Raw genomic sequence first — 144,179 nt, 5'->3', positions numbered from 1 at the left:
AATTCTGTCGAAAAAAAAATTGTACCATTGCTTTAACATAGAAACTGCAAATACCATGCTGGAACATCGTTAAGCCTAGTTCATATTAATAAGTTGAAGTTTGGCAAAAATCCGTCTAGGAGCGTTTGACTTAACAAACAAGGTTTAATCAAAAATTTTTTTAGATCATATTTAAGAAGATTGCTGCATTTCTTAGTTGAAGCAGTTCGTAAAAAGAAATCGATGTATTTCGACAGGATACATGGATTTTCTTATACCTAAACTTTTCTAAACGACTCATACGACCCATGCGCATTAAAACTCTGCTATCTCCTCTAGTAAAAAATATTATTAAAATATTGAAAATCAGATTTTTTAATCAGTCTATGTTTTACTATCGTGTAAGTAATTTTTATTTGTACTTTAATCATTCTGGGTCGTTTTATGAAAAAATATATTTTATTGACATCATAAAAATAATTGTAGAATTATATCTTAATAATTTCATATAATCAATAATAATTTAATTACAGATTATTGATATCATTGATATTTGCATAACTAAAAAAATTGTTTTCTTTAAAAATCTTTATTTTGTTAATCCTTTGCGGCAATAAATCTGTTATGGAACTCAGAATACTTAGTTTAAAATTAAGAAAAAGAATAAGAATATTCTGAAAACATTAAATAAATTATTAATCAAATCATTTAAATGACAGAAAATGGCAATGGTAATAAATTGAGAATCTTTCGGGAGAAATATTAGAGTTACTAAAAAATTGTTCAGAAAAGTAGTAACTCAGAATATTTCTTCCAAAAGAGTCTCAATTTATTACCATTTTCTGTCATTAAATGATTGATTAATAATTTCTTTAATATTTTCGGACTTTTCCAAAATTTTTCTAGCTTTTTCAGATATAGTTTTACAAGGAATATTTTTAATGAATCCCAAACTCTAAAATAGACTCAACTAATTGCTTCTAATTTCTTTTTTGAGGCGAAAGCTGAAGCTTACCGGTTAAAGTTGTGAAATAGCTACGGTCAACCTTTTATTGCATCGCAAATGGTTCATCCTATTCTAAGGATGGTTTGTCATCATATGTTGACAGCATATCCCCTTTGACAGCCAAGCTAACAGAAGTGTATGCTCTAAATAAATGTGTAACCGAATCACTATCGAAATTTGTAAAATTTGGGTAAACATAACAAAATCATCATTGGCTAGGTACTCAGAGAAGCCGATTGAAACGATAAGGCTGACAATTTGGTCACTGTACAAAAGATTTTCTCCTATCTCAAATCTAATCTAAACTAGTATATCAAAAGTTTCAAGCTATTCTATATCGAATGCAAAAAATTGCATCCTTCTAGCATTTATTGAAATTTGGAGATTGCGTTAAGAAAATTAAATTAATAAAACTTTCGTAACGTGTTCGTATTTCCGAAAAGTCTTATTAATATTTCCTATTTCTTATTTCAAATAACTTTATATTTGACATTTTATCAGAAATTTCCTATTTCTTATTTCAAATAATGATATTTGACATTTTATCAGAAATATATAATTATTTTTAAAATATTGTTCTTATTAAAAATGATGATATTTTTTGTATACTTAATTTTATGATAAAATCATAAATAAATAATAAAGTACATATGTTTTTATTTTTATAAATAATGTAATCGTATTATCACATTACCAGAAATGATTGTATAGTTTAAAGATCAATATGTTAAACTATAAAGTTTGCAAAACTACTCTTCTTAAATTTTAGTATTCCACATTCTACAAGCACAACCTTTGATAGAATCATTGTTATATTTTTTTGTGATTATCTTGAAAATTTTCTATTACGTGCATATCAGTTACTAAGTACGTAAGTAAGTGTTTTTGTTATTTTTAAATATAAAAAATTTGTTTAAGGAAAATTTTTGTTTATATTATTTTTATTGTTAATGTTGAAAAAACTTCATTTACTGCTTATTTATCTAAATTCAGTTTTTAAATCCTGCATATTTTAAATTTACTCTAAATTTTGCAGAATTGTAATTTGTATAAAAATATTTAAAATACACTACTCAAATAGTGGAGAGCCGTAAGATTTATACCTCGGAATCCAGGTCCAGTCAATGAATCTTTATAAAAACTGCTCGGCTGCATTGTTTAAAGCTTACTTAGAGAAGTTAAAAACAAAAACTGGTGCAATCTTGACCAGTGGGTGGAAAAATTTATGAGGAAATTGACTACGGGAATCGATATAGGAATGAATTTTAAGCAAAAAGTGGCATTCAAACTTTTTTCATTTTCATGATTTTTTATAGTTCTTTAAAAAGTGTATGATATACTTTCTTCAAAAAACTGAAAATTTTTCAGTTATTTGACGTTAAATACTTCGAATTTCAATCGCTAATAACTCGGAAAATATTGACTTTCGAAATATTATTGATTGACCATTTTTTCTTAGAATTCATTCCTATATCGATACCCGTTGTCATATTCAACATTAATTTCTCACCCTCTGGACAAGATCGCACTAATTATTCTTTTAACTTTTTTATGTCAACTTCATACAATGCAGTCGAGCAGTTTTTATAAAGATTCATTAACTGGCCTTGGATTCTGAAATTTTAAGATATTTATGCCTTATGGCTCTCTATAATATTTGTAATTAATTATTATTTTTTCAAACAGTGTTATTCGATTTTGCAAATAATTCTTCTAGGAACCTATTATTTTTGTATGATAATTTCATATTTTAATTATTTGTAAATATATCATAACTTTGTAATGCATCGCGAATATATTTTTTACTGACTGTTTGAAAACCTTGAGATTTAGTAAAAATGAAATTTTTTCAGAAAGTGTATTTTACAGGATTGAAAGTTTGAAATATCTAGCTAGAATACTGATAGTTTGTCTGTCTCGACTCTGACCGCCATTTACTTTACCACATTAGTTTTTTAACAAATTTTCCGAAACGAAAGGTAATCACTTTTTCTTTAGGTTTATAACTCCTAAACTATTGGGGTTTGGACAAAAGAATACAAGGAACTTTCGGCTTAAAATTGCCCAAAGAATATGTTCTTAAGCTAAGTCCATCTTTTTATTTATTAATTTATGAGAAAGATTTTTTTTAAATACATATATAACAATATTCGTTGCGCTCATATCCGAATTTTTCAAGGCCCGCGGAAATATTTAGTTCAATGCCTATTCATTATATCATTAATAATAGTATTATACTATTAATAAACTAGTTATTAAACAAAAGATAACGGAATATTATTTTAAGGTTGTTGTCTTCCTACAATATTGTAAAAAAGTTTTGGATTATATGCACGGTAAGAGTATATAAGCTTGTAGTGAAATAATGTATAATTTTAACTATAATGGGCACCTCAACTGTTGCTATAGATACAATATACAATGTACGATGAGTTCAAAACTCTGTTAATATAGTTATTTCTCTTAAACTACAATACTCTAACTATAATTATTTCTGTTAATAATAAAATTTATTAACTTTTCGTTAAAATATCTTTTCTGATACTAGCGAGACAACAACTTTTTTAAAATATATTAAAAAATCAAAAGTTCGATTCAGCAAGCAATAACTAAGAATAAAATTTTAGTGTAATCATTTCCAGTGTCTTTATTTACATAAACAAAATTTCATTAATCAGTTTAAATTTTGTTTTTCATTGACCATTACAATTTATTTCGATACTTAATGCAATTTTGCTTAGTAATTTCCTGTATTGTATGTAATGACTATTTACATTAATTTTTATCGCCAGTGTAATCTATAATTTATATAAATCATTCTCACATTTCATTCTCAATGGAAAAATTTTTCTGTATTTTGAAATTAATAAATTTTCTTTTGTAAAATTTCATTAATTTCTGTTGGAAATTCATTACAAAAGACATATAAAAATAAATAACACAAAAAAAAAAGTTGATCCAATACTTCTTCTTTAATATGTAAGCAAAAATTCCCTAAACAAAAGTTGCAAGTGAGCGACTTCCTTCTGAACAAAAATTAAAAATTCACTATAATCAAGATATGCTAAACATTGAAATTTATAAATTAGGAAAATGTATCTCGTTAAGGGTCAGCCGGATCGAAAAAAATAGCGAAATAATAAATTTGACTAAACTTATCTTCTATACATATATAATGCTTTGTCCTGGCTGACTGACTGACAGATCAACGCACAGACTAAACCGCTTATCGTAGAGACCTGAAACTTGGAGGATGTATTCTTGATATAACAAAGCATCCGATACGAAAGCAAAATCTTTTTTATGAATTTTGAATTGATTTGGAAAAATTGAGGGTTTTTTGTTTCACAGCGTTTTTAAAATTGTACACTTCCCCACCCCTGTAGGTTCTTTACTTTTATTGATGCAATTTGTGTTTTCTTGTAAACAGTAAACTACATTGATAAAATGATAAGTAATTTGCTCAACACATATTTGTTCGACCTACATAAATAAATAAGGCTTATCATTTTGATTCCCAAACTTCTGTATTTGTTAAAATTTACTATTTAAATTCATCATAAGCCTTATCTTATCAAAGACAATGACTATCAGTAATGTAATAATAGATCATAAATTTATGTAGGCTCTTAGCTTGTCTTCAATGATTTATTCAATTTTTATTATTCAATTTTAATCATTGAAGCTACAAGGTACATTCTCAAGTTCATAAAATTTTATTTTTGATATAGATGAATAAGGTATTCAATTAAAATCCAGTAAAATTTATTTCATAATAAAATTTTATTTTAAAATCAATAATAAATTTTTACTAACGTTAATAATTTAATTTTCTTTTTTTGTTGCAGATTCATTATTAATACATTGGATTTTATTTTATTGACAAATGTAATTGAGATTATTTCATTTATCGGACAAAATTTCTACGGAGTGTGAATAAAATTTAAAAAAATGGTGCGTACAAATTTATAGAATTTATTATAAACTTTTTTATTCTCATTATTGATAAATAAAATTTTTATTTTTATTACAGGAGAAGGAAGACGCTAAGGTAGTGGAGATGGAGACATTCCTCCCCCAAGGGAATGGATACTCAACACAATCACCCTCAAAGTATGTATTATATAACTATTTCAAATGAAATCCTACATAAATACCTACTGTCTACACAGTCATCATTATTTTCATGTATACAGGTGATTCTAAAATAGACTAGGGGATACCGACTCAAAACTCTCGGCCATTTGTTAACAGTATGACACCTAATTGGTTCGATTGTTACATAATTATTGAAAAAATGACCTCCTTTCCCTTAGATGCCAGCTAGGATTTCGATCTGACTTATGTATTCTGTATTAGAGTGTGCTTTTCTCGAAATACTATGTAAATATTGAAGTTTACCCCATAAAGAAAGGCTGAAAAGGAAGAGGGAGATTAGACTCTGAATTTCGGCCTATTTTTATGAAATTACCCGATTACATACAGATTCATCATCGATTTGATTTAACAACAGTTAAATTAGTAACATTTTCTATCAGTAGAGTATCTTATCAATATATCGGAGTCATTCATTTTACAAAGTGATAATTCATTCGCGTGGTTAAAAACTATTTCGACAAATTGGGTCAAATTTCTACACGATTTGGATATGTTTACAAGACTTTTTAAGGGTTAATATAAATCGGGCGCCATATTACGTATGCAATTTGGCATGACAATCTTAACATGGAGAAGCTTGGAATGACTCCGAGTTTACTCCAAAATTTTTTCCTGGTCCGTCGGTTTTCATGTTGGGATTGTGCCTGAAAAATTCCATTACATATCTAAGAAGCTAGAAATATAAGATTCGACCTATATAAAATCACCTTTTATAATAATTAGTAGACACAGTAATACTTTGTAATAAATACAAAAATTAAAGCATTTAATTGGTTTCATTTTTCGTGTTAACAAAATTAAATCTAATATGGTTGTAGAAAAATCGTATTTTACGTTATTTAATCAAGTCGAAACAATATTTAATTTATTCGTATCCTATTATAGACTTGTAATCAAATTTATCTGATTACACAACTTTATCAACGTGTAAATTTATAAAACTAAATGAAATAGAATCGCGGGTTCCCTATATTCGAAAATGACGTTTAGAAAAACTTTCTCCCCTCCCCTCATTGAATCCTCTCGTTATTCGGATAATATTATGATGAAAAATGGTAATGAATATTACTTTCAGGATAGATAAATGACTTCCATCCTAACAATATCCCTAAATCAGATTTTTAGCAAATTATTCAATACATGATGAAAAATGACATACAAACAGGGCCGAAACTACAATACGGCAACCGGGGCAATGCCCCGAGGAAAACTGGGGCATTGCCCCAGTTGCCCTACTTATCGATCTACTAAAATCTTATCAAAATATAGAAAAACTTATCGAACCACTAATAATGTGGTGTTTTAACTTACAAATTAATATGTAATTTATGAATAGAAATAATAATGCCTTATTTCTTTTTTTTTACAAAAATTGGAAAAAATTGAGTTGAGAAACTTAGTGTTGCTCCGGGGCCCCCGTTAACTCTAGCTCCGGCTCTGTATACAAAAATTACAATTGTAGCAAATGATGTTTTTTTATATCAATTTCCGTTGTATTGCTGAATTATCATGGGTAGAACTAGCACAAGTTGGCTTTTTTGGTACTTCGCATTAGAAAAGTTTCAATTCCGTTCATGTACTGCTCTGTTTGAAAATCCTTGAAAATCATCCAAAATATCCTTCATTATTCTTATAAACATTATATTTTTTTAAACATTAATTAAATATTATTATTTTCATATTATAGGTACAAAATCCAGCCTATGGATGCTCGTCTTGAAGATTATGATCCATTTAAAGAACGGGCGACTTTACCAAAGGGAACAACGTAAGTTACACTATTGCATACATACTTAATTTTGCATAATACATCGCAATATTTATAAGAATTAAGTTAAGTACTTCAACAAAGATATTCGCTTAGTTTTTCGAATCAATTTTTGTTTTATTTTACCATTTCTTCGGAAATGATTTCTATTTATTTCTACTTACAAGTTTGTTTCCAAATATCTAAACAATTATTATTTGTTATTGTTGAAATTAAAAACAGACCTTATGAAATATAATAATTTATATAATATTTATATTAAAAACGGTTCATAATTAAAAATAAACAATAAATGTAAATGCCTGAACTTGTTATTAACAATAATTTTAAATCATTCGACGTAAAACAATCCATCAATTCGAACCACAGTGCAGGGTTCAAATATGTTTAATAAAAATCAATCATATACCCATTTCGATGATGTTATTATTCGAAAACATGGTATCAGGTTGTCTTATTTAAAAATTAGCAGACTACAAGTAATTGTCGATTTATTAATAATTTTCAATTTGTTTTTTTCTAGTGATTGTGAAACTTTAACGCATTTATCGAAAGCGGCACTAGGATCAGGCATTTTGGCTATGGGAGTAGCTTTCAGACATTCTGGATTAGCTTTAGGATGTGCATTTATGATTCTAGTTGGTCTTGTTTGTACACATTGTGCATATCTTTTGGTAAGTTTCACTTGATTTCGTGAAAGTGTGTTTATATTTTGTGATTCTCTTAGCCTGAATATGCTTAATCCTTTGTACATTTTCCTACAAATTAATGTTTTTTTAAAATCTTATTTTAGGTAGCCTGCGCTCACGAATTATATAAGAGAAAACGAGTGTCTCACATGACGTTTTCTGAGGTATCAGTAGAAGGTTTTAAAAGTGGACCCCAATGGTGTCGCATGTTTGCAGAACCTTCAAGGTATGTAAAACACAAAATAAACTTGCAAGATCATTAAAAAAAACGAAATACTTAATAATTTGTTTATGTATGAGCTTTTATTGAGTGACAGTTTCAAAATTTGAGTATTTCGTTACAACTTATTTTTTGTTCCAGGATTGCAATTCAAGTGCTTGTATTTATAACATATTTTGGTACATGCAGTGTTTATACAGTCATTGTTGCAAGAAATATAAAATATGTATGTATATTGTATATAATATATAAAATGTTCAGTAATAAAGTTGCCAAATGAGACTTTGCTCCAAATGGGACCTCCGTGACCCGAGCACCCATAAACAATAAAATTTATTCATTGTCTATAAATAATATAAAACACCCGGATGGTGTACGAATTTTTTGAGCTCGATTTGTCTTCGAAAATGCAAGAGTCAGTTGTCAAAATTCCGATTCTATTTCGATATTATCGAAGTAATCAATAAAAATCAATAATTCGGCTATTTACCACTCAGTGCCGTACCTATTGTACACTTTTTTTTACCATTACAAACAAATTTGGATCAGAAATACAATTTTTTCTATTATTATAATGATAAATCAATCCATTTTCTAAGAATCAAATTTATTTTGTCTCCTTTATTGGGACTATCCGGGTATGCGCACTTCGAATCGAAACCCCACCTGATCGCCGTTTTACTTTTTCATCTTAAAAATTTTTTTTCTTAAATCTTTTTTAATTTTTTTACAGGTAGCAGATTTTTATTGGACTGAGGAACTTGATATTCGTTTTTATATATTATTCTTGTTACCATTCCTCATTTTATTAAGTTACATACCAGACTATAAACGTTTAGCACCAGTGTCAATGCTTGCTAATATTTGTGTATTTGTTGGACTTTGTATTACGCTGTATTACATTATTGGAGATCTCAAACCAGTTTCCGAACGGAAGATGGTGGCTGAGTATACTAATTGGCCAAGTTTCTTCAGTATATCTATTTTTGCAATCGAGACTATTGGCGTTGTTATGCCTTTAGAAAATAATATGAAAACTCCGAAACATTTTCTTGGTTTATGCGGTGTTTTGAATAGAGGAATGTCTGGTTTAACATTACTTTATATGATTTTTGGTTTTCTTGGTTATCTGGCTTATGGAGACGAGACGGAAGGCAGCATTACTTTAAATTTAGATAAAGCTTCAATGTAAGTTATTTTTATTTTTTATATCGTATGTGCATAATAACATATTCGATTCCATTTAATGACTTTTATTCATATTTCAGACCTGCTCAAATTGTTCAAGTTCTCATCGGGATTTCACTATTTTGTACATTTGGTTTACAATTCTTCGTAGCTTTAGAAATTGTTTGGGATATAATAAAAAACACCAAAAGATGTTCAAAACGTCCACGTTTATATAATTATACACTGCGTACCGTATTAGTTATATTAGCTGTCGGATTAGCTGCTGCAGTTCCTGCAATTAGTCCCTTTATTGGTCTCATTGGTGCGTTTTGTTTTTCGTTATTAGGTTTGGTTTTACCTAGTATTATTGAAAGTGTTATCTTTTCCGAAAGATTTGGATTTACAGATTGGAGAACGTATAAAAACGGTCTTATCATTGCTTTTGGCCTTTTTGCATTAATTTTTGGTTCAAAAGCATCTCTAGAGGAAATTGTAGCAATATACACAAATTAATAATTTTGAATTTCATTATGAACAAATAGTAAAATTCCATGAACCTTAAATGCATTTAAAACCTATGTTCAGATATTTATTTTTCTTTTAATACGTGAGAAAGGAGGGTATTTATATGTTGTTGTGGATTGTCATTGTAGATGCCGGTTGTCTATTTAGACAATTTGATTTTGTAAACTTCAAATCGGATCCCACAACAGTCGAGAATACGTAGTATACAAACATATTACCTGTATTTTTTCGTTAAATATTTACAGCCAAATGCAATATATTTGAATCAATAAGTTGCAGTTTAAACTTTTAAACTCAAACTGCGTAGCACTTGCTCTTGTTTTGCATTCTGATGTATTACCTAATAAACTGTCTACTAAGTAGATTCAAAAATTTACAATTATTTTTTAATTATCTTGCCAAAAAAAAGTATCACCTTATGTGAAAAGTCAATAATTTGTATAATGTTTTGGTGCTACGTAATAAAAAAAAATACCTCCTTCATTAAAATGTTTTTACTCGACTGTGGCATAGCAAACATATGTTTGGAAAATCTTATGTATGTTTTTATATAAGATTTTTTCTAAAACTATATGAATTTTGAGAAAATGGGCGCAAGAAACGCAGCATGGCAAAGACTTGGCATTAATAAGTGAAGCAAAAACATGTTAAAATACCATCGAGGTGGATCTTAGACACAAGTTTTTGCCATGACAAATAGAAAGTGTAAAAAGTAGATACTTTCAGGGAATCTTTGATGAGCAGCCGTGTTTCTTTTTTTTTAAATTGTTTAAAATAATCATATTTTTGTTATGATTATAAATAAGCTAGTTAGATAAAATAATTATTGTAAATTATTGAATGTTTATATTGTATTGTATACAAAAATATTTATAAAGTGCACTTTTATTGCACAAATTTTATGTTAATTTTTGTGCACAAAATTAATTTTTTTATATAGAAGTAAATATAATTTTGTACACAGTTATGTAGCACTTTTATAAATAAAGATATTATTTTATATAAAGTGCCTTTATGTATTAATAATAAAATTTTAAAAATTTTTAATAACACGGTTTTTTAGTTCCCATATCCCATCCCATGCTGATGGTTATTTGCTATTTTATTTAAAGACATTACAATAATTGTGTTTGATAAAAGAGTGTATCTCTTAAAGAATGATTTTATTCCATTTTAAACTCAATATCACTGCGTGAATTAATACAGTGATACGCCGTTTTATCAAGATACGACAATAATGAACATGTCTAGTGGTAGGTACTGAATTGCCTATTCGCCTTTCAACGCCTAAAGTCATAAATATAACAATAATGTAAATTTTCATACTTAAATTTCATCTTGGATAAAATAACGTAAGTTTTTATAATATATTTTTTTAAAGCCTTATTAAGGCTAATTTTTAGTTACACACTTGGCGTTTACTTGAAATCGGTAAGTATTTTTCCCAAATTTGATGGATTTACCGAATTAACGAATGTTTCATTTACCGGAAAAAGAACACCCGACAGCCGAAAACTTTATTATTATTCCCAATTCTAAAAAGAAACAGTTCGATGAAGAGTACAACTTCATAAATTATTTCCCACAAATGTCCTTTTTTATCTAAATTTGTACAACTACATATGAAGATATGGAAATTAAATGTTTATTTTAAAAACAATAGTTATTATTTTAATCCGGACAATAATCATTTTGTTTTATCTCCGAAGGCGAATAAGAAATGGCTAAAGAACAAGAAAATATAACAGAATTAAGAGTTTAGAGACAAAATTTATCTCCCAATTTTAGCGGGGTTCGTTTGTATTTTATGTACAAGTTCTCTGCTTAACTTATTCCATTTCCATAATTTACTCTATTTACATTTATTTTATTTAGAAGGAGGCGAATTGAAGTTACACCAGTTCTATGTACTTCTCGTGCTTTGAACTTCCCCAACCCCAAATTAAAAATATATCTTTTCACATAAGCTAACAAATAAACAGAAAATATAACCAAATAATGGCTAATCGAATGGATAATGGATTCAAAGGAAAAGGTAGAGAAGCAAAATGCAAACACAATCATTCTTTTCTCGGATAGCATTAAATTTTTAAACAGATGGGCGTGGATTTACAGTAGATGTATTTACTAAATCCGACTTGTGACTTTCAATACTTAATTGTGGTCCGAATGTTAAAGCCGCTTTTTATTTTTTAGAATCCCGTTACGCGTTGACTTAGAAGCTATTCTAGACTCTAGTATTCTACCAAAGAATACAGATACATAGTATTCTTTGATTCTACATACAATTTATGCAATTTCTCCAATAAATAACAAATACAAAAAGTAACAGAAAATAACAATTTTTACAAAAAATATTTTAACCGAGTACGAAAATCATTCAAAATAAACAGAAAAAAAAGAAAAAACAAAAATTATAAATAATATTTAAAAAATTTATAATTTTTAAATGTGTATAATAAAAAGTGCGCACGAGCAATAGGTGATTGAACTAGCTGTCAGTTTGTCAATTGTTACTGTTGATTTTATTATTGAAATCAAATTTTTTACTTGAAAATATATTAAAATAATGTCCAGACAAAAAGAAAACTATTGGTCAACATATGGATTTCGTATAATCATTAGCACTGCATCGCATCCTTTAGAATACGCCAAAGTGTTAATACAGGTTATATACTTCGTTAATAAATTGATAATTTATTATAGATATCAATATCCTTTTTATACAAATTATGTAAAAATATACTTATCATTGTAGATTGGGTATGAACCATTTCCACCAAAACCCGCAACATCGCTTCTAGGAAAACCTGTTTTAAAATTACCAAATATATTTGAATATGGTAAGTAAATAAAATTTTATACACTTATCAGTGAACTTCAGAAAATGGTAAATATATGATTCATTTTTCTTTGATTTTTTATAAAAAAAAAAATACTTTAAAATTATCCTTTCAAACGAATAGTTTCGAACAATTTTCTTGAATTATATTGAATATTTAATCAGTTATAAAAGGACATCGGGGTGCCGGGCAATCCTTTATAAACCGGCTAATGAATCAAGGATCATTGAATATGACAAGTGTACCACACATAAAACTATTGCGATTCTTTCTAACTACAATTATAATTCTAGTTTGGTAAATTCCAGTTACATTTACGAGAAATATCGAATTAAATTTTTTTTCCGGATTTCAAATTGTATCTAGTGGAGTACGAATTTACAACTAAATTTTGGGGTATCTCTTCAATTATCTTCCAAGTAAAAGATCTATTCTTCATAAATTTTACCCCACTCGTCTCAATTTGGTATATTAAGCCTTATTAAACCACACAAAACTTTCTAGCGATTTATCAATAACAGTATAAACCATGTATAAAACAAGCAATTTTTGAAAATATACTCTACGGGACGGCTCGGAATAGGATTGTTAATCTTATATATTATTTCTCTAACTTGTTTTTCCCTGCCCACGCGAGATCTTCCTTATTCCTTTATCAAATTCCATGATTTACTTCTCATTTTAAAGCTTATGGTGCTGGCTGATGACATAAAAGAGACTCACGGTCTAAAAATGTTACGAAAAGGAAAAAACAAGCTAGAGAAATAATATTAACATTTAATTTTTTTTCATTATGTAATTTGTATATCATATCTATAGTAAAATTGCCTACAAATAAAAATAAAGTAAATTACTCACTTATGTATTATATTTCTCTAGCGTGTTTTTAGCCACAGGTATCGCACTGGTCGAGCTAGTATACCGGAAATAGTGAATTCTTTTCTATGCTATAATTTAAAGAAGACTTATAACGTGATTCTTCAAAGCTTGACAAATTATATCACTTGTGAAAACTTTTTTTTTTAATTTTTAGTGAAACATATAAAAACCGTTGATGGATTTTCGGGTTGTTATCGGGGTTTAGTACCAAAAATTCTTGGAAATACAGTTGGTGCATTAGCTAGTCAAAAAGTTTTGGATAGTTTTGACTTTGACAAACCAATTGATAGCCAAGACGATAACAGAACAGAAGCCGAAAAAGAACGAGATCGTTATGTTAAGACATTAACAAAAGAAGTTGTTAGTCGGTTTACAGCTATCGTATTTAGCCAGCCATTTCATGTAATAACAATTAGAATGATGGCACAATTTGTTGGTGGTGAGACAAAATATAAGTAAGTTAATGTATTTTGTAGATATAATTTACTCTAAATAAATTTCGATTTTTGCCCCAATTTCCTAGATCAGTTTTTTGTATTTTTAAAATACGTATTTTCGACTACCAAGTAGTCATCATCAGTAAGAAGTAGCTAGTGATTACTCTTATTATGAATGTTACTCTTTGCTAATTTGGTGGCGGACTGCACAATGATACTACAATTTGTGCAGTTCGCCACCAAATTAGCAAAGAGTAACATTCATAATAAGAGTAATCACTACCTAATTCTTACTGATGATGACTACTTGGTAGTCGAAAATACGTATCTTAATAATACAAAAAACTGATCTAGGAAATTGGGGCAAAAATCGAAATTTATTTCGATTTATCCTAGAGTTCTCATTTATTATATTCGATAATATTTATAATAATTTACTCTCTCTAAAGTAAGGAATCGTTATTTTTATTTTTTAGTGGGGTATTTGGTTCAGTTAGAGAGATATACAGAGAAAATGGTTTATCTGGATTTTTTAGTGGTTTAATACCTCGAGTTTTGGGAGATATTATTTCACTATGTCTAGCTAGTAGTTTAATTTACTGTGTAAATACATACCTTTTGGAAGACAAAGAATTACAGATGTACACCTCCGTATCTATGTCGGTAAGTACTATTCGCATTCATTACGCAAAGTTTACAATTGAATTTCATTTTTGTATCCAATTGTACGAAGCAATCAAGAGTACCAGCTGGATACAAAAGATAACCAAATTATTTTGGTTTTGTATCCAATTATTCCACCTAACAGCCCTGAATAGAGTATAACAAAACTGATATGTATTATATTTTTTTCAGTTCTTAGCCAGCACACTTACATACCCATTCTTGTTAATATCAAATTGCATGGCAGTTACAGGATCAGGGTAAATATTAAATTTAATAAATAATTTTGAGTAAATTTGTAATTAAAACACTATTGTTTCCAAGTATATTACTCATTATGCGAGCATATTACACTTATGCGAGCTAAAAAAAGCAATCAGTTTAAGATTGTACCAACTTAACATGGGCTGGCTGTTTCTTAGAAGCTAGCGCTAGTGAGTTGATATTTGTATAAAATTGTATAATTTAATCCCCTCATAACTTTTGAACAACAGATAAATGATGACTAATTTGAAAGGTTTTATGTTCCACTCTGGGGAAAGGATTTTAAACTACAAATTTACTAAAGTTTGTTATAAAATTAATTTTTCTTATTTTTATAAATAAATCTAATGTAGATTGGCAGCTGGAGCACCACCATATATGCCTGTGTACACATCGTGGGTGGATTGCTGGTCACATTTATCACGTACTGGTCAAATGAAGAGAGGTTCAAGTCTTCTTGTACGTTATTATAATGGTCCTCAAGTAGTTATTAATGGACGTGCTGTTCCAATTAATATTGATGGAAAGAATTATTAAAGAAACAAATTCTACAATTCGTTTGTACTACTATTATATTGGTTTATATTTTTTGTTAATACAATGTATTTTAATGATTATTATTTAATAATTGCAAATATGAGTTTATGTGAAATAAAATGAAATTACTGTAGACTTTTTATTATATGTCTTATTCTATCTACCCACATGTTTTTAGAGAATATTTACCATTTACGTAACTATAGTGTGGTTACGTCACTGCTTCCATAGAAGATTGGTACCCAAAGATGGTGGACAGATGGTAGCTAGGAATCGACTTAGGATGTGAAAAAAACAAATTTGATATTTACTACAGCATTTACATGTAAACAATTGAAAATTAGTCATATTTAAAATAACACGCATGATTTATTGTAAAGATAACAGCGCTGTCGATTTAGCTGACCCCACGACCTACTATGTTCCCTGGCATAAGAGCTGTTTTGGAGATATTTATCTCAAGTTTCGTCCTCCAGTGGTGTTCCTAACACGTTATGCATATTAAATAGTAGATATCAAATTAAGATATAAATGGATCGCATTTAAAATGTAGCATTTTGGGATATGCTTATTTTGGGGTATTCATGTGTATTATACTAGTTTTGTTTGTTTAAAATATTGAAAATTAATCATCAAATTTTTGAGTCGAAAGCGTTATCTTGGACCTCTATATAACTACGTATAGAGACGTAAAAAGTATATTACGACCCTAAACCAGAAAGTTGGATTTTCTGGCGAATGATCGGATTCTAGGCCAGAAAGTTTGATGCCCTGATGTTTGCGATATAAAATTTATATCACATATGCCAGAAAATCTAACACTCGGATCTAGGGTCGAAAAAAATATGTATTAAATGTATATTTAAAAGAGATGTTTAGATTGGATGATCAAATTTTTTGATGATAGATATTTTATTATGTTTTTTCTTTGACCTATGACAAAAACTATTTGATTATAGGTACTTTCAATTTTCCAACTTTCACATTCAGGAAAAATGTTTGAAATACATCTGTGGTATGAAAATAAAATTGAATGAACTGTCGGTAAATCAGAGGTTAATAAGAAAATGTCATCTTTCAAAGATGGCTAAAGCATGATCAGTAAATTAGAAAACATATACATAATATTAGATAATAATTTATTTGACAGGAAGTTTTATACAATAGAAATATAGAAATTATTAGGAATGTTAGATCCTAATAGTCAAACTCAAAATGCTCCATTTCAAAATGAGGGAAATAAACCTCGACCGCCTTCGGTAAGTGTGTAAAATATTCTTACAGTAATTGTTTTAAACTAAAATTATTTCTAGGCAGAATATAAATTTACTCCAGATGAGATGCGAGTATTAAGAGAATGTAATACAGAAAGTTTTTTTCAAAGATCGTTGCCACTAGGAACATTATTGGGTTTAAGTACTTTCTATGGAGTAAAAGCCGGTATCTAATGTTGATTTATGATAAATAACATAACATTTTCTAAGATTTGTAATATACTTCAGGCTATTTGAAACCACATATAAAATGGGGACCTACACCAAAAGTGATGTTAGCTGTTACGGCTGGATATTTCATAGGAAAATTTTCTTACCAAAGTGTGTGTGCAGAAAAATTTATGAAGTTACCTGACAGTCGGTTAGGTGAAATATTACGCCAGAGACGTAGAGGAGTAGTGCGCGAAGAGTAAGTTTAAATAAATTATTCAATTTTTATACCATGTATATTTGAAATATATGTAGTATATTCAGTTTAGTCCCAAGTTTGTAACGCTTAAAAATATTGATGTTACGAAAAAAATTTTGGTTTAGGTGTTCATAGAATTAGTCCATTTCCGTCTGTCTGTCTGTCTGTCTGTCATCACGATTACTCAAAAACGAAAAGAGATATCAAGCTGAAATTTTTAAAGTGTGCTTAAGACGTAAAAAGCGAGGTCGAGTTCGTAAATGAGCAACATAGGTCAATTGGGTCTTGGGTCCGTAAGACCCATCTTATAAACCTTTAGAGATAGAACAAAAGTTAGAAGTAAAAAATGTTCCTTATAAAAAATAAACAACTTTTGTTTGAAACATTTTCTTGTAAACATCACTATTTACCCACGAGGGCGCTAATTAGGTGAAAATTTTGTAGTATGTATTAATATGGGAATATCAGTTATGTGTGATATTTTGCTATACATGGTATTTCAACAATTAATTCAGTCAATTGTTTGTTTTCATTTGTTTTAAATATAAAATTGTTAATATTCGATGTATTTTTTAGTATTGAGCCTGGTCTTGGAACTAGTATGGCGCTTGCACCATTTTCATCAGTATCGTCCAATGAAGTATATTCTGATTTACCCCAACAATCAACAAGTTTGAACATTGATTCAAGTAGACCTAGTTATCCTGGTTTAAATGATTCAAATCGACCGTCATTAGGTAGTAAAAATATCATATTTGTATTATTAATTATAATTTTTTGTATTAATCCAAACTCTATGCTTAATTAAGCCGCTACTGAAATCCGATTTTAAAAAGGAGTGTATTCTAAACATAATAAATAACAGGCATTGGGATTATTGATATTTATTCGTATACAATTTTTTAGATTCACCAGAAACATCACGATTTGATGATCAAGACGTGAATGTACCAGCTGTTGGATTGAAAACTTATGATGAATTACGTAAAGAAAATCGTGCAGAATATCAAAAGAATCGTGGTGTAAATTACAGGTTGGTCTTAATATTTTTGTTGCAGTAGGTTAGGTTAGAGTGGCTGTCCTGGGGTGAGACACACGTAGACCATAGGGTCCGTTGTGATACCGTAAATGGGTTGGCCCAACCCCGGCCACTACTCCATGAACCATTTGGAGCTGTTCAAGAACAGCAGGAGGGCTTTGACGTCGACTGACTCAAGGTCGGCGAGGTCGTCAAAGAGAGGCTGGCTCAAGTAAGTCCATCTCCTCATGACAAGAGCTGACCACTGTGACAGCTTCTGCAGTAGTCGTGATACACTGCCAGGCCTTAAGCTTTGTTGCAGTAACAAGAAACTAATTTTAACATGTTTTTAGGGGTATTGTTGAGCCTACAACACCGCCTCTCGCACAAAGAAGAAGTCCAACTGAATTCGAAACAGATGTCCCACCAAGTAGTCTTACAGGGAAAAGGAATAAATATGGTGACATAATGGATTAGTCAAATAGTGGTTGTCGTTTTAGTTATTCATGCAGCAATTTTTAAATATTAAATAATTTTATTTTAAATATCTGTATTCTAATTTTTACAATAAAATAATATTAATTGTTTATTTAAATTACAGTTATTTCAGTTATTACATTGGTATAAATATTAATTATAAATTACTTTTACTTAATAAGGTGTCTCATTCTTCAAACAACTAATAAATTTCCAAAATTTCTTTGACTCTTCGCGGAATTAGTTTTTTTATATTTTCACATATTGGATTCCAAATAATTTTCCCAAATTTTTTCGACATTTTCTCAAAGATAGTTAATTTTTTTTCTTTATTTAATGCCCATTTATGTTTTTCCCATCGCAAATACAGTAAACAAAATATAAAACTTAATGTTAATAGTAGTAGTAGCGGTAACACCGTTTTCAAGTCAACAGTTCGAAATGGCAATTCTATATTTGATTTAAATTTTAATTGTAGCTCCTTATATAGTATTCGATTAAGAATACCGTTGCTCATAAATTTGATTAGGCTGAAAATACAATTTAAAAAAATCTGTTAGTCAATGCGGAGAGACGCGGGAGCCTCGCCTACTGAATTATTTTCAGGGAGGTTCTAGAGGTATGTAAGAAATTTAGAGGGGTAACAGGCTCTTATTACCAAAATTATTTTTACGAGTTCTAGAGAGATGGTATTATGGAGTCTCCATGGATTTTGATCAACGTGTGTTAGAGAAATTTGGCTTTTCTTTACCTGGTTCGTAATATTCGACGAAATGGAAAATTTTTCTGAAAAATGAATGATAAACTTGAAGAAACTTTAGTTTCAACTGCATTTATAATGCAAGGAGCTTGTAGTTTAAAATACTCGTAAGTTATATAATCGACAAAATACGTATATTTATTTCGTTCACAAACACGTCTTATTCCATCTAAATGGTTTTGTGGTAATTTGGTTTCTTCTTCTAAATGTTTTTCACCAATTCTTTTATAAATTTTTAAATCACTTTCCTGAAATGATATTCCATACATTTCTTTTAAATATTGGGTGATTGATTACATTTGGAGTTATGCTTTACATTGACTATATTTAACTGTGTGGTTTTTTGGATAGAAATTAACTTTAAAGTAAATCAAAATTAAATCATTTGTGAATCTAGAACTCTAGCTGGGGTATTTCTATTCCCCTCTAAAAAGCATGGAAATGAAAAAAAGGGGGAAAGACAAAAAAATAGGGTGTCAATAGTTCAACTACCAGAAACGGCTATAGTCAGATTATGTTGCAGTTTTCGTCGCTGGTTTTCCGCGATATTTAGGTCAAGAATAGTTTTAATAGTCAATTTAAAACAAACACAGTGTCAGAATACAAATACGAACATTAAATAATTGAAATTGAAATGATTGTCTTAAAACTCCAACAGTGTATGTTCCATCTTCTATTAATTGTTCAAATGTCAAAAATGGAGGGCGAAATTTTTGGACGGTAATAGTACTGATTAACGATGCTGAATATGCTGATAGTAAAATTACTGACGAAACGTATACTGTTAAATATACTATCCGAAATGGTATACCCTCTGGTGGTGCATTGGTGCCTGAAAATATTAAGAGTAAAAAAATTAACTAAAAAACGAGCTATTAGCCATTGATATGGCCCACCCTGTATATATATTGTTTTTGTATATTTACCTTGTTGGCAGTAAGCACCAAAAATATCCAATAAAGTTTCTGAAAATATATTTCGTACACAAAGATATCGGAAACGACAATTCAAGGAATGTAAAAAATTTAATATGAATGGAGTGCTAATGATTAGAACTAGCACACTTAGCCAAACTCCAGACGTGAAGGGTACTAAGTATGTATTCCATGCTATCTCATCCGTAGATTGACGGAATATAAAAACATTCCTGTAAATACAAAATAAGTGATTTTTGAAAATTTTATTACTATAAAGAAAATAGTATGATACTTACGGAATAGTAATTAATGGTTCTGAAAAATCAATTTGGGAAAATTGTTCGGGTGTCATTGTTTGAGCTTGTAAGCCAATTTCTGCTGATCCATCTTGTACAGCTACATTTAAATCTTTATAGCCATCAATTTTTTTATTTTCACCATAATAAAATACATATTCTGATCTTTTATTGGAAATAAATTTTAAATTTAGTCCCTATTTTAAAAATATATTTTACCATGGACAAAACCTTAAGTAAGGTTTTGGCATTTTTTTAAAATTAGTTGATGGTAAATTTTTTGTGATACTTACGTAAAATTGCATTGCTTTTCTAACTCACGCCAAACACTTCCAAAATAACCGGCAACATCAGAGTTTTTATTATAAAATAAAAATGGAGCCGAAACAAAAGTTGCAACACGTAGTGTAACAGCATACAAATTTGCTCGCCGTTGATCCAAGTTGCTTGATTTTAATTCAATGAATGCTTCACTCGTAATATTCCAAATAAATGGTACTGAAATGCGTAATGGACCATATCTTGACAACTTGTACACTTCCCAAATGTTTACCGTTCCATTACTGAGATCAATAATTTCAACAATACATGTAATTTTAATAAATACATCTTCAAAATATTGATTGTATGGTTTGTTGAAAGAGTGTGTTAATATTACCCATTTTGTGTTAAGTGCTTCTGGATAGTTATTAAAAATCTAAAAAAAAAAATCTAGACTTATTGTAAATTTTATTTATACTTCGGTACTCGAATATTAATTAAGAAAATTTCATTGGCTAGGCCACAAATATCGGAGTTATTGGGGTCGCTGTTCTCTAATAAAAAAACCCCGAGTAACAAGTTTGGAATAATTTTCATCACTATTAACCGAATTGCAAATTTAGTATATTTACGGTTAATTTAAAATGCAATTATAAAATGCATATTATTTATGCAAATTGCATATTTTTAATTTCTTATAAATCAGTTTAGGTCACAAAATTTCTTGACGCTCAAACGAATCAAATACAGATAACCGCATTAAAATCCGTCTTACTGTTCAAATTTTCGAATTTCAGTGCTTCGTTTCTGCGACTAGCGTTTTTGTAGATGTAAACGTTGGTAGACGCGACTATACCAACAGACTCTCAAATTTCTAAGCCCAAAAATTTGTTTAGATAGATATACAATTTTTTTAATTGACGAGCCAGAATAATTATTTTTGTTTTGTAGTTCATTTATCTACGCACATTCTTTAAATATTCCAGAAAATACTCATCCACATTTAATAACACAAAAAGTTGGTCTGATCTACCGTACTTAAAAATGTCGCTTAATTCTTCTGTTAACGAAGATGGCGTTTGTAAATTTGAATAAACATAATTATTATTTGCTAAATTGTGCAAAAGCTGTAGTACAGGTCTTGGATAAATATCATCTGCAAATTGACGCAATGAATTTTTATTTACTAATAAAGTTACAAATAAATATCAGTAATATACTTACTTGAATTGGTAGTGTTATATATTAAGAATAATTCTTTAATATTGTGAAAATTTTTTAACGCAAGTAGTAAACTGGTATATAACGTTACGTTAAAATTTCCTAAATACATTTTACTATTTTTTTTACTGATACTTGAGGCATTTTCGATTATGTATGAATAAATGATAGGTAATATTATCTTTGAAGCGTAAAGAATAAATCACAAATGAAAACTACTAAATTTTTTTATGTCCAAATTCTTTCAAATATTGACAACATTTGTATAAAATGTTATCCAGAGAAGTATTTGTAATAAATGATGATTTAAATATTAGCTAGATTACAAAGTACCCTTTCTAAATTTCGCTTAAAATTGCCTATTTTTTCTACACTGAATAATGTGGCTGCAACAATGAATAATGTAGCTGCTTCCGACTGTCCAAATATTTTGAAATTGAATCTGTTAAAAATGGTACACCCGAGTGGCAAATGGTATATTACACATAGTAGTACAGTTAAAGATGTTACAAATAAAGGAAAATGTTAATAAACAATCAATTTTTAATTCAATGTAACGGTTAATGTTTAAGTTGAATTACAAAATTAATAAATAAGCAACTTGAAGTACATATACGTTATACATGTATAATAGTTTTCGATTATTTGACAAACACTTAACATATACGTCATAAAAGTTGCCTACTTACTAATTTTTTAAGTGAATTTTGAAGTGCGTATACGTTATACATGTATAATAGTTTTCGATTATTTGACAAACACTTAACATTTACGTCGTAAAAGTTGCCTACTTACTAATTTTTTAAGTGAATTTTGAAGTACGTATACGTAATACATGTATAATAGTTTTCGATTATTTGACAAACACTTAACATTTACGTCATAAAAGTTGCCTACTTACTAATTTTTTAAGTGAACTTTAACATTGATCGTTTCATTGAAGTTCTACGGTTAATGAAAAATGGGGAAATTTAAAGAAACTTTTGTCACAACTTAAAAATACAAGAAAAATAATTTATTTCACCTCTGTATAAAGGAAATGAACACATATGTGATTGTCAATTGTTGATTATGTAAACTAATTATTAAAATATACAATAAGTTATAGGCATATAATAAAAAAGACATTATTGTATTTTTATTATTTATAATAATTCAAAAGAAAATCAATCATAGCACTGCTTTTATTCGGCTATTACATATATTTAATATTTAACGAATTGAAGAGGTAAATATTATAATCTATAAATATTATTATTTTACCTGCGTAAATGTAGTATAATATATGAGATGTATCGTGTTACCTCTTTTTGAAGGTATGCCTGTGTTGCAAAAAAAAAAGGGTATTTAACCATTCAATTGAAATCGAATCAATCCATCGCTAAAAATTGATTCAATATCTAAAAATTGAATCATTAAAAAATTATAAATAAAAGAGAAAAAAAAATCGAATTTTTTTACTTTATGACGTCATTAGAATCCAAAAAATTTAATTTTGCTTTATCACATCCAAATTTTACCCAATTTTGATAAACCAAGTATGTAATCCTACTAATTTTGGGTCATACTTTTCAAATTTGTGATCAAAATTAACCTAGCTCTAATTGGTTTCCAGAATGTGGAATCTCGGTCATGGAATTGAGCACATAAGGGATAACTAGCGAGAAACTAGCATCACAGCTGAAAAGAATGACCCAAAATTAGTGGGTTTCAAAAAAAATTCCAATAAAACCGGATCAAATATGCCTCTGTTATCAAAAAAATTGAATTTTTTAACTTCATGACGTCATCAAAATCCAAAAAATTGGTTTAATTTTACTCTATCTTTCCCAAATTTTACCCAATTTTGATAAACCAAATATGGAATCCTACTAAATTTGGGCCATACTTTTCAAATTTGTGGTCAAAAGTAACCTTGCTATAATAGATTTCAAGAATTTGGAGTCCTGGTCCCGAAATTAAGCCCATAAATGATAGCTAGCAAAAAAATCGCTTTTTCTAAATTTATTTAAATTAATGAGCGCCTTTTACATGATTCTTTACTAAGTTTTTATTTTACGTATAAAACATACGTTTTGTTTTGCACCTCTATTTCTTATGCGCCGGTGGCGGGTGCCGTCTTTGCCACGCCCTAGTTACGGACCTGATCGTTTGTATGGGAGAAGAGCCCTTTTTTGGAACCAAAATTATTACTGTGAAATCAGTTGGAATGACATCCTTCATAACGTAAAGTAACTTCACAATACAAATATTGAGAAATAAATATTGAATAAGCATTTAAAGAGCGATTTTTGTGCAAAAAATAATATATAAATATGTTTAAAGTTTGGGAACTTTTCATTTCTATCCAATTTGTCATAATCCTTTATATATCATTGTATTGAAAATTCGAATATAATTTAATTATTTTGAATAAATTTATTAATATATAAATTGAATTTTATGAGATTCAATAAAATATGTAAATATGGTTTGAAATTTAAATGATTCTAACTAAACCAAAAAACTATTAAATTGTTTATTCAAATTTCATAACATAAACAAAACAAAATTGTTGACCCATATTGAAAGTGTTATAACTAATCATATAATTTATGTAAACCGTAATTGAAAAATATAAACCAACCACTGAACCATTCAGTCCTAAATTAAGTACTTTAAAATGTTTCATCTCACTTTCGGATTCCATTGTGTATATAATCTACTAGCTTGATACCCACTCGCTTCGCTGGACTTAAAAATAAATACTGATAAAGACCACTTGTTCTAGCCTTCACCTCTCTGGCTCTCTTTTTATTTAATCCATACTAATATTATAAATGCGAAAGTAACTCTGTCTGTCTCTCTGTCTGTCTGTCTGTTACTCTTTCACGCCTAAACGGCTGAACGGATTTTGATGAAATTTGGTATGGTGATAGATGATAACTTAGAAATGGTCATAGGCTATAAATAATCACGCCATTGTTCTTAGGGGGTAGGCAGTAGGCAGATAACTAAATTGAGTTAGTGATTTTTAGTCGTTTTTGTTGGGACTTTTGCTCTTTCACGTCTAAACGGCTGAACAGATTTTGATGAAATTTAGTAAGGTAATAGATGGTTACCTAAAAACGGATATAAGATCAAAATGATCACGTCATCGTACTTAGGGGGTAGGAAGTAGGCAGAAAACCGAATTGAGTTAGTGATTTTTTTATGGTTTTTGCTGTGAGTTTTGCTCTATCATGCCTAAACGGCTGAACGGATTTTGATGAAATTTAGTTAGGTGATAGATAGTAACCTAGAAAAGGATATGGAATATGGGGGGAGGGGTGAAAGTGGGAATGTTGCCCAGCAAAGCGGGTAGTTCACAGCTAGTGTTATATAAAAAGACCCCCTTCCTTAAATTTCTTAAATTTACAGAATTGATTTAGACTTAATCCAACTTCTATATAAAAAAAACAAGATTTTATTTATAATTGCCTTAGTGCTCATACCTCCCTAAGTACCAGGTGTATCCGATAAAAAAAAATAGTAAAACAGATGCCATTTACAATTATGAATAGTTAGAGGCGATCATTGGAGCTTTGTTTAATGTTGTCAGTGTAGAAATAATTGCCTATTTTCAAGAAAAACTAGAAAGTGGTACGATTAAAACGACGTTACAATACAGCTACTTCTCTTCTTACATGTAAACACCTACATACTCGATAGAGTAAGAGAACACTGTATGCTGCAATCTGGTTGTTCGTTTCAATGGACAATATACGAAACAGAAAATATATACAGTGTGTTTTTGAAATTATGAAACTTGTTATTTGTACATACGTTCGGTTATGAAAAGAGATGAGTGTAACCAAGAGAGGTGGAGTCTATAAAGCGGTGGTTTTATAGACTTTTAGACACTTTTAGGCCCAGTGAAGCAGGCGGGTATCAAGCTAGTAATTTAATAAATGTTTCATTAATAGTAACTACATTTCTGTCTTTGAAAGTTTAAAACTAAATTATCCTATGACATAGACGCTATTAATACTTACTAAGAAATACAATCTTCCTAAGAGATGTCCAGATGCTCGTTAATTATATTATCTTTTGTAACACATATTGTGTCTACTTCAAATTAGGTAATGTGACCTATTGTATAATACACTGATAGAAAAAAGTTCCTCGACCATTCAAATACTTTTAGACGGATTAAGATAAAAGACTAAAATTTAATTTAGCGAGTCCCAGGTGATTATAATATGAGTCGTTTAACACCACTAATTTACCAACTTTGTGAAGGGTGAGTGTGACGGAATACTCAAATCAACTACTTTTGAATAATTATACGCCCGCGAAGAAAATTTTTCCAGAAATGATTGAGTTCATCATTTTTTTCAAAAAACAATTTTAACATTTAGAAAAAAAGTGAACCGATTAAAAGTAATTTAAGCGTTGTGAAACTTTTTCCTGTCCCTGTATAATATTTAGTAAACTGTACATTGTATAACATGGAACAACATATCAAGAGGTTTTAAACAACTTTGCGATTAAGTTCTGTTCTACCTTTAGTGACAAATGAGAAGTGAAAATAGATTCATGTGCAGCAACGTGAACACATGAATGGATACATTACTTCAGACTACAGAGAATTTTTTCTGCATTAAATTACAGGAGTTATTTTTTTATTTAAATAGGTTCAGTATCACGTACTAAATGTAAATGCACAAAACCCTTATAAAAAATAGGAGGGGGAAGTGCCTCCATTTTACGATTTACTATATCGATCATACAATTTTAGTGACTAATCGTCTATTTAAATCCCTCTGACAAATTTTGGGAACTCGAAATTTTGTTTAGTCTTTTAAAGAAACAAAAAAGTAATTTTAATGTAAAATGGGGATAGAAGTTTGTGTGAAATTATTTGGAGTATTTTTTTAAGGACTTTAATACAAAATGCAAAGCATTAAATTTAAATATCTCTACTTCTGTAATTTATCATTTATACTCTTTAGATTCTTATTTCTTACCCCTTCAATTGAGAATGCTTGAAATGTTACTTGTTATTTAATATCAATAATTATTGATTTTAATTATATTATAGAATGAATGATGCTTATAATTGCATGCTATTATACGTATACATTATAAATTTAGTTTACCTACATCTAATCTTGACATGTAATTACAAGTGATAGGCAGATAGATAATATCTTATATATTATTTCCCTAGTCTGTTTTTTCCTATTCACGCAAGATCTTCCTTATTCCTTTTTCAAATTCCATGAGTTACCCTTCATTTTCAAGTTTATCAAACTTGCTGGCTACTAACGAAACATAGATTCACGGTCTAAAAATGTACCGTGTAGAGAAATAATATTAAGATTTAATATTATTTATATGTAATTTGTATAACAAATCTGTAATAAAATTGCCTATAAACAAAAAAAAAGTAAATTTTGTTACCACGAGTACCACACTGTGGAATTCTGCACGGGTTGAGCTAGTGTATGTTTAAATTGTTACTTGAGGCACTTGAATAATCAATGTTGATGATAATTAGACATTTATTACTAAAATCTCACGGAAGTAGTTTATGAATTAAAATCTGACGATATGCGGCGTGTTTATGGTTGTTTATCGGGGATGCAAACGTATCGTTTGTTTGTAAAGTAAGATGTACTCCGGATACAACAATTTTCAGTGATTCATTTTCTAGTTTCACGATAGATGTTGTAATGTATGAGATAACAACTATACGAAGACAAACCTTATTTACCAGAAGGCATACAACGTTATAGATAATGATTATCTTTAAAGATTTCTTTTCAAGTAAAGTACCATAAAACCTTAATATTGAAAAAAAAAACCCACTGCCCCCCCACTAATTAAAGATGTATGAGCACGGTAGTGGGAACATAAATTAAAAAATATATAATTTCAATTATGATGGTGAATTTAGTTACAACTTGACAATATAAGACGAACAGTAAGAATTCAATTTTTCGATATCTGGAGTACCTAATTTTCAAAAATCCAAAAATTGATAATTATGTTTAATTATTTCCCTTTCGATATTTCGAAAACCAAGGAAGATATCGAAAAATATTATTCTTATTTTTCGTCTACATTCATGAAGTTATAACAAAATTTATGATCAAAGTTGAAAATAAGGTACAAATAATTTCAACACTAAATCTAAAAATGCTTTGGTTTTCGTACTAAGCTTAAGAAGTTCATCCTTTTAAAATCATTTGGTCAAAAAGCATTGCTTTGTTTGTTTAAGTTTAAGTACTTGTCACATTTTATGTATAGAAATAAAAAACTTGGGAAGTCAAAACACATTATTTCATGCATTATTTCAATTTAATTAGGATTTCAGATTATCAAAATTCTCATAGACACAGTATTTAAATTTTCAATCATCCTTAAAGAGTCAACATTAATACATCATTCAAAAAGGAATTTCACACATAGTAATTATATCTTTTACCATCTGTAATATACAAAGGTATTAAACACCTATTAATGTACTGTTTAATAACGCAATCATGGATATAGCAGGTAATGATTTAGTAATTATTGTGTGTTGAATATGCTAAATAATCCATGAAATTAATATACACTAAATTAATAAAATTATCAAAACTAAATAGATCAATATATCGCCAATATCAATATGTATTTACTTATATAACAAAGCCAAGCTTTCGTTTTTTTTTGTGAAAGCGTTGATAATGGCATCGATATTCAGGTTAACATCTTTGTGTATGCATTCAATATTTTACCCAACAAACTCTCTGCGCTAGCTACACTGATCGAGGTGTCAGTATTTGTAAGAGAATATTTGTATATTAGGGTACAAATCGGTCGCATGCTTCCGATACTCTAGTATTCATTTATAACAGTTGATTCACTACCATTAATAAATCGCCGGTTCATCTGAACTATTTTTTTCACTGCCTGGACATCGATAACCAAGTTCTTGGCACCAACATTTGGTTCATGTAGTAAAAGGCCTGAAAACTGAAATAGGTCGAGTACATTTGCCGATTTTGGAATCCTAATGCTTTGAAACGAATTTTTAAATATATCAAGGTATATTAAGTTTAGTCCCAAGTTTGTAACGCTTAAAAATATTGATGCTACCAACAAAATTTTGGTATAGGTGTTCATCAAATCACCGAATCACTCTCTATATGGTCTATACAAGATAATGTATACCTTTCTGGTTCATCAGTATTATGGAGAGAATCCATTTTTAACCGACTTCAAACCAAAAAAAAGGAGGTTCTCAATTCGACCGTTTTTTTTTAGGTTTGTTACTTCAGAACTTTTGACTGGGTGAACCGATTTTGATGATTCTTTATCTATTTGAAAGCTGGTGCTTCCCGTGTGGTCCCATTTTATTTTGATTGAGTTCTGACCTTATCGTTGACACCGACTCCAAAAATAACAATTATTTTAACTGTATTATTATCGTTATTTTTTTACTTTTTAGTGCATATTTTAATTTGTTTTCGAAAAGTTTTTCTTTTGAAGTCGGTTTTCTTTTTGTTATTGATTGTATTAATATTTCTAAAACCAAGTGTGATAGATTTGTTTAATTATTTTTTCTGGGTAACTCTTGTCAACATAAACAATAATTTACAACTTTCAGTTGGAGTATACAAATCATGTAAGCTAGTGTAATTTTTGATATAGTAATACGACATTACGATAGAATTGTTTTATCATTAGTACTGGCTCATGATGGAGGTTGGTTATTCAATAATACAACCACAAAACATAATCAATTAATGAGCGTTCTATTTACCAATATTTAATAGGTTTTATAATTATTATGATTTAAAACTATTAGTGGGCTTTCATTAAACCATATGTTTATGATGCGTACATTCAATTAGTACATCAAAGTTCAATTAGAGCTGCGGGCGAAAGTAAGTATTATAAGCACAATTGAACTAATGTTTTGATGTTCTTTTACTAACGGGGGTCTGCGCCTATAGACCCAGCTTTTTTGGCTTGAGATTTTGTATCGATAAAATTTTTCGAGTTTCATGCATATGTCAACTTAAAAAAGACACCTTATACAGGTATTTATAAATATAATAAAATGGTTTAAAAAACCAAAACTTCATTGCGTTAATTAAAAACTGAAAAAAAAGAACAAAGTTTAATAATTTACACAGCGATATATATTTTTGTCTAGCCCTCATCCGCCCAACACGTAATAAAGAACTTAGTTTCAATAAAATTGTTATTCTTCTATGTTTATAGGTATACTAGTATTTTTGTTAGATATAGCTTTTTTTATATCTAGATTCGATTTTATATCTAGTATACCGAGTGTATATAAAAAAAAGTTATATCCGAAAATGAATTTTGATCGAAATACCGAAGGTTCAAGATTTATATATAAGCGATAATAAAAGTAAAAGCCAACTGATTTTGTACGCTAAAATTATTATGTTGGAGTTCAATTTAAGGTCACATTCCAGCTTTGGTCTACAACGACGTAATTTAGAAATGTCTAAAAACGTGATTAGAAATGTCTAAAAAACTTTAAAACGATCTTAATTCATCATAGCAATATTCCAAATTGTTGAAAAAAACTTTCTTTTTTTTTTCGTTGCGAGGGGTGGTTTTAAAAGAGTTGAAATGTTCTTAGATTTACGTAATTTCAATATTATTTTCATCAATAAAATGGTTAGATGAATTTTTCTGGATTTCTAGTAAAAAGAGTGGTTTTTACCCCCTTAAAATAAAAAGCACACACCAAACGTATATTACTTTTGATTTAGAGGAGAAAAGAAGCTCAATCAAGTTTCATAAAAATCGGTTTTGCCCCACAAAATTGCAAGAGAACACTCTATTTTCAGTCTCAGTATGTAGGTTGTCATTTTTCTCCATCTCCAATTTTAGTTTCTCAACTAAGGGGAGTTTCAAACTTCATAAGGATCCTGTATATTAGGTATACTTAAAAAATACTGCTATATTAACAATTTTATTTCATACTTTCAAGTACATTTACAACTATAATATGATATAATGGCTCGTATGTTATGTATCTGTCACAGATAGATTGGCGACTCAGTTTTTTTTTTATAAAACCGTTAGTTGTATTACAAAACAGTCCGTTGTATGAACAGCTGAAAAAGTACGACCAGATTGCTATTACGCTACGCTTAATAAAGCTAAAATTCAAGCTTAGGCGTAATACAGAATAGCTTATCTTAGTAGTCAGAAGTTCTAATTGGTGAAATATAGAAATACTGATCGTAAAAATCGTTGGATTCGGAACGATGCCTAGAAAAATGCACCACATGCATTTTTCAGAACATAAAAAATTGCAAAAGTTAAAAACAATTAAAGATGAAAAAAAGGTATATCGTTTTTTGCTAATATTCCCTAAAATAATTATTTAATTTGAGAGCGTTACCCCTGAATGTAAAACAGTTGATTCCGTAATCCATCTTCGACATATATACTACCCAGTACCTATATAGAAAGAAGGTGAGTGTGTGGAAAGTCTATCGTTGGTAATAGTCACCGTATCTACTGAAGGTACTGTTGTAAGAAGTACCTTTAGTACCTTTATATCATCATTGAATGAAGTACTTTACTTTTACTTCTATATTCAATTTTTTTCAAACCATATTCTCAATTCAATGAAGTGTTCCACATTTTGTTATCATTTTAACACTGATGTGATGTCAAAGTATGTAACACCAAACTGCATGTCTATAGAAAGACCTCTATGAATTAGATACATGACCCAATCGTTTGGAAAATCGTTTCAAAAATTTAACACAGAGGATCCGTTATTACCACCAATTTAGAACGAGTATTAATTATGTATCCCAACTTTTCTTATGCATCCCACCTTATTAGTTGCACTATAAGTTATAAATTAATCGAATCTTATAATTTGCCATTTTTTTGTGAGTTAATCTGAAAAGAGAAGTATCGGGAAAGAGAGGAACTGTTCCAGAATGAGCAACCACCAACAATTGAAGCTTACTAGAATTATTTTTTTGTTACATTTAGTTAAATTTCTTTATTTAAATAAAATTACAATTTAAGTTCGTGAAAATACAATTTTCTTTATTTAATTAAAAATATAATTTATAATTTTAAGATGGTATAAAATGATTTGTAAAAATTGATGAGCTTTTGTTTTAGAGCGTTTTTTGCGTGAACCTGAATATAGAGGTAAAATGACAAAATTTTGTCATACGATTGCCAAGTCATCTTGCCTATTTATATGCATGTCTATCTATTCAATTTCAAAATGTTACTTTATACTTTTAAATAAATTGATGCACGTGTTTCAACAAAAACTTTATTGTCAACATCTTAAAATTTTCCCACTGTAATATTTTTTCAATCAACATAAACATTTTGTTTGATATGATATTAAATGAATTCAAGATACTAATAGCACATCGTTCATGGTAGAGTAGAGACGCGTTCGATTTTGAAAACGCTAAAAAACAAAACTCCATTAATTTTTCCAAATTAACTTTTCTACCCTATATTAATGTATACTCCATATCATTAAAATCGCAACAGTTAAACCATTATTCAATTAATAAGCATTTTTCTATTGTTCATTCTTATGTTGTTGACTTCTGACTAAAAATCAAGTAAAGAATTGTTATTTAGGTCAAGTTAAAACTAAAAAAATAATTGAATTAAGATAATATTTTCTTGCTATACTTTAATTTTTAAGAAGTCAAATACTTATTTGATTGAATTAAGGAGATACTTTTGTCGGCAATGTAAATTTAAAATAAAAATGCACAATTTAGGTATTTCCAGCCAGTGAAACAATCTCCTTAAAGAGATCATATTTCGGAATTCAAAGAAAAGTCAGAATAGGAACGCTTCGTACGAATCTAGAACGCCACTAAGAAGAGTAGGCAGGTAGGTTGGAAAATGAACGGAAGCTCGAATTTGATTTTTTTTACATTTATATTCTACATTTTATTTAGTATAAAAAAAAAAGAATTATAAAGAGTTCATACTTTAGTATCTAATGTATATTTTTTTAGGGTTAAGCAGATTATTTTTGAAATAGTTTTATAAAAATTATGAATACTTGATGATTGATGTGTAGGAACTCATCATATATGCATAAACATATCCATTATGTATTACATGATTTTACTATTGGAAAATTGTAGTTGTCGAATACTATTTGTTTTTTGATCTATTTATCTTTTAATATGCTATGATGCTATTAACGTACCATAAAAAATGGGTAAAATTTATGACACTACTAAAATCAGAAGTGAGTTATTTTTCTACTTTTACTAAAAGGGTAAAAGGTTCATACAAGATACATTTTTTTAAAATTTGTTTTTTTCTGTTATTTACAATGATGTCACTACAAATTGGGGTTTTTATTGGTTTTTATATAAAATTTGCTACACTTCCGTAAATGATGGGTTCATCAAATGTTGATTAAAATGTTCATTGTATCATTTTTCGAACGCGAATTACAATGCGAATTACAATGCAATAAATGGTGGAAATGCATATAAATAGTGCATAACATTACATCTGCATATACACTATGTATTTATTTGCGCTCCCACCATATTTATCTAGAATTGGGAACAGGTATTTATTTAAGCTATATGCGAGCGCAGCGACCTCCAATGCCGGAGGCATGTCCAAGAGATAGAAGTAAAATTTGTGTTTAGCGAGCGCTGCAGATTGGGGCTGCAGTTAATGGGGATGTAGTTTAGATTAATAATCCCTGATCAATAGTTAAAAACTCAAAAAAATTAAGGGGCTCTAAGGTTTTAAGAGTTTTGTTCTTCAAACTTGACTTTGACTTTCAGGTTTTTAAATTATGTTTAAATGGGTAATTGATATGATATATCGACAAAAAATTATTATTCTACAACGAAAGATTGTTCATGATCTGAAAATTATTTGTTGAATTATTACCTTGTTTACGATTATAACGGAAGTAAAAATTTTATTGCAAATACAAGGGAAAAAACCACAAACTACGCAAGGTTTCATTAATGTAAAAATTTGAATGGAAAAGATTTTTATATAGTTTTTTTCATGACCACAAAAAATTCGTTATTGTATACAAACCATTAAATGTTACAAAGAGGTATCAACCATGTAAGCAAAATTTCTATTTTATAAACAGTTTTTATAAACAAACTTGAATGGATGGAACTTATTTAATTTTCATCACACGTAGATGTACGTACATACGATATTTTTTTATACCATGTATGTATGTCATATATATCAAGGTATATTAAGCTTAGTCCCAAGTTTGTAACGCTTAAAAATATTGATGCTATGAAAAAAACTTTGGTATAGATGTTCATAGAATCATTTAATTAGTCAATTTTCGGTTGTCCGTCCGTCTGTGAACACGATAACTCAAAAACGAAAAAGATATCAATCTGAAATTTTTACAGCGCACTCAGGACGTAAAAAGTGAGGTCGAATTCGTAAATGAGCAACATAGGTCAATTCGGTCTTAGGACCGTAGGACCCATATTGTAAACCGTTAGAGATAGAACAAAAGTTTAAATGTAAAAAATATTCCTTATGAAAAAATAAACAACTTTTTTTGAAATATTTTATTGTAAACATCACTGTTTACTCACGAGGTCACACATTAGATGCAAATTTTATAGTATGTATTAATATGGGAATATCAGTTATGTACGTGTGACATGTATGGGTATATGTGTAATGTGATAGAGTAATGAACACTGTCTATAAATGGTATTTCAACAATTAACTCAGTCAATTGTTGGTTTTCACTTGTTTTTTTCGTGAATTACCTCTTAAAAAAAACTATTGGTTTTGTAACGATGTATAATTTTGCAAATATTGCACACAATTTGCAAACAACTTGGCACTAAGATAAGTTAAACTATTCAACTTATTTTGAGTTGTACTATATCTGGTAGAGCGGTGTATGGATTTTTTGGAAACGGCTTGCTTATTTAGCTAAGAAACTTAAGTTTGAGATTATCAGCTATGTAAGGAAAGATAATGAGAATCAAGTATTTTTTGAGCTTGAAATACTAGAAGAAGCGAGATCTATGATATATTGCCATATATTCCGTAATTCGAATTATTTTTTAAGGGTACAGCTCCTGGAGCCTATTAAAAATTAAAAATTTTGATAATAATAGATAAACAAATAAGTAGTAAATGTAGGTGACGATGAGCTCTATAATTTTTACTCCTCTTAATTTTTGAACGAGACAATTATAATTTTCATTATTATTATTTGGAAATTTACTTAGTTTACACAGATCCTATGTGACGAACTACCTTTATTGGATTCTCAATTTACATTTAGAGTAAAAGTGGTCGAAAGCACTCATTTCGAATTTGGTGAGCTAAAACGAGGCGCCTTATTGGATAGTAAAAAATCTGTTCATTGCTGAAATTTTATTCAATACAAAACAAAACCATAATTTCACCTTTTAGAACTGATTTGACGGGAGGTCAAAATTCCATGAATCGTGTGCGTTTATAAACTAGTTAAAATGTTTTATTGTCATTTCCACCTATTAAATTTTATGTGTTTTATAACCTTAGTTATTGTTAAGGGAGCTTGAACGATAAACTTGATGATAAACATTCCCTATTATAAGTATATATACCGAGAGTATCAGAAAAAACGGCCAATAATATAGGGAGCTATACGCTACACGACAACAAGCGTATTTGGTATAAAGAACACGTGTCCGAACAAGTATCTCTTTAGATTTGCTCTATCAATTGCTGTTTGTAACACTTAGAGATACTTTTGCTCTTTCTTCAACAGTTCTTTAACAATTTTTCGGTATCTCTGATAACTTGTTCAAGAGCATTCTTTAATTAGAAATTTGTTTTGGTGTACTCAATCAAAAATCCTGTTCGATTATTGACCATTTGTTCTGATACACCCGATTTAAGCGCCGCTAACAAATTTGAACTAATTTTTAATACAAAAAAAAAAAAAAAATGAGGTGAATAAAGGACTTTTTTTTTGTATCAAAACATCATGGTTCTTTAGATATGCACTTAACGAATTACTAACCGAAAACTTTCGGATGGTTTTTTGTTTGTTAAATATTTTTTATTTACGATTTAAACGTGTATAATGTATTATTGCTTGATTCATATTTACTACAACACCTATTCATTTTAAAGTAGAAAATTAACTATTTAAACTTTTAAAATATTACAGTAGTAAAATAATGCTTGATCAAAATAACAAAAAAACAACCTGTCCTAATTACCATTACTTTCAACAAGCCATAATGGATGGGTATAAACCATAGAAGTCCATTACTTAACTAGTTCCCACAAATTTTTTTAGCTGCTAGCTCATTAGTTTTTTTTTCACATTAGAATTACAACGGTTGTTTATGAAAAGTTGAAAAGTTATTAAAAAATAAGTTTTGAAAATTTGTTTTCACTGGGCAATGACAAATTAAATTAAACTTTGCAACACCAGGGAATATAAAATAACGAATGCTAAGGAAACATATTATTTGAAATGTTTGCCATATACAGAGATATTTAACATCCAATGTTTTAAAATAACTTTGTAGATGTGTAAATATCGCTATGTATACACAAAACTGAGAGAAAATCCTGCAAATGATTCGAGTTATTTAAATAACAAACAGCATTTCGGAAAATCCATATAATTATTATAAAAGCTTTGAAATTTGTTATACAATAGTGGAAAACCTACATACGGTACAGAAACAAATATGTCAATCACATCAATCACATTTGATAGCATTCCTGGCACTAAAGTTCTATTCTGCGAAAATTTTATTCATTAATTTACAACAAATATAAATAACAAGAAGGACTGGATTTCATCAAGAAAGCCCTGCATCGGAACCAATTATCTCAAAAAAAAAGATAAAAATTGATTGAGCTAATCCTGTATTTGTTAACACAATGGATGATAAATGATGACGCGAAGGATTACTTTAAAGCACGCAAAGCGCGCTAACTTAGAAGCGTCATGGTATCTGATATAAGGCAAAGCCTGTACGACCCTATTTCGCCTGTAGGACACATATTTTAGAAAGCGCTTGTCTAGAATTGTATAAAGACAAGCGTTCTAGAAAAACATGCTTGGCGCGCTTTTTGGTGCTCAAAGCGTGCTAATAACGTATCCTATATAACTCGAAACGTCATACGGTCAGTGAGTATTACGGTAGGGTAACTCAGATATGGTATGACTATTATTTCATGGCCCACAAAGTTACAATTTTTCCAAAGCCATTTACATTTATGATTGAAGGTTTATAAATCTTCTATTTTCATAAATGTTAAACGAAAACTTGAAATAAGAAAAATACGAAAGGAAATTATGTTTTTTTATTTAAGTGATGTAACTGTTTCTTTTAATACGTACGGAAGCAATTATAATTCCTTTTTTAAGATGCTTTTTTTTTCTTATTAGATTATGTGCTTTATGTATTCATCATGTTATATGCTTTCTACGCTATACATTGTCTTACGCTATTGTTTAGTATATTGTTTATGTCTGCCAAAATAGAATTATATTTTGACATCTTTTGAAATAAATTATAATAAATGAAAGTTAACACAAAAAATTTTAAATGGAAGAAAGAAACCAATAAATTTTGATTTTATTTTTGGCGTGTTCCTTAATTGCCTTGAATTTGTCTTTGAATTTTATTAGGTACCAACAATTGTCCAATATTTTAATTCCTATTCAAGAAAAAATAATGAACAATCAGGGCTCCATCAAACTTGTAAACAAATTTTTTATCAAAATTGTCAAACTGAAATATTGTAAAAATTCTTTCAAGTGTTCATCGATTCTACCAATTCAAAAAGATGAAGATTTTAGTTGAATGTGAACTTCATTCATTCCGAATTGCTTTCGAAATTAGATGATTTGAAAATCAAAAAAGCAAAATTTGATTTTAACATCAAAATCGCAAATATATCAAAAGAAATATTAGAGTTAAAAAAACTTGATAAAATGATAAATTTTATTAATATATATTTTCTTCATTTACTTTACTAGAGCTCATTTCAAGGATAAAGAAGTGAAATGAGTTACTCCAGTAGATTCTAAAACTCGAAGTGTTTTCACGCTTTCTATTTTTTAATAATTGTACGTCAAACTTCTATCGTTTGACTAAAAAACTGCCATCCGGTTGGGTATATATGATTGGAAGAAAATGCTTCAAACCGAATAAAGACTTTATTTACTACAAGAAGTAAAAATTAATATATTGAATGACACTCTATCTCCTAGAATCATATAGACAAACTAAAAGCCGGCCTATATTTTGATAGTGTTAAATTTTTTCTTCATCACATGCTATCCATACATTTTCACTTAAAAAATTGATCACGTATTTCGGAATAATACTATTTATTTACTGAACCGGCAGTTGATACGATATGTGTATAATATATACCTTCTTTTTATTTTATTTTGTTATCGTATTAAATAATATACAATAGCAAACTCATTTTTATATCCACCATTAATATTCGGATTAAATGGTAAGGTACATTTCAAACAGTTTCTGTGAAAAACTTTCTTAGTTTTTTATATTAATTTTGTAAATCTATTTTACCAGATATCTTATTTTTAACAATCCAGCAAAAAATGTTTTTAAAGGAGGGCTTTTGAAAAACTGATTCAACTAGAGGTTGTTCTATTTGAAGAGAGGCATCTTATAATAGCCTTGATATGATAAGGACATTGGAAAATCAACTCATTTCAAAGTAGGAAAAGTTCATAAAAGAAAATGGGAAATTTTAAAACTTATTCTTTGAAAGTAAGAAACAATTTATGTTGGAAATATTTTTTCGCAAATAATTTTGAAGATTCTAAAGAAAATTAAAAAAAAAAATTTCTAATGAAATTAACAGAAATTAAGATGTACTAATCAAATAAAAAGCAAATGGCAGGGATATAATGATATATAGTACATAGGAGACAGATAAATTTATACATATATGTCAACATAATATTGTAATTTCCGTCATATTGTAAACTGGCTTAAACAAACCAAACCAAACTAGCGCTAACTCAACACTTATTAACGAAATTCATTGAGTTAGCCTTACTTGGCCTGGATCGAGTTAGCACGGGTTGGGGTGGTTTTTGTGTCTATTTTTAGATTATGAATTTTCAATTTTATTAGTTAGTTTTAATTTATTTTTCTACATTTTTTAAGATATTTAATCGAAACCTGAACCTTAACCTCAGTTTACTACAAATTGACAAATAGGGCCAATTCTTAAAATTTTGCCTAACGCCAGAGATGGTTAGAGATATTGAAAAAAATTATTAAAAAAAGTTGAGATGTCACACATATACCGATTTTCATGACATTTTGACATTTTTAATTTTTAATTATTTTGGTCTTTATAAGTTGCTTTTTTTTTTTAAATGTAAAAACTGGACAAATTGATAATTTAATAGTGTTATGCATTCAAATATTTCAATAAACTTAAAATAATTTTGAGTAAAGATCATAATGCTGAAAAATTAAAATTCGAATTTTGTCATGAAATTCGATATATGGACATAAAAAATATCCTAAGCAACTTTTTTAAATAATTTTTTTCGATATCTCTATCCATCTCTGGCGTTAGCAAAATTTTAAGAATTTGCCGTATTTCAAATTTGTAGTAGGCTGAGTTTAAGGTTCAGGTTTCGATTAAATATCTTAAAAAATGTGATCCATTCCCCTGTATGACTGTGCAAATTTTCAAATCGATATTCCTATAAATGACGAAAGTGTGAGGGTGTCTTCATCTTAAATGCGACACACTGTATAATGTAGGTGACTAGTGACGCATGATATGGTCTCTAATACATTATCATATTGACAAAAATAAATTGCATTGGACATGTGTCATATTTCTATGTTTAGATATTATATATAAATACATATAATATGATATGTAATTGATTCCAAACTTTAATGATCAGTTCTATATATTTATACTGCCTTGTTATAATCAACAATAAATCATACATCTTAACACGTGTTACTACGTGATATCCTGATCTACATGTGCTCCAATTATTATAGTATGTCATAAACATCACGTCACTAAATACTTGTACACTAGCTAACTTAGTCTTAAAGTTGACCTCAATTCAAGGTCGATTCGTTTTGTCAAAATAAGTTAGTTCATTTTTTAATTTAAGCTAACAACATCTCCATTAAATTAACTTTCAAATAAAACTAAAAAAATCAAAATCGGTTCATCCGTTTAGGGCGTTACGCTGCCATAGACAGACAGACACACACAGCGGTCAAACTTATAACACCCCCTTTTTTTTAGTTGGGGGTTAATGAAAATGTCAAAAGTTCAAGCTATTAAAAACTTCAAACTTATCGAATACAGTAAAACATGTGAATCAGGCAACAATATATAAAACATACAAGTTATTTTTTCATTCGAACCTTATAATTATCTTCCATTTTCTGCTATTTTCTTTGTATTTGTATTTGTATTTTCATTATTTTCATATACAGTTCCAACACTCATATTTATATTGTATGTTGAGATAATATTAACGGAAAATGAAAGTTATGATAAAAGTCATTTATTATATTAAATAAATATGACATGTTATATTATTTGTATACAAGCATGAGTTAACTTTTAGTGCAAATATGAAATTTCATACTTTGAACATTTAAATTTATTTACATATTATTATAGAATGGGATGGTCGTCAAGATCGAATATACTTCAGATTTTTGCATGTAGCTTTTATTAAGGTCACTCACATGTGAAATGGCTGAGATTTTAAGAATGAGATTTAAAATGAGTTTTTTAGAATCAAAATGTGGATTAATAACATGCTGAAAGTCTATCAAGTATAAAAAATAAAGTTTAAAATAAACTGTTATGTATTACACAATTCCAATGTCCCCCCGTACCTTTTCAATGTCCCCCCGTACCTATATTCATATATAATTTGATGTCTCCCACATCTAAGTGTCTCTGTATTGGTGAAATAATTTGATAAATATGATTCACATCTCCTGAATCAGGCCTCAGATCGAAATTTGGTAAAGAGCTTTTCCATTTGTCTTGATAAGCTAAATTTACTGGTATAATTTTCTACTATCAATAACAAAACACCTTTTATATATCTTTTTCATAGTGCCACTTTGGTTTGGTAAGTTTCAAAATCTTCACAACATTTACTACGTTAAATTAATCTTTCTAATTCCTATTATATTTGTAAGTATTTGTTGATTTCGAACCACATTAATTGATAAGGTGTGCATTAAGACAATGAGAAGACCAATTATATCTAGTTGCCAACCTAGACAACTACCTTGACAGTTTATATAAAAAAATACTCTTTTAATACTTTGATATCTGTCTAAGAAATAATTGATAATACATTCAAATAAAATACATTATTTATTTATGCATATAAGTATAAGCACAGAAATTACTCAAGGCTTAGAACATTTGAGAATTTTTCCCATAAGTATTTATGTATTAATACGTGAACATTGAAAATTTTCGTAGATACCTTTTTTCAATATTTAGGGGCAGGAGAGAATGAAACTTATACTTTTTGAAAATAATTGTGCCATAATATTGTGTGGATCAAGAAAACATCACAAGAACAAGGCTAGGATTGAAATCGTGTTTGCGCCCCCACGAGACGCATGCTAATGTTTTTTAAACTTTGTTCTATTTCTAACATGAAGTTTTGTGAAAATGATCAAATTATTAAGAAATTCTGTCAAAAAATGTATTAACCCGATCATCATAGTCAAAAAAAATTTAATTTCTGCTAATATGTTAAACTGGTTTCTTTTCAAGTTTTTGAAAAATAAACAAAGTGCAAGTCATTGGGCATTGTCAACATTTGTGATTTAGTAAAATTCGTAACACTTGCAAGAGTCTTGTTGTAAGACTAAGGTCATTCAAGACCAAGCACCGATTTTAATGAATCTTTTTGTGCAACGTGTTTACTGACACGATGAAGTAAAGTAACGTAAAGTAAAAAAACCAGTTGATTCACATTAGAAAAAAAAATTAGACAGCTAATGGACTAAATCATGAAAAATTTCGGTTTTATAAAGCCAATTGTATTTGAATTATGCGAATGGTCGCAAATGTTCGCCAACATCGCTACATACAACGACGTACAAACGGATGCTACTAAAATTCTTCGGCTAATGGGGCTGAAACTTTGTGAGATATCCAAAATTTTCGATATGAATACGAACAAAGAATATGACTACTTAAAAACTTGAACTTTGGCTTAGAACTTTTTGCGATCTGAATCTTCTCGTTTTACGTTCTCTAAAATACCATCTTGATTTGCCTTGCTCATTTCCACTTGAGTCTTCCTATTTTAAAAGTTAGATCTGTCGTTTTTGTTTTGTCAAGTTTCTTGGCATTTCAATGAAACTTCCCTATAAAAGCAAGTATAGTTACCTTGAGGGACTTTCTATCATCATAATAAATTTATCCTTGTTTTTATATGATTTAAAAATCTTGATAGAAACATAATACTATTTTTCATAAATACAAATCTGATTACCACAGAGAGAAAGGGATAATACTTCACTAGACTTGCCCTCAAGACACACTGAGAATTTTTTTTTATAAACTTCCTTATCTCGAATATTATTTTAATAAGTAAACATATTTACATTAGCTTCTAGTTTATTAATTGTTATTAAAAAATTATATAATAAATAAACTATTGTAAACGAACCAGAAACATGAATACACAACAAGGTGGTGTGAAAACACATCACTCAAAAATATGATCTTACATTACAAAGTAAAAAATGGTTATCGAATTCTTCTGTTCTATCGCTCATTCTTCGAAAACTATTTAAGTCGGGTCAAATTGGTACTTCTTTGTTCATACGAATTTTGTTCGTTATCCGGTAAAGGTTGCTTTATACCAAACTTTGATAACTAAACTCTGCTCTACTTCTCAATCTATAATCATCACAAATGTAAAAATCATGGCCAACTTTTCTGATATACTCAATGAGTTATGACCATTTTACATTTAACAAAATTGAAAATTATGTATATCAAGAGAGGATGGAAGCTATAAAGCGGTGGTTTTTACTTTTAAACCCAGTGAAGCGGGCGGGTATCAATCTAGTATAACATACTTTTGTGTAAGTCGATTAAATATTGCGTTTTTCTATTTATGTATTAATTTTTTATTTTAACAAAATTTGTATCTATCTGTAAACAAAACAAATTATGGTTTGATGTACGTACCAAAGGGCAAATGTAAATTGAAGCGCACAAAAAAAATATTATTTTTGTTTGTATTTTTTTTTCAATAATATTGGGTGTATTATGTTACCGTTTTTATTAGCTCGAATATAGGGAGGTATTATTATAGATCTGGAAAAAGCGGCATTGATGTAGTGTGTTCATATAAAAAATATCCACCCTTAATAACTCTTGACCTGGTGTAATTATTGTTTTGAGTGAAATATTTAGATATCCCACCCACTACTTACTTTGAAAATTTCAGATGGCACCCCCTACCTTGCGATACCTCATTGAATGATACGCTGAATTACTCGGCAGTACTCAACAAACAAAACGGGTAATTTTTAGGACATTGGCAACACTGCAATATGCGTCGTTATTGCTTTGTGACGCTTGCTAGACCGCTAACTATTTAAACTTTCATACATTGATAGTAAAATATTTAGGTTTCTGTTTGTTATGGAAACAAACATCGTAGATAGGTATTCTGAAAAAATAAATTTATAAATTATAATTCCCAACTTTACCATAAATAAGTTAATAAATGAAATATACACTTAGATAACAATGTGTCCTAATTTATTTTCGTATAAAATAAAAAAATAATTTTTTTTTTGCTAGATAAAAAGCGAGAGCATGAAAAAAATCACACAATGAAACATATTTGTATTAGCTGTAATGAGAGTCAGAGAGTAGAAAGGTGAAATAAAGAAGCATCCTTAATAAGACGATAATTATATTAGAAGATGTTTGCCTTTGAAACTAACATTTTTCGTTTGAAGCATTACAGATAAATAAAGTATCCAGTTTTTAAAAATATAGAATTTCATACTGCAAATGATTATTCGTTTCGTGATTCGAATGTGGGAGTTTGACCTCTAGGGATTTATTTGATGTTACGATTTTTTTTACGAAGAAAAACAATTCAAAAAAATTCTTTTTGTAACAGAAATAGCAATAATTTCTATTGCTTTTTTTATACACAAATTTCTTTTTTTTAGTTATAACTTGACCATTTTTCCAGGGATGTTTGGACAATAAGTTCATATCCGGGAAAAGTAGAACATCTTACACGTTTCATGCGATAAAGTTATCAAGGGGGCTTTTAAAATTGATCACTCATTGCTGAATTATAGTTATCATGCTATTAAGGGGTCTTTATTCAACAAAGTCACCACTTGAATCACTTTTTGTTAAAATATCTCCCTGACTATAAAATGAAAATATTAGATAATTTATATAATCATATATACATTTTGCAGTGGCCCTTAAATGCCACATTCTCTACTTCTACTTCTACAAATGCTTGTTTTCGACGGAATTTACATGTTCAATTTGTAACGAAATTCGTATTATTTTATTTTGTAAGGGTGAGTGTAATACCAGATCAAAATGTTTAATTTGTTACCCGCCTTCTTTTAGCGGTACATTTTTCCTAATCATGGGCCTATTTTTCGTCATTAGCCAGCACGTTTAGCTTTAAAATAAGGGTAAATCATTGAACATGATAAAGGAATAAGGAAGATACGGCGTGGGCAGCAAAAAACAGGCGGTAGAAATAATATATAAGATTGTATCCAGGGTACTACATTTTACTTTGTTAAAACTTTTATTTTGGGTAAAAGTGTTTTGCTAAAAAAAAAAAAAACTTTGTTATTTCATAATAAAGTTTAAATAATTTAATTTTAAATCATAACTTTCCAATGAAATGTTAATATTTTGACACACATTATGAATTACGTTTGTGCTTTTCTATATTCCTTCTTTTTATTTTTTGCAACAACTTTGCTACATTAGTGTATAAATTTACTTACAAAAATGAAAATTGTTTATGAATTTGTGTTTCATAATAAAATTGATTTTTCAAAATTAATGTTGTTTATTGTAAATTATAATTTTTATTCGAGTAGGTACTAGAAAAAAAAAATTTATAATTTGGGTAATGTAGAAAACTTTTGCTAAGCGAAGGTAGGTAATCCCTTTTTAATTTTAATTGAAATTCCATGTTTAAAATTTAAAATATATATCTTGTTTTGGGTATCTTTGAAGAAGAGAATTATATTGTATAAGAAATTTCAAGATAATATTACATTACTTTCTATTTTATGAATTATTATACAGAATGGGGCATAATATACCAAATGTATTTGATCGAGATGTTTTCTTCCACTAGCTGATCTGCTATCTTTATAAATTATAGTCTGTGTGTTATTCTTATGTATTAGATATATTATTGTAAAGTTTCATTAAAATCCATTCTGTAGTTTTTGAAATCGTCCAGTGGAGCGGCTGTGTGATTATGAGTATCTTAATAAAATATAGCCTATTTCTTATCTGATGTATGATCCACAATATTCAAGTTCATCAAAAATCCCTTCAATATTTTTCGATACCGTCCAGAGATACACGTGGGTAACTGCTAGTGAGTGATATATGTATGTGCTGTCGGATTAGTTTTGGTTTCTTTATTTAAGGTTTGTAATATTGGCATATCATTTTTTATTAGATTTGTGCATCTTTTAGAATTATTTACTTTTTGCGAAAGATCCCAAAGAGATCATTTTGTACACATATTCAATCGAAGTTTAGGGAAATTTAATTCGCTTTAAATAATAATCCACTGAGTATTGCCCCCGGAAATCAAAATAAGTGGCAGCTATTTTAAGGAAAGTCGAATATCTAGGTAAGTATTGAATTAACATCAAAAATATTTATGACAAAAACAGTGATCATGGAAAGACAAAGGCAAAAATTTCCAATCAAAAGTTTTACTCGAATTTTGTAAATTGAACGGTTTTTGATTGTACGAGTAGGATTTTTTTACAATTTATTTTCAACTACGGCTGACAATTTTCGCATAAAGCCGAACAAATCTATTCCGAACCGTGAAATTCTATATTAACCATGATTACGAATTTCATTCTTAAATGATAATTTTAATAAAAAATGCTTTTTAAGGGACAAGCTTTTATTGTACTAAAAAGTAGAAAATAATTTTATCTATGAGTCACTCATACTCGACTATTTGTAAAAGCTTGAGATAAAGCTCAATCTAAAATTTTTAATTTAAGACTAAAAAAATTTATATATATCAAATATGGTGAAATTGATGGGAAAATCAGGACGGCACAACAGCTCAATCGGAAATCGGGTTTTCAGCTCAATCGGAAACCCGGAAGTGGATCAAATTTGACATGCAAGATTTCATTACAGACAGACAACGGGACAGGTAAAAACGAAATAAAAGCTTGTAATAAAATATTATTTTTATATTTTAATGGCGTCCATGATTAACAACTGACAGTATTCTAAGTTGCCAGAAAGGATTAATAATATGTGTAAATATTTTCTTCTATAGCCGGCAACGGAGCCTCTGCCAATCAGAATATGATACGATATAACATTTTAGTAAAACATATTATGTTTCATTCACAATAATACAAAGTATTTGTTTGTATATCACGTCTTGTGAAATGATTTTACAATAAATTTTTGAATAGAACACACTGACATCATTCAAATATTTCTATTAAATTATTTGAACAATAGATTTGTGTATCGTATAGTATTCGTATAGTCGTATATAGTCGTATAAATGCTTATTTAGATCCTCATATTTAAAACACGTTCATTCATTTTACTCAACAATGCTCGCTGACGTATTCTACGAAGTATTATATAAATTAATGGACATTGTTATAATGAATGATATATTTATTTATATACAATATATTACATATATAAAGTATATTGTACATAGTTTCGGTGCCTGTCAGTGAAAAGCTGCGTGCTTTTATACGAAATAACAACTAATTCGGGGAGAATATTGTTGTGGATAGGGCTAAGTTTGCAAGGTATGAGGAATTCAATCTCGAAATAACTTCGATATATAGTAATGATGATAGAACAAAATCAGGACTAAGGCTAAGTGAACTAAGTGGATCCAAATAAAGGCTAAATGTGCATAAAATAAAGTTCGAAAACTAAAACCCCGACAATTACAGAATCGCGCTCTTAAAAGTATGAAAACAAGAAAATATTTTCATCTGAAATTGTTATGATCAGTAAAATCATCATTACAGTCGGGGGATCTCTAAAATTAAACAGTTTTCCCCATACCGGAAAAGAGGTCCCCCGACTGTAATGACGATTTTACTGATCATAACAATTTCAGATGAAAATATTTTCTTGTTTTCATACTTTTAGGAGTACGATTTACTTAGAGAGTCGAGTTTTTAGTTTTTGAACTTTATTTTATTTATACTATTTTGGGGTTATAGTTTTGTGATTAAGTATTACAATATATATATGTATATTGAAAAGTGCTAATTACGCCCTTTCATTTGATACCTACTAACACGGTTTCGTTAAATTATAGTTTGTTTTTAGTTCGTGACTTTATGTCTTCTAGAGGGCGCCATATTAAATTTAATGTCACACCACATAGCCTTTAACCAGCGAACGATCAAGCCGCTTTGAACGATACTTCAATTGTCAAATTATGATAAGTATTTAAGAAGCTAGATGCGAACAGATGAACATACATACATAACCGTCAAACACATTACCCTCGCTATTTTATAGTCGGGATAAAAATCAAGACCACGATGAGTATCACTTCAAACTGCGGGAATATAATTTATACATTTTCGTCGAATCATTGCATATGTGTTAAAATTGGTAAAATATAATCCGATACATATCATTTGTAATATTTGCATTGAGAGATTTGGTTTTAATCAACATGAACAATTTAATATATTAGGTAGATACTACTATGGTCTTATTATTATTATTATTCGTAGACTAATGATATACGGTGTTATACAGAATGATCCACGTTTAAGCACTTTTTAAATATGTAAAGGGTGATCCAAATTGTAGTTGTAATGTAATATTACCTTAGTTATACTATTATCTTATATATTATAAAAATGGAAATAAAGAAAATTGAAGCCTATAACGTGGATATTTGCTTGTTATTTATATTGTAAAAATCATCGAAATTGAAGACGTTATTGAGGACTCCCGAGTAAAAACATTTATTGATGCGACTATTAAATCCTAATGAAGTCTCAATGTACCTGATTATTGATTTGCCATTCAGAAGTGTCCTGCTAAAATACTAAAACCCAGAAAATTGCCTTATTTCCTTAGAGAAACAGATATGTGTTAATTTCACTTTTTTACCACATGTTATCCTTAGGTTCATCGGGCTCCAATTCCAGTTTCCATAATGGAATTCATATAGTAAACATGACAGAACATGCAAAATGAAGCTGCTTCGAAAAATCGAATTCGAATTTTTCAGTTAGACACGGGGAAGCCACGGAATTTTCATCATTCACCGAGACAAGAATAATGCACTGTTAGCTATCATCATCTTTCTCTATCAAGAACTTATGTAGGATGATTTACGTAATCAGATTATTTATTGGTCTGGCTTACAAAAGCTTCAAATATGGTAAGTAAATATGTTTATTAATATATTAAGATATGATGTAGTATTGAATTTGGTATACGTTAGATTTATTGAAAATCGGATTAGAACATTCTTATCAACTGCTTTTCATTTATTGAATATAATAATAGTTTTCTTTTAACCCGACTGCCAAGAAATGGTTATGTTTTTCGGGCGTATCTTGTATGTATGCACTTGATTGTAAATTTCTTTATTACCTATTATCTTTCAAACGGCTCAATGGATTTCAATGTTTAAGGTATATTTGTCTCAAAAACCCGAGTGTTTTTAGATAAGTGTTTAAAAAAGTAAAGCAAAATGGCAGATTTTTGGAGCGAAATAGTATTACCTGAGTAAAAAAAATAACAAAACGTATCTAGTAGTTTATAAAAATAAAGGATATTTTATCAGTCGAGACCCATTCAAATCTAAATCAAATCTTCCCAAGAATGGACCCCAACAGTTAAAACCGGTATTAAAATACTGGAATCGTTTCATCATTTTTATTTTATTTAAAGCAGTCGGGTTTCTTATTTATTTAATTATTAATTTTATTTCATAATTTATAGTGAATAATAGAATTACATTTATTTATCATCTATCAATAATATTATATTTGCAATAATTTATGTTATAAATAAACAATAATAGAATTCTATTTACGAATAATAATAAGTATTTTCTATGTAGAAGGTTTCAAGGCTAAATGTATTTTATAATTGAAATAAATAATTGGTTATTAAAAACTTATATAATAATTGAAATGAAGAAAATATGAGACGTATGATTGATATTACAAATGAAAGAAGCGAAAAAAACGAAATTTCTTTTATGCTGGCACTCATCATCGCTACGAATTTTGATGCCACAGACACACACACACAAAGACAAACATAGCGGCCAAACTTATGACGAGGTCCGTAAACGGTAGCTATCACTAATGTGCTTAATTCCGAGACCAAGACCTCACAATCTTGAAACCTATTAGAGCTTGGGTAATTTTGATCACAAATTTGAAAAATATTACCCAAATTTAGTAGGGTTACATACTTGGTTTACCAAAATTGGATAAAAATTGGATGTAATAGAGCAAAATTAAATTTTCTGGATTCTGATGACGTCATAAAGTTAAAAAATTCGATTTTTTTGATAAAACAGGCAAATTTGATCCGATCTTATTGGAATTTTTTTTGAAACCCACTAATTTTAGGTCATTCTTTTCGGTCAATTTTTCGCTAGCTGTCACTTATTTTTTAAAAGGCCTTTTTTTATGTATACTAATTAATTTTTAAAATATCTTTTGAAGTGACAATTTTATTTTTAATTTTCCTCAAATGGGAAATTCACGTAGTTTAGGATGTTATGCGTCCTGAATTTTTATATTTGTTTATATTTTTATTTATTTATATGATAGATTATGGTATTAAAATTTTCAACTTGCATTTCATATTAGTAGATTGTCACATGAATGTTTGTTTGTGTTTGTGTCTAACTTAGAACCAATGTTTTATATCTCTCATCATAAATCATGAAATTTTTTTTGAAATCCACTAATTTTGAGTCATTCTTTTCAGCTATTATGTCAATTTTTCGCTAGCTATCACTTATGGGCTTTATTCTGGGACCAGGGCTCCACATTCTTGAAACTCATTAGATCTAGGTTAATTTTGATCACAAATTCGAAAAGGATGACCCAAATTTAGTAGGATTACATACTTGGTTTATCAAAATTGGATAAAATTTGAATGTGATAGAGTAAAATTAAATTTTTAGGATTCTGATGACGTCATAATAAATTCGATTTTCTTGATAATACAGGCAAATTTGATCCAATCTCAGTGTAATTTTTTTGAAGCCCACTAATTTTGGGTCATTCTTTTCAGCTGCGATGCCAATTTTTCGCTTGCTATCACTAATGTGCTTAATTTCGTGACCAGGACTCCACAATCTTAAAAACTATTAGAGCTATTTTAATTTTGATCACAAATTTGAAAAGTATGATCTTAATTTAATAGTATTTATCATACTTTTAAAAGTATGACCTTAGTCTAGTAGAATTGGTTTATCAAAATTGCCAATATGGTACTTTTTGATACCTTTTAATGAACAGCGTTTTGGCTTGTTTAGCCATTTTCAAATAAGTGAAATAATTGTTTTGAAAATGGCTAAGCAAGCATAAACGATAGTCAACATTTTATTTTTGATAAATAATTTATAAAAAATAATAGTGGTTGTTATTGCTAAACAATAAAGAAAAAGTGTAAATATTTCATGTTTTACGGGCTACTATTGATAGTAATTGATAAAATCTAATAAACAAATGTTTCACGAATAAAAGTCATCATGTAGCCATTTGAATAATGATTATCTAGTACGTATTAGGTACATGTACACGTAAGCCGAAGTTAACTATGAAATTCAATAGTTTGAACATAAATAGAATTATATCGGATTAATTATGCTATTCATTAATATTCAAGAGTTGAAATTGAAAACCGTATCAAATCATAATAAAACAGTTCAAGTAGGATATTGACTAATGTACAGATTAACAGTGATATTATGTTGTTTACAATGCAGAGAGCACATGATTCGCGATTAGTAGAAAATACCTAATTATATTTGGATTAAAAAGAATGAATGAAACCAGTATTTTTTTTTGTTATTAGATAAGGAATGCAAGAAATCAATTTAAGGTAATGAAAGCTTAGTGTCTTAGGTTACGGTGTTATATCTGGAACTATTTTTTTCAATTTTCTTTATTTAAGATTACAAGACAAGATATTTGTCAATATTAAGTTTACCCTGTATGTATCATATAAAAATCATCAATTATATTCGAGAGACCATGATGTAAATAAATATCGTATACATGATTAAAAGTAAACAAAAACAAAAAGTAGTAATCTGGAACTATATTTAAAGCTTTTAGAAATTTTGCTGACGATGATGGTAACGTTGTATGATAAACTCGTCCATACAAATTTTCACTTCAAAATGAAAACTCATTTTAATAATATCCAAGACTACAAAAATAACAATTGGTCCATCGTAATCCATTCTAATAACGACTTAAATATTGTTATTTTAGATCATAAACTACAATTTTGGGTCTCGAAAATATATTAATTAGAGAGCAAAATATGAAAAAATGTTATGTATCAGAATTATTGATTGTATGCAAAAATGATTCAATTAAAGTTGTTTTTATAAATAATTTTTGTTTTTATATCGATAATTTTAATTATAATATCAGTATTTAAATCGATCCTTCATGCTTTTTCGAAAAACTTTGGAGACGATTTATACGTCTAACTTAAGAAAGATGAACGAAATTTATGGGGCTAGATCCCCCACCTCCAAACTTACCTGTCCATATTTCACGAAGCAATGTTGAAGAAACCTTGTAGGAATTATTTCAATTTTAAGAGTCAATATCTTTCTCCCTGATTTGTGTTACGGAATCTTGATTCAAAACAGCAGATAGAACAATATATTTTACAGGATCTTAAAACCTTGAAAAATTGTTGATAAAAAAAAAACAAATAAAATGCATTATTAATATTTTTTTCATACTTTATTTGAAATATATTTCACGCATTTTAATTATAGTAAGTAAATAAATAATATCTATTTTAACATTATACATTATAATATATTTTATATTATAGGTTAAGTATACAATGAAACATTTAAAATAACGATTGTTATTAAGTCAATAAGTAATATACATTCTATATTATTTTATATAATGTGGAAGTGATGGTTATATTTTCATCACTTACAGTTAGCATAATTATAATTAACAGAGAGCCGTAAGGTATAAATATCATAAAATTACGGAATCCAGGTAAAGCCGACGAATCTTTCATAAAAACTGCGCGACTGCATTGTTTAAAGCTTACTTAAAGAAGTTAAAAACAGAAATTTGTGCGATCTTGCCCAGAAAGTGGGAGTTACTCCTGAATGGGAGTTATGCTGAAAATAATAACGGAAATCGGTATAGGATAAAAAATTTTTTTGCATTTATGTTGCAATATTTCAAAAACCATTTATCCGAAACTGCTAGAACTTCATGAGCCTATTGCCAGTACTTAAATAAAGTTGATTGGAAAGCGGTATTAATTTTGATTCCCGAGGTGAATTCATCAGTTTTTGTACTGGATAATAAAAAGAAAGGTATCAATTTTCATTATAACTCCGTCAATTTTCATGTAAATGACTTGAAACTTTTTTCATTTTCATGGTTTTTTTATAGTAATTTAAAAAGTGCACGATTTACTCTTTTCAAATTTTCTATTATGTGACGTTAAATACTCCGAATTTCAATTTCCAATAACTCGAACAGCATTGACTTTTCGAAATATGTTTCAAAGACACTTTTTGCTAAGAATTCATTTCTATATTGATTCCCGTTGTCATTTTCAGCATAAATTTTTCCACACTCAAGAAGATTTGGCTCCCAACCCTTGGACAAGATCACATAAATTTTTGTTTTTAACTTTTTAAGTAAGCTTTAAACAATACAGTCGCTTAGTTTTTATAAAGATTCATTGACTTTTCTTGAATTCCGAGGTATAAATCTTAAGGCTCTCCACTAAATTGAAATCATTCATACAATATTTTTCTATACCCATTATTTTTATTCAATGTATGCCATTATATGTTACTGGTAAACCAAACAAATGTTTTCATGAAATCAAGATTCTAGGAAATAAATAATTAGATGCAATTCTTGGTATTACTCTTCACTTCATTGGCTCCATTGGCTCATATATGGAGAAAATTGAATAGTAATGAGTACTATCAAGTATAAATAAATACATTGTTCATAGAATTATAAGAATAGTTAAATTTATTGAAAGAAAAGCAAACACGATTCATTATATTTAAGACATTTCGAGACTATTGATCTATCTAGGGAATCAGATGAATTTTGTATGTAGTTCTCACAGGGTTTTAACTTCTAAATATTAAGATAAAAATTTTAAATAAAACTTTTTTTGTTAGTTATGTGTTAAAATATTATAAATTAAAAACAAAATTTTGAATTAATCAATGATTTATAAGTTTTCTTTCCAATAGCATGAATATACGGAAGCCTGAATAGCTCACTGTCAATTTATGAGAAAGTGGCGTTACACTAGCTTATTTTTTAAATGTGTGCTACCCACAGGTATAAAAACAACTTTTACAAAAGTCACGAGTTCACTTTCAAAAAGTGCACTTGTGACTTGTGGCATTATGGAAACGAACCATTTTGAAGATGTCAGTCGGTGATGACTATCTGGAACTATTATCTCCGACTATTTTTGGGTTGTATAGTGTAATCTGACCCCCCTAAATATATTTAATAATTATCAAAAATATACTTTAGGCGTTCTGAAATTCGTATGGCATGTTTTTTAAATTATATTTAAAATATTTGCAAATCGCCAGACGAATTAAACTGTTGTTAATAATCCCCTGACGTGAATATATATACATAGCTGCAAGTGCGAGAGTTTATTGAGACCTGCCGATATCAGATTGGACTATTTTTTTTCCAAGAAGAAGAGATATAAAACGCATAAAATAAACTTTCTTATAAATTGTTTTCAATTAATTTTCCCAGTAACATATTTATTAACAAATAATTTCTAATATTTTTATACAGTATAAAAATAAATTAATATTATTAAAATTTATTAACAAATGGATTAAAATTTACAAAATATTTAACACATATTTTCGTAGAATAAATATAAATTTTATAACTAATAGTCAATATATTTTGTATAAAAACATTTAAAGTATACACATATTTAAGACTATAAATATTCATATCAATTAGTGTTCGCCATAATTTTCTTACGAAAAATATTTTTCAATTTTGAATATTCAGCATGGGCTCTTACGAAAGAAACTAATTTATAGTTTTTTTCAATACTGAATATTGTAACTAAAAATATTTTCGTTCAAATAAGTATTTTCTTTTTTTATCGGACGATGGTATTTTTTTACTAATAAAAAATAAAATTGTGTAAAAACGTTTTCGAAATACTGCATCACAATATAAGCCATAGTCCAGATCTCACCTACGCCATCGAAAATGCGATATTGGCATCTAAAAAAATTAAATTAAAAATAAACAAATATGTAATTAATTTCAATAAAATATTACTTTGTTTATAAATTTATAAAAATAAATTTATTTTTCATCACCGTATTTATGAAAATTTAAGGTTTGTAGTTAATTTTTTGAAAATGGTTGCTTTGATTATAGATTTATTAGTAACCGCAAACCTTAAGGTTGTTGGTGTTAGATTAAACTTCAAAATAAAGTCTTTTTAAGTTTATTATTTTGATTTAAAACTTGCAAGTTAAAAAATTTATTATTTGAATTAAAAGATTTTGCAGCCAAAAAAATTTGATCAAATTTTCCACAGTTGATAATTTTTTAAATTATATTAAATTATAATTATAATTAAATTACAAAACTTTCTGGAATTTAAGATGATTAAAATAATTAACGTCAGAATTTATACTAATTTTCTCTCGAATACGGTGAATTAAATTTTTTGGGCAAATTTACCAATGGCAAGTAACATTATCTCCAATCAAAAAACAAAAAGTCGTAGGACAATTAAAAGCCCTGCCTTAAATATTGAATTTGGATTGTATTACATAAAATATAAATTTGTGTATCGAAATAGCAACAATATTTTGTAAATTTGTTTCAATCTTTGAAGTTGGTTTTTTTGTTGTTAAAAGTTTTTGATTTTTTGATTTTTAGTGAATCTAAGTACACTTACTAGTTTGTCACTAAAAAAAGAATAATCGAAATCGATCGGCGTGATATTGAGTTATTCGCCCATTTTTCGCGCAGAAATTTTTTTTGCATATTTAAGACTTATATGGTTTCCTCAAAGATGCCATTTATACAGAACTGGACCAAATTGAAATGGAACCACACGAAAAGCACCAGCTTTTAAATAAAAACAATAATCAATATCAGTTCACCCAGTCGAAAATTCTGAGGTAAGAACACTAAAAAAAATACAGTCGAATTGGGAACCTCCTACTTTTTTGTTTGAAGTCTGTTAAAAATAGCATGACCAATGAGTGATTCAGGAGAAAATTTAGTACAATAGAAACTGTACTTACATTAACAAATTTTTATAAAAATAATTTTTATTATATTAGGATATTATTTTGCTTAATGAATTGTACAAACAAAATAATAGCATATTTAAAAATCGTAAATCTTAAAATTAATCGCATGCCCCAACTACCTTAAGTTATTAATTATTCGTGAAGTGTAAAATACCAAATGAATTATTGAATATGTTATTATTAATTATTTTCAGTTCGATAGGTATCGTTATGAATACTAATAATAATATTTAAATGCTATTTAATGCAAAATTAAGGTAAAATATTGAAAAATCATAAATCAATTTATTGACTCTGTTCTCATTTTAAAGTTTATGAAAATATTATGTATTATGTAAATAAACATTTGACATTTTTTTTATTAATGATCATGATTTTACGGTTTACAATTAAAAATTTTTTGGACAGTATGTAAAGTTCGCATTTTAGATTAGTTTATGCATAAGTATATAACATTTAATTAATAGTAGCACCGAATTAGAGCTTTAAAAAAGTTATTGATAATGTATACTGAAATGTTGGTCAGGCTTCGTTAGGTTTTGGAGTTTGTTTGGACAAGAAATCGAAATTTTTATATTTATGGATATTTACAGAGATATATTTAACGTTCAAGTTCTAAAATACAAAAATTGACATTTTATGAACAATTCAAATTTTGATATTAAAGTTAATATCTACGAGATATAAATTGATTTTTGGTCGATGAGAATTTTGAACGTTAGTACTTACACTCACTGGCACAGAATAGTTAATTAAACATTGTCTTAATTAACACGCTTTTATTAGCTTGGTATGTATCTATCCATGTAGCTATATGTAACGGAATCTTTGAAAGTAATTTTCACCCACACCCAAAACGTCGAATTGAATTGAAACTTCTCATACTTATCAAGGACCAACAATAATATAATAATCATATCCGATTATCCTTATCAGAACATTCAGAATTAACGATTAACTAAAAAATTTTGATGGTGGAAGCGCAGATAACATTCCATATTAATTATAGATATTAATTAATATTAATTTAAAAAGTAAGAACCTTTTTTTTGTAGCTAGCGGAACTAAAAGGTAGTAAATAAATATTAGTTTTAAAAATACTAAAAACCACGGTTTTTTAACTATAATTTCAATAAGTTCAAAAAAATAGAGTGATTGAAAAAAATCATTTTATCGTAAAAAAGCATGGGGTGCTTTTTAAGATATTTTAAAATGACTCCGCTTTTACTAATATTTGTGAATAAAATATATATAGTAGGTAACTTAAATCTAGCACCACGCTTTTTTATAATAAAATGATTTTTTTTCTAATTCACTGAACTATTTTGAACTTATAGAAGTTATTTTCTACTTTTTAGTTCAGGTAGTTGTAAAAACGTGCTTCAAACTGTTTGAAGTAATCTAACACATCCTGTATATATGATCAAGTTGTACAATGTTTAACATATAACGCATATTGTATAAAAAAAACACTGAAAAACCAGTCATACAAGTCATGTATTTCACATATCTAAAAAAATTGTGATATGGACTATGCAATGTTTGAGATTTGTTACATATGTGACCAGTCAACTGTAACACTATTTCCACAACAAATAAATTTCATGTATAGGCAATAAATAATAATAATAAACTAAGTATTTTTAATGTCAGTCATAAGTATTATTAAAAACAATAATAGTGTGTTTATATTATTAAATATATTATTTGTTACATTGTAGGCTTAAAATAATAAAAATATTCATTTATTAAATTATTATTATGATAGAGCTTACAGTTATTTGTTTAAAACTCTTTTATTTTTTTGTATTTTCATGAAATATTATGACATTGCAAAAAAAAAAAAAAAAAACAAGAAGAAAAATATGAAGTACACACTTTCATTTATCATCATTGTTTTTCATTGTAAATGAAAATATATGAAAATATTATTTAATATAAAAACAAGAGAAAACAAACAATTGACTGAGTTAATTGTTGAAATACCATGTATAGACAGTGTCACATAACACATACATACTTGTCACATACATATAACCCTTATAATACTACAATTTGCGCATAATATGCGCTCTCACGTTTAAATAGTGATATTTATGAAAAATGTTTCAAACAAAAGTTGTTTATTTTTTTATAAGGAACATTTAAACATTTATTCTATCTCTAACGGTTTACAAGGTGGGTCCTATGGACTCAAGACCCAATGTTGCTCATTTACGAATTCAACCTCACTTTTTACGTCCTCAGCACGCTACAAAAATTTCAGCTTGATATCTCTTTTCGCTTTTGAGTAATCGTGATAACAGACGACAGACTGGCGACAGACAGACAACCGGAAATGGACCAATTAGGTGATTTTAGGAACACCTATACCAAAATTTTGTTCATAGGATCAATATTTTTAAGCGTTACAAAGTTGGGACTAAACTTAGTATACCTTGGTATATTTCATATACAGGGTATATAAAAAGGGTAGTAAATAACGATGTTTTATATTTATATGAAATATTTTCCATATAAATGTTAATAAAATGTCAAAACCATTTTTGTAATTTTTATGACTTTAGTGGATATTGTTTATGTGATAAAATCATCATTATATAGTTATTTGAATTTGGTGTACATTTTTTATGTAGATTGTATATATTATTCATACTATACTAATGGAAGAGCCAGGCCAAAAAAATTCGTTGAATTTACTAAAGCTGATAATTTGAAGATTTGTTCTAGTGTGGACACACATACTGCGATCAGTCATGCGAACAATAAAACAGGAGTCAGATATATGCCATCGAAACGGTTAAGTTTTACGTGGTACTAAGATGAATTTAAAAAAGCTAAAAATTGTTATACAGATTGTATATTGCATATAAATAACAGTTATGATTGTCAGTCAGCTAGGTGTTAGAACAGGGCTGGTCAGTCAGCCCTTATTTATGAACAATAAATACATCAGATTCATTTATTATTTCCGTGGGATTTAAAAGAATTTATTAAAGTTAAAAATTGTTATACAGCTTGTACATTGCATATAGATAACAGCTATGACATTCAGTCAGTTAAATGTTAGAACAGGGCTGGTCAGTCAGATTCATTTCATTCAATAAGATTCATTTATGATTTCCGTGGTACAATATACAATTTGTATAACAATTTTCAGCTTTAGTAAATTCATTTCAGTACCACGTAAAACCGTTTCTATAGATCTGACCCCTGTTTTGTCGTTCGTTCGCTTGACTGAACGCAGTATGTTTGTGTACACAGCTACTATAATCAATACTCAAATTATAAGCTTTAGTAAATTCAACGAAATTTTTTTGGCCTGGCTCTTAATCCATATAATATTATAACCATATAATTAAGTAAAATCTGGATGACCGAGCTTTGCTCGGTTATTCGCCAATAGATGTCAGCAAGAGTCATATTTTTCACTTTAGACTACTCAAACGCCTCCTTTTTGTTATGTTATAATTTGCATTGTATTTCATTAACTACGTTATACACCAATAGATGTCTGATGAATTTTTCATGAAAAGACGGATAAAACGACATTTCTGATAAATGAAACCTAGCTAGATCGACTTATCGCCCCAAAAAACCCCTACATACTCATTTTCATGAAAATCGTTGGAGCCATTTCCAAGATCGTAGATATATATATATATATACAAGAATTGCTCGTTTAAATATATAAGATAATATTATACTTAACCTACCGTTAAGTATAATATTATATTCAGTGTATAAAAAAGAAGCAGTTCTTAGAAAAAACCAGTGAAAGCAATCAATTAATTGAGTTAATTGTTGAAATACCCTATATATAAAGTATTAAATGGCAATACATGCATTACTTTTCCAAATTAAAATAGTTTAAAAAACCAACACAATTATGGCGAATGAAATATGGTTTTCGGATATTTTTAAACTTTTTGAAAGTATTTTCTAGAATTTTTTTCGTTTTTGAGTATGTTTTGTCCACTACTTGAATCTACCTGTCAATTTTTAACTCCATATCTTTTATCCCTTTTTTACCCCTTCACGGGTAAACAGTAATGTTTACGAGAAAATGGTATAAAAAGTTGTTTATTTGTTTATATGGAAATCCACATTTTTGAACACCTTGTACAATTCAAACAAAGTAAAATTTGACAATAGGATTGAAAGTTTAATATTAATGTCATTGTGATATTCAATATTATTTGCAAGCTAATGTATAAAGTTCACAAATACGCATGGAATTAAATTAATGAAATTATTTAGTATATTGATTACGATAACGTTATATAATTTATTTGTTGAATAAGACAAATCAATTCCCTTGACGTTTAAAACTTATATTGAAATGAAAAATGAATCAATTTCTTTAAAGAAGAAAATAAATGTGATAAAATAAGAATATATTTTTTATAGGGTTTTTTCGTTAAGGTATGGAGGGTAAATGACGGGTTATGTTAAAGGATTTTTTGTGTGTGTATAATTGTCTGAATTTTATTGAACATCTCTTTCATATTATATTTTATATCAAGAAGATTTGCATAGATTATGTGAAAAGTTGGTAAAAAATTTCAAGAGGTAACAAAATTTCGGTCTTTTTTCTGGATCGTGTTTTGTGTTGAAAGCATTTTTGGCCAATCGGCGTCCCAAAATAGATATATTCGACAAATTAACTTATTTTTATTAGTTAATTTGGCGATTTTGAACACTAAAACATCGGAATTTTTTCGAGAAAAAGTTTTTTCATTATTAGAAATTGTCTTCCCTATTAGTCTCTTACAAAAACTACTGGATAGAGTTGGTATGATTTTTCTGCGACGGCATTTAGGCTCTTGTTGTTAAAATGAGCTGAAATTCATTATAGAGGATTGCTTACCAGATTATTAGATTTTATTGAAGCGAGTTGGTTTGTATAATTTAATACCAAAAAATTGTCTTTTGAGGGTGTCAATTTTCCAGCCCTTTTCCCTCTATTTTATGCCAAAATATCATGGCGCAGTTTTTAAGTATTTGTTTACTTTTTGAGCCTCTGTAAATTCATCTTAGTGTTTAAATTCTTTATGCAGGTTTCGTTGGTTTAAAGAACTGTTTGAAGGTCTCAACTACTTAATTTCCCCTGCGCCATTTTCATGCCGAAATATCATGCATGTTAGCGATAATTAATACTTTTCACAGCTCCCATGAAAAAAACAAAAACCCCTTGGCAATAAAATATATAATGCATTAAGAAGTATATTCGTTGCGTGCGTAGTCATGGTAGGGACAATAAAATCGATGCCAGCGCTTCCAGTGGAAACTTTTGGCGATAAAGAAGGCTGTTATGACTAATTTGCAATTCTTTACATCTTAATGTTATAGCAAATGTCAAATTAAACTTATTGAAAAACACTATTAAATTAAACTTAATGCAATAAAAATTGTGAAAATAAGAAATCAAATTGCACAAATATTAATTTTCAAATGTAAATTATCATAATTATTTATTTAAATTTGTGAGACAATAATATTAAATTTTCAATATAAGTCATAAATGCAATCCATACAATTATATATGCATCCATACAATTCTATAATTAAAGTAGTGTATCGTTACCATGGAAACGCCTCCAATAAAACTCACGCACGGTGCGATTTAATCCACCAGTTTTATATGTTAATTTTAATTTTTAAATGATGTTTAAAAATAGTTTTTCAGTTATTGCTTTTAATATTTCTAAAAATAAAACCATAGTTGTCGTTTTAGTAAACTTGTTTATTTGGCTTTTGCATAACCACCCCATTAAAAATAATATAATTTATTTTCGTTACCTATTTATATATAAATGTGGTTTTATTTTATTATTTTGTGTAAAATATTTTAGTTATAATTATCTATATACGTAGGCATTTATTAAAATTAATATTTTAATAAATTATATAATATATAAAACTATAATATTGTAAATATAATAATTATAAATAAAGTATGTGTATTAGTTTTATATTTAAAATTATATAGGGTAGAGTGATGTATCTTGATGAAAATGCACCTTCAGTTACTTGAATGTTATTACATTCTATGAGATTGAAACTTTATAAAGACAAAGTTTACGTTTCAGAAGCAAGTTTTCAAGCTAGAAGACGACCGTGCTGTCCATGAGCTGGAGTTTTTGAGTAAAACATACCATTTTTGGTGCAAAAATTAGAAATATTTGCTTTTATTGATCATTTTTTATATGAATGTATTTAAATTGCTCTCTCTGCTCCAAAAATTCGGAGGCGACTACAATCCAAAACACACTGTATATAAATACTGCCTGTCCAATTATTTAAATGGTTTTTGTTGCTTGTTAAAATATGTTTAAATATTGTTTCTTCCACATCAATTACTTTTCATGATATAAAAGTCAGACATAAATTAATAATAATTATAACTATCTAATTAAATATTTTATCTTATATATTTAAACGAGCAATTCTTGTATATATATAAATATATATATATATATATATATATATATATATATATATATATATATATATATATCAACGATCTTGGAAATGGCTCCAACGATTTTCATGAAAATGAGTATGTAGGGGTTTTTTGGGGCGATAAGTCGATCTAGCTAGGTTTCATTTATCAGAAATGTCGTTTTATCCGTCTTTTTATGAAAAATTCATCAGACATCTATTGGTGTATAACGTAGTTAATGAAATACAATGCAAATTATAACATAACAAAAAGGAGGCGTTTGAGTAGTCTAAAATGAAAAATATGACTCTTGCTGACATCTATTGGTGTATAACGTAGTTAATGAAATACAATGCAAATTATAACATAACAAAAAGGAGGCGTTTGAGTAGTCTAAAGTGAAAAATATGACTCTTGCTGACATCTATTGGCGAATAACCGAGCAAAGCTCGGTCATCCAGATATTTATTAATTATATCAACAATATGTACCACAAAAATGAGTAAGTAGCCTAGTTAATGTAGTTTTCTAATAGTTAATATACGGTTCTGACATTTTCATTCACTTGGCATTCACTTGCTAACCTTTATTCGTTAGGTACTCCACAGCTAATAAAAAAGTTAGACTATTATCAAAATTTTTTTAGTAAAAAGATAATGTATTACCATCCATTAAAGTTAAAATTATTGACTTTCTTCCAATATAAATCACGAATTTAAAGTTTAAAGAAGCGCAAAAATGACATCGAAGGTGTTTTTTAACTCCCGAAATAAAAAAGGGGTGTTATAAGTTTGACCGCTATGTGTGTGTGTCTGTCTATGGCATCGTAGTACCTAAACGGATGAACCGATTTTTTTTGGTTTAATTTAACGGGGAGTGTTCTAAGCTATGTTTCAAGTGCAATTTTAAGGTTCCGTACCCAGAAAAATTCAAAAAATTTCGATGATCTTCAAAATTGATTCAGCTTGGAAAAGGCATGACATATAATTTTAACATAACGCTAATTCTATAATAAAACTTCCTGTTTTGCTGAAAATCACGAAAAACTAGTTTTTTGTGACCTTTGACCCCACGTAAATTTTTCCCTTATGATGGAGTTTTGAAAAATCATACCAAATTTCAGCCATGTGCGAATTTTTGTACCTTCACTCATATTTCTTTATTTAACTTGAATGGATAATTAATTAATTTGAATAATTGTAATTAATTATTCTTAAAAAATGGGGTAAGCAAAACTAATATTTTTCATCAAGTGCATTATTTGAGAAAAATCTTTCAATAAAATAAAAAAAATTTGAGTTCTAAATTAAGTGCTTTGGCTACCAAACTACATTAAAAAAAATAAGTATACTTTTTTAACTAGTTTTTTTTTTTCAAAATGACTGGAAACCAAATCACTTAAAGCAAGGAAGTAACTTTTTAATCATCGTTAACCCTTTGGCTATCATCATCATTTCAAACGTCTATGAGTTATACGCTTATTTGTGATTAAAATGTATTCTACCTTAAGGCATTCTGGGGTATTTACTATATGTAAGTAGATATAATATGTTACGCGATTTATATAAACATATATATGTAACTTGTACAAATAAATTTATTTGCAAACAGTATAATACTATTACTCACAAATGCATTATGCAATTACGTCCTTGTGGTTTTTATTCTGTTACGATACATCTGAGACTAATAAAACCGTATTTTTTAGCCAATGTGTCTACATTCTGTCAATTTTATTAATGGAAAATAAATGATCAACAGTGTTATTAGGTATATATGTAAATCTCAATCGAGGTTGGAATATATTGAATAGTCTAACCATCTCGTATTTTCACCGAAAGAATGAGGAAATTCTGTTGAAACATAAAATAGTTGATGAGTAGAAGTTTTCATCTCCGAAAATATTTAAGCTGCTATCTAAGTCACAGTATTTTCAATAAAAGAGATGTCTTTCGAAACTTTCTTTCACTGAAACTGAGTAAAATGCGAATGGAGAGTCATTAGTTGTCTTTTAATATTAATGACTGTCGTCTCAGGTTTATGCGTCTTTTTATCCAGATACGAGTGGATTTGTACGTGATAATCTTTTTCTTCGAAGCTACTACTTCAATCACCAAATAAACCCGATTTTTAAACTTTATGGGCCAAAGTTATCTTTTAAACTGAGTTTTATCAATTTTCGAAAAAAAAAATTTTTTAATAATTTTTCGATTTTTTCTAAGGGAAAATTCCAAAAAATCGACATTAATTTTTCGGTGCCAATTTCGATAAAACTCATTACATAAGGTAGTTTTGGCCCAAAAAATTCAAAAATCGGGTACATTTAACATTTGGACAAATATTTTCCGATTTAACGTCAAAAATCGATCCAAGATAACGTTTTTCTCCGAAACTACTACCTCAATCGCCAAATGAATCCGATTTTTGAATTTTATGGGTCAAAGTTATCTTATATACGGACTTTTAACAAATTTCGAAACAAAAATTTTTTACTAATTTTTCGATTTTTTCTAAGGGGTACCCCTTAGAAAAATTCTAAAAAATCGACATTAGTTTTTCGTTTCGAATTTCGATAAAACTCAATATATAAGGTAATTTTGGCCCAAAAAAAAAAAAAAAATCGGGTACATTTAACATTTGGACAAATATTTTGCGATTTAACGTCAAAAATCGATCAGAGATAACTTTTTTCTCCGAAACTACTGCCTCAATCGATCAACATCAGCGGTTTGTTATGGTGGATTTGAGATTTTAAATCTCAAATTTAACAGAAGCGGTGCATTTTTAGACCGTGAGACTATTATTTGATTTTTCGTCATTAGCCAGCACGATAAGTTTGAAAATGAGGGTTAAATTATGAAATTTTATAAAAGAATAAGGAAAATGTCGCCATGTAAGAGAAAAACAGACTTGAGAAATAATATATATATATATATATATATATATATATATATATATATATATATATATATATTGTATGCATCCATTCCTATTTCGCATTAAGAGTGCATAAAGAAACACAGAAAAGAACCATCTTTACATATAATAAATGATTGTAATATATTAATATATAGAATGTACCATTTAACTTAGGAGTGAACTATATCTAGAGAAGCAAAAGGTTTAACAGAAAAGATTGTAACAAAAAATGTCGGAACATAAAAAGTTGATCTGAGTCAGTACCTACATTAATCTGATCTAACAGGGTACTTTACAAGTCAACCTTTACTCGTTTCTGTAAAGAGATAAAGGCATTGGTTAAGTTGAAAAGTTGTTCGTGTTAACAAGCCGTACAATTTTTTTTCAAAATATTATTTCGAAAAACTAAAACGTTCAGCTGAAATTTGAAAAAAATTTGACTTTTTTTTTGTATTTTGATCTCAAATATTGGAAAACACAAATACTTTCTCTATTAAAATGAAAAAAGTTTATTCTAAAAGGCTATTAATGACTTTAATAAAAAAAAGCAAGTACCAACACTTATTTCACTAATAAGAATATTAAAAATTTTATTGCCTTCCTTTTTGAGTTGTAGTTTTGTCTCAAATTAAATGGAACACTTTGTATGTAACATATTTGTTCTCTTGATGTTGTCTGCATATATTGAAATCTATGATTCTCATATAAAGCAGATTTACCTACTGTTTACTATTGCCTGGCTTATATTATTACTAGCTTGACACTAGCTTGCTTCGCTAGGTTTAAAAGTAAATACCATCGCTCTAAAGGCTGCACTTATCTTGCCTTTAATATCCCCCCTTCCATAACAATGGAAATAGGGGTAGAAATTGTTTTAAACAAGTAAAATATATGTACAGATTTCAATTTTTTATAAATTTTATATAGTCTTGAATAATTGAGTGTTTCATAACTGGTGGCTATGAATTGTATCTCGTTTATAGAAGCTGTAATTTCTGTTCCAAATGATGCTCATAGATGGTAAAATAAAAATGTGAAAGACTTAATTTAATTTTTTCAATTTTTTAATAGCTCTTTATAAATTATAGTTCATGAGTCATTCGGTAGTTTTTGTTTGAAAGTGTAACAAACACACAAACAAACAAGCATCCTTACTTTCACATTTATAATATATAGGGATAATGTACAGTGTCTTACAAACGTTCCGGAAGACATAGTTTCTATTCAACAATTTTATATTAAACTGTTAAACTGAGGTACATAGGCAAACTTGGGAAGCGGTGTGTTAATAGCTCGCCCTACTTTAAATCCCAACCAATACTGAAACCTTAAAAGTGAGACCCTACGTCCCCCTCGGGATCATAGGACATAAATATATAAACTGAGGTGTTTAAAATTGGTATTCAGTAAAACGGAATTAAATTTCAAATTATTGTTTCAGTGTACAGTATAACTCTAACGTAGATTATTGACCATTTATTAACTTGTATTTTGATTAACTAGCTTTTGGGGGAATATTGTAATTGATTTTAAACTAACTTGCCGATGAGCTAGAGACTTGACCAATTTTGGACCATAGCTAAGGAGTGAATAACAATGCACATTATCCCAAAAAACAGGAAATTTAAAAAAAAATTTACCTTAATAGATAGATAAATAGAAAAATACTTGCAAGATTGGAAACGAAAAACATGGAGCGCATGCAACACATAACTATAAATAGAGTATAGTGTCTGCTGCATGCGCACCATGTTTTTCGTTTCCAATCTTACAAGTATTTTAATAACTATTTATTATTATTTTCTTTTTAGTCCATTACCTACAATGGTACATTTTTTTCTAATATACTCGTCGGTATATTTGTGAGTTACTAAGGCCAAGGATGATAAAACACTGTATATTTTATGACTTATATGCATTCAAATGAATTTCGAAAGAACACATACAATAAAAATAATAAATGGCATACATACATCACTTTGAAGTCAATTTTGTTAAAAATGCAATCATTATTTTAATTTATTTCTTTATGCAAGCTCTATTACTTTTGAAAAAAAAAGAATCAAAAGTTGAATACTTTATACAATTTACTATTATAGTCAAACGCTATTTTACAAATTTATATACTTATTATTACATATTCCATTCAATAAAAAATAGCTATGATATTTTCTTTATAGAATTTTAGTCGAGGGACTGCGTACATTTTATGGAATTTTGCATCTCAGGTCATAAATCAAGCTCCAAGAACCTAATTTAATCATTATTTATCCATTTTCCTCACTTTTTTTGTTTTTTCTTGATTGATTTTTCATTTGGTTATCATATTTCTTATTTTTTTGCAGGTTTTGTTTTTTAACGATCAATAAAAATTATAAATACTTCTAAAATGAAATGATTAACTTAAAAACCCTACTTGGAAAGTCATTCAGGAAAGACTAACATTTGCCTATATAAGACCCAAAATGGATGGATGTTTGTCACTCTTGCACGCAAAAACTACCAAACGAATTTGTATGAAATTTGGCACAGAAATAAATTTTAGTCTTAAAGAGTAGCACATAGGCTACTTTTTATCCCGGTAAAAGATATGGTTCCCGTGGGATAGACTTGTTTTAATATTTCATAGAGCAAGGGATCGACAAGATTTTTTGCTTACGTTGTGGTAGTTTAGGGGTAGAAAATGACATGCTAATTTTTATCTTGGAGAAATGCACGGGTTCTATAAGATGGCATACAGGAAACGTGTGTTTTAAATGGTTTTGTAAAAGTTGGCGAAATACATTTTTAGTACATTTTTCTCAAGAAGGCTTGATTAACGAAAAAAATCTTTTAAGCGCGGGGCGCAGCTAGTATACTATATATAATATTCTACAATAATTGTACATATACTAATAGAATTCAGTATTAAAATTGAATAAACAATTTCCACTATTTTCTCATTTTTTGAATGATAGCCAATGATTTAATTCAAGTATATTTTTAATATTTTCATTATAATTTTAATTAAACAATTTTTTAAGCTTGGAAGAATATAATATTTCTTTATATATAATTAAATTATATTTAATTTCTGAGTAATTAAAATCTTTTTATTTCTTCAAAAAGCCCTATTATAGACAGAGAAAGCGTATAATGAATTGCTTGAATCCTTTATTGAAGCACCGTTTTATGTAACTAAACAACAACAATTAAGAGTACTACTTTTTATACCGTGTATATATGAAATATATCAAGGTATACTAAGTTTATCCCAAGTTTGTAACGCTTTAAAATATTGATACTACGAACAATAAACAGCATCGTAAATTAAGAATCCGAAAAGTGTAATAAATGGATGGAAATCTCCCATCATATCGAGTATAATTTATCGAACGTGCTTCCTTGAAAATAGATTATTTATAGTTCATTTAGCAGTGATGAATTACATTTTTTAACGTAAGAATAGAATTGTAATTACCAAGGAAAAACTATTTTTTCTTTTTATAATGCAATTTATTATCTTTTTTTTTTAATGAAACAAAACTAATGAAATTTAAAATTTTTTGCAATGTCATTACAAGATAAATTTCTTGTTTTTAAAAAATATACAGGAGAAAATAAATATACTCTCATAACATGAAGACCTTTTCTTTTCTTTTATGTTTCTGTATGAACAAACAAAAGCAAAAAATAAATACAAACATGAGATATATATTATTAAGAGAGAATTTTTCCACATATCCATAAAATAGAATGATATAGAACAAGGTAATAAAATAATAAAAATTGTGACGAACGTAATGACAACAACAACATTGAAAATGGAATTTTTTTTTCTCTTCTACGATGGCTCTCCCTCAAGGTAGAATAATTTCTGGTTCCGCACCTAAACGACATCATCATATACGTTACTATAATTTGTATTTTTGTTGCTATATTTTATATTTATTTATTTATTTTGGAATTTACAAAAATGTTTTTAAATGGTATAGTTTAAATTTAACTATAAATTAATTAATTAAAAATATTTACATATTAAACAAAATTAAAAAAAACTGTAAAATGAATCCATATTTACATAATCACAGGGTTGCCAAATGCGATAAGAGTATTTATGTGCTCAGAATACTAAACTACTCCAATGTAAAGCTGCGGTCAGATTCAATTATGAATATCAGACAACCACGAGCATAGGCAAGTACCCAATGGTGTACAGTCCAAGCAAAATTACAATTGGTTAAAAAGTTTATAATTATAGGCAATTTTTTTACACAAATGTGTTAAAAATATTAAAAAATCGTGTTGAGGGTTTTGGTTGAAGTAATACTGGCATTTTTAAGTTGAAATAATACTTGAACTATCATGGTAAGAAATGTGACCGTTCGCCAGTAGAATAGTAGATATTCACAAACAGTACGGGCTTGGCACCGATACTGTATTGACTCGTATGCCATAACTATTGTTAATGTTACTATTCCTTGAATAAAGTGTACAATATGGCGTTCACAACGATACAGTATGTCGTTTACACTGATACTGACATAGTGACCGTTTACGCTGATACTGACATAGTGACATCTAAAAAAAAAATTCTTACCGTGTACATATTTGTGCCTTTATACCTAATCTATTTAGTTAATTAATGCTTGAAACGAACTTGTCGAGACTAAGCAATGATGAACGAGGGTAGGAGCGAACGAGATTCATAAACTCACGACCGTATTAGCTTAAAAGTCACTGTTACCGAATGCTGTATTTACGTGGATGAAACGGCATTCTTTGCTCTCTTATTCTATTATTCTAAGCAGTGCAAACTTTGAAATCGTTTGAAACAACTTTAATGAAATTGATACTATGAAAAAAGATTGAATAGTCTTTTCAAAAGTTACTATACTTCTTGAATTATCGAATATTATATTTTAATTACCGAATTTTCGATACTTCATCAATATTAATAATCTGCAGAATTTTTTTTAATGTTTTGCATTTGTTAAGTAAATGACAAAGGCATTGATTTAAAGCAAGAGTTACAGTTGCAAATGAAGGAAGTTAACTATGAAAAGTAATAATCTCACCTGACAAGGTAAATTTATGTATAATTTTACCCATTTGAGCAATAAATTCAACAATACCGAACAAAAATAACGTCTTTTGTTAGTTCCATCAACGATTCTTCCTTCGAATGATTAAATAATGATGTATGTACGTTGTAGGTACATATTACATTTTCAAACATGCCTACCTAATTATATCAGACAACCATGTTCATAATATATTACCAATTAGCATACGTATTTATAATTTAGTGGTTAAGCTTGGCTATTTACAGCAATGAAAGATTAAATAATATAAATAATATAATAAGTTGAGTATAATTATTTTATTTAATAAATATTAAAATAAATGTAATTATTTGTTAGTCACTGAGTTAATTATATTACACGTCATACAACAGGGAAATATATGACCTATATGCAAATATAAAATATATATACAGAATGTACGATTTACATCTAGGCATATAAATATCACCAGTATGACAGAATACATGCGTTAAGCAATGCATCTAAGTGAGAAGTATTATATACATGTGTTGAACCTTCGATATGCATTGAGATAGTTGTAAGACGCTTGGAGAGTGGAAGTTTCTTAGTTGAATAGATGAATTACAACAAATAAGCCACGATACAACAGACAAGTCACTTTTGCAATTTCATATAACACCTATAACAACTCTTACTTAGATGCATTGCGTGAAAAAAATGTTTCAAAGGCATTTCCACCAGCTTCAGTATACTGTACAGAGGATAGAGATATTATTTTGAAACAGAGATCTGAGAAAAGCTCCATTTTTGTTTGATAAGGAGATTTCACAAGGTTGGGAAGCCTTGGGAGAAGACAAATTTTTGCGGGAACTCAATCCTCTCAAATATCTCCTCAAAAAAACAATCCTGTCAGGATTGAATTTTATCTTGTCAGAATTGAATCAGCCTATATATTAAGAACAAAAAAGTGCTTTCCTCAGCAAATGTGAGTAATATTGTGTCGTAATTGGATTGATAAGGGGTAGTCATATCTTAAAGGTTTCATCCATCCAACCTGAAAAGTTGTTAGCCTTTCCCATTTAACTCACTGCTGTTGAGGCTCACGCTTCACATAGAAGTTCTAGAACCTAATGTAACTTAAATGACTTTTCTCATCAAATTTTTTTCTATATACGGAGCAAGAACCTATTTTTGAAATACGATTTAGACTATGATCCATAGCAGTATCAATCTCATCCTATAAGATCATTTAACAAATTTTTTATAGAATAAATAAATATAAAAAACAATTTTTTCCACTTGATTCAATCACTAAGTATCTCTCGAAATGTTAAATGTTTTGAAGATAATAAGTTCAAACACTAAAGACACCACCATTACATATCTTTTTCTTATCATTTGGTTTATCTTAGAAAACTATAAATCAGATTCATGGATAAATTAAAATTGACGTAGGTACGCATTGAACTAAAAACGTTGTGATTGTAAAACTAAGCCAAGGTTAATTAAGGGAGCTATATACAATGTTTGACACGATACAATGTCACATATCTTTAACGTAAATCGTATGAACATTAGTAGAATTCGTAAGCCTTACAACATAATATATCTTTTATATATGGGAGGCTACTTTACATTGAATTTCCGTGGTCATGATATGTTATATATGCACTTTAATCTATTAAAGAATTGGCTTTCATTTCTTTACTCATGTTTTGTTACAAATTGAATTTAACATTGCCACAAATTGTTTTTACTAATTATTGCAAAAACTGCAGTGAAACTTGAAACTAATGCTTTATCTTCTGTGATTTTCAGCTCTCTTAATTATTAGTAAAATCTTGATCTAAGACTTGCAAATCCTGCAATATCCATTTACGGCATACAGTTCAAGATTAAAACAACTGAACCCAAGACCATTTTCTCAGTATGGTATGACTTTTGTGAGACCCTAAAATTTTTTTAATTATTCCAATCTGCTTTAAAGCCATCTTTTATAGTTTCCGTAGCTTTGTAAGGCTTAAAATTTGTTTAATGAAAGAAAAAATTTCTTATGGTATATCGAATTACATTTCAGAGAAGGTGACAGTTTGTGGAACACATACAATCGAACAGTGGCGACCAACCATAGACATATAAGAATAGACTGAAGAAATGGGTGTGTTCAGCCCAGACTTGATAAAAAGAGAACGATACTCTGACGTACGTTTTGTTTCTTGTTAGTTACGTTTGCGCATTAACAGTCTTGGACAAGTGTGCCAGTCAGTCACGCCCAAAAAAGAGACAAAACGTGCGTTAGAGCATCGTTCTCTTTTTACCGAGTCTGGAATCCCACTTACAAGATCGTCTGTTTCTAGCGTGTTCTATTCTTATATGTCTACGCGCCCAACACAATTATTACTCATTAAAGTGTATGTCCTCCAAACGAAAATATTTCATGTTTATTGAGTTTTACGTGTTACCTTCAAAAAGACCAAAGACCAAATGAGCAAAGTTTTTTGAACATCGATGGGATATAAAAAGCTAGTAATTTTTATATCTTATCGGAATTACATAAAAAATTGATTAGGAATATATTCTGAACAAGTAAGACAGACACATAGATTCAGGAACACATCAAATTGAACAAAAATTTAAATATAATGGTAGTCACTTATCTCTAATTTACATCTGTATGTAATCAATTAATGCTATTCAGTACGATTATGAATACAAGCTAAAGAATTAAACACTTCGTAGAACAATGAATTAAATACTTCGTAGAAATTGTTTTACCTATGTACCTAAAAGCTTGTTGTAGGTATTAAACAGTGGAGTAGCTAGTTCTGATGGGAAATTAATGCGCATACAAAGGCTGACGTAAAAGAAAATACCATAATCCCTTTAATAGGGATTATGACCAAATTTTAGAAAATTGCCGAAGGAAAATGGAGATATTGCTTTTGTACTGATGATGGAATTTTGAAAAAATTCTCATGGATACTACCTAATAGATGTCAAAAATGACCATCGTTAAAATTTAAATATATATATACGTTTATGGGTCTGTAAGTAAATTCTGTAAACTCTCTAATAAAATTTGGTATCAAAAAAGGTTTTGGCATTTGAAAGGAAGTTTGATAATGAATAATATCGACCGATAAACAAGGGGTGGGGAGATTCACAAAGTACACAATTTTCAATTTTTTCAAGGTATAAAATATTTTTGTATTTTTTGATTAGTTAGTACCTTCTCTTGTGAATTTTTCAAGACGCTTAGTTTTTTTTTCTTCTCCTTAGAAAAACATCTAAGGAACAAAAAGTTCTATAGCACTAGTATCCTAAAGTGAACCATTTACGAGTTACATCGCTTACAAGAAAGCAAAAAAAAGTTTTTAGCCGAATTTGTTTCATAACTCCAGTCCCCAGGTCGGACTCAACGTGTTCATTATGTGACTACCCCCTTCCAGAGATTAAAACTACTTCTGACCTGTAACCGACAGCAAAACGTACAATCCTTTTATTCTATTGGCCTATAATTGTTTCTACGCCCCTGGTGATTTCAATACATTTGAAATAATTCAATTCTTAATTAATAATTAATGGGACGTCAAAACCTTCGAAGAGTTTATAATGTGATATATTTGATTGACTTGATGTTTTGAGGTTTTCTATGCATACATGCTGAGTGTTATTATATATAGCTTGTGAAGTAGTTATTTCAAGTAATTGGATATTATAATTTCATGCATAATGCACCAAATATATATTATATACATATATTCATTATCCCTGGTTATGTAGGTATTACATTTAAATGCTGTTGTATGTTTAAGCTACTATTTGTACTAATTATTCTTTCATAGTGAATTCAAAATTTCATTGAATAATACACAAAATTGAAATACCTCTTCGTTTGAATTCTGATGTAAAACGAAAACTAAAACCCCGACACGTACAGAATCGCGCTCTTAAAAGTATGAAAACAAAAAAATATTTTCATCTGAAATTGTTAGGATAAATAAAAACGTCATTATAGTCGGGGTCCTCTTTTTGGTCTGATTTTAGAAATTTTAGATTTTATTAATCTGTTGTTCTCTAGGCCTTGTCCCATGATTTTTGCCTTTTGATTCTATTTTCTTTAAATATAGTTGAAAACAAGTAAAAATAAACAATTGACTGAGTGAATTGTTCAAATATCATGCACTGCCAGTGTTGAATATCAGGGTTGGCTTTATTTTTAATAAATCAGAAAGTAGCACATTTATTATTTATTAATTGACGGTCGAAAGGTTGCCATTTATTTTGGTTTTAGAAAATTTCGAAACTTATTCGAAGGTTTTTCTAGAATATATTAAGTTTTTTATAAAATTACTCAAAACTACGTAATTTAATTAAAATGCCAGAAACTCGTTTAAACATGAATCAAGAATGCATTTTAAAGAAGAGAAAAGCTTTTGAGTATTTCAAATCCAAACATTTTCTTGAAAAAAAATTTTTGCATCACTGTACCCTTTCAAAATTTCTATAAAAAATAAAATTAAAAAAATAATTAATAATAATTTTAGTCGCACTTTCAACTATTGACAAAGACCGGTAAGAAGAGATCATATAAATTTTTGAGCATATGATTTTATAAAACTATAAAGGACTTGTTTTTTTAAAGACCTACGTGTGATTCAGATCTGATAACGTTTTCACAAAAATGTAACAGTTTGAAACTTGGAACAAATTTTCAAAATTTTAAACTGTATCACTTAAAATGTTGGCTAAATGATATGGATACTACATATTACGGCTAAACTTTTTAATTGTTTATTTTATAAAAAAAATATTTGAAAAAATCTTACATTTCAAAATATGTTAAAAAAATAAGAATAAAATAACGAAGACTGACCGATTCGCTTTAGTCAAGCTTCTAAAAAAAATTTAATATTATGTACAAAATTTGTATTATTTAAACAGTTTAGTGTAATATATACCTTTTGCGTAATTTTAAATAGTAACAAAGTGCACACACTAAGATTTTAAAAGCTAGATAATGTTAATTAATATGAGTGTTTTATTTACAAATACCTACATTAAATTAAAAGCATTTAAATTTAATAATTCTTGAATAAAATAAATAAATAAATATTTACAAAACTCAATGTACATTAATTTGCAGACGGCAATAAATATTTAATTTTTTCAATGGGAATTTTTTCTGTACACACTAGAAATATTTCGAGATACTCATTACACTTATATAAGTATTTACAGATCTTGCTTAGTCCAATCACATTACAATTCTAGATCGAAATTTTCCCTAACATTTGGATATATCAAAGTTTATTAATTTTACAATTAACCTGCAATGTGGCCAAGATGTGGAAAAAAATTAAAAAACGTAAAATCATATTTTCCATAATAGGGTATTCTACTATATTTGCCAAAAACTTAAATTAAATTTTAAACCGTTTTTAAACTGTCAAAAAAGCAAACATCCAACTTGGTGACGTAATATCGGTATCATTATACGAAATAAGTTTGATAGATATATTCATAGACAAGTGATTATAATAAATATAAATACTTATTATCTATGGATATATTATTCCCAGCTGTCTACACTGAACTAACTGAAGGTCTATGGTTCATACCGATATGACATCACAGCAGGGCTTGCCCGCGTTTTAGGTCATGTGATATACAGTTTAAAAATTACGATTTTTAATTTTAATATTTTTATAATTTATTTTTGACTAACGATAATACCCTATTTAACAATAAGTTTGGGCATGAGCAAATTTTAGTAATTTCTCGAAAATAAAATAAATTACTACTTTTTCTAAATTAAATTTTTATAAATACGGTATAAAAAATAAATTTTGCTACAGCTTACCAGCGATCGGGTATCTTTAGATTTTTATGTGATATGATTGGACCATAACCAATGAGATTCAAATTCTAAATTTTGTAAAGATGATAATTCGTTCAATATGTACAAGATTTCCAAACAGAGCAATATTAAGTATCTAACCATAGAATTAAATTTTATGTACAATTTTTCTTTAAGTAAAAAAAGTTTTTCTTGGTGTTTATGTGCAAAAATTATGATGTTTAAAATATACATGTTAACGCAACAGTGATTATATATTTTATTAAAATATAGTCGAAAAGTCACTACAATAAAAAACCACAATACGTGTTAGATGAAGACTTATTTTGACATTTTTTAGTATTTTTATGCGTAAAAAGGATTGTTTTTGTAGTGGTAGTCGTACTATTTCGATGCTTATGCTACACTTGTGTCACCTGTGTCACAGCCGTTGTATGCCCATTACCATCGCATGCAGCAATGGTTTCAGGATGTAATGAAACTGGAAGCCAACGATGTGCCAATCGTGGAACACCAAATACCATGTTAAAAGTTGTACGAAATTGTCGACTCATTGCACAGTATAATATGAAATTGATAGCGGAATTCAACAGTGCTAGAATGTCCATTATTTCACCTGTAACAGAAAATAAATAATGCAATTAGAAATTTTAAGCTGCAGATTTTTTCACTGTTTCAATTGTATTTTTAACCCTCGCATTAAAAAAAAAGGGGTGTTATAAGTTTGACCGCTATGTGCGTGTCTGTGTGTTTGTCTGTCTGTGGCATTCGTAAGGTAATTTAACGAAGAATGTTCTTAGCTATGTTTCAAGTGCGATCTTAGGGTTACATACCCAAAAAAAAAAAACTAAAAATTGACGATGACCTTCAAAATCAATTCAGTTTAGATGACATACAATTTTAACATAATAAATGATTACTTTGGAAATGGATGGTCAAATAAACCTGGTTTAATTCATTTCGAATTAATTCAAAACAATAATTCAAAAGAACAAAGTCAACTCAAATATTTCAAATTCAATTAAAACATTTCCAAAAATTTGTTCCAAAAAATGATAGCTCTCTAAGTATCCTTTTCATCATATCTGATGTCCTTGACCATCACTTTGATATTGATTTCAGAAGGAGAGTTATTATTAAGTTTAAAGTGTTTATCTGTGGGTATGTGTGTTTCTCAGTGGCATCGTAGCCCATAAAGGGTCAAACCGACTTGATTGAGAACATTTTATAGCTATGTTTCCAAAAATCAAATCAAATGTTTAACAGTTGGTATGGTGTATTTTAGTTTTGAGGATGCCGAAAACAACGCCAACTATATGGTTGGCTTAAATTTTATTCATTACTGTCTAGACAAAAATTTCTAAAATAGAATTTTGAACAGTTATTTTTTGTAAACAGCCTGGTAAAAATGTCGTTGTACATAAAATTAAGCCTTCGAAATTCGGTAGCTCTGACCAGTAAATAATTCTTTGTGTCGCTCAAATTTATAAATCGTCAAAATAAATCCTCTTTGTTAAATAATATAAATTGATTTTTCTATGTCTAGTTGTTAAAACGAATAAAAAAAAGTTATCCAATTATTTATTTAAAAAAATGTCCAATTATTTATTTTAATTAATCCTAGAATAAAATATGTAAACATCTCGCCATTACTAGGTGGGTGTTAATAAATAATCACTCATATTCCATGAACTGTTAATAATTGTCATTGCTACGTGTATAGCCAACCGTAAAATCAATGGTTTAGCCATATTTATTCAAATAACTTACAAACAAATTCTATTACACGCACACAAACACACAAAAAAAAAATTAATTTAAAAAGGAAAAAAGCCAGACTGCGTTAAATTAAAACTCAAATAAAAAAACAAGTCCAGTATTAGCAGTCGGGACCCATTATTGGGAAATCAGTCGGTCAACAATGATATTTTCCAAGAATATGAAAGGGAGCCTAAAATATGGATAAAGATTTCTTTAATTATATGTACTGCTTTTCAAAAGGTAATTTAAAAGAATGAAAATTTATTAAAAAAATATAATAAATAATTAATTTAATATTCACTCCTTAAACTTCTTTCAGAAAAACGTATTTATTCAACTTACGAACAAATTTCGACGTTTATCAAGTACAAGTATTTAGTAATTTAGTGTTTGTTTTAAATTTTTGTAAAACTACTGAAACATTATTAGCAATTATTAAATTTTTCTGCTTTTCTGACTAATACAATAACGAAATAAAAACTTTTAGCATGTTTTATAGAAATAAACTTTAAAACAAGTTCTGAATATTTAATTTTCTTTTTAAATATAACAATATGTGTTATGTTTTAACTTCAATTTTGTTTATAAGCATCGTTTTGAAACTTGATAGGTACAATAAGAAGTAATTATTCATCATCTCGAAAATTTGCAAACTAATAACAACTACAAAATTGTTCTCACTAAAATTTTTCTTATTCTTCTAGAAATTGAGTAAAAGTTTGTTTCTAAGCGCAAATTTTTAAATTCTAAATTTAAATTTTACGTTTGTTCTAAAGTAGCTGGCAAAACAAGAATTGAAATCATTTAAAAAACACCACATTAGAAAATGACGGAATACAGAGTTCTAAATCTTTTCAGGCTTTTTCAAGTTATCATGGACAAAAGAAACTCACATACATGGACCCAAAAAACATTAGACACCTTCATTGAGCAGCCATCTACCGACAAATATACTGTAAAATCCATTATTATTATTATGGCTTGTTTCATTTAAAACAACGAGGGATCATTTTACCCTGAGGGATCATTATATAGCACTTTCCTCCTTATAAATAGCGTATGTTACTCATTGTTAATTTGGTGACGGTATCTACACCAAATTAGCAACAAGTAAGGCTATTTATAATAGTAATTATGATTAGCTAATTCATATGATGCTGACTACTTGGCAGTCGAAATACGTATTTATATAATACAAAAATTGATGTAAGAAATTGGGGCAAAAAATCGAAATTTATTTCGAAAAAGCCTAGAGTTCTCATTTATTATTTTTGATAATATTTATATTGTAATGAAAGTTAATGTTTTATATACGTTATTCGCTCCGTGCGTGAGTTTCGTTTCCATGGTAACGATACACTACTTTAATTATAGAATTGTATGGATGCATATATAATTGTATGGATTGCATTTAAGACTTACATTGAAAATTTAATATTTTGTCTCACAAATTTAAATAAATAACTATGATAATTTACATTTGAAAAATAATATTTGTGCAATTTGATTTCTTTTTTTCACAATTTGTATTGCATTAGGTTTAATTAATTAGTGTTTTACAATAATTTTAATTTGACATTTCTATAACATTAGCATGTAAAGAACTGCAAATTAGTAATAACAGCCCCCTTTAACGCTAAAATTTTTCACTGGAAGCGCTGGCATCGATTTTATTGTCCCTACCATGACTACGCACACAACGAATATATATATATGAAATTATATGCTCATAAATAAATTTGCTAGCATAAACTATATATTAAATATGAAACTTTACAAAATTAATATTTTCATATATATATAATGTTTATATATATTATGTATGTAGTATATATTATAATTTACTTTTTGTTTAAACATAATAATATTTTATATCATAAATCATCAAGTGCGTACGTACATACATACATGGAAGACTGGTAAACCCAATTCATTCTGCATTTCAGTTCTTGATTTGCTTTGCCGCACTCGCATTCACTATTTGGAACCCCCGAACTAACAAAAGGGGTGTTATAAGTTTGACCGCTATGTGTGTGTGCGTCTGTCTGTGGCATCGTAGCGCCTGAACGAATGAATCGATTTTATATTTTTGGTATCATTTGTAATTTAACAGAGAGTGTTTTTAGCTATGTTTCAAGTGCGAGCTTAGGTTTTCGTACCTGAAAAAACAAAAAAATTGGCGATGATCATCGAAATCGATTCAGTTTGGAAAAGCATGACATATAATTGTATTTATATAAATAACTACTATGGAAATGAATGGTCATATAAATCTGGTCCAATTCATTATGAAAAGTGAAATGGTAAAATAATTAGGTAATTCAAAACAATTATTCAAAAGATCAAATTCAACTTAAATATTTCAATTTCAATTAAAATATTTCCAAAAATTTGTCCCCTTTTGATCTCATCTGTCCTTGACCAGCATTTTGATATTGATTTAAGAAGAAGTGTTATAAGTTTAAAGTGTTTATTTGTGCGTCTATATGTTTTTCAGTGGAATCGAAGTCATTAAAAGGTCGAACCGACTTGATTGAGAACATGTTATAGCTAAGTTTCCAAAAATTGGTTTACAAGGAATAAATCGCATTTGTCGGGGGTTTTTAAAATTTTGTGAATTTCACTTATGAGTTTGTATTTGCCAACGAGAACACCTGCTATTTGTTTATTAAGTATTATGAGGGAGGCCCAAATTTTACCTTTGTTGAATTGATACTTCACTGGATGGTGTGATATTAATTTGCTAAGATTTTCATACAACATTACATGCAAAGTTGAACAATGCATGCAAATTATTATTAAATTCCATTAAAATGGATTGAATCAATTTTCTTCGTATGAGACTCTTTTAGCCCAATTACTAAAAATATTTCAGCTTGTTTTAATACTATAGTTAACCTGATTTTATGATTTTTTCAATTGTTTTGATTACCGAACTTCGTTTGTTTCGTCTAATGTTTATACTAAGTTTATACATACCTTCGAATGAGTAGGTAATATTGTGTAGTATTATTGTAAACCCGAAGGTAAAAATTATTGTAGTCAAAGATAAATATTTTTAGAATTGTCAAAATATACTATAGCAGCAGGGTGGAGAAAATAAATGTTAACGCCTTTGGTAATAATTAATGAAGTTAATAATAACAATAACATAAATAATTTTAAAGAAAATTTTACCTTTATTAACTTAAGAGGATCTCTTTCAGAACTTTCCAACCATTCTGAGAATTTGTCGTTTTTATACAAAAATTATTCGTAAAATTTCTATCGAGCGGGATTTCTATCGTATCACTATCTTTAACGAAACCTTGTCAAAAAAACCTTGTCTAGCTTGTCACTATCTTTAACTGTCGAAATCGATCGATTCGTTTGAATTTTACGAGGTAATAAAGAACATACATAGATACAGACACGATACGCGCGAAAACATAAACACTCCTTGACAGCCGGGTAAAAAGGGACCAACCGAAGTAAAAAAAGTATTGAATATTAGCATATGTACTAAAACATAATTTAAAAAACCACTTTTAAAAAATTTTTCTGATGTATAATGTAAACTGAAGAATATCAATAACGAAGTAAACAAATATTTTAAAAATATATCGACAACATAAATTCTTTAAATTCATTTAAGTTAGAATTATAAAAGAATTCAATAGATATTGACGTAAAATATTTATGAAAAGAGTCGAATGCATATCCGTCTCAACAACTAACCCTCAATTTACGTCTCGGGTTTTTTCATTTTACCTCGAATCTTTATATATATTATAAATGTGAAAGTAAGGATGTTTGTTTGTTTGTTTGTTACGCTTTCCCGCAAAAACTAATGAATGGATTTGAATGAAACTTTACAAAAATATAGCTCATACATCAGAATAACACATGAGCTATAATTAATAAAGATATATTTAAAAAAATTAAACAATTTATTTAATTTAACATTACTATAAATTACAGATTTCTGTAAAAATAGTCAAAATAAAACATTTCATGGCCATCTTTTCTGATATATTCAATGAATTATGACTATTTTATATTTAAAAATAGAAAACCGCACCTATTTTACTTGTGTAAAAACATTCCTATCTTTATTTCGAGTGTTATCGAAAGGGGGTAAGTGAAAGCAAGAGAGGTGTAGGCTATAACACGATGGTCTTAATCAATCTTCATCCGGATTCCAGCCAATCAATCAGTTATTATTTTATATATAGTGTGTCGTATTTAAGATGCAGACACTCTCATATTTTCGTTATTTATAGGAATATCGATTTGAAATTTTTTACAGTCATATGCATAGGCTAGGAAAAGTGACTTGGCGCCTAGAATGAAGACACTCTAATGTAAAGATTTATACTTGACAGCAAACATATTGAACGAAGCTAGACTCCACAAACTTCGTAATATAAAACTTATCCAATGACTTACTCTTTATATAATGTCGAGTGTACCAATGGACTCTTGCCATAATGTCGAGGGTGCAACATATGTATTTTTCAACAGTAAGTCGTGTAATATGCTGTTATTATATTATTGTTTGATGTTGTATAAAAGTACTTCCTCAAAAACATTTTCCTCTTGTTTCAGACAAATTTTTATTGTATGGTAGGTACTCTATTACGATATAAATATTCTTAGATTTTACAAACATCGCCATCCTATGGGATATATGATAAAAACTCTTTTGTTATATATTCTCTGAACAACCAATACCATGGCATATGTTCTTACCTCAAAGTACTATAATTGCCTCTTTTGAATCATAAAGTTTATTGCAATATCACACACATGAAATATGTACAGTACGTTTATTTCTGGACTATACATACATTGATGTTTATTTTCTTGTAGTGGAGTTCTGCCCCTTATACCGACCGACCGGCAGGGCCCGATACTTTTTTTATAGTGCATTATTCTGAAATATTAATAGTATTATGAATGAAGTTGGAAATTATGTTAGAATAAAGTTGGCAGACCAGTGTAATATATTGGCAAAGAAACAGTTAAATCTGGAATCAAAGATGTATTTATAGTTGCATTTGTGATTGCTTTTAGAACCATAGATATAAAATTGACTATGTCGTTACAAAATAATTTCCGGTAAATAATCTAGAAGTAAACGTACTGTTTATAGATTCAATATTTTACTTACATAGGCGTACGTTCATTGCGTGATTATATCATTGAGTTCCTGTTATTGGTATAAAGTTTTTTGTATTAGTATCTCACAACAGTTAAAACTACCTTATATGGCTTTGCAGTGATTATTTTAAGGAAATAACCATATATAAGGAAGTTATTTTCCTTTTCCTATATCCTTTGCTTTATGTGGTGTTTACAAAGCTGAGTCTATAATTTCATACAACAAATGCATATTATAAAAGACGTTGCAAAAAGAACGAAAGATTGAAACTTTCATTTTTAGTAGAAAGTTTGTTAGCTTTTGTAGTTTCCATAATTTGTTTTTAAAAGTATAATAATTTTTCTATTAAGAAAATATAATCCTCAGAGTAATCTCTCTCTCTCTCTCAAAGAGTCACAAAAATTTAACAGTACCGGAAGTGGAAAATTGTTGGAAATCCGTTAGGTAAAACAATAAATTAAGAATATAAATGCATAGTTTAGGCTGTTATTCGTAAATTTTAAATATTCTTTGATTGGCGTGAAACTTTATAATTTTTTAAGATATTCATTGGGAGAAAAAATTTATAAAGAAAAGCGGTTTTCCAGATAAAATGGTTAGAGATACAATTAAAATTCAAGCTCTACGATTATGCCCTTCACTCTATCGTTTTGAAATTCGGATAAACTATGGGTAATAATATTCAACCTGCTCTGGGTATCATTATTTTTCGAAAATCTTGTTCTCAATTTTCATTTTTTACACCCAGGCACAGAATACGACAAATTTCTATAGTCTCAGGACAGGTAAAAATACTCTTTTTAACATGTTTTTATTAACTCGCTTTTTGTATGTCTGGGTAGAATTTTGTATTTGATTTAAACCAACTTCCCGACGAGCTACATACTTGAAATTTGGACATTAGCTCAGAAGTAGATGACAATGCATTCACATAAAACGTAAAAAAGAAAAATAATTACTAATTAAATTATTTTATTTTAATTTTTTCTAATTCCACTGTACTTCTGTGTGAAAAATGAAAATTGGGAAAACAGGATTTTTGAAAAATAAAAAGGGAAATAACTTCCTTTATAAATTTTTGTTCCCACCAATGAATATTTAAGAGAATTCTTTAAAAAAAATTTAAGTATATTTTTTTTTAAATTATTAAATACAACTAAAAGTACAATTTTCGAGGTTTCTGTGATCTGGCGCAGTATCAATATTAACTAACACCAACCCTGAAAGCAACTTTCAAACATTGTGCATTTGTTGTGACGATACTCTAAATAAGTGTAAATATAAGAAGTACATGATGGACGATGCAATTCATTTCTTTAATTATCTTTTCTGAACTTGTATGATAAAAGTTTTTAATTAAATTTTGAATAGTTTATTACAACTACTCAAAGTAATATATTAAAAGAAAAGTTTGTAGAAATATTTGTATATTAAAAAAATTCATAAATTTTGTTTGATAATATTATTTATTTTTTTTATTATTTGTTTATTATTTTATATGCGATAGTAAATAAAGTAATTAAATTTCAATTCAATGGAATTGAAAGAAGAAATATGATGGATGCTATTGGTTTTCAAACATTTGTAGTCATGAATCAATCAATCATTATTGTCTGCTTATACATATATAAAGACGTGACTGCATTAAGATAAAATACGTGTATTATTTTAACACTTGAATTTGATTCAATCTAATCATATCAATAGCTTTGTTTTAGCCATGATTTCTCATAGTCCAGGAGCCCACAATCCTGAAAGTACACTCATACGGATTTAAAAAAATTTTATATTAAGAGATAGTGATTACAAAGACGAATAAAATAAGCCCAGTATGACGAGGTCTATCCTGGTATCAGCATTTTTTACAAATTGCTGTATTATCAATAAAAATTTAGAATTTGCACTTATCGGAAATATGTACTTTTAGAAAAAAATGGTATGACAGCTGCTATTGTGGCAAAGCGACCGTATAGGATCAATCGTGAATCCCAGTCTATTATGCGGTTTTTTCCATATTTATTCATTAAAAACTACTTAAAAAATTATTAAATATCCTATATTTACAAATAATAACCCAGCACTGAAGTACGTTAAGCTGAGCACACCATCTTCTGCGCCCTCTATTTCAAAAACAGTTCAACGTACAAAAAAAGTTTTAGATAAAGTTTATAGAAAATTTCATCCTTTACAATTAGCAAAAAAAAAGAGATATTCACAAAAAACTGATTTTCGAGACCTTTGACCTTAAATATCTAAGGATGCGCACGCGTGACCTTATGTGACTTTTGAGACAACATTTGTACTATCAAAATAAAGGTTGGTACAAAAATTCAGCTTATTTCGTTAGATTCAGACGTGAAACTCTAAGATAATTGGAGTATTGGGTTTTTGAGACAAATATAGTGAAACCTTAAATGTTAGAATTAATTAAACCGTTTGGAAGATACGTGGCAATAAAGAATTTTACACAACCACTCCTTAACAGTCGGGTAAAAATTAAAGTATTATTATGGGAAAAGCACATAAAATTTTTCTAGTTTGGCACCCTTACTGGAATATATAAATTAATGGATTAAAGATTGGAAATATCATATATGTAAGCTAATCGATATGAAAATATGTACATTTGAATGTGTATTTATAGCCTCAATACGTGCATAATTCCAAGCACATAGAATTATAAAATGTATTTAACAAATGTAATTATTTGCTATTATACTTTCATATTTATTTTTACTTTTAATCTATATTAGGCGAGACGATATAACGTTAAAAACTGTTTGCGATCGATTTTTTATTTCGGACACGACAGACCGAGGTGCGGTTTAATTTTGCATTCAAGAAGTCAATAAAATTTGTAACCTATTTTGATACAATTCATGAATATATTTTTGGTACGCTAGGATGCATTTTCGTAAGGCATTTTATGACGAAAACTCGGATATTTTCGGGGACAATGATCGGGGAATATAGTGTCTTAAATTTTCCTTGGTGTACCATAGGACTAGGGTATCCTGGATGCAGAGCTCATCTACAGTTCTGAAATGATTCCAAAATCGGTACTCGCAGGTTTTCGAGTTATCACGAATCTGTTGACACCAACAAAATCTTATAGTATGATTATCGTATCATCACCTACTGTTGTTGGTCGAAAATGTTAGTTTCCTAAAATCTATCCCCTCTCCCCTCAATCGTTTCATCCTCCTCCTTCGCCAAGTATTTGCCGTTTATCCAACGTTTGTGTCTTAAGGTATGCACGTGATTATATATGTATAAGAGTTTGCATATAGTCATTATTCAACTGAAAATTTCTTCCAAAATTGTGGCGAACATATAAAATTTTGTTCACCACCAACTTATTACTTTTGGTGTAAAGTTCTGGTAAAATTTTGTAAAAATATATTTGAACAAATATTTGCAAAATCTCACTGTAAAACATTGTAAAAGTTGTTTTACAATTATAATAAGTTTAAAATAATACTTTTTTTAAAAGCTGTTACCTTCTCCAACAAGGTTCATATATTTTATAGAATAAGCTGGTAGTGGGAATACAAATTGGTTTTGGTAAAAAAGTTATTTTTATTTTTATACATAGTAGTTATTTACACTTAACTGTTATCTAAAAACTAACAATTTTAAAATATTTCTATTTACATGTATATACAAAAAATGTAAAAAAATCGAGTGCAACAACGATCGATTCATCACTAAAGCCATATTTTCCGCTCACTGAATTTAACATATTAAATATTGGCACGAAATGCACAAATTTTAGATCAAAATTAATCTAGCTCTAATATGTTTCAAGAATGTGAAGGCCTGGTCCTGGCATTAAGCATATAAGTGATAGCTAGCGAAAAATTGGCATCACAGTTGAGAAAAATGACTCAAAATTAGTGGGTTTCAAATAAAACTCCAATTAGATTGGATCAAATTTGTCTGTATTATCAAAAAAATCGAATTTTTTAACTTCATGACGTCATCAGAATCCAAAAAATTTAATTTTGCTCAATCACATCCAAATTTTATCAAATTTTGATAAACTAAGAATGCAATCCTACTAAATTTGGATCATACTTTTCAAATTTGTGATCAAAATTAACCTAGCTCTAATTAACCTAGTTCTTACTAATGAATAACGATTTCCTGTTGACCTGCTTTACAATGCTTTAGTCTATATGTTCGGGAAAAATTAGATTTACAAAAATACAGATTAAATTGTAATATTTATACGGTACACGGACTATGTTCAAATTTTATGTAACCCACCAAACAATAAATCACTATAAAAACAGGATCAATAAATGCCTATGAAACTATAAAATTTTTTAAGTGTTTTTTAATATTTTCCATTGTTATATCTTTTTATACCATGTATATTTGAAATATATCAAGGTATACTAAGTTTATTCCCAAGTTTGTAATGCTTAAGAAAATTGATGCTACGAAGAAAAGTTCGGTATAGGCGTACCTACTTAGCCCATTTCCGCTTGTTTGTCTGTCCATCAGTCTGTCTGTCAGTCGACTCGCTAACTCAAAAAGGAAAAAAGATATTAAGCTGGAATTTTTAAAGCGTGCTGAGGACGTAAAAAGTGAGGTCGAGTTCGTCAATGAGCAACAAAGGTCAATTAGATCTTGGCTCGGTAGAACCCATCTTGCATACCGATAGAGATAGAACAAAAGTTTAAGTGTAAAAAATGTGCCTCATAAAAAAATAAACAACTTTTGTTTGAAATACATGTTTCGTAAGCATCACTGTTTACGCGCGAGAGCGCAAATTAGGTTAGAAACATTATATAGTATGTATACAGATATTGAATTTTTTTAAATTTATACGTTACATATATATTATGTATGTGTTTGTTTGTTATAGCATATACATACTTTATCCATTGAGGAAATGTGAAGAAAGATACTCTTATTACTTTGTGTGAAAGAGTACATAAGATAATATCCCACAGGTTTCCAAAAGGGAAAATTGTGTAATAGGTATAGGTAAGTTGTATTTCAATGCTTATTCCGTTTTAAATTTATATTTGTAAATTTTTTTTTTATGTAAGCAAACATAAAAATAACTATTTTAATAAAAATGAAATTATAAAGCATATTTTCGATTCAAAGATCATTTTGAATAAATATTGAATATTAATTTAATAAGATTTCATAAAAGCTATATTAAATTTTTTTTATCATCTTTACTTTACTTTGATGACAATAATAATGCTTTATATACTTGAAAATAAATATTATAATAATAATGAATACTAAAAAATATATAAATATTACCGTATTATCAAAAGAAAAATTATAATGTATGGAAAATGTGTACGAAAGAAAAATACTTATAGAACGTATCTCACAGGTACTTTGTAGTTAATGAGGAAAGAAACAACAACAAAAATTAATGCCTTTATGTACCTTTATAGGCATAAAAACATATTTTTATGGGTCTTTGTTTTATCTTTAATAGCTAACTACATTCAATGGTAATAAAAAATATATTTGTATTTGTATGTTTTTAACTAATACATCGTATCTTAAGGACGTTTCCGAAGTGATGAAATGATTAGGTATAAAAATTTTTAAGACTTCAAATATTCAGAATGGATTCTATTAGAACTTGGAAAAATTATACGAAAATTAAGAGTAAAATTTTTCGATATATACCATAGTTTTCGAAATATTAATGCCTAAAGATTTATAGGAAATCATTTTTGGAAGAAATAACTCACAAAAACCATTCATTTCCTCACTTTAAATGTATTTTATGAAAAACGAGTTCCGCTTATAAAGGACATTAATCAGAATGCATATACACGATGATCCTAAGTAAATGTATCATCATGTAAATTAATCACTGATTTTTAATATCTTTAAACAATAGAAAAAAACTAAAAACCAAATTGACGTGTGATAAGTGCGTTATTGGCCATTCCCTTTAGACAAGCTTTATACAAATATATTTACTTCCTTCACAGTCTTGTTTTCTTCACGCTTACAAATATCAGCCTTCACGCTTACAAATATTGACGCTGTCAACAAAATTTTGTGAAAGGTGTTCATAAAAGTCACCTAATTAGTTCATTTCCAGTTGTCCGTCTGTTTATCGACACGTTAAATCAAAAACGAAAAGAGATATCAAACTTTAAACCCTCGTTTTAATTCCTTAGGGGATGAACTTCCAAAAATATTTTTTTAGTGCACGCACTCACGTCATCCAAGAAAACGTTTCAGTTTTTTCGTTTTTGTATATATAAAGACTAGATTGTACTATCCTTTCTACTTACAACAATACAACAAGTGCGAATAGTGTAAGCAAGAGAAAAAAAACAAATAATAGAATAATTTTTTTTCTATAACTGGATCGAATCGATATGATTTTCGGCTGTGAATTTATTCATAAAAGGTACGTTAATGTTTTTTTAACATAATTAGCTTTCTCGATGTATATAATTTATTTTATCCATTTGTAATTAGTCATATTCTCTACGAAAATATAGACTTATGCTCTTTATCGAAGGTCGATGAAGAGCTTTGATGGACATACCTAGAACACAGTTTAAGACATTTTGGGAATGATTGATCAATATTGTTTTTAATTCCTTGCACATTTGCTCAGCCCCCAGAAAACTGAGCTACATGATTGTAAATCTGAAAGTAGGGGAAGTGCCAAAAAAGTTTCTTTTAGGGATGTAAATATATCAGCTCCTTCCCTTTTTATTGTCAAAATATCATTAATTTTAGCGATTTTTAAGACTGCGCACCTCTATCATCTTATAATGAAAATCGCCTGATAAGGAGGAAATGTAACGTTAGTGATACAGCTCTGCTGTTTACGAGTTTTTTTTTTCGTTGAAAATCCTTCAACATGTTTCGTTTGAAAAAAGAGCTTATACATCATACATATAGGTACCTTTTTCTCAAATTACTAACTGTGAAATTTAATACACTGGAACTATATGGTTATAGACCAGAGTAGATAATTTTTGAAACCAAAAAAAATTACAGTAGGATGAAACCCATTAGAAAAGGAGGGGAATATGATCAAAATGAAAGGAAACATAAATTACGGTCGATCCGAGTTCGGGAAGTGGGAGGGGGTGAGCTTTTAAGGGAAAAAAATGGTTTATCTTGATTTCCGGCAAAACTACAAGTCCTATGGAAAAAAGTTAAATGGCAAAGTTGTAGGCAATAAAAAGATCTACAACTTTTGTATTTGCAATTTTTTCACATAACCTCAAAATTTAGGTGAAAAATTGAAAAAACCAAGTTTTTGGTTTTTTATTTATATCTTTTTCAAAAAAATTTTTTTTTCTACGAAATTTGCTGAAAACTTACCTTATTATGTCCCAAATACACTGTAATTTATTTGATTAAAAATATTTATTTTTTCGCTTCATTTTAACTTAATATCAAAAAAACACCCTAATTTTCAATCGAAAATTCTGACGTCAAAATATCAGCTTTTTTCAAAAAGTTTGGGGGCTTTTTGTTCGTTGAAATATCTACTTTCTGATGGTGTAAAAAAAAATATACATTACTATAGAAAATATGCTTAGAAAATGCAAAAAATTGAAAAAACCTTTTTTAATTACTATGTACAATTTCATCAAAAAAATGTGATTGCTGCAATTTTTTTTTAGTTAAAAAGTTTATTTTACTCGACATTCATCTCATATTGGAGCAATTTTCAGAACCATGACAATTTATGCATAAATTTGTGCATTTTAAACCATGTTTTCGGCAGCCACATTTAAACTGTTACATCCAGTTTCACAGCTGCAGCAAATAGTTTTGAGCAATACTTCCGGAATTAAATCCTTTTCTGTAAATTTGGGCATAATGCCACGCTGATGTTGTTTCCAGCCCCAATCTGTTGCTGTCAATTCGTTACACAACCAAGTTTGAAGCTGATAATATGCTCTGTAACAATGTTGTTCTGCTGCTCCTTCTGTGGGTGGAAGGTTTGCCAAAATGAAAGATGATTTAATTTTTGCCAATTGATATTTTTGAAACCTTAATTGATTCAGTGTTATTTTTTCTTTTTAACATTTATAAATAGATTTGATTAATTGTAATCCATTTTTTTTTATATTTTCTTTACTTTCATCTTTTTTATAAAAAACATTGGCCAAATTTGACAAATTTTTCGCGTCTAATATAGAATTAACGATACTTTTCTTTCCTTTTCCGGCAAATCCAGATGTTGTATCGCAACCAGAAAAACAATGCAGAAATGCAACAACATTTTTGAAGGATTCATGTTTGAAACTATTAGACGTGAAAAATAGATCCTTTTCATTTCCAGAGCCTGGTTTGAGAAAATAAATGTCATGATTATTTGAATTTAATTGATTTAAAAGAACCAAAAGATCAATATCTTGACCCACAACTATAACAGTTTTATTAGTATCTCTGGCCACTTCTATCGAGGTCTTAATTATGTCGGCATCAGCATCTTCTTCAACTTGTTTACAGGAAAATCCTTGTGACTGTAATTTTTTCATTAAACTTTTAATTATTTTGTACGCAATACGAATTGACAGCAACAGATTGGGGCTGGAAACAACATCAGCGTGGCATTATGCCCAAATTTACAGAAAAGGATTTAATTCCGGAAGTATTGCTCAAAACTATTTGCTGCAGCTGTGAAACTGGATGTAACAGTTTAAATGTGGCTGCCGAAAACATGGTTTAAAATGCACAAATTTATGCATAAATTGTCATGGTTCTGAAAATTGCTCCAATATGAGATGAATGTCGAGTAAAATAAACTTTTTAACTAAAAAAAAATTGCAGCAATCACATTTTTTTGATGAAATTGTACATAGTAATTAAAAAAGGTTTTTTCAATTTTTTGCATTTTCTAAGCATATTTTCTATAGTAATGTATATTTTTTTTTACACCATCAGAAAGTAGATATTTCAACGAACAAAAAGCCCCCAAACTTTTTGAAAAAAGCTGATATTTTGACGTCAGAATTTTCGATTGAAAATTAGGGTGTTTTTTTGATATTAAGTTAAAATGAAGCGAAAAAATAAATATTTTTAATCAAATAAATTACAGTGTATTTGGGACATAATAAGGTAAGTTTTCAGCAAATTTCGTAGAAAAAAAAAATTTTTTGAAAAAGATATAAATAAAAAACCAAAAACTTGGTTTTTTCAATTTTTCACCTAAATTTTGAGGTTATGTGAAAAAATTGCAAATACAAAAGTTGTAGATCTTTTTATTGCCTACAACTTTGCCATTTAACTTTTTTCCATAGGACTTGTAGTTTTGCCGGAAATCAAGATAAACCATTTTTTACCCTTAAAAGCTCACCCCCTCCCACTTCCCGAACTCGGATCGACCGTAATTTATGTTTCCTCTCATTTTTATCATATTTCCCTGCTTTTCTAATGGGTTTCATCCTACTGTAATTTTTTTTAATTTTTTATCATTTTTGAAGGCTTCGGCACTGGTCTATTAAGCTTTTAATGCTATGTGAAAAAATCATATATTATTTTACTGGATTTAAAAATTCTATATAGTGGGGTAAATCTAACGGATTTTGATAATCAATTCGGACAATTTTGGGATAAGGCTAACTTTTTTTTCAAATAGGTTCCTTTTGTTGTAAAAAAACAGAGAAAAGAAATTTTTCGGAACGTTCCGCGCGACCTTCTACTCGCGATTTTGTTACAATTTATCTCTACATTGTTTTCTTTGATAACGTTTTCTAGAATATCTCTGCGTCTATTGATCGAATTGAGTTTGAAGCGAATTAAACCAAGGGAAAACGAACAATTGACTGAGTTAGATGTTAAAATACCATCTATAGATAGTATTGATTACGCTTTCGTATGTTTTTTTACGTCAGATAAATCTTTAATTACATGACGTAAAAAAATAAAAAAACAAACGAAAGCGTAATCAATACTGTCTATAAATGGTATTTTAACAATAAATTCAGTCAATTGTTTGTTTCAATTCAGTCAATTGTTTGTTTCGAAAATTTTGAAATTTGCGAAAGTATTTTCTGGAATATTATTTTGTTTTCCTAGAATGTTTCACATAAAATGGGGGTTAGGTACGCCTGTAATTCAATCAATGAGGTCGAACTTTTTTACGAAGTTTTTACAACCTAATAAACAAGTGTGGAAAACTTCCAAGATGCATTTATTCCTTTTAGATATTTAGTTTAATTGAACTAGTATATCTATCTTATTTATGACTAGCTTGATACCCGCCCACTTCACTGGGCTCAAAACCACCGCTTTATAGCCTCTACCTCTCTTGATCTCATTGAACCACTTCCATAACACTTGAAGGGATTATTTTACGCAGCTGAAAGATATGCACAGTTTTCAATTTTTTTAATTGTAAAATAGTCATAACTCATTGAGTATATCAGAGCTGCCATGAATTGTTTGAAATTTACTGTTTTAAAGATTTCTGTAAAAATTCAAAATAGTATATGTTAGATTAAATATAATTTTTTTTTATAAATATCTCTATATCTTTATAACTAATAGCTCATGTGTTACTATGATGTATGAGCTATATTTCTGTACAGCTTCATTAAAAACCATTCGCTAGTTTTGGCGTATAAACGTAACAAACAAACATCCCTACTTTCACATTTATAATATATACTTTTATAAGGATATAGGGATGTATAAACATAAACAAATGAATGTACCCTAAAATAATTAATGATGGCACCTTTTAAATACTACAAACATGAACCGAGTTGTGTATTCATTGTCTAAAAGGGTTTATGAATAATTGATGTTTATCAAACAAAACAAAAGTATGTATTTGTTTTCACATAAACTACAACAGTTTAAGTGGGATTTCATAAAATCTGTATGAACTCTCTTTTCATATTTGATCACCTTCCATGTTTTGTATTTTTCTATAAATGCATGTTTACACATTGTTTGTGATATGGAAAACATTATATTTATTTGACACTTTATATAATCAAGAAATTTATGGTTTAATTTTATTTTACAAAGTTTTTGACCACAAAAAAATGTAAGTTTTTTTTAAAGGATACAATAATTAAAAATATATGAAAATTGAGTTTCAATTTTACTGAGATTCTAGATTACACACTGAAATTTTAGTCTATCCTTTAAGCCTCTGAAAATACTGAAACTTCTGGTTAATTTTTTTTAAAATTAAGTTAAAAATGACTGAAAATCTGTTTTCAAAGCCAATATACGGGTTTCTGTGATAAAATTAAGTAGCACATTTATATAGGTATTTTATATTCAAAATTTAATTTAGTCCTACAGGTTGTGATTTTAATTAAATATAAAAATATCGTAAACGATTCATAAAAATTTTATATCTAGAAATAAAATATTTATTAAATTATTTCAAAATTTGTTTAATAGTTTTTTTTAACGATTTACATAGTAAAATATTTTTTATGCCGTAGACATTCAAATTTTTAGGCGTTTCATTTCATTCAAATTTTAGTGGACACGACATTTAAGCAGGGCATTCGGCCATTAAAATGTATTATTGGTAATTCGAAATGATGTTATACAGAATGGACCATTTTTATCTATTATGTTTAATAGCTCGTTTTGTAGTTAAAAATAATCAAAAAATAGTTATCACTTATATGCTTAGTTCCGGGACCAGGACTCCACATTCTTGAAACCTATTAGAGCTGGGTTAATTTTAATCTCAAACTTGAAAAGAATGATCCAAAAGTAGGATTACATACTTGGTTTATCAAAATTGGATAAAATTTATATAGGATAGAGCAAAATTAAATTTTTTGGATTCTGATGACGTCATCAAGTTAAAAATTTTGATTTTTTTGATAACATATGCAAATTTGATTCGATCTTATTGGAATTTTTTCTGGAACCCACTAATTTTGGGACATTCTTTTCAGCTGCGATGTCAGTTTTTCGCGAACTATCACTTATGTGTTTAGTTCCGAGACCAGGACCCCATTTTTTTGAAACCTATTAGAGCTAGGTTATTTTTGATAAAAAATTTGAAGAGTATGACCCCAATTTAGTAGGATTGCATACTTGTTTTTCAAAATTGGATAAAATTTGGATGGGATAGAGCAAAATTAAATTTTTTGGATTCTGATGACGTCATAAAGTTAAAAAATTCAAATTTTTTGATAGCACAGGCAAAGTTTGATCCAATCTTATTCGAGTTTTTTTTGGAACCCACTAATTTTGAGTCATTCTTTTCATTTGCGATGTCAGTTTTTTGCTTGCTAGCAATGATGTGCTTAATTCCGGGATCAGGACCACATCCTTGAAACCTATTAGAGCTAGGTTAATTTTGATTACAAATTTGAAAAGTATGACTCAAATTTAGTAGGATTACATACTTGGTTAATCAAAATTTCCAAAATAGTACCTCTTAATGAACAGTGAATATATTAATAATAACTACAATTTTCATACAATTTTGTTTGTATAACTTTATTTATTATCAACAAAATTTCGATTTTGAAGGTTTATCAGTTCCTTATGCAAAATACCCCAGAATTATTTAGGAGAGTAATGACTTCCTTAAAAATATGTTTCGTTAGGAATCGTTGAGATAAATAAATACTTTAATTGATACTCTATCATTTGAATAATCATTTAAATGTACAGACTCTTTAAAGTAAAATTACACGATTATGGCGACTCTTCCCCATTTTGCCATTACTCTTATGTTTAATATTATCAGTATACGAATTTTCATCAAAATCGTTAAAGCCGATTCGGATATACCTAAATATTAGCAACCTAAATATTAGCCACCGGCGCTATGTTACGACCCTGTTAATAGATTGCAATATATGTAAAAGGCCATTCATAAAAGAACACCGTTTTATATTACTTTTAACATTATCGTTCAGAATATCATTAACCAATGTAATATGTTTATTTAGTTTTCTTTTATATTTTAAATTGTATTAGATATCATTTTTATAATGCCACCGTACAATTTCGTTTGTTTTCCTAAATAACAGTGCAATATGTTGAATCACACAATATGGTGCATCATTAAACACATACCGTCGCGTCGTTTGCATAATATTTTCAAAGTTATATATAACGGAAATAGTGCATAAACTAAAATAAATAAAATTTTTCATGCATGTACAGCATTTTATATAAATTCATATTCAAGGTATCTTAGAGTTTTAATATTGCTTATAGTTTTCACATTTATTTTTCGTAAAATAATGGTATTTCTATCGTTCGTATGCTTCAAATCAATTTTTATCCAATACTTAAATTTCTTGAATATTTCCTTATTCTTAACGAATCCTTATTTAAAATTAGATTGAGTTTATCTGAAAATACATTCAAATGTCTCACAACTAACCTAATTGTTTCAATACTGTGTACAGGATGGAAAGAAGTGACGTCAACAATTTGATCTCAACCTCTGAGTCCAATGGAAATCAAATTTGTAAGTTGAATTCCTTGTTTAAAATTATCTAGGCTTAACCCTTTGTAATTTTTTTAACACAACGCACTTGTTTTCGTGGGTTTCATAGTTAGGACAAGGCATTAACACTAATTTGGAGAAGAAGTATGTGTATGTGTGTGTACGTACGTTTCAAAATATTACGTAAGAATGGAGCACATGAATAAATTTTTTAAAGCCTTCTCCCCCAAAATGCTTACCTTATTAATGAGTGCTACCACACCGTCCTGAGTAGCAATGATAAAGCTTTCTATGTTGGATTTCAGTCCGGTAGATTGAAGCAGAGATCACGTGTGATCAACGTAAGATCAACATACCTTAGTCGCGGATCCAAGGTCGAGATTAACGAAGAGAGGAGCAAACAAAATTTTCTTTTTCATTATATTTGAAAAATGGTTTTCCTAGATGGCAATTCTTGGTAACTTTGGCACAAGAATGGGGTGCAAAAAATATGTTGTTGGAAAATTATTTAAAAAAACAAAGTTAATCTCCGTTTTACCATAAATTCCGTTTTCAAAATATAAGACTGGATACTTTTTTAGAAAATCATGCTGTATTAATTAGGAAACCTAGGAATAGCAAGCAATAAGTATAAGGATTGAAATGACAATCTGATCAAAATGAATTAATTTCTCTGTGTTCAGCATCCTTATTTTTGCCAGGTTCATATGCATTCCGTATTTAGTTAAATTGAATACAAAACTTTTGTAGAATTCTTTGTAGTGTTTCGTTTATAACGTATATGTTTTTGACATAATTTTTAGATGTCTTACTTAGATGATAAGTGTTTGCTCACTTGTAAAATGACTATAAGATTCATATTACATGAAACGTTTGAGAAATGAATTAATTCTTCATAGTTAAATCAAAAGTTCATTAATGTGCATTCATTAAAATGAACAAATATGTTAATTCTTATAATTTTAATAGAAAATTTTGTCGTATACACATGTTGTTGTCATAATTTTATGCCAAAGAAAAAATAGGGCAAGGTTTTCTTCTTTGGAAACAATTTCTCCTGGTTTACACTTAAATTCTATGAAAGATATTATTATAAGACAGCAACTATATCTTTGAAGATTGCTTTAAACAAGTGATTTCATCTGTCAAAAACTGCCAAACATTATCCCCGAACACTTGAAATTAGAAAGTTGTTCTTTATAATAAGACAAACATTTTTTTGTAAACCGAATAATTTTGGCTTCATTCAATTTGTAGAAAAATAGTCTTTATAGATAAATAAATCACTTTTTTTGTAAAATTTTTTTCGAAGAGTGCCTAGATTCCGCAGAAGAAAATTTCCAGTCTGTTTTGCCTTAACTGTACGGTTTGCCGAAAAATGTTTCGAAAAAAAAATGTTACCTTTTTAATCGATAACAACTTTCTAATTTGGAAAGTCTTCATCCATCTATTATCAGGTAAAGAATAGAATGAGCTTTTCACTGAGCCTAAAAACCTGGGTCAAGTTTAATTACTGTGTAAGATGGGTGCCTCTAGACCCAACTTTGTCTGCTTGAACTACAGCATATGTCAACTCAAAGAAAGCACCCTGTATACATACATACATACACTTTAAAAGATAGCCCTCCTCCTGGCGCAGTTGGGAAAAAACAGATACTAATTCAATAAACAATTTTACATAAATGTTTATGGTTGCAGAACATCAAAAATATTAAAATTATTTCATTTACATAATTTTATTAATTTTTATTTATTAATTTAATTTAATTTCTATTTATATTGTTTTTTATCTACAGTTTGTTATCAACAATAGACATCGTCATAAACCATTAAATTAATTTTTAGCTACAATAAAATTATATTTTATATTTTTTAATTAAAAAGGTCAAATAACTTGAAAAATAAGATAAATCCAGAAAAATTCCAGAAAAATTATCCTCCGACAATTTGTTACGAATTACTAGATGTGGTTTACAAAAAGAAAATTTGCAAGTGCCGTATACCGTTGCCAAATTTTGTGGTTCAGTTGGTTATAATGTAGCCAATTCCGTACACGGTATGCCTAGGGTAACCGGTTCGATCCTTATCGTCACAAAAAATTTAAATTTAGTTTATAGCTGTGATAGGATGCTGTAGTGCCTGCTTGGTATATACACGAATGAAGTCTTCTCAGGCTCTCAAAATAATTTAGTTGCCATGGAAAATCGGCGCTCTAAGGCTTAGAGATGCCTTAATTTGGACCTTAAGTGACAGAGTTATTGGGAAGTCAATTTTTAAATTAGTCAATTTCAACTGATAAGAGATCAAAAATTACTTTATGCAAAATTATTCCATACAGTTCCAGTCAAACCTGGATAAGCGAGAGTTCAAAGGAGCACAATCTCATTCTCACCTATAGAGGCTTCTCACTAACCCGAGTTTCTCGCTAATGCAGGTACATGGATAGCGTTTCTCTCTTATAGAAGTACGCAGCAATAAGAAGTCACAGAAAGTACGAATGTAGTAAATTTTTAGTTTCTCCTAAAAAATAGTAATAAATAAAGCTCAACTGTGGCTTATAGAGGTATAGATAAGTAGCAGTCTCACTTACAGAGGTTTCTGTTTCTCGCTAATAGAGGTTTTGGGAGCTTAAAATGACGGGTCCTGGCTATTACTCTCACTTATAGAGTTTTCTCTCTTATCCAGTTCTCACTTACCCAGGTTTGACTGTATATTAATAAAGTAGAGAGTCGTTTCTATGGTAGCTCCCTGAAATAAACCTCATGCATGCAGCGAATAAATGGTCAGTTTTTATCAACTTCCAATTTTTATTCAAATTATCGGGTTAAAACTGTTTATACAGATTTTTATTCCCAAGTCATTTAATATGGAATTGCTGTCAAATGTTATAAGAAACAACAATCAACCAAGATGCTTTTAAATATTAAATATTTCTTTTTTCTGCTTCTGTTATATTTTCATAAAGAAGAAAACATGTCAAATATAAAAAGAAATTCTAGTCTGCGTTTTTTCAAATGACATTTGTATTTAAATTAATTTTGTTGTTTATACTGAACAGATCCTTTTGTAGTCAGGCAGCTCTTTTATAAAAATTTTGAATTGTTCTCATATTAAGTGTTTTTTATGATATTGTTTGCCTGAGGTCAACAAAAACGATAAAAATAGAATTGTATTTTTTTATACAAAATTATCTACGCCATAATATTGAAACTTCCCAATCTTTGACAATAAGGCTTTTTACTGCACATATAATTTTGTGAAGAATATCAGGAAGCAGCTAAATTTTTCATAGACAAGTAGATTAGCTGAAAACTTATGAGAGAATCTATTAGGGCGGGGAATATACTTATATACCGGGTGTATCAGAATAAACGGTGAATATAAGAGGGATTAATATGGTATGTCAAAACAAGCATTTTCGAAGAATTTAATAAAACCTATTTTGGCTTCCGGACTAACATGTGTATAAATTTAATAAAAGGTTGATATATAAAATTTTTGACACAAATGTTTGCGTCATGTCACATTTTCTTAAGATTTGAAAATTTGTATTGACAATAGGTTTCATGTTATCGTTTATTACTTAGAAATCATTTGATAAAAATATGTTAAAAATATACATTTTATATAATTTATACATGATTAGCTGCAGATACCCGCTGGGTTTTCGGTAGGTTATTTGTTTTGTATATGTAATTTTATTAATTTAATAGACAATGCCAACTTTAACGACAAGACCATTTTCCTTTCTTAAAAATGTTGTACCTTTCTAATTTGTTTTTATAAGCTGTTAGACCGTTTGTTTGCAAAAATTTAACTTTTACTATCTTAAGACAGGGTGTATACTTTACCTAGCTGTAGTTAACTCTGACTGATACTTGTTGATCACATTTCAACACTTTTCGGTTTTAATCAACTTTTACTGAAAAGACCAATATCACTCGACTTTATCTAGGAATAGCCAACTCTTCCTGGAGGACTAACTTTTCCTGTAATATATATATTCATTATAAATGAATATGAGGAATATATGAATACGATTCATATGGAAATATTATATTATATTCTAAATATATTAAAAAATTCATAGTTTGCTGACAAATGAAGTTGCAAATACGTTTTAATAATTCTTTTATAAAAATTCTCTTTGTCATGAAATCTACTCAATTTAACATTACAGCCATTGGATTTTTTAAATAAGATTTTAACGCAATAATGTTTCAAATGTCAACCATAACTGTTGATAAAATAGCTGTTTTTTGTTAATAAAATTTTGTACGTCTAGCCAAGTGTATGCCACTTTAATGTCTAAAAACAACTGATACGTATTGATGTATTTGTGAACTGTATCTCTTGAAGAAATGTTATGAAAGAAGTAGACTAATCGCCAAAATGTGAAACAAAGCCGAAATTTTCACGTTTTTTTTCGATTCTTGACAAAGTTACGTTTGGCGCTCGAGATCACAAACTTCTAATGCTTATTGGGCCAACATAATAAAGAAATCTGCAAAAAATCAGAACAACCGGATTGACGCAAGCTCTGATGTATAAAGTCACGTTGATAAACTTTGAAAGGTTTTATCTCGGAAACAATTGGGTCTGCAGAAACAATTCTAATCGTATATCGAAGCAAATCAGTCTACTGTAAAAGAACCCTAAAAAGGAACAATCAAAAACTAGTCCTTTAGGACTTTAATCGCCAAAATATGAAAAAAGAAAAAAGTGTTCACAGTTCTTTCGATATCAAACAAAGTTGCGTTTGGCGCTCGAGGTCACAAACATGGATTATTGGACAAACATCAGAAACAATTCTGCAAAATATGACGGCTACCGAATTGATGCAAGATTTTTTCAGGCGACAACGTTACTGTAATATGGGTATTACAGTAATTTTAACTATAAATCTATTTATTATTGTTATATAGCCTGTATAAAGAATATTTTCGGGTACGCATTCTAAAATAGTGCAATGCATGAATAAAATGTAAAAAAAATTTGCTGTTATCTGTGAATATAAAAATATTCCTATGTTCGTGACATTAAAAAGGGTATCATATCAAAGACAATAAATCTTCCACTAAGAATTTGTTCTGGGTCGGTTAGTCACGAGATTGCATAAAACACTCGCTTGAAAATTTTAAATATGCTATCCCTATAGGAAAGTACATATTTCTTGCCCAAATTGTGATCGATTTTTTAAGATCACAATTTTATTTTTTCCAAAAATACAACTTTGTTTGCTTTTATCTAAACGAACGTTATAAATAAGTAAGAAAAATTGAAGGAAATTTTGTAAAAATGCAAAATTTACGATTTCCATTAACCTAGGATGAAAAGTACGCCCATGAAAATAGTTCTGGTGGTTATACTAAAAAATTTTTCCATATTATAGTTCTTACTAGACGGTGAAGATTTCATCACAAAATTCCATCTTAATACTTTATCCAGACTGATTGATCCCGGTCTAAATACATATTCAAAAAAACCCAAAGGTTACATAGTAATTGGTACTTTGCATTCGAAAATAGAATAGAAGAAAAAAAAGGAATGGTGAATGAATAAGATTTTTGCGTTTAAACCAATGCATTGTTGACAATTCAATGAAAATTGAAATTTTTTAGGATACGAACAAAAATACCGAATATTTAAAATACCCTTTTATTACCTTATAGGGCTTTTAGTATTATTTTACAAACTGAATATTATGCAAAGCATATAAAAGTAATGTATATACAGGGTATCTACTTAAGTTGGCTACGTATGGAATATTTTTTTTATTATAGAGCTTGCTTACGAAAAAATGGTAATCTATCTATATATATAAAAAGAGAGTGTTTGTTTGTATGTCCCCGATTTTCCCTAAAACTAACCATTGACCTTCGGTAGGGGATTATGTCATTGGGTAGCCCTTAGGCTCCCATTGTGAATAAGGGAGTTTGATGGGGGTGGAATTAAAAATGATCTAGGAATTCATAGAAAATAGATTAAAAAAATAGTTCTAATAATTTTCAATAGATGGCGCCACTGTCAATAGTACAATTTTCACTAGATGGCGCTACTGGCGCAAATGTCTTTCGATTTTTTAGTTCTAATAATTTTCAATAGATGGCGCCACTGTCAATAGTACAATTTTCACTAGATGGCGCTACTGGCGCAAATGTCTTTCGATTTTTCTCTTCTCTCTTTCGAAAATTCTGGAATGTTCCATGGATTTCTATCGAATTTTCTAGAATTTTCTCGAACATTCTGGAATGTTCTATGGATTTCTATCGAATTTTCTAGAATTTTCTCGAACATTCTGGAATGTTCTATGGATTTCTATCGAATTTTCTAGAACTTTCTCGAATATTCTGGAATGTTCCATGGGTTTCTATCGATCTTTCCCTTACTTTTCCGTACACACAGAGAGTGTAGACATAATATTGGGATCGGCCAAAAAAATCTTACTGTTCCGTACACACAGAGAATAAAAAAAAAAAGTCTTTCATTTAACAATTTTGATATTTAAATGTGCAAAAACAACCCAGCGAAGCGGGTTTAACAGCTAGTTCTTAATAAAAATATTTTTATATTATGACGCAGTTTTTCATAGAAACAAGCCGAAGTGAATTTATCGTGATTCTGATTGATTCAGAGCCTCAACGGGTGTAAATACGTCACTACCTTTTTTTTATCCAAAAATATAACTTACTATTTATATTAACAATTAATAAAAAAATTGAATTATATTTAAAAAAATTACTTAAATATAGGTACTTTACATGACTGATTCTTTCAACTATATATGAATTTGTGGCAAAAAAAAAAAAATAAAATAAAAAATTATTGAAAACTATCTATTCAATTCCGATTTATAAAAACTGTTCAAATGTGCTGTGGAAAATAAAAGCAATAATACATTGAGTGTAAAAACCAACATATCCTTTGTTTTACACACAATTAAAAAGTTTTCAATGCATCATATTTTTTTTCAAAATTTATTTCCATGTATGTTTCAATATAAATATGAAAATCAATATAAATATAAAAAAACAAAAAATATTTTCAATTTGAGGGTAATTTTTAGTTTCAATAATTGAATGTATAAAAATTGAATATTGATTAAAATTACGATATTGATTTATATAAAATAAAGTTCAAAAACTAAAACTCCGACAACTACAGAATCACGCTCTTAAAAGTATGTAAAACAAAAAAATTATTTTCATTTAAAATTGTTATGATAAGTAAAATCGTCATTGCAGTTAGGGGTATCTAAGATTGAACAGTTTTAGAAGAGATCCTAAACTGGAAGAGATCCCCCGACTGTAATGACGATTTTACTTATCATTATAATTTCAGATGAAAATATTTTCCTGTTTCCATACTTTTAAGAGCTTGATTCTGTAGTCGTCGAGGTTTTAGTTTTGAACTGTATTTTATTTAAACTATTTTGGGGCTATTTCGTGAAAAAGTATAACAAAATATTGTTAATTACGTCCTTCCATTTGATACCTATCTTATCATTAAATCAAAATTTGCTGTTCGATGATAGCTTTTTGTCTTCTAGAGAGTACCATATTCAATTTAAAGTCACGTAACATAGCCTTAACCAGCTAACGATTAAGACACTTTTAACGATACCTCTTTTGTCAAATCATGATAAGTAGTTTAGAAGCTAGGTAGAAACAAATGAACATACATACATACCGGTCAAATACGTAACATTATATAGTCGGGGTAATCACATATTTGCTAACTATAATCAACTAGTTAACATTTTATTATTTATTTTACATGCAATTATAATTAATTATTTACTGAAACAAATATCTAAATTATCAATCAATATAATGCAAATAGCACCATCCTCCAATAATAGTAACAAAATTTATTAAGAGACCCACATTTAAACAATGAGTAAAAAGACTATGATCCTAAGACTGTCCAGATACACGCACGACCATTCCTCCTAATAAAGCTGTGGGTCCTCCATCAACTGATTTCAATACTAGAAACGATAAATTCCTAAGGCTAGGAAGTTTATTATGTCTGAAAGATTAAATAAAACAAAATGTTCATTAAGTACGAATATTAATTATTAATTTATATTTTTATAGGCATATGCTTCACGAACATAATTCATTAATAAATGTTTTTATGAATAATTGAATACTTCCTGTAAGTACGACATCGCATATCCTCAACCAAATTGTAATGAATATAAAATTTAATTAACATCTTCGTTGATGATATTGTCATAATAACTCCTTATTAAGAAGTTTAAATAATATTGTTGTATTATAGTTTAAGTGTTAACTTTCAAAAGTTATCTTTATCCAACCGTGATTTATAATTGTGTAGTTGTCTAAAACTTACAACAAACTTTCTTATTTTTCATTCTACTTTTAATCATAATTTATGCGATGAAAATATAAAAATAAGAAAAGACACAAAAATATTAAAAGAATATCATACATATTAGACTATGAGCCCATAATAAAGCGAAGTTTAGACAGTTGAGTAAAAGAAATCTTTTGACAACAAAATATGCACAAAAATTGTACGAAAACAAGTTTTTAACATATTGAAAAATGGCGAATTATCAGAAAAATTTTTGTTTAGAAATCGTTAGAAAACAAAAATTTACTCGTAAAATTCGCTTAATCCATGATCATAATATTTCTTTAAAAAATTTGATAATTTGACCTATAACAAATGAAACAAATTTTGAGTCAGTGTCTCCTAGTCTATTAGTGAAAATAAAAGTTGTTATTATGAGCGACTTTGTCGTCATCAATATAATTGTCACCTAAGGCTGATAAATAATGACCTTTTATTATAATTTACCTAATGATCCGTTAATTAATAGTCAGCAAACGAATCTATATCTATAAAAGTGAAAACAAGCTATTTTATTTTTTCGTTAAAAATTGAAAATTATGTTAGCTTAATGATAAAAATTAAAATTAAAATGCCATGCGACTTCTGTATATAAGACACCCTTCTCTTTTTGTAAAATTAAGCAAAGATAACGAACGAGCTCTAACTTTAGTTAATTTTAGTTTTATTAAACATTATCATTAGATTAAAGCTATTCATATATACTTAGTTTAAACATATTAAGGTGAAGTGTGTAGATTACCGTTCAAGTTAACCTTTTAGTCACTAGATCTATTTATAGTTCTTTTAAGAACTGATAATACAAAATAGGAAAAAAAAATTTTTTTAGTTAAATTATTAAAACAAAATATCAAACAGGTTTAATGCTAAACATAAGAAGAAATAATATAATTTTTCAAAATTCATACAAATACGACTAGCTTTGTGTTTTTTATTTGTGATCGACCAATCGGCCCACGTCAAATTTTTACAATTTTAAAATCGGAAATTTGAAGAGGAATTTTTACAGAAATGAAAAACAGAAAATTAAAGTTGCACACTTCTAGTGTTATTAAAAATTAGTTCAGTATTAGCCTCATTATTTCAGTAGTTTAAATTAAAAAGTGCCCATTTCACTTAAAGGGTCCATTTCAGCATAATTCGGTAATAAAACGCGTGGCAATGTCTATAATCAAAACAATGAAGGAGCTTTCGAATATTTTTATAGAATTCCTGCAGAAAATATTTATCATTACCCGTGTACTTTCAAATTTCATTAACTAAATTGATATACCCTCGTCATCAAGCATCAAAGTGGGATTTATAGGTTATAATTGATTCGGATACTTGAAAGTACATGCTGTCAATTGAGCTTTGCACAGATTTCTGCTCTTTTTTCACGGAAATATACCTACCTAACTAACAGAAAACTGTATATTTATTTCTCAGCGGGCTGACTTTTTGATAACTTGTAAACTATTTATTAAACAAAAATTGATGTTAATTTCAAAGTTTCAATAAGCTTTTTTTTGTATATGGAGGGAGATGAACGTTATTTAATTGGTTAAATAAAAGCGACCTTAAAAACAATTGATGATTGTTGTATTTCATTCAATTAGAAAGAATTGTGTAAATATTAAATTGAATTTGTTCCCTATAACAATTTAATTACAATTACAATTGATGTTATTAATTCATTATTTGATAAATTATATTATTATATATGTTATATTGTTGTTGAGTGACCCATTTTACGTTTTTATTAATATTATAAAATTTAATAAAAATAAAGCCTATGATAAAAAAGAAAATAATATTAGTACACTCATCTTAGATATTCTACTCTTAATTTTTGCAAACAACGTAAGCTTTTAGTCACATTTAATGAGTAGAATCAAAAACAAGTGAAAACAAACAATTGACTGAGTTAATTGTTGAAATACCATGCATAGTCAGTGTTGATTTCTTTATCACATTACACATACAAACATGTGACACATACATAACTGATAATCAAGTATAGTACATATTATAAAATTTTCGCCTAATTGGCGCCCTCACGGGTAAACAGTGATGTTTACGAAAAAATGTTTCAAACAAAAGTTGTTTAATTTTTGATAAGAAACATTTTTTACATTTAAACTTTTGTTCTATCTCTAACGGTTTACAAGATGGGTCCTACGGATCCAAGACCCAATTGACCTATGATGCTCATTTACGAACTTGACCTCACTTTTTACGTCCTGAGTACGCTGTAAAAATTTCAGCTCGATATCTTTTTTCGTTTTTGAGTTATCGTGTCCACAGACGGACGGACGGACGGACAACCGGAAATGGACTAATTAGGTGATTTTATGAACACCTATGACAAAATTTTTTTCCTAGCATCATTATTTTTAAGCGTTACAAACTTGGGACTAAACTTAATATACTATGTATATTTCATATATACATGGTATAAAGGTCAACAACGTGTACCCGAATAAAAATTATGGATATTTTCTGCCCATAAATAAAAACTTTGATTGCAAATATCTCTACAAAATTTCTATAAAAAAATATCTCTTAAAAAATTATTTAAAATAAATAGGCAGTGCATTAGTCGGTGTGGTACTAAAGTCAAGTTAGTGCGATCACAAACATGGCACAATATTTCAAAACTCGAAGTTTACCCTCTTAAGATATAGACAACAAATTAAAAGTTTTTAAACTCGCTTTCCTTGGGTCTTGAAATGTCCAAAATTTGTATGTTGGGCTTGCGTTTAAAGTGGTGCAAGTTTTTTTTTTTGTCGGGTTTTATTATCAAATTTACAAAAGTTTGCAAAAATAAAGTTGAAAACCCAAAATGATTGTACTATTATATAAAATAGAATATAATATGACATTTTCAAAATAATAAAAAATGTAAATAATAATATACAGTGTGATATACGCCTGTAAAGAAAATATGAAACTAAACTCTATTGAACCGCTGAGACTCGTTAATTTGATATTATTACCTATAGAAGAATAATGTTTTGTTTCTGTCTAAAATTGCTGATGAGTCTAAACATTCCCGTTAAAGTGAGATAGTGATAATGTTACAAAATTTTTGAAAGATTTTCTTCAGCTTTGTTTAACTTAAACACGCTGTGAATTGATTATTAATTAATTTTATTAAATAATCGTTTTCATGTACAAATTGATATAAAAAACCATTACATCAATTAATTTTTAATAAAAGTTTTTTGATGACACTTTATTTTTATACTCGGTGTTCGGGTAATTCGCTCCCCTAAAAGAAGATTTTACTAATGTGTGCTTCAAGAAATAAGTAAGTAAATCCTCCATTTGCTCGTAACTTTAATGTATGAGTATATGCGACAAAATATTGATCAACAATCGATTTTCTTTTCAATACAAATTAGCTACTTTTTGAGAATGTTTCTACGATTCGTCGCATACAAAGCAAGATTCACTCGAGTGTTAATTGTGGAATAAAGTACCTTCTTGTGTTTATTCGCGTGCGAGGCGGTGTTTATTAGTGGAGTCTATTTCCGATTATTTTTGTAATTTTAATTTTCCATGAAAATCTTGAGTCGCGGAGATGATGTTCAAGTTCAGCCGAGACTTGAAAATCCAAATAAATCTTGATGTTTTGTACTCTTTTCTCGTTTCGATTCGCTGTACCACAACTTATTATCGAACTCTGATAATAGTCAATTTATGTTCCTGTATCGAATTGAATTGATTTTCATATAATGTAATTTTTATTGTTGGTTTTACAATTCTATACAATTTTATAGACCAATAAATTTTAATTCTACAAACGTTTACAGCTTACTATTTTATATGATAAATAAATAATATATTTCTTGAAAGGTATTAAAATGATACCTTTTTACGACTGCTGTTAAAAATTTTAAATTATTATTCTTCTTGACCTATATTTTCTAATTTTATTATTCACTGAAAAAATATTTATCCAAAACTTACTTTTTACTACTATTTCAAAGTAACGTGGATAACCATTCATACATATTACGTGCAAATTCAATTTTACAGTAATTTTACTTTCAATTTAAAGTTAGTTTGAATCGTTGCGTGCAGAAAAGAGTTTAGCGCCACTTTGCGAAAATATATGTGATTTGACATTCTTTAATTAATTATATCAATAAGTTTTTGAATTATCTCCAATATTTCCATATTTAATTGTAATAATCACACGTTATACTAACGAAATTTTTGAAAATCAAAACGAATAGTGCCCAAAAGGCCGCTATATTTGTGTTGCTTTTTTAAACTTTTCTAATTTGTTACTAATGGTAAATCAACAATTAACTCAGTCAATTGTTTGTTTTCACTTGTTTTAATAGAAAAGAGTCCATTCAATGCTTTTAAAAATTCTTCTTTAGTAATTAACACATATTAAATATTAACGCTCTGCATATTTTGTACTAAATTACATTTTTCAAAAGGTTTTTTGATGGCATATGCATGTGATAATGTAATATCCTTTATCATATCCATTTAATGACAATTTTTGATAATCATAAACTGTAATATGTAAATTTAGAAAACAGTTGAACCCTTGTAACTGTAGAGGCTTTATATCATGTTATATATCGTTTAATATATCTTAAATAATCTTTAATAGTATAAAGTAGTAGCCTATTTTGCTACGTGCGTATATACGTTACGGCAAAAAATCGGCGAAAACGACTGAAGCTATAAGGATTGATTTTTTTCTCAGTTCTTGTGAATAAAAGTAGTTTTTGCACTAAAAAGATGTATTTTTTATATACATAAACCTGTAAAAATTTTTATTTCGAAAACTAAACGTCTAGATAAAAAATCTAGTACTTCTTTTTTACTTAAAACCGATAAAACAATATACAAAATTTTCTTTCAAAATTTGGTACTTTTAACTACCTCACTTTTTCTTTAAATTCTGAACTATTTTCTTAAAATGTATGCTTTTATACATAACTAGCTGTTACCCGCCCGCTTTGCTGGGCAACATCCCCACTTGCACCCCTCCCTCCACATTTCCTTGCGTTGGATAACAGTTTTGTAATGTACACGTCATGCTCTTTTATTTGATACCCCACTTAGGTATATTTGTAAATATTCGATATTTCCTTCCCACTTTCTCGCTACACCTTTCTACCCTCCGAAGGTTAAAAAAATTTCTAAATGTAATTTAAAACATTCTGACCAAGTTTTGAACTATTAAAAGCCATAATTGAAAAATATGAATTTTTTATTCATGAACCCCCCGCAACCCCCCTTGTGGGTGGAATTTCGTAAAATCCGTTCTTAGCTGACCTCTACTTGGCAAAAGGAATATTCCTGCCAAATTTCAAGTCTCTAGGTCTTATAGTTCCAGAGATATCGTGATGAGTGACTATCTATCTATCTATCTATATCTATAGAAAGTCTCCTATATATTTATAGATTTAACGGGTCGTTTAAGCCGTTCTAAACAATCTTAACCAATTCCTATCACTATATATTTTATATGCTTCTCTATACATGTTTGTTTGTTTCGCTTTCATGTACAAACTACTGAATGGATTTGAATGAAACTGTACAATAATGAAGCACATTTATTTTATGTTTAAAAAAATTGAAAGCTGTACATATGTTTAACTTATGTAAAACAATCCCTATTAGGAGGAGGGATAAGGGAGGAAAAGAGAGGCGAAGGCTCTAAGGTTAGGAAAATCTTAGCTCGTTGGTAAAGGCCTGGAACCACTACAGTAGAAGCAGAGGGTATAATGTATAATATAAGTGACTCAAGGGAATACGTTCTATTTCATTAGTCCTAAAAACTCGGAAATTGTGTTAAAAGTCGCGGGCATTTACTACTACCATATATAATAAATTTGAAATAAAAAAGAAAGTAAGGATGTTTTACTCTAATAATACTTTTAATATTATAAAACTGTTTATTATGCCCTTTTTTACGATACTAGGAAAAAACATGGTTATTATAATAAACTTAATCATATATGTTGCTAGATTTTTATTTCAGATTTATCTACATCACTTTAGTTTTGAATAAAGTTTCATTTCATGATCATTATTACAAAGTATAGTTTGTAATATAATAATCCTTTCAATCATAGGAACTAATTAATATTTTGAAATAAATAACTAAAAAAGTTATGAAAACTTTATCTGTTTGTAAATCTGTTTAATAATATTACTACAGCGATGTACCTACTACAGCGTTCCATATTAAGTGTACATTTTCCCATTTAACCATTTTCTTTGTGTTTTGACCCGTTTATACCGAATTTGAAATGCTACACTTTCAAAAGTCGCGAGGTTGGTAGGCAGTTGCTACCATAATTTTGTACCAAAGTTTTTGTAAATGAAAGGTCATGGCACGTCACTTTTTCACTCAAAAATACGATGACATTAAAAAGTATATTATCGTCACAAAATTTGCACGATTTTTACCATTCTAATTGATATTTCTATAACAGTACATATAGCTATATCACTTAGAATTGTAAAACCTGTGCAAATTATGTGACGCAGAATATAAATTATTATTAGAATCACCTCTTGAAGGGAAAATATGACCCTCTTAATAGGGGTTTGCATATCACGAATTTTTTTATGGCATAATAATATAAAACGATGAATTATTATTTACCCATAAATTCACACAATGAACACCTATTCGTTTTAAGCATATTGTATAATACCAGCTTAATTCCTACTATTCTGATAGAAAGTTATTGTTTATCCAGCGAAATCAAAAATTTTAAATCGGTTTTAAGGAGCACATGTTATATATACGTGACTATGTATACATGTGCCTGTATGACGTCAAAATTTATGTCGATCGATAACTCCCGATAAAGTTATCCTATTAATTTGAAATTTTTACAGATAGTGTAGTTTTCTTGTAAAATCCATTCTATGCAAATAAATGTGGAGAGTAGAGCAAGAGCTAGTTTTGAAAAGCAAGCCCCAATTAAACTATTTTAAGTTTTTCAGAAAATCGATATGCTTCAACAGATTATTTTTATAAACCAAGAATATTTTGGTTTTAAGAGGAAGACATTCATAGATTTACTTTGAATTTGGTTTGTATTGCTTCGTTAAAAGCGAATTATTTATAGAGACTGTCCCCATTATTTATTCTATCACCGATAGCAACTTGTGGATTTCTAATAAAAAAAATGCCTTCAATGAAAGTGAGAGGGATAAGCTTGTAATGGACATCCTTCGTTCGATATCAACAATTCCAATGAGTCAGAAAGTTATTGGTCTGGTCTTCATATGTGATGTTCGCCATACTTTGTATTATGTGTTGTAAATTTAAATATTATATCTTATTCTTTACATTTTAAGTAACACAATTTTTTTATGATCTATAATTTATATAAACTAAACTACACTCGACATCACTAAAATCGCCGTTTTTAGCAACATTCAAAGATTTGCGAAATTTAAAACAACTGTTTATCTTGCTTATAGTTTTTAAATAGAAGGCAAAAAGTATCACCACCGTTTTGTTTGTCTAAGTTGAAGGATGATAAAAATTATTTCATTATTTTGTTAGATAAGAACTTTGAAAGCTTATAAACTACAAGTACTTAAATGATTTGTAGATGATACCGATTAGAGATCATTTTTCTAGTAAATACATATTTTTGAAATCTCGTAAATATTTGAATTTTTTTAAGGGCCGATATTTTTGAATCCGAGTGTATAACAATATTATTATACCTATTATATAAGTATTTTTATATGTCTAATATGAATTTTAAGTACTTCATTTATACGTTTATTAGAAAATTTATGGGAAATAAAAAGGTTTTTTAATGGATTTATATGATTATAACGGATATTAATTGACTTTTACGTTTCTGATTGTTATTAATTATTCATAACTCGATAAAACACAATATATTTTGTATTATTAAAATCCTATTCTCATTATATTTGCATTTAAATATAGACATATAACATTAGATTAACAAGAAGAGGGAAATATGAAATTGGAAATTTCGATTATTTTAAGCAAAATAGGAAATAGGATGTATTATCAAGTTTCTGAGTTAAGAATTTCTCTTTGTGTTTTTAGGAATTTGGACCAGAAAAAGTAGTAAAATTCAAAATTGAATAAATATTAAATAATATCGATGAAAGTTTTGAGTGTTGTTTTATTTTCTATTTCCTAAGTAATGGTCAAAGGCACAAATTCTTGATAATTTCTTCATTTCAAGATCAATTATGCGCTAAGCAACCACACGTTTGTTATCCAAATTCTTTTTACCCGGCTGTCAAGAAGCGGTTAGGTTTTTTGACACGTATCTTCTATGTATGTATGTATGTATGTATATTTGTATGTAAATTTCTTTATTACTTCATATCTTCCAAACATCTCGATGGATTTCGATAGTTAAGGTATCGTTATATTAGTCTTAAAATCTAAGTATCCTCAGATAGAAGTTTGAAAACTAATGACAAAATAGCGGATTTTTGGCACGACTTTAACAGCCATGAATTGTAATCAAGATCGGCTCAAATCTCCCCATTCATGGGCCCCTACTGTTAAAGTTGCTATGTAAACTACTGAAATTGTTATTTTCTTCTCAGATTTTATTTAACAGTCAGTATTTTTATTTATGTAGCGTGTAAAGGAGACTTTAGTTTATTTTATTTTCATGGTGTACTTACAAACACTTTTAACGTTACGACTGTATTTTCCGTTGGTTTCAAATAACTCAATTTTCGACGGATGTGATATAATATTTATTTTACGAAAAACGTAAACCAATATTTGTATAACAACATATATTTGAAATATATATTCTTCTTATGCGACATAGTTACATCAAACGAAATAAATGCATATACTAGGTGTATTAAAAAATGGGTGCCATTTTTTGAAAGTCAATAGAGTTCTATTCAAAAATAAACTTTTGACTAGTTTTCACTAAATTTAAAACATAATGGCATAAAAATAAATATCTATTATTCTTCTTATGTTTGGGAGCTCTACTTTGTGGAACATGTTTTAATTGAATCAAAAAACACAATACTTTGCTTATTTGCAAACTTTTTGAAAACTGGCCTTACAGTCTGTTTAGTGGAAAACCGGCATCAAGTAAAAACACATTTTTGATAGGGTTTCCAATTTTCGTTTTTTTATTTGTAGGAATTATATTTTCTTACAATCTTTGCGGGTTCTAGAAACAGTGACAAATCGTCTTTCAATACATTGCATTGAGCCGTCTTTTTTACCCATCATGACAATAGGTGGAGTGCGTTTCGAGAAGTAAAGTTGAAGAGTAGTTATCACTATGTATATATAATACATTTTCTACTTTCGTTATCAGAGCTGGAATTATTTTGCCAGCTATTTCTACTGTTGATTTTGAAACAATTGTTATATTTTTAATTAAAAACTGTTGATTAAAAACTGTACAACAGATTATTTATACAGTATGTTAACATATAAACCCAACGGTGGTTACAGTGGTAAACATGTGAAAGATGATTACTTGTTTATCATTTTAAATTTAACATAATTACTTGATTTTAATGTCTTGGAAATAAAACATAGGTATAATAAAAATCTCGTGTCCCGGTGTTTGTTTCTCTTCCGAAATGGCTAGACCGATTTTAATGAAATTATTTTTACATTCGGTAGCTAAGGGGTTGTAGAGTATTTTTCACTTTTCTATCCCCACTCGAAAGTGGTGAAAAAGGGAATAATAGTTTGTATATGGCTCCAGTTAATGTTTGCTAAAATGCCAATGTTAGTTACTAAGGTTTTCTTAACTTCATGTGGCTTATAATATTTTTTTCAAAAGAGAACTGTAATTATTCCGTCCAAAAATTGTTTCATTTCAACGATTATATTAACACGAAATAAAACATTCTTTCTTATAAATAAAATTTTGAAATTTCTTACTTAAAATTGGGTTTTTCGACTACTGTTTTAATTTTATTAGTACATACCTGCAACTTTTACACACTGTACAGTATACGATAATGCCAATCTATTTCGATAATGTAAAAGAAGCAAAATTGAATGTTAGATTGGAGAAATAAAATATTTAAAATATCTTCGATTCAAGCATTTAAATATGGTAGATATCTACAGTCAATAGTACAATAAAAGAATTTTTTTCTTAAGAAAAAATTTTTTGCGGAGTGTATTGACTTGCAGTTATTTTGGCTCAGAAAATTATCCTAAAAAAGTATATAAGGTTTAAAGCGAAATTTTTTAGTTTTAACACCCCCCTCCCCGTTCGGTCTATTATTTCTGGGTCTGTTTTTTGGTCTATTTTTCTCCCGGAAAATATGTTTGAACAGGATGATAACGTAAGGCTTTGTGATAGAAAATTTAAAAAAGGCTGTCGATTGGACCATAGGCGACTTAAATTTTCATAGCATTCCTATTCGTTGTGTAAGTAGTCATGGTAGGCACAATAAAATCAATGCCAGCGATTCCAGTGAAAAATTTTGGGCATAAAGGAGGCAGTTATGACTAATTTGCAAATCTTTACATGTTAATGTTATAAAAAATATCAAATTAAAATTATTGAAAAACACTAATTAATTAAACTTAATGCATTAAAAATTGTGAAAATAAGAAATCAAATTGCACAAATATTATTTTTCAAATTTAAATTATTATAATTATTTATTTAAATTTGTGAGACAATAATATTAAATTTTCAATGTAAGTCATAAATGCAATCCATGTAATTATATATGCATCCATACAATTCTATAATTAAAGTAGTGTATCGTTACCATGGAAACGCCTCCAATAAAACTCACGAACGGTGCGAATAGCAAATATTTGTATTGATGATGATCCTACTTTTCAATGACGAAATATAATACTAGATATGTAATAGGAATTACAAAAAATTATTTATTAAATACTACATTTCAACGAATTGTATTCAGAGCTTTTGGTTTATGTAATAACAAGCATTTGCTAAAATGAAAGCTAATACACGTATATATGTGAAATAATGAGAAGTAATTAACTATTCAAAATAATTCGATTAATCTTCTTTGCTTTGAATTTCTCTCTAAATATTGTATTTTCATTGCACATATAATTATTAGAGGTTATTTACATTTAATGAATAATGGTAAAATAAAACTAATATTTCAATGAATGTAATTTGAAACAAATGTAAATAATTAATATACAATGTTAGCTTTTTAACGTTATATAATATAGATAGAACACTTGTGATACAAAACATTTGCTTTATTTCAATGTTGATTTTTGTTTAGCTAACGTAATGTAGTATGTACGTATTTTTGTTATATGTGGTTTTAAATTTACTTTAGTATATTTTACGTATGAGAAAAAAAAATAGGATACAGAAAAATTGACTTCGATAAAAAAAGAAAGAATAAATTAAAAAACTTTCTAAAATATTTACTTTTTTTTAATTTTTTATCCGACTTCAAGCAAAAAAGGAGGAGGTTCTCAATTCGACTGTATTTTTTTTTATGTTTGGTTCCTCAGAACTTTCGACTGGATAATCCGATTTTGATGATTCTTTTACTATTTGAAAGCTGGTGCTTCTCGTGTGGTCCCATTTCCGATTGGGTCTAATTCTGACAATGGTATCCATGAGAAAACTATATAAGTCTTAAATTTACAATGAGTATATGCACGAAAAATGGACGAATAACGCAATGTCATGCCAACCGATTTCGATGATTGTTTTTTTAGTGACAAATTAGTTATAGGTATTACAGATTCACTTAAAATAAAAAAATAAAAAAACAATCTACACCTACTTTTTTGAAGTCGGTTTTTTTCTTGTTAAAATTTTTTTTAATCATCAATGTGAACCATTCATGAAAGGGATTCTTTATACGGGCCCTGAGAGAAACAAGAAAGAAACATTTGAATAACTTTTTTACGAGATAGAAGCAACATCGTGTTATGTAAGCTCTCAAAATATTTAAATGATTGTAAGCACAGCTCTGTTCCTAATTACCTTATTTTTCTAGAAGTAAATTTCGTTGAAAGTGTTCATTGAGTGTCACTACGGACATATTTTCACATGTCTTAAAATTTTGGGGAGAGACATAACTTTTTTGATGCTTATTTCCGGTGCAGTATTTATATGTGATGTCCAAATTGATAACCAAAATTTTTAGCTAACCGCTCCGAGCTACGGGCTACATGTCACTTGATTAAGTATGTACGTTTGACTTTAATGTTTTTAAAAACAGAATTTAATACTATGATTTTCTGAATTTTTTTATAAAATTATCTGTAGCTTTGGACACATAAATCTACTCTCTTTTTAGGTTTCGGGTCACTTATCTGGATTCTATAAAATTCTTTTTGAAAATAGTTACCAAGAATGATGACCATGTTATTGAAATCTGTGGAAACAAGTACCCAAAAGTTTATTTAAAAGATAAACTATTCTAGTCAAATTTGTAGCTAATTCTGACAAATTACCTAGTATGTTGAAAATAATTAACAAGTCTGTAAATTATTAAAATTTTTATATTACGAAACATGGTAACACAAAATCACCAGGTGTTCCATAAAGAATACATTTACTTAATCAAAACAAAAACTACATTTTCTTATGGTATTTTGGAGCTAAATATCATCTAAAAAGTAGTTTTACTCATCAATGTCTAGGCGAAAGTTTTAAGTTAATCGCTTTTATTTAAAAAACCAATAAAAAAATTAACTATTGTAATTGAGTTAGTGAAAAATCTAGTTCTTCTCATAGGCGTACCGAGGGGAGAGGCTGGCCAGGGTAGCTGCCCCCTTGGACATGAACCTGAACCTATTATTGATTTAGTCGGCTAAAAAATCCTGCCAACTCTTGAGCTAAACGCTCTGTACGCCATGACTTTTCTTAAAATTTAACTTTTGAATTTCAAATAATAAGGAATTATAAAGTCCGACAAAACAAATTTTTCTTATGAGATCTTTTGATGATTAAACTGTTCTCGTTCTTCTTATATTTTTTAAACTCAATTATAATATATTTATTTTACGGGCACGCTTTTAGGAAATACCTGGTATTTATTGCCTCCTTCGATTATTATCATACTAATCCAATATACATATAATCTATATATACATATAACCCCAGTAGATTTAGGCGATGAATCAAGCAAGAAGCTAGTTATTAATTATCTATAGGTATCATGTAAATGTTATAATTACTTGTTTTAGTACTTATATATTTATATATTTAAAGCCATGTAAAATTTAACATTTAATTAGTAAAATTGTTAATTATTAACGACATGCTAATTATTTATAATATTTGTATATAACCATTAAATATTAAACCATTTAAATTCAACAGTCGATAAAGAGTTTTTCCCAGAGCAGACTATTTTATTAATTTTCATATTAACGAACAAGAAATTTCATCTAACTCTTATTTGACGATTTAATCTCACTCTTAGTTGATTTATTTCTTTTTGAAGTAAAACTCAAATTATGCTGCTTTCCTAATTATATTATATATAGCCCTGTTTGAAAATTTTGGTATAGATGCTCATAAAATCATCTAATTAGTCCATTTCCGGTTGTCTGCCTGTCTGTCTGTCCGTCTGACAACACGATAACTCAAAAACGAAAAAAGATATCAATTTGAAATTTAGGAGGAAAAAAGTGAGGTCGAGTTCGTAAATGAGCAACATAGGTTAATTGAATCTTGGTTTCGTATGAATCATCTTGTAAACCGTTTGAGATAGAGCAAAAGTTTAAAGGTAAGAAATGTTCTTTATAAAAAAATAAACAACTTTAGTTTGAAACATTTTTTCGAAAACACCACTGTTGCCCCTTGAAGGCGCAAATTAGTATGATGACCTCTCTTTATGCATGGTATTGCAACAATTAACTCAGTCAATTGTTTGTTTTCATTTGTTCTTTAACGCCTACATATTTTACTGAATTTAGTTGAAAAATAAACTTTCATTCAAAATGTTTTTTCTTTAAAATAAACAAATTTATATAATTTTTATAAATTAATTTCATTTGAAACTTTCGAGTTAACTTTTTTTATGTTTAAAAAAAAATTTATAAGTACTCATTAAGTTACAAAGTCTATTTATTTATTCAGTTAGAAGTTTTGGAAATGGATGTTGACGATGTATTTGCCTACTTGCCCAGTATTTTTAAAATTTGTACAACTTTCTTTCTTTGAAAAATTCTTGTTATATTTTATTGAATTTTTTAACCGATAAGACAGTGTCATTGAAAACCATGATCATTTAAACCATGTCCAAGTTACAACAGCAGGATTCAGGGTCAATTCATAAATTACTTAACAAATTATTATAACTAATTAGTTTATAAAATTAAGCTAAGCAATCAAAAACATATTATATGTATAATACAGATTTACAAAAGTAAGTAATAAAATTATTCAGTTAGGTAAGTATTTATTTAACGTTTACGTTTATTTGTGTACAGGTTTTATAAGGAACTTTGTTCCTGACGGGGGTCCCACGATAGAAATCTTTTTTTTATTTTATTATATGTAGTTTAATTAAATGGTAGCGTGAATCAAGCATTTCATATTGTACTTAAAAGAAATCAATTTTGGAGTGATTTTCTTAAATTTTAGCTGCGTCAAAAGTGTCTGCCTTATTTATTTTTAGTTAAAATAACCAAAACTTTCGATTATTCCTTGTTTGCCTATAGTTTACACACTTTTTTGGGTCATATATGTTTACACATTTCTATTATGCGTAGTATCTGATGCCCCCTCGGCGGGCCAGGCAAACGCATGTATTTGCTCAGGTATTAGTAGATACTTGGTCTAAAAATTCACTGATTCATCATAAACTTCATGAAACTTGCAGTATCAGCCCTCCGGCTATTAAATTAACTTAATTTTTGCCTTCGAAATATTTATTCAAAAGTTAGAAAAAGAACACTTACCTAAATTTACGTAACATTCTAAGAAAAAGTTAACACCAAATATAACACTCAATAATCCAAGTATTCCCTGTGGAAATTCAGTGATCAAAAACAACAACAACACAGCTAATAACATTCGCGTTGTTCGATCTGTTTGTTTTTCTTTATCCAATAATCGTGAATTCTTTTTATTCTTTTTCACAGACGACACAGCTTTTTTTATTTTACAAACATCACCATTTGTACCAGATGACGATGAAGTTTGTGCACCAATTGTCATTGGTGGCAATTGTAATGTATTATTCGATGTATTTGAGTTAGCATTCTTCACTGCTGTGCTCGTTAAAGGCATTGAAATAGCACCACCTTGTGATAAAGCTTGTCGACGTTTTTTTGTTTCAATTAACGCCATAATCAGTCTTCTTGATAACACTGTTAATGCAATACATGGTATTATTTTTATAACAACACTATAAATCCAAAAGTCAATGTCTTGTAACATTGTTTTCTCTGCTACATCACTAAATTTTACAACATAAATTGTGGCATTAAACGTTGGACCATCAATAGTTGCATTATAAGTACTGCTATTAAATTTGTGGCCGCCATTTATAAATTGTTCAATTTTTGGTGATAAACTAAATGTTAAATATAATGGAATGCACAATAATGGACAAACAATATAAGCACTAATTATGGCAGCAATTGTAGTTTCCATACGACACCATTCACGATTTTTTTGTGGATAAGCAACAGCGATATATCGCCATACAGCTAACGTTACAGTTAACCATATCGAAATTGTATGACAAACTTGGGTAAAAATCGAATGAAATAATACGAATAATGACCATCCATAAGAAAATTGTTCCAATCGTGGTCGATTTGTTAACAAGTACATATGACTAGCATAAGGTATATATTCTAACATCACAAGTAAATCGGCTACAGCAAGGCCAGTTAGGATTAAATTCGTTGGTGATCGCATTTCCCGTCGCGTTAAAATTGCAATATTTAAGGAATTTGCAACTGAACCGAATATACATACGAATAAACTTAAATATCCGTGTAATTTGGCGTAAGCCGAATGGAAGGCTATTATATTTGGTCCACAATACGTATAATTTTGCACAACTGGAGTAATTATATTTGACGCTACTGTTGTTGTAGCCATTAACGTCGTCATATTTAAAGATGATATTGTTGAAAAATTGTCATCCATATCAGTGAAAATCGATTGTTTTAACATTTCGGAAGTTGTTGAATTCATTATTTACACAGAAAATTAAAAAAATGTACCTACTTTTATCACATCATATTATTATTTGACCTTTATAAATTTTTTTATTTTTAGTTTTTAAATAACAAAATGTCACTATTTGAGATATATAACCTACACGTGAAGACGTCACTAACTTTATTTTATTTATAATTTTCATTAAAAATCAATTAAATAATTGTAAATATTTATTTAAAAAATATAGAATAACTCTACGATCCATTTTACGTGTATATAAATTAATTTTTGAAAAGTTTATAAATTTTCTAAATATATTTTTAAAATAAATCAAGGTACTTTTATTTTATTAAAAATTTCTTCACTGTATTTTAACTCATTTTTTCAAATTTTCAACACTTAATGTTTTTGACGCTGATGAAGATTTTAAGTTGATTTAATATCTGAAACAAAAATAAATAAAAATTGTTAATAAAAAAAAATTATTAATTTCACATTCTTCATTTTTATTAATGTTTAAATATTTATTATTAAAATTTTTTTATGATTAATTATTATCAATCAAAACAGGCTGTATTTTGAAATATTGAATGTTTTAATTCAATCATGGTTAAGTCCTTGGAATTTTTTTGTTCTTTTTAATATGTTACGAATACATTTTCAAGCATTAATCAAAACAAAATATATTCAGTCAATTATGACATAAGTTACTTAGTGGATTTTCTATAATTAATTACTAAGTTGTTCAACTGGAAAAATCTGACAGTTTTGGAAATCAAATCAAATCAAATAGACCGTAAGATAGTGATATATTTGGTTTAATATTCTCATTATCACCTCGGAAGGGAAATGGAAATTATTACTTACTTTTGACAATGAAGTTTAGGAAACCTTTTTATAGGACTATAAGAACAATATTTATATAAAAAATTACGTTTTTCATTCTTTAGAGTCTTAACAAGCCCGCTCGAATTAACCATCTTTGTTTGAACAATGTTTATTACAGTATTTTTGGAGAAAACTTAAATCTTTTCAATATATACAGTGTATCGCATTTAAGATGAAGACACCCTCATAATTTCGTTATTTATAGGAAAATTGATTTGAAATTTTGCTCAGTCATACACGTATGATTTTATAACAAATGTTCACTTTCATTCTGGATTTCAATGAAATTTTTATACCATGCATATATGTAATATACAAGGTATACTAAGTTTAGTCTCAAGTTTGTAACGCTTAAAAGTATTGATGCTACGCACAAAATTTTGGTGTAGATGTTCATAAAATCACCTAATTAGTCCATTTCCGGCTGACCGTCCGCCCGTCCGTCTATGAACACGATAACGCAAAATCGAAAAAGATATGCAGCTGAAACTTTTACAGCGTACTCAGGACGTTAAAAGTGAGGTCGAATTCGTAAATGAGCAACATAGGTCAATTGGGTCTTGGGTCCGTAGGACCCATCTTGTAAACCGTTAGAGATAGAACAAAAGTTAGATGTAAAAAATGTTCCTTATCAAAAAATAAACAACTTTTGGTCGTAAACATCACTGTTTACCCATGAGTGGGCAAATTACGTGTAAATTTTATAGTATGTATTATATGAGAATATCATTTATGTATGTGTGACATGTATAACATATATGTGTATTGTGCTAGAGTAATCAACATTGTCTATGCATGTTATTTCAACAATTAACTTAGTCAATTGTTTGTTTTCACTTGTTTCAGTTGAATTTACCTAGTCATCGCTACACTTTCACCTGATAATTCGAAAATGGAAATCGAATGCGAAGTCTCAAGGATCAGCTTTGTCTTTTGAATTTTGTAAGTTTGTTTTCGGATAATTGATACATACACTTAAAAGTTTATATAAAAATTTACTTCATAAATTGTTTTATAAATAAACAATACATAGTTTTTTTTTTCTTTCACAAAACCAAAATGTTATGACATTCATTTTAATAATGTTTATTTTATAAATATGAACGAGAACAATCTCTTATTTTTGTTTGAAATTCTGAAGCAACAAAAGTTTATTTTCGTATAATTCTCAAATTTTTTAATATTATTTTTTTTAAGTATGAAGATGATAGGTTTTTAAAAAATTATGATGATAAAAAAGTAAAGAATTTTATAAATATTTTTAAAAATATATAACTTTCAACAAAACGTTCTTCGTTTTAAGGCGAATAAGAAGTAGGTAAATAATTGATTTTTTCTCATTTTTTTTCATTATCAAGTTAAAAATAGACCTATTTCATTGCAAAACCCCATGAGACAAAAATTTAAAACACGTCAAGCCGTAAGAGTTCTGTACAGGCAGCATATACAGCTACCTACACAGTGTTTTCTTTATCAAAAGTTTGATGAAGTTTTTGTGAAAATATTATTTAATTTAATTAATATTTATAGAAAATAACGTCTCGTTCATAAAAAAAAGAATACTTTTGAAAATAAAAACACATTTAGGTTTTATAACAATAATTAAGTCGTTTCAAGAAACCACTAACATATAACCAGATCGGATCGATTTGTTTGTAGCATCGTAGCTAGTAAACGGATGAACCGATTTTGATTTTATTTCATGGTAATTTTATCGACTTAGCTATATTTCAAGAAAATCTGCTCAACCAATGCTTTTAAGGTGATTGTAAACCTACAGGATTGTAAAAAGTTTTGTTTTATTGCACGGTACATACATACAAACCAAATGCATGCTTTGTAGTCAAGTAATGAGTTATTTTTGGCTTTACAATACCACGCAACTACAAAATTATATAATATATTGTGTGTAAGTGAGGCTTATAAATTTGATAATATGGATATCACTCTTCAACCATCAATACTTTAACTATAGTCGTCTCTGTTCATCAAATGATGAACTCATAATTAAATCAAAATTTTGTTGTTATATCATCGGCAAGATTGTCTAAATATTTAAGATAGTCTTTTTATCACAATTTCAAGATTTTTTGATATAGAAATATCTAATTGAAAAGGATAACCTAAATGATTAATCATTTTTTCAGCCAACTTTGAACGATAAGATAATAAAAAAAAAGCCCAATCACCTAAGATTTTTTGTGATTTTTGTAAACTTTCTTAATCAAAGAATGTATTTATAAAGTTTTATTGAAATTCCTAGTATTATTCAATCTTTGCATATCTCCTGAAGTCTTTAATTTTGTTCAAAATTTAATATACTCTTAATTTATAACATAAATTCGGGATATAAAAAATTACAATAATAATGTTTTAATGTTTCTATTTTATCTTTTAAATGTTCTTTATGTTTGTTATGTACGTACTCTAAAGATGTTAATTAATATTGCCTTTATACAGAACATGGTAAATGATAAGTTGGATATGGTAATTATGTTTAAATTATTAATATTTATCATAGCAAATTATAATGTAGGTAACCATTATCTACAAAACATAAAATAATTGATAATAAAATTAATATTTATTTTTTCGTAAAACACATTCACAACTAGATACCTAAATAATAAATACAGTATGTTGCTTTTAAGATGAAGACACCCTCATATTTTCGTTATTTATAGGAATATCGATTTGAAATCTTGCAGAGTCATACAAGTCACATATCACAGTCATAGTTTTCCAAAATTTTGTATATATTACTACAATCATTTAACTTTTCCCATGTTAAATAACTCAAGGAGCTACCAAAGTAAATGCGGAAATTTGCAAAATAAGCTTATAATATACTTTGGTACTGAAAATGTTAGAGCTTCAACAATTTCACATTAATTAATTAATATTAAAATTAATCGATTGATGAATTAAATAATGTAAACAAATATATCTAACCAGGATGTGTTTTTGTACGGTCCTTCCATTGGTTATATAAATATCATAAATATCACCCTTACAGGTCGTGAGCCCTCGATAAAGCGAAATTTACATTATTTTGGTCTGATTTTTGAGGATTGATAAGTTAGTCTGGGTTCGGGCATTAAATTTTTGGAAATCTAGTTGTTTTATTTTCGCCTATGTTTACGATTTTTTGTCTGTTGTATATGTTTAAACACAGCTTTTTTGGAACATGATTCGTGTAAAACATGTCTGAAACTGTCGAAAGGCTTAAAAAGGGGTGTTATAAGCTAAACGTGTATATGTATATCTGCGTATACGTGTATCTTTGTGTCTGTCTATGGCATGATTGTTATGAAAGGATAAACCGATTTTGATTTTTTTGTTGAGTGAAAGGTTATTTGATCCAGGGTGTTCTTAGGTAGGTTTCAAGTGCGAGCTTTGCGTTCCGTACCACCGAAACAGCCAAAAAAAAGAGTTGAGAATTTTCAATCGTCTGAGTAGCAAGAAACACTCTTAGAACATTCTCTTCTTAAAACATAGTAAAGAACACTCTCGATAAAATTACCTTGCAAACAAACAAAAAAGCAAAATCGGTTCACCTGTTTAGGCGTTATAATGCCATAGACGAATCGATCAAACATCATTTTGTGTCGGGTTCTTCTTTAAATATTTTTCGTTAAAAAGCACAAATATAGAAAAACTTGATTTTCATAAATTTATCATTTGAGTTACGATTAAAACTTTAATTTTCTTAATCAGCAGACTTTACGAATCCTTAAAAAAGCGATATAGAATTCTTGAAATGCTACATTCTAGGCTCACGGTCTTTTATACATAGTTACACCTATAATGAAAACATTAATTATATAGGTATATATTAGGCAGGTATTATTTGTATATTTTGTACGTCATAGGAAGAATATATACCATTTATTGGTCTTGTATATTGACTTTATATAAATAAACCAGAAAACTTACCTGTTGAAATATCAACCATACATTAAACGGGCAAATTAACACTTAATCAGGCTACTGGTTTTTTAAATTACCTATATAGGATGTTTTTTTAAAAAGTTTTCTCTTTAATATTTCAAAAACGGAGTGGAAAATCAAAAAAAGCGTGAAAACACTTTTCGTCACTTTTAAGGGATACGAAAATACAGTATTTAATTTTTCTATACGTGAATGGCTTCTATATCTATTAAATTTTTAAAAAATCAACCTGTATTTTTATTTACATCCGAAAAAGATCCATTAATGAAATTGAAAAAATTTTGTCCACCCACTTTAATAAAATTTATTTTTTGCGATATCATTAATGAAAAAAGCTTATGGTGTGTGCGTATATATTAAAATGTGGGTGTTCAAAGACAAAAAAAATGTTTTAAAAAATGTTAAAAGCGTTGTTTTAAATATATTTGGAAAATAAAATTTGTTTTTTCGTTTGTGGTTTTTATAATTGTCATGTCAAAAATTTTTTTAATTTTCTCCCCGATTTAAGCGGATTATCGGAGCTCGCATGTTTATTTTCTACCATACCATATTTTATAACTCTTCCTGCTACTTAAATTAAGTTTCACAATAAAGTTTGACAAATACTATGTACAAATCGAATTTTTATACCATTTATATGAAATATACCAAGGTATTATAAGCTTAGTCCCAAAATTTGTAACCCTTAAAAACATTGATACTACAAACAAAATTTTGGTATAGGTGTTCATAAGATCACCTAAATAGTCCATTTCCGGTTGTCTGTCTGTCCGTCTGGCATCACGATTACTCAAAAACGAAAAAAGGATATGAAGCTGAAAATTTTAGGACGTAAAAAGTGAGGTCGAGTTCGTAAATGAGCAACATATGTCAATTGAGTCTTGGGTCTGTAGGACCCATCTTGTAAACCGTTAGAGATAGAAAAAAGCTTAAATGTATAAAATGTTCCTATAATAAACAACTTTTAAAATGGCAAAGAGCGCAAATTATGCGCAAATTGTGTAGTATGTATTATATGGGAATATCAGTTATATATGTGTGACATGTATGCATGTGTAATGTGACAGAGTAATCAACACTGTCTATACATGGTATTTCAACTCAGTCAATTGTTTGTTTTCACTTGCTTTAAAGAATTTTTAAGACGTAGTAGAAAATAATATAAAAGTGCACAAATCGGAAGTAGAACTTCACGCTTAGGGTTACACAATTTATAGTAGAACAGAATGTTAAAAAAAATGTGTTATTGCTCTTCAAAAACGTTTCTGAATTTTTCTCTAAACTATTTCGCGTTTTCTTTTAAGATTTATTTTTGGTATAAGGAGAGGGCTTTTCACATCGGACAAACTATATAATTTTACAAATAAATAAATTTTCATTGTACATAAAATTTATAATTAATAATATATATGCGACCTTCAAAACACATTCGCATTCCCTGATGAATAAAAAAATACAAATCATAACCGAAAATAAAACAATATTTCAGGGTAATAAATTCTGCTAAAATTAATATTCGAATTATATGAATAAATAAACATATTATACTCGTGCCGGTGATTAAGAGTTTCATCACGTTATATTTTAAAGTTGTAAATTATTAATTTGTATTAAATACTTATACAGGTAACAAACGAAAAATTATATAATTATTTAAATGTTGCTTCACAATTTTGTTTTCAATATACAAATCTCTTGAGCATAACAAAATGTTTATTTTGACCAATATTAGTTATTCTTTGAAAATAAAATAATATTTCATGATTATTCTTTTGAAAATAAGTAAAATTATATGAATAAATAAACATTTCAACAGGTTATTAACATTTACTGCAGGTAATTTAATGTTTCATCACTTTGTGTTTAAAACTTACTATTATTATTCTAACACAAAGTGATTAAGTGCAATAAATGAACGTATTTAAAACTAATTTTTTTTGATAATGAACCAGTTTTGATCTAGCACGACTAATTTTGTTGCTCTTAAAGTTTAAATCTAACCACAAACAATATAAAAATTCGAAATGCCAGCCGAAATAATTATATTTTACCCGAAATCTCCATTTCTACCCCCCGATAAAATAAAAAGAAGTAGAAATAAATATATTAAGAAAAAGATAATGTCCTGCAAAATTTCGAAGTGACTTAGTCAAAATCTGACAAAAAAATGTAAAAATTCAAAAATCGCGGCCGAAGAATTCAATGTTTAGCTACTATATTCAAACAAATATATCAAGGAAATTTTATTTGCTTTTAGTTTTTCATATCTTCAGCGACTCCTCTTTTATATTTTTCAATATGTTACGGGAACTCTGGGGTATAAAAGTCGAATTCCCGAAAAGCAGTAGTGAAGGGTCACAAACTAATTTAAGGAGCAACAAACTAATTTAAGCTTTTTTTAAATGAAATTACGCATAAAATGAGTCACATTTGATCAAAGTAGACTCATTATCAAAAAAACTAGTTATCCGAACATGATTTTACATTCATTCCTAAACTAATTAGCTAATTCAATTCTGACAGTAATTAATAATTTTCATATATTGAAAACAAAGCAGTTAGAAACAGCTTTTGTCCTTATTATACTCTGAAAATTGCGTGCAAGTTTTTTGAATACTCGACCATTTTACTTAACAAAATTTTATGTTTGTACCGAGAGAGTAAATGGTACGTTGCTAAAAGCTTCTTACACATAGTCAAACAAATGAAAAAGTCTGAATTTAGTTCGAAATACTAGGACCTATAGCACCTAGTCTATATATAAGAGAAAAATAATGTGGTTTTTTCTCACAAGAACTAAGTCTAACCCAAATCATTAGCTTATCGATTGTTTAGAAAAAAATACAAGCTTCTTAGATAAATAAATAGACAGATATTCGCACAAACAAATTATCGTCATTTCTTTTTTACTTTATCCTACATTATATTCACCGGAAACGAAAAAATGAACGTAAGAGTTGATATTTCATATGAATAAAGTCAAATCTTTTTACCATGTGCAGGCATTTTTATAAATTCACAAGTTTTTACTCTGTAAACACTTGTTACGGCTTGTAATCAACTCGTGTAGTACCTACTAATGCAACGCATTAGTCTTTCAATTTCGATACAAAGTGTGTCGTTGAGTTGAAGAGCTTCACTTTTAAGCGTCAGCCATGATAAATATATTCAAAATAAGTTTTTATAGTATTTTATTATTGTATTATTATTGCAGCCATTGGACTGCCGTATAAGTTTACAAAAATTGAAGAGTAATCGTTAATTAAATGAGACGCTATATATAATATTAAAAACAGGTCATAGTTGGATACAACGAACCTTTTGGGTACAACCACATTTCAATAAGCCATTTGAGGTGTATTTTAATGATACTTTCACTAAATCAAACGTCAAATAATGTCTAAATTATTATGATATTGGCTTTATTAGATAAAAAAATTTATCATTTGTGTTTAAATATCATTTTGATCCTAGAATCTTATTGATCATTTTTGAGCTCTGGTTGGATTCATTTTTTATGTCCCTTATATTAAGAACTCTGATACCTATTAAGAAAAAAATATTCTAGATTACCAATACCGTAATAATTCGGCTTCCAATTTCATCCAACCTCTTTATTTTAAATCACTATTTTCATTTTTGTAAAAAAAAATAAAATGAAAAGAAACAAATTATATTATGTGTCTATGATTGAAACTACTGAATTCGAATCAAGAACAAGATATTTATAATTCTCCTAGAAAGATAATTTAAAATGCGATTAATAAAAACGTATCCGGATAGAGTACGTAATAATAATCGTCTTTTAAACACCATGCCAAAACCGAAAAATATCTTGGATGCTATCTTCAAAAAACTGAACAAAAATTATTGTCCATTTAATTTTAGAGACGATACCGTTTCAATTATGATAATGGGTACTCAAGTTTGTTACACAATGAAACTATAGCTAAGTATTTACAATGGTCATAAAGCTCTTGGTTCATAAAAGCTGCTTTCAACAGTGGCCTTCTAAATCAGCTTTGTGGACATCAACTGTAGAAAACTAGTTTTTCATATACTATAGGAAATTCTTAACGTTTTTCACTGAGGGAAATGTTTTATTTGATTTAAAATAAAGTACTAAAGTATTTTCTACAAGATACAGTTTGTGTTTGTATGTATTCGTAACTTTTTATGTACTTCGACGTCGTGTTTTTTTTTAAATCGAGCAAACTTGCAAAAAGTTGACACAAAGCAAATAAATTGTAATAATACGAAAAACAGTATGATACAATCTTAAACATAGATACTGCAATCATTTTGGCGTTTATTTCTCAGAATAATTGAGAAGTAAGATACAATAAAACACAGTTGACTGTATTATACTATTTTTCTTGATCCAGTAACCTCAAGTACGGTTTTCCTTGCCGCATTTAACTCCAAGAGGAGAGAATTTTTTGGCTTGTTTTGCTACCGAGTCACAAAAGTCGCTTTTAGCGGTCCGAATCCAGAAGGGAAGATCGTACTTCGGCTAGAAAAATGACGATATAGCTGCCAAAAAGTGCAAAACAATTATCCGCTTTACTTTTTATTGGGTTGAACATAACCGCTTATGTCTAAAAATTTGTATACGTTATCATAGGGACCTTAGACTTTCGTAAAGAAACACTTTGTACCATTAACATGATTATTTGTTTTTATGTGTTGGCAGAATAGTTAAGAGTAGTTTACAAATAAAAAAATACATTTACAAAGAATATCTTTTTTTTTTTGTTACAGCAATTGTCTGAGTAAATGTTGCGTAACAAGTGCTGAAGTTTTTAAGAAGAAAAGTACAACAAGCATGTAATACCCAATGATTTAGTAGACATACAGTTAGCATTAGAGTGTTTTAGTTTTGTGTATTTACCTTCATAAAATTTTAAACAGAGATTTTTTTAAAGAAGAAAAAAATGTTTTTGATGTGGTATAAAAGATTTTAGAAAAGCTTTGATAAATAAAATTAAATTTATTTTTTGAAATGTTTGATTGAGCTCGATATATTGGCGTAGGTGTGTGTCAATATCGTAGGTGTTGTTATTTATTGTTATTTATTGATACTTACTTATAGTGACTACTCAATAACAAAATTGTCCAATAAGAACGTTCGAAGTTCGACAGCAGTCATGTTAGTGAAGCTTCGGATGTTAAACTTGGAAATTATAGAAGTTATTCTTATTAATTTGTCCAGTTCTTTCATTTCATAGCACACTAGTAATAAAATTATATAGTAATAATTTTGAGTAAAAATAAAAAAAATTAAAAAAAAAACTTTAGTAATAATTTTGAGTAAAAATAAAAAAAAATAAAAAATACGAATGTTGTCATGAAAATTGGAATATCTCTTACCATCTCTGTCGCTAGATAAAATATTAAAAATCGGCCTATTTGTCAATTTGTAGTAGAATGAGTTTAAAGTTCAAATTTGGCTTACGTATCTTAAAAAATTTGACCCACAGAACGTATCCAAAAGGTGCCTAAACAGCAATTAACTTAACTAATTAACTAACTTAACTTAAAATTGGATTAAAATCGATTGAATTATTTTTTAGATATTAATAAAAAATATTTGTTTTTTAAAACTTCAATATGTGTACCTACCCGCATCTAGAAAACGAAGCGTTTTGGGATACCAAGCGCCTTACCATTTGGGCCATTCAAGCTCTAGACACAGAGTACAATTTTTTCAACTCATTGACTTTTATTTACTTATTTTTATTTATTTTTTATTATTATTTGTTTGTTTACATTTAAACATATATACGATATTTATTTACATCAAAGTTTCTCGATTTTAATATGATACATACAGCGTAAACTAAATATTGACAAATATCTTGTCTAGTAATCTTAATTAAAGAGAATTGAAAAAAAAGTTTGTTTTTAGGACAACAACCTCTAGAAGTTTATTTTTTAGATATTAATAAATGATTCTTTGGAACCATATTTTGAAGGAACATTTATTTAACTGTGTGTATTGATGTGCTTATAGCTGTGCATTGCATGCGCCTTATGTTTCTCGCTTCCAATCTTACAAGTGTTTTAATATGTATTTATTATTTTATACTTTTAAGCCCGTTATAAAAACATGGTACATTAAAAATTTGTATTATTATTATTTTTTCTGCTTTTTAGGGTTATGTAAATGCATTGTCATCCACTTCTGAGCAATGGTTCAAATTTCGAGTCTCTAGCTAATCGAGAAATTAGTTTAAAATTAATTACAAAATTATTTTTGGACAAACAAAAAGCGAGTTAATAAAACCTAGTAAATAAAAAACATTTTTCTTTAAAAATTTCAAAACTCTATTTGGAAAACGACGCATTTTGGTGGTATCTGAATTTTAGGCTTAAAATGCTAATTTTAAAATTTAATAAGGCATTTAAATTTTTTAACCGAAATAATGTAGAAAAGCACAAATAATAATATCTAAATAAATGCAAAATGTCATACATCAGTGTCTCTTAAAACCAACAAATGCTTCCTATAAACTTTTTATGTGACTGTTATCTTAATGATAAAGTAGGAATATAAATAACTTTGTAAATCTTACTTCAAGAAACTTATTCTGGTTATTACTCACGGAATTTAACCGACATGACACACTATACTTAATAATTGAATTGTATGAATATACAAAGTAGTTCTTGTATAATAAATATTATAGTAGGGTCGCGAATTATACATTTTGATGGCATAGGCAATTCAATCTTTACGCACTTATTTTTAAAATTTAAGTTCGTAGTTTGTAAGAAACTTATTTTGAGTTAGATTATTCATACCTAATATAATAAAATCTGAAGTTTTTAAGAGCTACGTGTACTTCAAACGGTACCTTAAAGGCCACCCTCAAAAAAATTGCAAAAATTGGGAAAAAATTTTTTTTCTCCAATTTCGATAAAACTCATTATATAAGGTAATTTTGACCCAAAAAGTACAAAAATCGGGTGCACTTGTTGACTGGTCGATTAGTTTTTGAGATACGGAATAAATTTGATCCAAATATTACGATATCTCAGAAACTCTGCATCCAATCATTAAATTAACCGGAATTTCAAAACAACATTTTTTCGCCGATTTTCTCAATTTTTTCAAAGGGGTACCCCTTAAAAACTTGCAAAAAATCGAAAAAATTATTCTACCTCCACTTTCGATAAAACTCAGTATATAAGGTAATTTTGACCCAAAAAGTACAAAAATTGGCTTTATTTGTTGACTGGTCGAATAGTTTTTGAGATACGGACCAAAATCGTTCAAAATATTGCGATATCTCCGAAACTTTGCATACAATCATTAAATTAACCTGATTTTGATACTTTTTGGATCAAAATTACCCCATCCACCGAGTTTCATCAAATTCCAAGACAAAATTTTTTTTGCGTTTTTCTCGATTTTTTCAAAGGGTACTCCTTAAAAAAATTGCAAAAAATCAAAAAAATTTTTGTATCTCCAATTTCGATAAAACTCAGTATATCAGGTAATTTTGACCCAAAAAGTACAAAAATCGGGTTTATTTGTTGACTGGTCGAATAATTTTTGAGACACGGGCCAAAATCGATCAAAATATTGCGATATCTCCGAAACTTTGCATCCAATCATTAAATTAACCTGATTTTTATACTTTTTGGATCAAAATTACCCCATCCACCGAGTTTCATCAAATTCCAAGACAAAATTTTTTTTTGCGTTTTTCTCGATTTTTTCAATTAAAACTCAGTATATAAGGTAATAAAATATTGCCTGTATTTTAAAATAATGATATTATTTATTTATATAAATATAAGTAATATTATCACATAAAAGATGAAATAGTTGTGAGAAAACTCAAATTATTAATATCAAGAAACGATATAGAAATTCACAGTTTGCTTTTTAAAAAGCGTTAAAGACATGAAAATTGACACGTTGTTGTGTAGACCATATTTCCCAATAGATATTTTATCGTTTCCAGATGAAATTTCCCAAAGGATATGTCGCTTCATTTCCGGAGTTGAAGATTTCATACTTTTCGTAGCATATTAGCTTTTTAAATGACATGTTTATTTTACCGTTTTAACTGGTTCTTTTACATTCGTACAGTTATAACAAAATTACAAGCAAAAATGTCAATTTTTATCCTCTGTTGGTAATCGTGTGTGTTTAGGAGATTATCTCTAGAGTATAATTTCATTTTTGTAAAATTAAATATGTAAGATAGAGTAATAATGCTATAGGGTGTTCCCAGTTATAATTGCAATTTCTCAATACACTTATAGGCGGAAAGAGTTCTTTTCTCGATACAGGATGCAGAAATTTTGGAAAAGAGACAATTTTTTTTGAATATTTTTATACCATGTATATATGAAATATACATAGTATATGAAGTTTAGTCCCAAGTTTGCAACGCTTAAAAATAATGATGCTAGGAAAAAAATTTTGTCATAGGTGTTCATAAAATCACCTAATTAGTCCATTCCCGGTTCTCCACCCGTCCGTCCATCCGTCCGTCCGTCCGTGCGTCCGTCTGTGGACACGATAACTCAAAAACGAAAAAAGATATCGAGCTGAAATTTTTACAGCGTACTCAGGGCGTAATAAGTGAGGTCAAGTTTGCAAATGAGCATCATAGGTCAATTGGGTCTTGGGTCCGTAAGACCCATCTTGTAAACCGTTAGAGGTAGAACAAAAGTTTAAATGCAAAAAATGTTCCTTATTAAAAATTTAACAACTTTTGTTTGAAACATTTTTTCGTAAACATCACTGTTTACCCGTGAGGGCGCCAAGTAGGCGGAAATTTTATAATATGTACTATACTTGATTATCAGTTATGTATGTGTCACATGTTTGTATGTGTTATGTGATAAAGAAATCAACACTGACCATGCATGGTATTTCAACAATTAACTCAGTCAATTGTTCGTTTTCATTTGTTTGATAATTGTTTGCTTAAAAGAATTGAAAATTCATAGTATGAGCTTAGGATTATTTACGATTTAAAGCTTAAGGTGATTACAAGAACTAAAGGTTGAGGTATGCGCGAACAATCATCCCGTCTCAAGAAAAAATGTCTAGCGCCGAAATAAGAGCATTGTGTGCTAAATTTTCAGTTCATTTTTTTCTAAAATTTTAACAGCTTGTATGCAGAGAGCGGATGTTTTCCCTGCTTTAAATCAATTGTATAGTAAGTGTATTGAGAAATTGTCATTATTTTAACGTAATCCACCAAGCACTTGATGAAGTGATAACTTGGAGCACTCAGTATGCATATATGTATTTTTCAACTTAAAATTTGTAATATAACTTCAATTGAAATAACAATAATACAACATGCAAACTGTTTGAGATTAAATTATATTGTAAAATGAAATTTAAGATAAAATTTTTATACAGTGTGTCTACTTATGTTGACTCCAAACGTAATTATTTTTATGAAAAGTTTTGTCGAAAAAAAGTTATTCTTTAAGAAAAATCTCTGCTTTCGAAAATATTAACATTCAGCTATTCACTTTTGATATCGAGCGTACAGGGTGCCAAAAATTGAAAAAGTTCGATAGAAATGCTTATCCTCTTCAATTTAAAATTTTGTGCAAATCACACTTATCAAACACGTTATCGTAGGACCTCTCTTGTAAGCCGTTAGAGATAGAATAAATGTTTAAATGAAAAAAATATTCCTTATAAACAACTTTTGTTTGAAACATTTTTTCGTAAACATCACTGTTTATTCTTGACGGTGCAAACCAGGCGCAAATTATATTATATAGTATATGCATTAAATGGGAATATCAGTGTGGTTATCTCAGAGTAACTAACACTGTCTATACATGGTATTTCATCAATTAACTCAGCCAATTGTTTATCTTCACTTGTTTTTTTTTTGTTTGTTTTTAATTTTATTATAAATTTTTTGTTATGAACACTTTTTCCAAAATTTTATTTATAGGGTCAATATTTCTGAGCATTTTAAACTTGGGACTAACCTTAATATAATCCAATATATTTCATATAAGGGGTATAAAAACAGTGACGTTTATTCAAATATTTTAGCTGTGTAAAAAACAATCCCTTCGAGTGTTATGGAAGATCAAGAGAGGTGGAAGCTATAAAGCGATGATGTTTACTTTTTAAGCCCAGGTAGTAAATACTTATATCTACAATTCTACATATTTTCAGGTAATATTCTTTTGTAAAATTATAACAATACACATAACATAAAACGTTCGTAGCACATGCTAGTAAATAATACATTTGAATGCCTAATAATATTAACTTCTTTATTATATCAAAACATATGTACGCCAGCCTATACCTTTACTATGAAAAATTTTCATAAACTTTATCCTTTAAATCCCAAAAGTTTTACATGTACAAATTTTAATGAAACCTCTCAAGTAGGTAATCTAATAATATTTCCAAATATAAGAATGGAAATGGTTTTAATAAATTATTATGTTAAATTACATTCTAAGATTTATATAAACATACTTATTGGATTGACAGTAACAAATAATTTATAATTTCATTATTAATATTTCTAATATTTCTTTATAAGACTTTAATCTTCACATTCAAAGAATCTTTACTAATATTATAAATTTGATGATCGATAAATTTATCAGTTCCTCTAAGGCGTTTTTCAATAGTTTCAAACATTTTAGCCTTAGGTAACGCAGGTAGCCGGTGGGTAACCCGGTAGGATATTGTTTAAACTATTTTTTTTTTAAACAAATGAGTAATATTGACCGAATCTTTGCAACAAGGTATTAACATAAAGGAAATTAAAAGGAGATTACAAAAATATGTATAAGTTAAGTTATACGTTTAAATTTAAGTAGGAATAATAAATTGCTTTAGAATGTTTTAATCTAGTACATGTAGTAAAAGGGTTTTTTTTAGTGCCAGGACACTAGAGTCTGAAATAAAATAAATAGAAAATCAAAAACTCGACTGCTTTAAATAAAATCTGAAAAGAATGAAACAAGTCCAGTAGTTTACATAGCGACTTTAACAGTCGGCATCCATTAAAATCTAGACTGGCTCAAATTTTCCCAACACAGTTCCCCGACTGTTAAAGTCGCTATGTAAACTACTGTACTTTCTTTCAGTTTCTTTCTTTTCAGTTTTATTTAACGCAGTCAGGTATTTACTTTTTTGATTATCTATTATATTTCTTTTTCTGAAAATCAATTACTGCTGAGGTATTCATATTTCTAACAATAAATTACATCAGATTATTGTATTAAATTTTAAATTAATATAATTGAAGGATTAACTTGTATGTGTTCGCGGATTTATTATTATTCCTAAAGCCATTCCCTCGCCTAGCTTCTAGTAAGTAAACTTTTCTCTCAGATAGTTTACCTGCCGAGCAATTGTAAAGTGAGTGATTCAAGATATATTATATCCGGGGTACTGCATTTTACCCTCTATCATACTTATACATACTGCATATTTGCATTTTGTAAAATAGTAATCCGATTATTTCCACTATTTTCAATTATTCATACATTTTGATTTTATTTAAAATGAGGTAAATAAATTTTACTTCATTTAATATTTCATATATTTTAATCAAGTTTTCTTTCTGTAGGTTTGATATACATAAAGCAATCAACACAATTATAATAAATTACAGAAAATAAGTATTACAACAAAATCGTCTGATCATGATTTCTGCCCATTTCTTTTATGTTTAGAAAAATATTTACATTTTCTACGATCTAAAATATAAAATTTGTAAGAGCTTTGAATAAATCATTTAGCAGTTCGACTATCGGAGAATTTAAATAGAACTATGAATAACATACTTAAATTGCAATTCAAACTGCCTAAAAAACGTTTTGTCTATGCCCTTGAGATAAAAACTATTTATCTACATTTATTTTCCCTGGGATTTTCAACCAATGAGATTTGCCAAATTATTGTCAAAAACTAATAAGTAATAACAAATTATTGTCAATCAATTATTTTAGAAACGTAGATAAAGTTTTGTACGATACATGTGTCATAACGCATTAGTAACGAAATGTCACTGCCCAACCCCTGTTATGATACCTAAATACCATGTCTAGTCATCAAAGTTTGTTTTTACATGATTTTAAACGTAACATTTTCGTTGTGATACCTACTCCAAACAGAAAGAAATAATGAAGTATTTTATTATTAATAAGAAGCGTCTGGAGAAGAAAAAAATTAAATAGATACTTGAATACTTACAATAACTTAAAAAACTTATAATGAAATTCCCTGAAAACAATTCAAGAATAATTCCAGGTAGCAAAATCTATTAGGTATTACACTTGAAGTCGGTGCCTGATATATTCTGGGAAATTTATTACATAATTGCATGCTAATTATTTCGAAAAAGGATCGATATATCAAAAAGCGATAAAAATCCGGGTCTCCTGATAGAGGGAAAAAATAGAATGCGTCTTGTTTAATTTTCCAAAATCCCCTTCCCTGTCAAACAATAGTCAACTTGTTTATTCAAATGACAACACCTTTATTTGTAGCAAATTCTGATTCGTTTCGTCAAATAAATTAGTTTCAAAACATTTTTTTCCTATAGGCATCCATCTTTGCTACCAGATTTTACGAAGAATCTGTACGTACAAAAATAAATGTTTTGAGAATTTGTTGATTACAAATTGTTTTTTTTGGTGGAAATTGGTTAACCTGAAAACAGGTGCCAAAAATTAAGGCCTAGGAAACAAATTTTCAAATAAAAGTTTTTAGTTTTCTTGGGGCAAAGAATCAGAGTTTGCTACAAAAGATAGGTACCTAAATGTTTTTCAATTTAAACTTAAAAAGTTAACCATTGTTTGAAACTTGTCGGCGTAATATACAATTGGCCAAACCATATTTGGCAATATGTAATTTCATGTAAGTTTTTGTACAAGATATCTAGCACACGACCAAAATTTAGAAGTACTGGCTCTTGGTATACATGCTTTGAAAATTTTTCCACATGTCTGTAAAGATGTATCCATTCGCTCCGTGAACGAGTTGTATAAAAGGATATATAATTCTATGAATTGTAAGTATATATGTTTCATATTGAAAATTAATACTATTTTCTAACAAATTGAAATAAGTACCTTATTTTCACAATTTCTATTGAAACATTTATTATTTTATTTTAAATAAAATGCATATGTCATATTTTAAATAAAATGCATGATTTATTGCAAATTTTATAAGATAACAACCCTGCGATTCATTTAGGTGTCTTCTCCACCTACTATTTTTCCTGCCAATAAATCACATATTATATTTGTGTTCTATGTTAAAATATTCGACTTGTTCAATGTTAAAATATTCTGAATAATGTTCGAATATTTAATATGTACAATAATAATTAATAGTTTTTGTAAGGAGCTTATTAATTTAAGTTATTTGAAGTTCCATCGAATTACAAATTGTTTTGTTATGATTAAGCTGTAGAGCAGTGCCGCATTTACAACAGTTGTTGCTCATTGGCAGATTTTTAGTGTGGATCCACTGGATGGGTTTGAAAACTATATAAATTAACAAATTTGTAAATTAAAAAACCGTAGTTTTAAACAACGGCTAATTTAATAAAAACAGATGCATTTTTAATTTCTTATTACAACACATAACTTAAAATTTATATTTATAATAATAATTTGGTTTAACCATTTCTCTAACATATACGTGTATAACAGAAATCACCCACATCATCTTTTATACCATGAAGGAATATAAAACAGGGTATGCTAAGTTTAGTCCCAAGTTTGTAACGCTTAAAAATATTGATAGTATGAACAAAATTTTGGTATAGGTATTCATAAATCTGTCATCACGATAACTCAAAAATGAAAATAGATATCAAGTTGAAATTTTTACAGCGTGCTCAGGTCGTAAAAAGTGAGGTCGAGTTTGTAAATGAGCAACTGAGGTCAATTGGGTCTTGAGTCCGTAGGACCCATCTTAAAAACCGTTAGAGATAGAAGAAAAATTTAAATATAAAAAATATTCCTTATAAAAAAATAAACATTTAATTTCGAAAAATATTTCCCCATATATTACACATCTCGTTTCAGATAATTTGATGGAGACCCAAAGGCTAAGCTGCCTAAATGGTAAATGCGACACTGCTGTAGAAATCTAACTATATGTATGGTACAATACTATTTTAATATGTTGTGGTTTGAGCAAAGCATGTTTGATGTGTCAGCTCATGTATGAGAAGGATAAATGTACTTAAATACGTCTATATTATTTACCTTCAAATACGTCGATAACATTGCGGTTATTTCATTTACAATGTTTAAGTATTTCAATTTCTAGCTACTAAGGAATTAAATTAATAATTTCGGTTTGTTTTGCTTTTAATCAAAGCAAAAGTTAGTATTATAAAGAGCTGAAACCTATTATCCAAACAAAATACCTAATATATATGTTTTGAAATAAACTTCTAATAGGCAAGCGGCAAATCTCTGGAAAAACTAAAATGACTGACCAATCACTGAAAATATGAAAGCGGCTAAACATGCTTGTACCTACTATTCTCAAACCATGGACCAAGGGAAGCCCATGAGGAAAAAATGTATACTTTCTGATTTAAAAAAAAAATCAATTAAAGCTGAAGATCTGAGGAGTATTTTGTCGTCAAGTTTTTTTGAATTGGCCATTTTTCGCTTTTTTTTTACATTTAAATGGTTGCAACTGTCTTAAAACACATTTTTTTGGCAAAATCACAAGAGTAAAAAGTGTTTTGTTCTGCAAGTTTTACAAATTTTCAAATATAAAAAACAACTCTTTATTAGTTAACAAATTAATTTGTTTATAACAATTAATAGCCCACTCGTACAAATTTGTTGTTTTTACCAATTAACTCCTTTTGGTCCAAAGTATATGAAAATTACATGCATGTTTAGTCGCATTCACATTTTCAGTGATTGGTCAGTCATTTTCATTTCTATGCACTTTTCAGGGGTTCGCCGCTTACCTATAAGTTTCACATTAGCAATAATATCTGGATGACCGAGCTTCGCTCGGTTATTCGCCAATAGATGTCAGCAAGAGTCATATTTTTCACTTTAGACTACTCAAACGCCTCCTTTTTGTTATGTTATAATTTGCATTGTATTTCATTAACTACGTTATACACCAATAGATGTCTGATGAATTTTTCATGAAAAGACGGATAAAACGACATTTCTGATAAATGAAACCTAGCTAGATCGACTTATCGCCCCAAAAACCCCTACATACTCATTTTCATGAAAATCGTTGGAGCCATTTCCAAGATCGTTGATATATATATATATATATATATATATATATATATATATATATATATATATATACAAGAATTGCTCGTTTAAATATATAAGATATTCTAGAAAAATATGGGCAAAAAATTTTTGATAGTATTTTATACGAAAGTTTATAGAACTTTGGGATGACGCGGAGAAAGCCCGCCACGATGGTTGCATAAGTCTAAGGGGCTGAAAATTTTAATAATATTTCAGGATGGTTTTATTTTTTTTCTTTTAAGTTTTATTTGTTGTTTTCAACAATTTTACATATTTTCCTCAAATTATTATTCACTTTTACAATTTTTATGTCACTCTTTATTTCTTGTTAGTTTGCAGACAAGTATAATATAGTATTTTATTTCAAAAATTTTTTTTTTTTTTGAATTTTAACTCGAAATTGTTTTAAATACAACAAATATGTCACAATTGAAGCAAGTATACCATGTACAAAAGGTTTTTTTTTTCATGTTTATTCTTACAGTAATATAAAATTTTATCTGTCTATTATCATCATCTCCTGTTTTATTATGCCATGAATTTTAATCAGAGAGCATAATGCAATATGTTATAGAAATAAAATATATGTGACGTTGTCAGTCACTCAGTTTTATAAAGTTTTAAACAAAACTCAAAATATATTAGAAAAATACAAAATATATTATTTTTCATAAGGCTGAGATTGAAAAAGCAGGTCCGTAACTAAAGCGTGGAAAAAGAGGCACCAACATCGGCGCAACAGAAAGTAGGACCCAAATATAGTAGGATTACATACTTTGTTTATCGAAATTGGATAAAATTTGGACGTGATAGAGCAAAATTAAATATTTGGATTCTGATGACACCATAATGTTAAAACTTTTTTTCGATTTTTTGGATAATACAGACAAATTTGATCCGATCTTATTTGAACTTTTTTTGAAACCCACTAACTTTGAGTCATTTTTTTCAAATGTGATGTCAATTATTCGCTTGCTATCACTTATGTGCTTACTTTCGGACCAGGACTACACATTCTTAAATCCTATAAGAGCTAGGTTAATTTTGATCACAAATTGGAAAATTATGAACCAATTTTAGTAGGATTACATAATTGTTTTATCAAAATTGGATAAAATTTGGATGTGATAGAGAAAAATTAAATTTTTGGGATTCTTATGACGCCATAAAGTAAAACAATTCTATTTTTTGATAATACTTCAAGGAATATTAAAATATAAAAAACGAATTAGCGAAATCGGTTCAGTTTTCGAGATTGGCGCTTAGCAACACATTCAGTGATTCATTTTTATAGTATACATTATACTGGTTTGTAGTGTTTAAATATCTGATATTTAATACTAAACTCAATGGCCTACCTTGTGTGTTTTAATTTTTCATTTTGTCATTATATATTGTTGGAAATGTGATTTTCCATTGTTGCACATGTCTGACTGATGGTTTTTAACGGAAAAGCAGATGTAATAATAATTCTTTCATCGTTTAAATATTTAAAAAATCTTTCGTAGAATCATTTACAACTTATCAAGACAAAAACAACACAACACAATAATTTCTCGCTTGAGGAAAAATAAAAATTAATTTTCAAACGAAAGTATTTTGTATTTATACATATAAAATACAGTTCAATGGTTTATAAATAAAATGGTGTAATGAAGTTGTGTACTATATGGTGACTTAAGGGAAATACGAAAAGAAACGTAATGGAAAAGGAGTTTTATATAACAGAAAAATATCTCTTTATATAACAGGATAAGGTTGAGTACCTACCCTGAGTACACATTTTACTTTGAATCACTCTATATTTTCTTAACAAATTGAATCCAACTCTAAGGATTCCACGTCTGATATGATGGATAATACGTTTGAATCTATGGTGTTTGAATTTTTAAAAAAATTAACCCATAAAATTCAAATTTTTATTATATTCCTTTCTTTGTATAAAAAAAAGTCAGCTCGATTGGGATCACGAAATGGGATTAAAAATCGACCCAAAGTTTTTTGGCAAGAAGCAGAAGCAAGCAAACGAGCATACACTACAAGAAAAGGGAGTATTAACAAAGAAAAATAAACAATTGACTGAGCTAATTGTAGAAATCCCTTTGCATTATTTTGAATTAATTAGAAAAGTTTGAAAAAACCAATACTATTCGTTTTCGAAAATTTCGAATGTTTTCAAGAGTATTTTCTAGAATTTAATTTCAAAAATTTTCAACTGCCTATCTGTTATGGTTTGGAGGAAAATGGAAGTAAAATTGTTGGTCTAAGTTGCGATGTGACGGAAAAAAGTGATGTTTACGAAAAAAATGTGGGTTTATTTTTTTATAAGGAACATTTTTGACACTTAAACTTTTGTTCTAATCTCTGACGACTTACAAGACCTTCACTTATGTTCTCATTTACGAACTTAAACTCATTTTTTACGTCCAAAGCACGTAATTTCAACTTGATAACTCTTTTTGTTTTTGAATTATCCTTCTGAGCGGACAGACGGATAAACAGAAAACCAAAAATTGACGAATAAGCTGATTTTGCTAACACCTATACATTATTTTGTTCGTAGCATCAATGCTTAGTGTAGGAACGTTTTGACGTGCAATCATAGAGTGTAAAACTAAATTCGATCCTTGGTACTACACTATCCCGTATCTTGTCTATACTTAAAGTAATCCTATCGTATATTTTATAATTGTGAAAGTAAGGATGTTTGTGTGTTTGTTTGTTTGTTTGTTACCCTTTTCACGAAAAAACTAATGAATGGATTTTAATGAAACTTAATAACAATATAGCTCATACATCAGAATAGCTTATGAGCTATAATTTATAAAGATATGTTTTAAAAAAAAATTAAATTTAATCTGACATTACCATAAATTACAGATTTCTGTAACATAGTCAATGTAAAATAATTCATGGCCACCTTTTCTGATATACTCAATGAATTTTGACTATTTTAAATTTTAAAGAATAGAAAACTGTTCATAAATTTTACCTGTGCAAAATAATCCCTACCATTATTTCGAGTGTTATAGAAAGGGTATAAGTGAGAGCAAGGTGAAGGCTACAACGCGGTGGTCTCCACCAATCTGTACTTTTAAACCCAACGAATTGGGTGTGCATCAAGCTAGTATTATATAATAATAAGTATACGAAAAGAAACAGAACTCTTATATAAAAAACTACAACTATAATATAATGTGTAGCTTACCTTCACTAAACTCTGGACGACTGAATTGTTTTGTATATATAGTTGTTCTAAATAATTTATATAGTTACAGTTATTTTATTCTACTCACGTGACAACACTCATTAAATGACGAATGACTTTCATTGTAGATGTTGTCGATGAGATATACTTA

At 28.4% G+C, this 144,179-nt stretch overlaps 4 protein-coding genes across 5 annotated transcripts; 3 read left to right on the top strand and 1 right to left on the bottom strand.

The window, feature by feature from the left end:
* Positions 1–4,681: 4,681 nt before the first annotated feature.
* On the top strand, positions 4,682–10,313 carry LOC123297017 (proton-coupled amino acid transporter-like protein pathetic). 2 transcript variants are annotated; one of them, XM_044878785.1, is made up of 9 exons: positions 4,682–4,725; positions 4,834–4,939; positions 5,019–5,098; positions 6,831–6,911; positions 7,435–7,585; positions 7,705–7,826; positions 7,962–8,046; positions 8,554–9,008; positions 9,089–10,313. In XM_044878785.1, exons 2-9 carry the CDS (start codon positions 4,937–4,939, stop codon positions 9,501–9,503), a joined length of 1,392 nt encoding a protein of 463 aa, XP_044734720.1. In that variant the 5' UTR covers positions 4,682–4,725; positions 4,834–4,936; the 3' UTR covers positions 9,504–10,313. The 2 variants fall into 2 exon arrangements, with proteins under 2 accessions (XP_044734720.1, XP_044734721.1); XM_044878786.1 differs by lacking the exons at positions 4,682–4,725; positions 4,834–4,939; positions 5,019–5,098; positions 6,831–6,911 and adding an exon at positions 7,234–7,359.
* Positions 10,314–11,982: 1,669 nt separating this feature from the next.
* On the top strand, positions 11,983–15,215 carry LOC123295427 (mitochondrial carrier homolog 2-like). Its single transcript, XM_044876773.1, has 6 exons — positions 11,983–12,183; positions 12,274–12,358; positions 13,392–13,692; positions 14,151–14,337; positions 14,530–14,597; positions 14,955–15,215. Exons 1-6 carry the CDS (start codon positions 12,085–12,087, stop codon positions 15,136–15,138), a joined length of 924 nt encoding a protein of 307 aa, XP_044732708.1. The 5' UTR covers positions 11,983–12,084; the 3' UTR covers positions 15,139–15,215.
* A 985-nt stretch (positions 15,216–16,200) lies between these two features.
* LOC123295508 (OCIA domain-containing protein 1) lies at positions 16,201–18,381 on the top strand. Its single transcript, XM_044876883.1, has 6 exons — positions 16,201–16,397; positions 16,452–16,578; positions 16,641–16,821; positions 17,398–17,558; positions 17,728–17,854; positions 18,193–18,381. The coding sequence occupies exons 1-6, from the start codon at positions 16,326–16,328 to the stop codon at positions 18,314–18,316; spliced, it is 792 nt and encodes a 263-aa protein (XP_044732818.1). The 5' UTR covers positions 16,201–16,325; the 3' UTR covers positions 18,317–18,381.
* Positions 18,382–54,371: 35,990 nt separating this feature from the next.
* On the bottom strand, positions 54,372–120,661 carry LOC123295153 (G-protein coupled receptor dmsr-1-like). Its single transcript, XM_044876384.1, has 4 exons — positions 119,831–120,661; positions 119,484–119,749; positions 76,304–76,503; positions 54,372–54,587 (listed from the first exon to the last, which is right to left on the bottom strand). Exons 1-4 carry the CDS (start codon positions 120,646–120,648, stop codon positions 54,555–54,557), a joined length of 1,317 nt encoding a protein of 438 aa, XP_044732319.1. The 5' UTR covers positions 120,649–120,661; the 3' UTR covers positions 54,372–54,554.
* Positions 120,662–144,179: the final 23,518 nt, after the last annotated feature.

Source organism: Chrysoperla carnea, chromosome 3 (genome assembly GCF_905475395.1).
Source record: "Chrysoperla carnea chromosome 3, inChrCarn1.1, whole genome shotgun sequence".
NCBI classification, from domain to species: domain Eukaryota; kingdom Metazoa; phylum Arthropoda; class Insecta; order Neuroptera; family Chrysopidae; genus Chrysoperla; species Chrysoperla carnea.
The sequence above is the reverse complement of the archived record's forward strand: the minus strand, read 5'-3'. Positions and strand labels throughout refer to the sequence as shown.

Coding starts and splice junctions, on each gene's coding strand:
- LOC123297017 (XM_044878785.1), top strand. Junction 8,047..8,553: donor TTGCAAGAAATATAAAATAT/GTATGTATATTG, acceptor ATTTTTTTACAG/GTAGCAGATTTTTATTGGAC. Junction 9,009..9,088: donor AATTTAGATAAAGCTTCAAT/GTAAGTTATTTT, acceptor TTCATATTTCAG/ACCTGCTCAAATTGTTCAAG.
- LOC123295427 (XM_044876773.1), top strand. CDS start 12,085: ATGTCCAGACAAAAAGAAAACTATTGGTCAACATATGGATTTCGTATA. Junction 14,338..14,529: donor ACACCTCCGTATCTATGTCG/GTAAGTACTATT, acceptor TATTTTTTTCAG/TTCTTAGCCAGCACACTTAC. Junction 14,598..14,954: donor ATGGCAGTTACAGGATCAGG/GTAAATATTAAA, acceptor AATCTAATGTAG/ATTGGCAGCTGGAGCACCAC.
- LOC123295508 (XM_044876883.1), top strand. CDS start 16,326: ATGTTAGATCCTAATAGTCAAACTCAAAATGCTCCATTTCAAAATGAG. Junction 16,398..16,451: donor ATAAACCTCGACCGCCTTCG/GTAAGTGTGTAA, acceptor AATTATTTCTAG/GCAGAATATAAATTTACTCC. Junction 17,559..17,727: donor TTCAAATCGACCGTCATTAG/GTAGTAAAAATA, acceptor ACAATTTTTTAG/ATTCACCAGAAACATCACGA.
- LOC123295153 (XM_044876384.1), bottom strand. CDS start 120,648: ATGACGACGTTAATGGCTACAACAACAGTAGCGTCAAATATAATTACT. Junction 76,504..119,483: donor AGAATGTTACGTAAATTTAG/GTAAGTGTTCTT, acceptor TTTCTGTTACAG/GTGAAATAATGGACATTCTA. Junction 54,588..76,303: donor ATACAACGGCTGTGACACAG/GTGACACAAGTG, acceptor TAATTTTTTTAG/ATGCCAATATCGCATTTTCG.